This window comes from Bufo bufo, chromosome 8 (assembly GCF_905171765.1).
Source record: "Bufo bufo chromosome 8, aBufBuf1.1, whole genome shotgun sequence".
NCBI lineage: Eukaryota > Metazoa > Chordata > Amphibia > Anura > Bufonidae > Bufo > Bufo bufo.
Genome location: NC_053396.1, coordinates 138,398,817 through 138,510,519, shown reverse-complemented (window position 1 = coordinate 138,510,519; position 111,703 = coordinate 138,398,817). Strand labels below are relative to the sequence as shown.

At 42.0% G+C, this 111,703-nt stretch overlaps 1 protein-coding gene across 1 annotated transcript; it reads left to right on the top strand.

Annotated features, from left to right (window-relative positions):
* Nucleotides 1-14,850: 14,850 nt before the first annotated feature.
* On the top strand, nt 14,851-111,242 carry MAMLD1 (mastermind like domain containing 1). The gene is made up of 5 exons (XM_040406325.1): nt 14,851-15,219; nt 32,509-34,197; nt 102,018-102,155; nt 108,604-108,685; nt 110,221-111,242. The coding sequence occupies exons 1-5, from the start codon at nt 14,851-14,853 to the stop codon at nt 111,240-111,242; spliced, it is 3,300 nt and encodes a 1,099-aa protein (XP_040262259.1).
* Nucleotides 111,243-111,703: the final 461 nt, after the last annotated feature.

Genomic DNA, 111,703 nt, shown 5'->3' with positions numbered 1-111,703 from the left:
GTTCCGCAAAATGCGGACCCATTCATTTCAATGGGGCCGCCAAAAATTCGGACAGCACACCATTTGCTGTCCACATCCGTAGTTCTCTTCTGCTGCCCCTCAAAAAGATAGATCATGTCCTATTCCTGTCCGCAATTGTAGACAAGAATAGGCATTTTCTATTATAGTGGCGGCCATGTGCAAAACACTACGGTTGTGTGAATGTAGCCTTACTATGGAAATAGAAAGTTATCAGACTTATAAGCCGCAAATGCAAGACTGAACACATATGTTGTAGGAACAGGTAAATAGCATTCCTTTGTATGGAGAGCTCTGGCCTATGGTATGTAAACCTGTCACGCTTCATGTATGGGCAGACAAAATGTGCTGGTGTTCCCCATAGCACCCGATCCAGCTTTCTTTTATCTATTTAGTTGAGAACAGAAGAAGGGACCTGATTGACTTTCTAGATAGAATCTAGAATCTCTCAGATTCTTTTGCTTGGGCTTGCCATGTAGAATTATCTGGTTACCTTGGTAACTATATTAAAGGGGTTGTCCTATGATAAATATTCTACATTTTTCAAACCAGCACCTGAATCTGAAAACTTTTCTAATTGTATGGAATTAAAAAAAAAAAAACATAGCCACCAAGATATTCCCTAAAATCTGTATAGCACCACCCGCTGTTTGTTTTTTCCTTATTTCTCTGCCCACTTCAGTAATATTGCTGAGGTGGACGCACATGCTCAGTTCAAACCTTCAACTGCCACCATCCGTGTCTCTAGCGTTAGAAGCAGTGACAGTTAACTCAAAACAGTTGGAAAAACTTCCATTATACCTTATCTTGGTGAAGGACCCACTCCTGTCTTTGGCTCCCAATCGCTGATGGAAATCACTCACCCAACACTTAGGCTGGGTTCAGACCCGAGCGTTTTACAGTGCGTTCCTACGCGCTGTAAAACGCTCAACAGGCAAAAACCAATGTTTCCCTATGGGCATGGTTCTCATCTGAGCGTTTTATAGCGCGTACGAACACGCTGTAAAACGCCCTACGCCTCAAGAAGTACATATTGTACATATTGTCGCGCGTTCCTGCCCATAGACTTCAGCGGGAACACACCTAAATGGGCGTTTGCTTGTTTCCGCCCATTAAAAACGCCTGTAAAAAGCGCATATCGAATACGCTCAGGTCTGAACCTAGCCTTACTGGGTGAATAACCCTTTACAGCCAACCCCCCCCCCTTCCCCGAGCTGCAGCAATTGGACAAATGAATGGAGAGATCTCTGGATGATTGAGAGGTACAGGGCTGGTTCTATTAGAGATTGTCATGATTTTCATTTTTTACATTAATCATAGGGTAACCCATTTAATAATAAGGACGGGGACCTCTATAATAGTTTTCAATAGTGTTTAACATAGACATTTGGTTTTGTAACAGAAACAAAGAAACTGTTCACAGCCGGACATGATGATTGTTTCATGAGGTGGAAAACCAGCCCTGGCTGTGCCTGTCCATATCTATTCTGATAAGCTGGCGGTATTTCAAGGCTTTCCACAGAGCTGTGTGTGCATGTATGTTTGCCTCTATGAATCCATCTCAACCCTGCCAGAGGCAACACTGAAAAGTCAACATATATTTATCTTCTCTGGGTATATGGGGCACTGTTCTGGCATTTCTTTTTTCTTTTTTTCTACTATTCCTCTTGGTATCTGCCGGACATGGAATAAGGAAACATTTCTTATTTTCATCAGCACTGTAGAATATTATAATACTGCAAGGCTCCTAGGCAAATAACAAAAAAAAACTGTAAACTAATAATCTTATAAAAATATGAATGGTCTATGGCCACGGGGAAGAAAGAAGAATGGATTTACACAACATGCAAATTGTAAGGAGTAGAATGCATTCAATTGACCCCCACATGAACTAGGCTACGGCAAAACAAAAAATTATTATAAATTTCTCTTAATAAAATGTATCACTTTATGAGTAACCATGTCTTCTCCAGCCACTGGTCCAGAGAACAAAAACTTCTGATCTTTTGGCCCACCATAGCATATCGTGTATAGGAGTCTCCTGACTCTACCCCAATGGCAGAAGTCTGGGGGGGGGAGATAAGGTTCGGGCTGTTTCAACATGCCTGATGCTTTTGTTCTTAGGGATATAAGCCACTCTGAGAGGTGTCTGGTAGAAGTTTACTTCCCTATCCTCATTCAGAAGGTATACAGGGTTAGTCTAGAATGCATGTGTTTGGGAATACCAGATATCTCAAGTGTATAGCCGGCCCTAAAAGGGTTTTCCAAGATTATTATATTGATGACCTATCCTGAGGATAGGTCATCAATATCAGATCAACAGGAGTCCGAAACCCAGGACCGCCACCGATCAGCTGTTTGAGGATGTGTGAGCACCACAGCCTTTTGCACCTTACCAAGCACAGCACCATACACAGGAAAGCGGGAGTTCTTGGTATTGCAACTCAGTGCCATTCACTTGAGGCCATGTGACCAATGAACATGACGTCACTGGTCTAGGGAGAGGCTACGGCACTCCTCCGGGTATCGCAGTCTCTCCAGCCAGCTGATGGGCATGGGTGTCGGGGGTCAGATCTCTAATGATCTGATATTGATCACCTATCATGAGGATAGGTCATCAATATCAGAATCTCGGAAAACCCCTTTTAGGCTACGGATACATGGCAACATGTGTCACTAAAAAGTTGCGAAAAATTTTATTACCGATAGTCAATGGTGTCGCACAGCCAGGAGTAGATTGGCCATAGACCTTACAGGGAAATTTCCCAGTGCCACGATGCCCAGGGGGCCGCCTGAGCCCTCCTCACAACCGGTCAGTGGAAGCTTTTGGGGATGTATTTTGTGCTGCTGGGGCAGTATTTCATGGTGCACTGTGGTATATGGCTCTGTTGGGGTGGTATAATGTGCCACAATATGGTATTGCTGGCCCTGCCTACCATCAATTTGGACCCAACTACAAAACTTTTAGTATTTTTTCCAGGGCCACTTTAACTTCCCAGTCTACTCCTGCGACAGCGACACAGAAGTTGAACAAAAATCCAACATGTTGCAGTTGGACACCATTGACTATCATTACAAAAAATGTTCCACGACTTTTCAGCGCCATGTGTCACCATGTAGCCGTAGCCTAATGCTGGTTGTTGTGTGATTACATTGAAAGCTTTATGTTGCAACATTGTAATGACTTGTGAGTCAACCGCCAGCTTAGCTAGGTTGACCGCCGTAATGACCGTTTGACCTCACATCAAATTATGACGATGCAGGCATGGTAACACAACTATTACCTGTGGATATTTTGTAAAGAAACTTTAGCATATTTGTCCCAGTAAACTGCCTTGAATTTCTTCAGTGTTCTTCTAGCCTTTGACCAAAGTATGCACTTTGAAAAGTGGAAAGAAACTCATGAGGCTGCAGTTACCTCCATAACCTCGAGTTTACAGTAGTTCTCTTACTTTACATGAATCGGTGAGAAATATTACAAGGCAACAGAGTTGTTTTATCATGGATATCCTTTCTCAGAAAAAGACCCTTCCTTTGTCATGAAGAAGCGACACTTCCTCTTCTAACTGAATTTTCGGCTCACCTCCTCCTAATCTGTCAAACCACAATGAGACCTTGCAAGCTTCTCTCATCATCGTAGCCCTAGTGTATGTCTTTCATGATTTTCATGTGAGACCTGGAGGTAATTCATCGTCATATACTGTACATGAGCTTCATGCAGCTATGAACTAAACATGTCATGTGGTGATAAACCTTCTTCATAATATTTTTAGAGGACCCCTATGACCATAGTGTCTCTGAAGAAAACACCAGTGGACATGAAATAACTCAACTCCCCGTGTTTCGTCCATGTTCTATCCAACCTTCACTCTGAACATCTCCCATCTTTGCTTTTACTGTTTATTAAAGGGGTATTCAGACAACTGCAAAGTAATCTCATTCATCATGGTTGAAGATCTGACCTGCCTTGTAATGACAATTCTGGAGCATCTATTCTGTGTGCCATTCCATTATTATTTCTGATAGATATTATGAATGAATTGCTAGCAATTCACAGTGAAGGTTCAGATGGGTGTTACCGGTTGAGGGTGTGTCCTTGCACAATCTAAAACTGGAAACACTGATTGGATAGTGTCAGAATGTGTTAGGGACATGCCCCAAACTAGTAACACCCATCTGAACCTTCACTGTAAACTGCTAACAATTCATTCATAACTTCTAGCAGGAATAATAAAGGAATGGCACAACATGGAGTCATAAAATTAGATGCTCCAGAATTGTCAGAATTGTTATTACATGGGGAATGCAAATAGTTGCTAAAACTGACATGTGAGGAGCAGGTACAGATCCTCTTTAATTGCTGAAAGTAGAGTAACCCTTTTAAGGCAACCATGGACATTACATTGTTTAAACATCTTGCCAAAATTGCCAACAAATATCTTTCTTAAAGGATAACTGTCACATTTAGACCCTAATTTCAATTTTCATATATGTGGTTACTAATAACATGATATTCCAGAATCAGTTACTATTAGACTGACTTACCCCATATTTAATAAGATTCAGCCCTTAGCAACCAGTCTGCATAAAACTGCAATTTCACTATTCAGTTAAGATGGCCGCCACTGCCCTCACCCTGAGGCTAATCCCATCTGCCCTCACTAGCCAGTAAAACAATAGCCCCCCAAAAGTGTCAGTAACCAGAGCCCTCCCCCCTAAAGGGTTAATCTCCTGCAGCATAAAGGGGTCCTCTTACCACATGTTGCGTTCATTTATACACTGAGCAGACGGCAGATCTCCCTTCCCTGGTCTGCGCTGCTCCAACTCTGCATTCTCCAGCTCTGCTGAGTGAGGGAGCGTCTGCCAAGCGCAGGGACAGGGAGAAGTGCACACAGCCCAGGCACTGTTATCAGCTGCTGGGGAGGACCTGGCTTTAATCATTTACTTACAGTCCCTGGCTGTCAGTAATGTGACCCTGCACGCTGCGTGCTCCATCTATGACTGCAAAAAAAAAAAAAAAATTCGACAGTTATCCTTTAAGGCTAGCTTTAATCTTCAGCAGGTTCCCAACACTTTTTTTTTCATATCTGGGATGTGTTCCAAATACCTACTGCACTACTTCTCTTCCAAGAACCCTACCTTGTGTTAGAGCTCTTTTGAGAGTTTGCATAGAAAGAAGGTGTTTCCTAACATCCTGCCTATATGTGAGAAGCACTGAAAGTACTGGGAACCCCACTTAAAGGAAACGCCATCAGAAAATGACCTATTGCTTAAATATTTTTAAGCCTTTTTGGTCATTTTTTAAATTTTCATGCCACTATTTACATTAATAAAACTCCTGAAATTGCCAGCATTTTCACACTGGCCGCTAACTCTTATAGTAGCATGACACTTCCTCTTCTGTAGAGATCATTTTTCAGTTGACATCACAGGCAGGGATACAATGAAACGTAAGACCTATGAATAGATAAACACCGAATCACACTGCTGACAATAGGTGATGTCACGCTCACCTCCTCCCCCTCCCTGCACAATGACCACTGCACAGGTCACAGAGCTAGAACGGGTCTCTCATCGGAGCCAATAAACATACCCTCTCTATCGTGTCCTGTGTTCCATAGGCTACTGTAAACTCTGAATGTTGTTAACAGCAGCTTGGGCAAACTGACTGTCCCCATAACGTATGGAAATAGCATTAAAAAGCTATCATCAAAAAATAAAGCAGATAAAAAATAAATAAAAAAATTGTCAGTATCTGGTTTTAGTTAGTAAAAAAATGGTGATAAATACCCTTTAAGTGTTATTATCTCTAGGAAGGTGGAGTTGTCAAAAACATAAAAAGTTGGCTATAGTTCCACCTTCTTCACAGGGTTAAAGGGGTTTTCCAACACTATCCTCTGGGAAGGTCATCAGTATATGATCGGTGGAGGATCCCTCGCCGATCATCTGGTTCAGAAGGCAGCTGAGCTCCTGTGAGTGCCACAGCCTTCTTATTGCTTACCTTAGCCAGTGATGGCTAACCTCCGGCGCTCCAGCTGTGGTGAACTACGACTCCCAGCATGCTTCATTCATGTCGGACCCCCCAACCCCCTCGGATAAGATACTGATGATCTATCCAGAGGATAGGTCATCAGTTAGATAGAGTCAGTAACCCCCTTTAAAGTAATTCCTATTCGGAACACTGGTATAAAACAGCTAATTTCAAGTAGTATTTTGTTTTTAGGGTTTTTTTGTTGCCTTTTCTTTCCTAGAGCAAGCAGAACAGAGAATTAATTGCCTAAAAATCAAGCACATTGATATTAGTAGGAAACGATACAGCAATAGTTCTTTAATCTCCATTTGCAAGAAAATACACTCATGGAGAACATTTTAAATAGTCTAAATACAATTTCTATAGCAACATTATCCCGCAGTCAAGGGCCCTAACACATCAAATTTAGTATTCTGCTTTGTCTCTTATCATTTGTAACCTACATTGCTAAAAGGATTTTGATTGTGAGCAGCAGCGGTTTTATCAGGCAAATGTGTTCTATCCAATCTAAGAGCTTGTTAAGATTGTACTATCCTTATTAAATCCTTGGCATCTGCAGTGCTAGAGGGACCACTGAATTGTGATGCAGATTAATAGATTAATCTTTACTATTTTACTTTATTACATTGATGTTTTTGTAATATTTCTATCCATTTTATACTCCACCAGACACAGAAAGGATGAAGATGAATTTGCTTTTTTTAATTGTTTGATTTTCAGCTACTTGACAATGCGTTCTTGCCTTGCTACATGACAGTGGCTTCTGTTTCAATCATAATGTTATATGTATGAGGTCTATATATTGTCTCCAGAGCACCTCATCCATCAAATGAGATCTGCCAGCGGGGCAGGCCCATTTAAAAGACGGCATTTGTAATCATGTTATAGTCTGACCAGTTTGATAGACATTTTTCCACTAAATAACATGCCGGTGGAAAGAAAAATGAGCCTGAATGATGCTAGAATATTAGAATTATGGGGTCCATTGCTGGTCAGCAGCTAGGAGGAACAGGGGTTGTAGCAAGGCAACTCTGGAGGCATCAACAAGACTTTGCCTTATCAAGGTATTTGCATGCAGGGCCATGAAAGGAAAGTGAATCTTTGCTCCAGGGAAGGAAAACCTGACTATGACGCTGTGGTGGCTTTCCGCTCCTTAGTGATTCCTATCAGCCATTTGCACATGCCAGGAAAAATTCAGCCAGACATAGGCATTTCACATCTGAGAGAGGAAAACTTTGTTCTGTGTATTTCAATGATGGAGGTCAATTAACTGATGGAAACAGATTCCATACGTCATAGAGGTCCATCCTAGATAATGATTCCTTTTCATGGGGACATGCAAAACTTGGATTAGTTGATTGGTTAGTATGGGCAACTAAGCCAGTTCTACTTTACACCAGTTTGATAAATCTCCCTCATCAAATTAGATTATATCAGCCAAACTAGAGACTGTAGACAGTTGTTTCATAGTTCTTCTCCTCATCAGTATCTGTGTTTTAAAGGGGTATATCCAGTTTCAGAGAAAACAGGATAATGCTCAGGATAAGCCCTAGAATAAATAAAAGATAAGTACCCTAGTAGATCCAGCCACTGTCACTTCAGTTCTCCTGGCCAAGCTCTATTTACCCGACTATGTCGACAACATGTGTCTGCTGCAGCCAGTTACTGGCCTCAGCTGTGCACAGTGATTGGCTGCAGAGGTCAAGTGTTGTTGTGACAACAGCGCTGCATTGGAAAAATAAAGCCTGGCTGAGAGAACTTAGCAGATCTTTATTCCAGGCAGATCCTGAAGGTTTGTCAGTTTTCTCCTGAAACTGGACAAACTCTTTGAGGCATTTCATTCAGCCAACTGGTATCCTGCTCTGTACTGATGAGAGGCAAGAACCCTGAAACAGCTGTCTACAGATGGGTGGCCCTGGTTTGTCTGCTAAGACCTAATTTGCATACTTTTTCCCATGAAGCATTTTCTCAAAAACATATCTCCACATACTTGTGTGTCTCTACAATGCAGTATAGTACCCCTCCAGTGCAGCATCTAAGGCATTTAACCCAGCCAACCAGAACCCTACTCTGTACTGGTGAGTGGCAAGAACCTCGAAACAGCGGTCAGAAGATTGGTGTCTGGTATGAACTAATTTGCATATGTAGGCTTTTGGGGAAAAATAGTTGAATTCTGTCCTCAGCTATCTTTGTCAGTGAATGGGAGTGGTAGTGTGCATGCATGTTCACCACCCTGGAGTTGGTGATGGTCCCAGTGGTCAGAAACCAAGCAATGATACATTATCACTTATGCTGTGGACCAGGTGAAAAATATTGTTTGTAAGCCAACCCCTTTGACACTGAACCCAGAGTCCAGAATTTGGTGAACATACTCATTTGTAATCAATCAGTGGCTTCATATGAAGACTATTAATTACTCCTGTATCTTTCTACTGAATACACTTAGATGTTCCTGCTAACAGCACAATCTGGTAGAGCTTAGCCACCGACAAGACTCGTTCCACAAATATTAACTCAGTGGAACATGAACTGTTATTTCACTTTTATTCCCATTTTACTATTGTTCAGTCAAATGAGAAATTCAGTGTTGGAGTAATTATAGTTGTGTTATATTTTGTGTTTCTTTACCCGGTGTGCTAAGCTTGTGGTTTAAATCATGGCATAAATTCTGGGTCAATCAAGATGTTTGATAGGATTTCTTTGTTTAGATCACTTAATTGAAATCAGCACATTCACTAAGGTTGTCAAGGTTTCAGCTGCCGCGTTTCGGCGCCGAGAGCAGACGGCTGTCCAGCACTTAGGGATGTGGCAGGAAATCTACATGACAAATAGCTATATCCTGTGCTATGGGATTCAATCTCAGCACAGTAAAGTACAGGTGAATTTAAGATCAACAGTAAGACTGAGCTTGCCGGCCTTTTGTTATAATCAATTTATTCTCTACAATAGATTTATTGTACAAGTAAAGTCTAATCATTTAAATTTTATATTGAGGCTAATTTAATGCTCAAATGGAAAAGACTCATATTGTCTTTCATTCCCGCTTCCTCACACCTTGCAATTTGCGTTTTGCATTACTCTCTTTCCAGTGAGTCTTGTCATTGTGTAATTAGTCATACAGGTACAATAGTGAATCCCCAAGGACCACAGAGCTGCTGGCGAAGCGATTTCATTGTAGCTTGTAACAGATGGCATGTCCTGGGGCCTCAGAATCAAAAACACTTCAAAGCGTAATACAACAGAGCTTAATGTATACTGCGGCATTCATGGGAACTGTGCTGCCGGAATTCACAAGTTCCAATTAGATTTGTTTATACTCAATAGACTGAAGAATGGTTTATGAATACCTGTGGATCAAATTATAAAATATTACTTTACTTTCATTCAAATTTCGGCAAACTCTGTTATAGGGACCAATAGTGTGCATGTGAATAACAGAAGTATATCTGAATTTGATTGGCCAGTTGAGTTACCATGCTATAAGTATAAATTAGATCTGGGATGGTTTAGACTATGGAATTCAATGCAATTCCAAACTAAGAGGTTATAGGCTCATGTGCAACAGAAGATAATTATCCTGAGGAGGAGGAGGATGCAAAAGGACTCACAACATAAGATACTAATAGCTATAAAGAGGTTGTTGGTTGGGGAGGATTCTTTAGGAACGGCTCTAGGTGGGATAAAATAATTAAAGAAAGGGATGCTCACCCTTACCGACCCTTCACCATAGGATAAGTCTAGGAAGTAGAGATCAGTGAGGTTATAAGAGTGAATATCCCATGTTTTATTATTTTATCCCAACCTGAGGTCCTTTCTAAAAAAAATTCCTCTTCAAGGGATTCTATAGATACATTGAGGTAAATTTAATGAGGCTTCTACACCATTATTGTGGCGTAAAAAAAAAAGTCATAAGTTATGGAATACATAATATATTCGCAATAACATCTGACCTTTTGAGTTTCTCGTTTACTGAAGTGGCACGAAAGAGAAGAGGGGCTTAGCGAGGAACGGGGCTTAGCATGACACGCCTGATTCACTTTAACTTCCCCAGAAACTGGCATAAGTTTTAGATAAGGTCTACGCCAGCCCCTGGTGGGAAATCAAATAGGTGAATATACGTTCTTTTATTATTTTTTGATTATTACTGCTCCTTTATTATTATAAAATACTTATTAATAAAGCATGTGTTAGTCTGAGATACACTACTAGTTAGAAGGAACCATTGGTTGGCTACATGTCCTTATTCAGAAGTTCATATTCCAGATGTGTCCTGGACTGACATTAGTTTTTGACCATATTTATATTAACCCAAACTCACTGTATCATAAATCCATATGATGCACTGAATTAGGGTCATTAACCTGCATTTGGACAGGAACACATCCAAAAAATGCACTCTGGAATATCGAAGTGTAAATCCGGCCTGGAGACCCTGTTTGCCTTGGGCTGTGTCTGGTATTGCAGTCCATCCCTATTCACTTCAGTGAAACAGATCTGCAGTACCAGACACTGAGCATGAACAAGAGTGGTGCTATTCCTTTTTTAACATAGGCAAGTTAATGCCTAAATGGCATTCATCATGTAGAGAAAGTTAATACAAGGCACTTACTAATGTATTGTGATTATCCATATTGCTTCCTTTGCTGGCTTCATTCTTTTTTCCATCTCGTTATACACTGCTCGTTTCCAGGGGTTATGACCACCCTGCAATCCAGCAATGGTGATCGTGTTTGCACACTATAGGATAAAGCGCTGTTCTCCTTTGGTAACCGGGACCGCGGCAGTGCACATAGGCACGCATGCGCAAGTAGCTCCTGTCGTATCTGCGCTGCAGCGGTGGTCGTAACTCCTGGATACGAGCAGTCTTTGGAAAATGAATCAAACCAGCAAAATGAGGCAATATGGACAATCACAATACATTAGTAAATGCCTTGTATTAACTTTTTCTACATGATAAATGCCATTTGCTGAAGTGAGAAAAACCCTTTAAGTTACTTAAATTGATATGCAACTTATCTGCTATGAATATTCACTGACTGCGTGTCTAGATAAGATGCGCCAACAGCACCAGATCTTGTATCTACTTGTCAGAAGATGCTTCTGATTGCTTGTAATTTTTCTTGTAACTTTTTGAATGATTGTATTATTAGCTGTTGCTGACATTTACATCTCTGAATTTTTTACCTAACACAAGCCAATGCTCTACTCATAACTGATTTTGTGAATCCATGGTACCTGTAAGTGGATGCTTCTTATTAGTTTATTTGGAGTTTTACTAATGCTGAATAATAATTTTCAATAATGAAAGGAAGAAATTAAGGATATAGGACTTTCCACTCAATTGACAGAAATCCTCATAAGCCCCTGTGACAAGAGGGAAGTCTTGTGACATTACTATGTGCAACCAACCCCTTCACTTGTGTATCCATAGCAGCTTGTACAGTGGGAATGAGCAGTGATCCTTCGTATATCATAGGATCCTTGTGTTATGTCTGGAAAGGGAAGTAGAGTACATTGATGTAAAGAAATGTGTTTAGATCAATTGAGTTCCCTTGTAACGTAGGATGTGTTTTCTGCTACCAGATATTTCACAAAAATAACCAAAAACATTTAATTAGGTTTATTTTTTGTGTCTGTAAATGAGAACACAACCTACTTTTCAGCTGAAGAAAACCTGTTCCCTCTTTAGGAAATATGCATTTGATAAAAGGGCGAAACATGTATCCCATGACTCTTGATGTTGAGGGTTAAAGTTAAAGAAGTTGACTAAATGTCTCTGGATTGGCTCCTGGCAGTCATAGCAAACAACTGATTTTACCAGATCGCTTTGCTCTCATGCATAAGGGAAGGGGAGGGAGAACCAAACGTGTTTAATATCCATATGCCTTAAGAAGCCAGTCACCCCGAAGCAAATGTGGCTGAGGTTGCCCAGAGGGTTTTAGGTTATCATCCTCTGACTTAAACAGCTAGAGCTTAGTGTATTCCCATATTAATCCTATATGACATATCCACAGAATATCTTATAAATGTCTTATAGATGTTGGACCCATACCTATCTCCAGAACAAGGGTCTCCGAACCCCAGGCCCACCTAGACACAAGTGGATGAGGAGAGCTATACATGAGTACAACCACATCTCAATTCAGTCTCAAATGAGGTGGTTGAGTGCCAACTTACCAGGTAGCATAGGGGTCAGGGGACTCCCCATTTTGGATAAAGGCATAGGTCTCATAGAACCAGTAATTTATCAGAGATTTATGGTATAACCTGTGGAAGATGGAAATATCTGTTTAAACTGCCCATACATATGAGATTAAGATGGACAGATCTCTATGACAATATAATGTGTCATGTGAGCTCCAAAATGTCAGGGGAAACTAGAACATGCCCAGTCCTTTTTATCTGGCTGGCTGGGAATAAGCAACTGTTTGAAGTGCCTGGCAGCAGCTTGTTTCCATCTCTCTCCATTGAAATAAAGATATTTAAGGGAAGGTCAGGGGAGAACACTGTGGGCTGTATGACTGTTCAGTCGACATCTATCCTAAAGTTCTCAATCTATGGAACTGTTTAAGGAACAAAATAGATCATGTAGATATTAGCTTCATGATTAAAGACATAATTTGGCTTGGATGGAGCTCCCCTTTGCGGACCAGGACACAGAGCAACCATATCAGATTGCTTTCATAATAGAGGAGAGCAACAACAATAAGAATATTCCGCTCCACAAATCAAAGTGACTACCAAACTTCGAATCTCTTTAAATTACTTTCTATGGATGGAATTGGTACATAGCCAATTCTAAAGAGTTAATTTAAAAAAAATGTTTATTTAAAAAATGGCCATATCAGCCAATGAACTCATATTGCTACAAAATGGAAATTCCAATTTCGCTTGCCTTTGTGCACGTGTACTTTATTTATAGGCTAAAGCCACATTGAACACAGGGTGAGGTACGTAAGGTCAGATGTGTTCATGGGAAATGTGATTGTGTTAATTACGGCGGTAAAAAAATGTGCCTTTTGGAGAAAAGGAAGCGGCCCACAATAGATATTCATTACATTCATCAAATGCAAATCCTATTGCAGAACAAAACCAAAGCAAATTAGTTTTCCGATTTTTCACAAGTTGTCAAAGCAGACAACCGGGCCTCAGGTTTAATATAATGCATATACAGATTTCATTTGTTAAAGATCTATGGTTACATATTTTAGTTATTTTCAAGCACTGCAATTACCGTAATTCATCAATAACTTTTTTTTTATTACTATTGTGCAGTTGTTTAGACCTGGAGAACATATCCGTGCCTCGATGACTTGCATCCAATGTAGACACAGCAGGTCATTCGTGAACTGGCTGACATATTGTTAGATGACAATGGATGATAACATGAAGTTGAATTTAGGCTTTTATGACACCATTTTGAAACAGTTTAATTTAAAGGGGTTGTCCATACTGCAGCTTCCCGGATATAACCATTATGTTATTACATAGGATTGGTAATTCTGGAATATTACTATATATAATATAATATTACCTTATTTACTTTATTACCTGTCCCATATGTATCTCAACCATGACAGAAGTCATTCTGTTGCTTGGTTGAGTGACAGTGGTCACCAATTGGTGGATCTCCAGCTGTCATAAAAGTACAACTCCCATTAAGCCCCATAGCCCCTAGCAGTCAGGGATGCTAGGAGTTGTTGTTTTGCACCATTTCTGCTCTATGGTTTAATAAAAAGATGTTAGTGATGTAACAAATGTCACTGTTTAGATTAGTAAATTCTGATATAGAATATTATCTCTAATATCTTCTTTATGCATATTGTCAATTAAATAATTTTCTGAAAAATTGTAAATGTTCTATATAATTTATATGTATTTGTCTGTGCAGAGGAGTATAACATCATTCTTTTGCTGAATAACCATTTCATTTTCCGTTTTGTAAGATTAATCTGCTTGCTATTACTTGTGATAAACCTTTAAAAAGCACATGAAGATACAAATCTATAAATTGTGCTGCAAAATGTATTGTACAGGCCATATGTGTTTACACAAAAGATTATTAGATTCTCCAGACGTGATGAACATGATGAATATGCTAGATGCAATTAATTCCATTCCTGGAACATTTCTACACAATAGACACTAGTCGTATAAATAGGCCCATGGACTGATCGTTGTTGATTGTGGGGCTGAAATTTTAAAAAATCAAACATTAAAAGGTTTGAACAGGATCAGAAAAATGTCTGCTTTCTTTCAAAAAACAATGTCATGCCTGTCTATAAATTGTCTGTGGTATTGCTCAGCCCAATCCAATGCAAGCTAAGCTGCAATATCACACACAACTCATGGACAATACCAAGCACAAGACATGGGCAATACCAGACACAACCCAAGGGCAATACCAGACACAACTCATGGGCTATATCAAGCACAACACATGAGCAATACCAGACACAACTCATAGACAATACCATTCACAACCCACGACAATACCAGACACAACCCATGACAATACAAGACACAACCCATGGACAATACCAGACACAACCCACGGACAATATGAGACACAACTCATGGGCAATACCAGACACAACCCACGACAATACTAGACACAACCCACGACAATACAAGACACAACCCATGACAATACAAGACACAACCGATGAACAATACAAGACATAACCTATAAACAATACCAGACACAACCCACAACAATACCAGACACAACCCATGACAATACAAGACAAAACCTATGGACAATATCAAACACAACCCATGGACAATACCAGACACAACCCATGGACAATATGAGACACAACTCATGGGCAATACCAGACAAAACCCACGACAATACCAGACACAACCCACGACAATACAAGACACAACCTATGGACAATATCAAACACAACCCATGGATAATACCAGACACAACCCACGGACAATATGAGACACAACCTATGGACAATACCAAACAAAACCCATTGACAATACCAGACACAACCTATAGACAATACAAGACACAACACCAGACACAAACCAGGCACAATACCAAATGCAACCCATTGACAATACCAGACACAGTTCATGGACAGATGTGGCACTGCTTCTGGAAAAAGCAGATGATTTTTATAATCTGCTACAACACTATTAATGCAGGGGCATCACAAGTAACCATGGGTCATATAGAAAAACGTAAAGCCCCTTTACACTGCTAGATTTATCAAATGATTGTTGTGAAGGAAGCATTCCTTCCCAACAATCTCCTACTCGTCAGTGAAGTATGGGTGTTGCTGTAGTATCGCTAATGCCATCGCTCGTCCCCATACAGAATCATTGTTTGTCGGCAGCAGAGCATGTTTAGATGGCACAATCTGCTGCCGGTAAATGATGAGTTAGGTATCTGCACAAGCAATCTTATTATGAAAATCTCGTTCATCAGGTAATCTGTGACACCCTTACACTGGCAGATAATCAGTGTAGCGGTTATCTGGCCAATGCCAGTGTAAACTCTACCACAACTGCCATAAGCAGATAATGAGTTCAGGACAATAGGATATTTTCCCTTGGTCTCCCAGTGATCTGCATAAAATTTTCTACTGTTCTCATTCCTTCTCCCCTTCTAACATCCATTCACTGGTTGCCCCCTTGGCTGCTGAGATCCACAACTGCTGGTATGCTTGCTACCCTAGTAGTTACATCCGTGCAATTTAGGATCATAAACTTTTATTTTAATTTGATATATGAGATAAAAAAGCATATTGACATATATTCAATAGCAAAAAAAACTCCTTAGCTAGTTGTTGGGATTCCTTTGATCGTGGTCCCAAGTTTTGGACCTCCAATGGTCAACTGTATCACAAATAACAGATAATTATATTTCCAGTACATAGACACAATATAATACATATTATTAATTACAAATCCAACTATTTCTATATTTGACCCTGAGATTTCATCTTGGTAGTACGTGTCATAATGATTTCATTGGAGTTATATAATCTGCTTCCTATAACCAACCTTGCTTAGATTGCCTGTTTAGATATCCAATTACTGTGCCCTGCAAGCAGTTTCTAATACTGACCCAGAAGGAATAGATTTGTAGAAAGAAATGTACAAACAAGTTGTTAGCAATCTGAACAAAAATAGGTAGCTTTAGGTCACCAAAACTAAATGGAGAAAGTTCTGAAGAAATCGGCCAGGCTGCATAGCTACAACATTATTCTTTCCGTCCCTTCATTCTAGTGGGCAATGAGCATCAAAGCAATAGTTATTTCCTACAGTGACAGATATCTAGGTCCGCGATATAAGGTAGGCATATGAAGCCAATAAAACTATATATACATATAAGATTTTCTACGTTCCACTTAGCAGCAGATATCACTTCACTTACATGGTCTTCAATAACCTTTCCCCCTACTTTCTTTAATCATTTTATCAAAATGGACCACTGGTGTCCAGAACAATTGATGTCGCAGGCAGAAATATGAGGTGCTTTTGACAGAGCAGATTAAAAGGATATAGAAGTGTAGGAGAGCTGGGATTTTCATTTGTATCGTGAAGTGTTATTCATTGTTTTACATAATAATACTTATTACACTGTCTTAAATGACAGATTTAACGTTCACTATCAATACTTTAATTGGGCATGTTCTTGAATTTCTTGAAACTCTTAATACACTATGTTGTAAATATGATAATCATATTGATGTTGAGCGTTTAATATTAGGTTGTTATAATCTATGAGAGGGGAAGAAGTTTCCAGAGATAAAGCTTGTATTAATAGGTATGTATTGACACATAAGTGAGAAGCAGAATTCTGTATATATGTCTTAATTAAGTGTACAGTTTTGAAACCCAAACTTGTGAAGAGGTCAATGACAATGAAAAATTAAGGTGGCCATATACTTTAGATAGTTCGTCTGAGAGCTCTTTCTCCTGTTCCACAACACATACACACATGCATGCTCGGCATGTGTTCTCATCAGAGAGAAGGGAATAAGCCTCCGGCAGCCAGATACCCAGCCATTCTTTACCCCGACATCTGCTGTCTGGGGAGATTCAGAACACTACCACATTAGATGGTTGGTTGATGGTGCCGAAATAGGGGCTGGCTTCCTTTAATGTATATAGCTAGTTTTACACTTTGTGGTAACTAATACACATACAGTTTATCAGGCTATAGACAACAGCTGCTTGAATAAGTTAAGGCCACTGATGTATAAAAAACTGTTTGACTAGCATTTTGGAAATGGTGGATGGATGATGTCCATAAGGCAGATGCAAAGTAGACAATGTACTTGTACATGTGGTACAGATGGATGGAGTGCGTTTAATATGTCCATTCAGTTGCCATAAAGGTCTTCTGGGAATTTATTTAAACAGTTAAGTACTATATGTTGACCAGCCTGACCCATTTAAATAGCAAATAATAGTCCTATTGGCATCAAGCAAAACTCACATCTTGGTATTTAGCAGTAAACCTAATAAAACAAAGGATAATACCAACTTTATTTAGGTGACTCATACACCTCAGACATGTATTACCTATGGGCTCTAGTATTTCTCTATGGTTGCGTTTGAATACCTTTCACATTACCATGTTTTGTACAGCCACATATCGTACTATGGTACATTTTCTCTAACCCTATGAGTAGAATGAAAAGCAAATTTTGTAAGGTCAGAAGGGTAGATGTCTATCCATCTAATCTATCCTAATGGCTTTATTGACTGTGGCACCTGTACGGTAGATATAGCTAGTAGCCTGCAGTATTGAAGTTGCGAAACACAATCCTAGAAGAGAATAAACCAGCATTTTACACCACCACTTATACGGCTGTCTTAGTAAAAACTATAATCCCTAGTGTATATATCCTTTCATATCTGGCTCTGCTAAATGTCGAGAAGCCACAAGTCTGTTGATCTTTGTACTTAGCCTTTCCTTTGAATGTTTGAACAGCCTGTTTTCAGTTTCTTCTGGTGTTTTTTGCTTTATATCGGGTTGTTTGAAGCATGTGTGCTTCGGTAAACTTTTTAAAGCTCTGCATCATTTTGGTGAGAACCTAATTTGTTAAAGGCTAACTCCATAACTAAAGGTTACAATTTACTTTATGCACCAAGTATTGCTAAGACATTAATCTGTGCTCAAAAAAAACACGCAAAACATTTCGCTAAAGAAGGTGGATTTGCTGGAAGTATCTTAATTCTCCCTCAAATTCATACTGTAAAATAACAATCTCACAAGAACCCATTTTAAACTGTATGCTTTATGAGGGCATATAAACATCATAGATAAGGAGTGGACCCTTTTCTATTAGAAAGAGCTGAGAGCTGCCAACAAAATGCATCTCTTTCTCTCTTGTTGACCAAGACTGACCATGTAACACATGGATGGCCACTCAATGGCATGTACTACATTTCTATTGGAGGGGAAATGTATAGCCAAAGGATAAAATGTTACTGCATTACAGCACATGAAAGTGGTCTAAAACTTTATTGTTATATCATATGTATAGTATATTCCTCCTTTATCTCATTTAACCGGTCAAACCTCTCCAAAAGGCCACCTCTATGTCTAAACCATGTTTTCTGTGACATATTTTCTGCTCAATCATATACTATGAGAGGACCACCTCTATAGAAGAATTCTAAGAGGTCCTCTCTAACTTTTCTAGGATTTCCCATTCTATAAACTTGTGCTCCTTTAAAACTGAAGAGAAAAGCTTTCATAGACAGCACATTATGTAAAAGTCTTCCTATATAACACAATTCACATATTATAATTGATTTGGAATGATCTAGATACCAAGATAATACTTTAGGTGTATTTTCATTTCTGCTTGTCTTTTCTTGTTTATAAAGGGTTGCTTCTCCTTTTCCGCATAGACTAGGCAATGTTTTTAATAATTCTCTCTTAACAAACTGCTCTACCTTGCCGCGGTCTTAGTGTCCACCATGAAGGTCCTATTAGCCTTAGTCAACAGGGAACCCCGCAGTTGCTGCTTATAAGCTTTTCAATATTAGAACCCCCTCCAGGACAAAGAGCTATGGGGATGAAATGTTGAAAGCTTTCGGCATGCATTCTTAAAATAATGAGAGTAACTATTGAATCAATGGGTTTTACAAACTTTCTCTGTTTGGATTTAAAGATGAAAGCTACAATACGAGTATACCATTCCCTTACTTGTTAAACCATGTGTTGCTGTGTTTGAACTCTTAATTCAAGCATAGTTTTTGGCACACGGTCTAGTGTTTCAGCAAGACTATTTCACAGCTTATAAACTGCTTGATAAATATCTCTTCAAACAAATTAATGTGGCTAGGACTCAATCTTTCGGCATCATAAATATATTTACACACTTCCCCAACTAGATATAACGGCAATCACATAGAAAACAAGAATGAAGGGACGCTTCCTCAATTAGCTGACCTGCCTTGTGACAATCACAGTTCTGGATATCGGAGTACAGTTTCTCTTTAGCATTCACATCACATTGGCTAGTGTGTGCAATGCAGAAACTACTGCCCTCTAATATGTAAATACGCAACTAAATTAGAATGACTATTAATTAATTGCATTCTTTTTTGGGAAGTACATGTATGTGATCTGAGCCAAGTGCTGATAGGAGATTTAAATGCAAATGACACCTGCGTTTGGTCAGTAAAACATTCATATGCAGCCTGGAGAGAAAAACAAAATTGAATGTAATTAACTAGCATGACAGTACACATAGAAACAACACAATAGTGCAGGTTATTTTAGAGCGATCCCTTCTACTGTCCGCATATTTCAATGACTGAGACGCGTTTTACATATTCAAGCGAGGCAATTATTTCTAATGTAGATAGTAAATACAGCTCAATGTCAAGGTGACACCATCATAAGCAAGGTTTTCTTATGATACACCTGTCTCTATGTATATTTTCTATATGATATTTCAAAAGCTCCTAAATGGGTTGACTAATATAGAATACCCTTGTCCGTATTTCCTACTAGGGCTTTTGTACATCATAGACCTGGATTCCCTACTCAGGAAATAAGTAAACGTGGCTATCAAACTTTGTTGTACACAATCTATTTATGTTTATATGGTTGGGCATCCATTAGAATAGCTTGTATACTACATTTGCCTCTGGGGATACTACTATGACCAGCCAGAGCCATTGTAGGAGCCACTACTGAAGCTGACAACTGATCACTGTGGCTGCAACCATTAGAGAAAGGGTTGTCTTCATGAGACAACCTCCATGAAATCCTGTTAAATACTTTATGCCGATAACCATATTGTGTGGTCCATCTGCTTTATCTCAAGTGATCTCTAATGACTAGTTATGGCCTTGCGGTTCGCCCGGCGGTCGGTTCTCGGCGAACTTTGCTCGTTCGCGATTCGCAGAACATGCAAACATATGGCGATATTCGCTCCCGCCATATTCTTTTACATTGTGAAGAACTTTGACCCATGACACATCCATCAGGTGGTACAGGACAGCCAATTGAGACGTTTCAGCACATGGACATACCCCCTACCTTATAAATAGACCCGATCTGGCCGCCATTTTACATTCAGTCTTTTGTCAGTGTAGGGAAAGGTTGCTGTGTGGAGCAGGGACAGACTGTTAGGGACAAAACGCTATCAAATAGGTTCACAATAATCCTTTTAAGGACTGGTATAGGTGTGCTATCGATAGGTGTGCAGTACAGAGGGGTGTAATACACTTATAATATACTTTCTAACATAGAAAGCATATTATAGTGGATTTTTATTGTGCAGCAGTGGTAAGCGGTTCTGCAGCTATACTGCAGCTACACAGAGTGACAAACGCTATTAGAAAAAATAATTATAACTGGTGTGATATACCAGCCGCCCCCCCCAAAAAACTGATAGAATTGGGGTGTTATATATTAATAATATACTTTCAGAATAGTGTATTTGGGTACAGCAGCATTTGTTTGCTGTTTTGCTGCGTTCCCTCTGCTACACACAGTGACAAACGGTATTGGAAAAAATAATTATAACTGGTGTGATATACCAGTCGACCCCCAAAAAAAACTGATTGAGGCAGGGGTGTGATATACCTTCTTCCACAAATACTGCTCTTCTATAGAGACTTTTGTCACAGGGTCATTTAAAAAATGACAGGCAGAGGAAGAGGCAGGCCGTTCCGCAGGGGTGGTAGGGGTCAGGCAGGAGCACCAGGCCAGAGCCTAAGTGGGAAGTTGCAGAAGGTGCATGCGATTACATCAAAGGACGCACCAGACTTGGTTGAGTGGCTCACTCAGCCTTCCGCTTCTGCACCCTCCTCATCCTCTCTATCTGCACCCTCTTCACTCTCTGCTGTGTGCACCCCCAAAGACACCACCATATCCCCTCCGTTCGAGTCAGAGGAATTATTTTCCCATCCATTCCAAGACCTTTCCGATGCGCAGCCATTCTTGGCATCGGATCAGGAAGAGGAGGTATCAACAGCTGCCACCCAGCGGTCTGACAACAGTACCCAGATCAGCCCAAGGACGGAGGTCCCCGCTGTTGCTGCCTACTCTGAGATCTCTAATGTTAGTGGTGGGGAAGGTGACGATGATGATGTGTCGATGGACGTCACGTGGGCGCCCACAAGAGAGGAAGAGGAGGGGAGTTCAGAGGGAGAGACGGAGCAGCAGATAGGGAGGAGAAGGAGGAGAAGCAGGCAGAACTTACAGTGCACAGGAGGCAAAAAGCAGACTGCAAATGTATCTGGAGCGAGCCATCTACCATGCACGGTCACATCTGGCGCTCCCAGGACGCCGGCACATGGCTCCGCAGTGTGGGCTTTTTTTAACGTGTCCGCTGCTGACAATAGTGTTGCCATCTGCAGCCTTTTTTGAAAATTATATTGCCGATATTTCGCAATTAAAAAAAATAATGAATGGAGATCGCAAATTCGAATAATACATCTGGTATGTCACTGTCCATGTTGTGGGACTATTTGTGCACTTCTAGTAATTATTACTTGGCTGCAAATATGAGCTGAAGGTTTTTCAGGTTCGCCTGCCATTAAAATGAATGGGACCCGCCACGAACTTGCAGTTCACGAACATTTGATTGCGTTCGCAAACCATCCCGTTAGATGTTCGTCCATCACTACTAATGACCAGAGAACAGCCTGCAAGCGCTCTCTGGGTTTGGCATAGCCAGATGTTACCACAATGCCCATTGACTTTAATGGGATCCAGCGGTGATCCAGCCGCGAGTCAGCAAATATGCATGGATTTGGTCAGACAAAAAATGCTGCGCGCAATGGTTTTTGTTTGGCTGAATCCTGGCATATTTGATGGGTGGCATCCGGATATCTGCCAGATCCCATTACAGTCAATAGGGCTGGCTGGCATTGCGGTAACATCCAGCTATGCCGAACCGAGAGAGTGTCGGCCGACTGTTCTCTTCTGCAACATTCTGTAAATGTGAAAGACGCCTAAGATAGCAGAAATGTTTATGAACAGATATGTAATATATATTTTTTTTTTTTGGTAGACCTTTTTATTGCTGAACTGAGCACCTCCTAGTTCAAGTTATGATTTCGAAACGTAATCCCAAATCGGTTACATTCACTAACATGGGATACTATAGTCTCTAAAGTGCTGCTACTACTTTATTGCTGCTCTTGAATAAAATAATATCAATTTTGGTACTTTAGAATTGTTATTATTTTAATTCAAAATTATATTCATGGTCAATTGGAACACCTCAAGGTACATTAGGCATGTAGGGATTCAACCTTGAAATGATCTTGAGCTTCTTTGACTGTGATATAGTATATGTTTATACTGCCATATGCATAGCTGTTATATTTTCATACCCCGCTGTTAGAAAAGAAGGCTTACCAAGATTAATGCTCTCTGCTGATATTAGCCACAAACAAAGGTCAGAAACTCGGCATGTTTCTGGAATAAATCACTGGAAATAAAACTCCTCTTCCTTACTCACTAAAAGAATATTTGGTTCAAAGAAGGGCACATTAAATCTTCAGACATGTAGCAATTAATGTTCTACAGACAATGCCCACAACGCTCTGTAACATTCTGTCAAAAGAAAAAAAATACCCTTGTATTTTTTCTGGTAATACAGCTGGCACGGAGGAGCTTAAAGTAAGGGCTGCAGAGCTTACAATTGCAACTGGTCCCACATGGCTAGAAATTTCATAGACCCCCTATATTTATTTATTTAATTTATGCACATATATAGCGCTACTATATTCCGCAGCGCTTTGCAGACATTAGCATCCAACTGCCCCCAATGGGGCTCACAATCTAAGTTCCCTATATTGGAGGGTGTAGCGTTATAAGTGGGGGCAGTGGAGACACACTTTTTAAAAAGTGATGAACATTTTTAGGTTCACGTCTGCGCTGTATCCAGCATAGCTGGATATCACTGTGCACTGCCGGATCCTCATTCATGTGATCAGCAATGATCACCAAGGGTTGTTGAGGCTGATCATACAATGTAATATATGGATGGATGACCAAGTCAAAGAAGGATAGACTGGAGCAATCAGAACTGTTCTGGCAAGTTGACATGCTCTCGATTCAGGAAACCACTCTATATGATGTTCATATGCTTTAGTAGGGCATATTAAAAGGATTTAACTTCATAAGTCAACCTTTTCAATTTAGGTTGAGTGCAAGATATAGTAAAAGCTTCAATTCTTATTTTGGCAGCCACCCATTTTTATCAGTTGTTTGCCTTTATTATCACAACCCAACTTAGGCTACTTTCACACTAGAGTTTTTGCTGCATCCGGCAGGGTTCAGCAAGAACGCTTCCGTTGCTGATGATATAACCGTCTGCATCCGTTATGAACAGATCCGGTTGTATTATCTTTACATAGCCAAGACGGATCCGTTATTAACTCCATTGAAAGTCAATGGGGGACAGATTTGTTTTCTATTGTGTCAGATTGTTTCAGAGAAAAAGGATCCGTCCCCATTGACTTGCATTGTGGGTCATGCCAGATCCGTCTTGCTCCGCATCCCAGGATGGAAAGCAAACTACAACATGTTGCGGTTTGCTCTCCGGTCTGGGAATGCAACTAAACGGAACGGAATGCATTTTGGAGCATTCCGTTCTGTTCAGTTCAGTTTTGTCCCCATTGACAATGAATGGGGACAAAACGGAAGCATTTTTTTTTTTCCGGTATTGAGCCCCTATGACGGAACTTAATACCGGAAAACTTAAACGCTAGTGTGAAAGTAGCCTTAGCTGTGAGTAGATACATTTTCTGAAGTTAGGCTAGGTTGACAGTTCCATTCGGTAAATGCAGTAGTCTGTTTCGGCAGAGGAGCCGACTACCGAACTGACCAGCATAGTCGGACTTCGCTGGTGCACTGTCGGATTCCCATTCACTATAATGGAATCCTTTGAGTTTCTGGCATGTGGCCAATGCTGGCTTCCTGCAGGAAAAGTACTGCTGCGTGAAGTGTTTTTTGTCTAGCAGAAGGCCGGACACCTGACGGATCCCATTATTGCAAATAGGGATTCAGAGACCCATGGTGGTGTCCAGCTATGCCAGATACGTTAATTCCAGTAGTCTGCTGCTCTTACACAATGCAGATGTGGATGCAGTGTTATCACATTATCTGTGTTTTCCTTCATCCATTTCTTAATGATTAAAACATAGGTTGTGATACTTCATCTTTTTTGTTGTCGTCGGTTTTAACCAAACATATAACAAATACTAATTGTTGCTAAGAATGACTATTTTTCCTAATTAATTGCATACTAAACCCTACTGTTCCTTATTTTACAGTGCTTTTATCAAGACCGCAGTGTGTTATCCATGCAATGTTCTCTACACAAAAGCTCTGTTAGGAATAAGTAATTCCGATGCCTGGGTGTTTCCTACAAAATTATGCTTTTTGTTATGTTTTGTTACTGGCTGTTCCTTTTTTTAGATTTCACGGCGTGAGTTCATGGTTTTATTTAGTAAAGAGCAAATAAACTCTTCTTTGTGTTCTATAACAGTCTTTCAGTACCCCCTGAAGGCATACAGCTTCTGTCATGTGCATCGCACTGTTACTATCTGAGTGATTTGTAAAGTCACGAGTTGATAGATATTAGGATTATACAATTAGAAGATCTCTTACTCGTGTTGGAACTGAACTATTAAAAGAAATGTTTTACTTTATTTTAATGGATCAGACTTCTGGATTTCTGGATAATCTGAATTCATGAATATATGGGTAGTTTTTGGGGTGTATATATATTTCAAAATTAAAATGGCATCCCTCTCCTTTTCAAGTCCCTACCACTATAGCAATGCAGATTCCAGGGTAAGGATCCATTTTACCATGAATGCTTGGCAAAATACAACTATTTATCTTATGAGGGATTGAGGATAAAAAGTAGGACCTTTGGGGGTTGATTGGTGCCACCCTCTGCCTACACCATAATAACAATCAGTGTTGAGCGAAGTGAAGCATCCAAAGTGGAATTCGGTCAGAATTTTAGGAAAAATGCTAAACTAAGCCTTTCCTCATGCTTAGTGATAACAAATAATTTTTCCTAAATCATCCACTGCCTGCAGAAGGACCTGCATTGAAGGACCTGTGTGGGCGTGATCAGCATGATCACTGATGCCATCACCAGATGATCACGCTAGGATCGTGTGGGGACATCATCACGCTCAGCACAGGTCCTTCAGCAGGTCTTTTTCAATCAAGAGAGGAGATTTTTTTTTTAAACCCAAAAGGCCACTAGCGTATTACCATTTTTAACGTCCGTTAAACAGGTGCCGTTAAAAATGGTCCCATTGTTTGATAGGCTTAATGGGGTTTTAACATACCGATTTGTGAAAATGCTAAACTTCGCTCATCTCTAATTACAATCATAAAGTGCCCAAATAACATTACCATGTAATGCCTTAATGACACTCTCCACTAAATAAAGATTAATTCCCTCATACACATTAGACTATTGTTGGCTGTTGGGTCAACAAGCATTTTTTATAGGGACTGGCCAACATCTAATATGTATCTAGAGCTCCTGACTCTCCCCCAAGAGGTGATGTCAAGGAGAAGGATTCAGGCATCTTCAATTCAGTGCCCCATCCCATTGTTCTTCCTGGAGATGAGCCAAGGCCAGAGATTTCTGACAGTTGCTTTTTTTTAAAGTACAATCTTAAATGATTTTTCTTCGCACCAGATGTTGATAACCGTCAGGGTAGTAATTCAATATCATATCGTTGGGGCATATTTGCTTTTCTCTGATTGGTGGGGTTGCCGAGTGCAGGACCCTCACCAATCTGATATTGGTGACCTATTGCAAGGATAGGTGATCAATATATGGAGCCCTGAAAAGCCCCTTTAATAATAATATAGGACATTAAAACATTTAAATCTATATATTACATAGTTGTGCATCAGTATTTCCAGCCTTTCCTGTCTTCGACTAGATTAGATGTGAAAAGGTAGCCTTTAGGAAAGAAAGAAACTCAATGCTAATCACCCTAATTATTTATGAGTCTAGTTTCTTATAGTCTTATGTAAAATTATATAGCCATACCTTGTTTTTAACCACACAATCTTTTTTTTAGGTCACGTGATATCATTACACTCTTTTGGTATTTAGATTCCTTTCCTGGTAGCCAGTGGCACTGGATATAATTTATAAAGTTACATAGCTTGATATTCTACCACTATCTTAGTACAATGACAGGTGAACAGATGAAAGAAGAGGTCTGTTATTTGGAAGATGCCAATTGAAATTCATTGTGAACATGTAGGCATATATGGTCCTGGTGCTATGAAAGCGCAACAGGTGTGAAAATTATACCATGGATTTAGTGATGGCTGGGTATGTGTAACGAATGAACAAAGAGTAAGGACTTGCTGTCCAAGAGCGTGCTGTTTTTGCATGGCAATAACCGATCACACACTTTACATGGTACTATTACTTTTCTAGAAAGTTGAGACTGGAACATATTAAACATCCTGTACAGAATCCTAGCCACTTTCGAGACTTAGACTTCCAGTTTAATTAAAACATCATAAAGAAGTCCAAAAAGGTTCTGATGACCAGAAGAAAAAGATTCAATACCTCGTAAAGGGGTTGTGCAAAATTAGGGAAACATGGGTGCCATCTTCTACAAACAATACGACACCTGCCACAAGTTATGTCTTGTTATTGCAGCTCAGTTGCTTTGAAGTGAATGGAGATGAGATGACAACCTATGGTTGAGCGTGCCACCGTTTTTAGTAAAAGCGGTCATGTTTTTTTAATGTTGTACATGTTGCCTATAGCTTAAAGAGGCTGTCTCACTTCAACAAATGGTTGTCTCACACTATAGGAAAAAGTGCCGGCCTATGCACACTCCCGCGGTCTCGGCCACTAGAGAGACCGACGCCGGCTCCTATAGTATGCAAGTACGGCCACCGCTGCTAGATTGCAGATTGGTCGTAACCCCTGGAAACCAGTAGTATTTAATGTGATGGAAAAATGAATCTAGCCAGCAAAGGAGGCAATATGTACAATCACAATACTTTAGTAATTGCCTGGTATTTGCTTTATATGATAAATGCCATTTGCTGAAGTGAGAACACCCCTTTAAGTTGGCCTTACACTTAATCTCCTTCATAAAGATGCACGCTCAGGTTTGGACTTGTTTATGGGCGCAGAGAGAGGAGATAAGCAGACAAACATCTCTGGTGATGCTTATTTTCCACGGAAACAAGGGATCTGGCGAATTAAAACCCAATATGGCTGGCCCTTGTTTCCCATGACTGCAGATGTTGTGTAGAGTCAGGTTGTTCTTATATATATTAGATTGTATATGTATTCTGGATATGCTATAGAAAGATGAATGAGCTGAGAGTGTTCTCAATAAGGATTAACGGGTATTAATGCTTCTCTGAAAACATTCAAGTTTTTAAAGAATCTGTAAAGAATTTGTAGGAAATATTGTTTTCTAATCCACTAATACAGGAAGAAAAAAAATTTGAAATTAGAGCCCACCACAGAACAAGTTGCCTTATTATAGACAGTCAACCTATTTTCCTTGTGAATTTGAGGCATATGGAAGATCTTGTAAAGGAGACGCTAAACCATGTAACGCTAAAATAGAATGTCTGCTGAGAATAGACAAAAGATAACTGCAGGGGGGCTATTAAAATAGATGAGTACCTCAACTTACCTAAGAATTGCTGGCTCTGTGACAGAGGAAAGGGGCTTTAGGTATCATTGAGACTATGCTTAAATTCTCCTGCCGTAGGCATATAACATGTATATTTACAAAAAATTGCAAACTCCGCAGGACTTTTGCATTCAGTGTGTACACTTTGAACAGCTCGAGTCTGAGCTCCAGGGAATATTATGATCATCTTGAAAACAAAATCTGAAGGTAATAAGACATATTACTTTGTATCAGTGTGTAAAGTCAGGCAAACCCTTAGCGCCTTGCTTCTAGCCTCAGCATATTTAGCACACAAGGTTTTTAAAAACTACTGACGGGCAGCAGATTTGTCTGAGACACTTTAGGCCATTATCTGGCTACTCTGTGAATAATAATTGTACAGTAGGCTAATGAACGGTCATATTTTATGTCCATGGACTGGTAAAGAATTAATACTGTGGTTTCATCATTTTATTATACACTTATTAATCATGGGCAGCAAATCCACCATACAGTAGTCTGCTTATTCTGCCTGGGTCAGGACACAACTGATCCTGGGTTTAATACTCATGATTAATTTATAAACCCTAAACATGACCATACACAAAGTAGAGGGGAGCACATAGCACTGACTATCCATGTGCTAAACCACCTCTCTCACGAAATAAGAAGATACGAGACGGCACTCACCATGAAGGTCCAAGCTTTACTTTATTGAGATAAAAGGCATGTGGGCAGGCAATCAAAGCGTGGTGCTCCACACAGACACCATGATCGCAGATGATAAGTAGCATAAGGCTAGGCAAGTACCAGCTTGGGAGACTGGTTGGGAATCCTTGGTTCCGTTGACTTACATGGTGTCTGTGTGGAGCACCACGCTTTTATTGCCTGCCCGCATGCCTTTTACCTCAATAAAGTAAAGATTGGACCTTCATGGTGAGTGCCGTCTCGTATCTTCCTATTTTGTGCGGGACTATGTGTGTTGAGACTGAGCACCACCGAAGTCGACTGTGGGTCCCAGTGTCATCGCTGAGGGGAAGTGTCCTCCCGGAATTTGAGGGGAAGCTGAAGCAGTGCCGTCCTGTCCATTTGTCTCCTTGGGTTGATCTAAACCACCTCTCTGTCATCTACCCCAACCACACTGTGGTCCCTCACTAGATTTCTACGATCAAGGAAAGACCAAGTGAAAGGTGGCCATACACATTAGTCTAAAGTTGATCAAAACAAACGATTTTCAACCAAAACTAAAATTCGTCTGTTTAAATTTAACAATGACATAGCATTATCGTTTGAAAAGTTGGCCATGTTTAATATTTTCATCAGGTAGTCGGATGAAAGATCTTTCATTTAAAGAAAGATTGTTCATGAACAAAAGGTCTTTCTTTGAAAAAACGCTCCTATAAAGATGTTTTACCCATCACCCAATTTAATTGAACGTCTATGGGCAATATGGTCTAAAGTGTCTATGCCCATGTCTGTGAAAGGAAAGTTCACCAGATGTTTGTTTGTTCAACTATCAACCAACTTCAACCTCGCCAAACAACCAACTTTATCATCCACTGTATGGATCTTAGACCCATTTTATTATTTTTTATATAAAACTAGAAGATAATCTGTCACCAAGATGCTGAACTAGTAGAATTGGCAACAAGTGGCCTTCTCATTAGACAATTAGTGCGTGATGAATGTAAAACTATGCACTCCTTTTGGTTGACCAATGATCTACAATTAGCTGGTTTGTTTTTGGGAACTTATTTTATGGATATTTCTGCTCCCACTACCTTACCCAATAAGGACATCTGATTGATGTACAAATTTAAAAACACAGTGATATATATAGAATTTAGATGCTTCCGATAAGGCATTGAAGTGAGTTTTTTTTTTTTTTTTTACTCACTTATATTAGCACTGACATATTCCACAGCGTTTTACAGACTTTATCATTACTACAGAGTGATAGCCTAACCTGAGGCCATCAATATACTCACATATGAAAAGCTATGATATACAGGGCCAAGAGTAGTGGTACTGTAGGCACAGAAGGACACTGCCTACGGCATCAATGAGGTGGGGGCACAATTTATGGATTTAAAAAATGTATCTGCCTTTAACTTTATTGTGCCAATCAACTGGGCACATTGTCCAACCTGCTGATAATAGTTCAGGTGCCAGAGCATGATGAGCACTTTTAGTGTGCCAGAATAAATTAATGGTGGTAAACTTCCGAAACGTGTTTATTTAAAAAAAAAACTGCCTTAGGCACAAAGAAAGCCTATCCCGCCCCAAGTGTATCTTCATATAATAGAGGCCATTTTTCATTTTTGCCTCTATGGGAGAGATTTATTGCAATGATTTTTTTTTTTGTAGGTAGTCTGGATTACTTGTCAAATCATGTACACCATGTTGTTTTTATTGCTTTTGTCCTGCTGGAGTCTTGTTAACACCTTGATGATTTGGTGTCTTTGTTTGTTGTGCTTCTTGTGGGCTATAAAGATTTTTCCTCATTACATGAGGCAGTGGTGTTAATGATAGATTAATCAAGTTGACACACAGGTCATAGCTATTAAGCCAGTGGCTGCACGTACTATAATAACACTTACATTGAAATGATTTGCTGTGTTTGCTTTTATTTATGTACTTAGTACATTTTTTATGTTTTTATTAAATAATCATGCTTAAGGGGAAGTATTGATTTTATATTTACAATTCTTATATGCAGGCACATAGGCGCCTTTACTTGGAAGACAGTTGAACCTAGATGATCGTATCTATGATGTGCATTAGTCTCAGATGTAACCACAGTTAAGGTTTCGTTCACAGCTCCATTTGGTATATCGGGGAGTCTGTTCTGGCAGAGGAATAGACTACCAGGGTTACCATATCCGGCATAGCCAGATACCACCAGGCACTGCCAGATGCCTATTCACTATAATGGGATCCAGCGGGACAGAAATCTGGCATTTATGCCTGCAACCCTCCAGAATCCATAGTAGTGAATGGAAATCTACCGTATCCAGCTGTGCCAGATATGGTAAATCCGGCAGTTTGTTCCGTTGCCAGCACAGACTACCATATTTACCAAATGGGATGTGAACCTAGCCTAAGGCTAATGTCTTATTCTCTCATGTCATACTGTAGGATACCAAAAGGCTGGCATCTGTGGCAATTATTGAGGGGTCTGCACAATGGAGAGCTGACTTTGTAACATGAAAAAAAATCACTGACAGCAACAACATGTCCTCCATTTTACTAAAGAACTAAGAACTAAAAAAGCTCTACAGCGTTAAGATGGATTCACACAGCCCGATTTTTGGGTCGATTATTGGGAACAAATGTTCCTATGAATGCTTGTTCCCGAAACGCTTGTTTATCGGGTGGTGCAGACGCCTCAATCATCGTTCCTGGACATCAGATCATGCTGTCTAAACAGTACTCTGCTGCCCTGGAACAATGATTTTGTATGGGGACGAGCAATAGCAGAAGCCATTGCTCGTCCTCTACTGTGGATGAGATCGCTACATGTAAATGCAGTGCTTTACCTCAATTTACGAGCACCCAATTGTCAGGAAGGAACGCTTCCTTCCCCACAGTCGGCTGCTACTTGCAGCATCTAACTGCTCCTTTAGGATCCCACCAAACACCTAATATCTCAGCTTTCTGGGACCTTGCGAGTATAAATTATGGAGAGTGGGTTATGGAGGCTAGCAGCAGTCATACGTGGATATTAAGGTTTTACATATGTTTTCACTACAGTGTTAATCTGGTCAATTGCTCATTCCTATGAGATTGATGTCATGGGAAAACTTGTTTGGCTCTCAGCCCTCTTTCCTGACTCCCATTTGGATCACATTTGGAACGGTGAAGAGCTACTGCACAAACCCCCTGCCACCACTTATCCCCCAAGTTGAACAAAAGATTAGGCATTTAAAATTAGATGTAGGAGGATATCCATTAGTATCACCAGATAGTGGGAAAAGAAAAATCGCCCTTTAAATCCACAGAAAAATCTAAAATCTGCACAAAATATATGTTATGATCCATTATAAGAGGAAACAAACCATGTGATAAATGTTTGAATAAGTGTAATATGGAATATTCTATGTTCTAGTATACAGTGATCCAGTAACACTTATTGTCTGTGTGTCTGAATGTAAAATAATGCAAGCTGGTGACAGTATTAATCATTATGACAATGACATTTTAATATGAAGATTTGTAAAACCTTTTATGCTATCTTTTTTATGTTGGTAATCTGTCTAATGTGACCTAAATGCCATGATTAACAAACAGAGATAAGAATATTTCTTTTTATCTTTCAGCTACAAGGATCCATAAAGAGAAAGCTGGAAGATGACAGTTCCCCTGTGTCCTCTGGCATAAACGATATTATATTTTCAAGTGACAACAAACGACTCTGTCTCGACGATGTTACACTTCCTATGGGCCAAACACAAAGCAGCAGCTCAAGTGTACCATGCTCTGATTTGCAGCATTCTCCTTTCTCTGCCAATCACAGTGCTTCATCCATGGGGGTTGGTGGACATCAAGTTTTACTTGAAAATAACCACATGAATGGGAGAGGGATGGCTTCTCCGTTCTCAAATGCAGAAATGAGTCAGAAAGTCTCATATGAAGAAAAGAATACCAATCTACAATCTATGGACCAAGAACTGCAGGACCTCTTGGAAGAGTTAACCAAAATGCCTGATCCATCTCCAAATGACTTGGATCTTGAGAAAATCTTGTCTGGTAAGCCAGACGAGCCACTTGTCATGAGTCATTCTCAACCTAATTTGAGTTCAACTCCCAAACTCTCCCCAGCACAATCATCTCATTTGGACAACCATATCTCTAGCAAGGATTTCTCTGGTGGTTGTAGTTCTGCAAATGCTGGTTCCCCCCAAATTAGACCTTCATCTACAGGAACCAGTTATCCAATTTCTTCATCAAGCAAGCCTGCTCAGTCACCTATTCCTGCAAATCAGAGTAAGGGTCAGTCACAGACTATGTTACCTGCATCAATTGCTAACATGCCTGGGTCAAACTGGCATGCACAACAATTGAAGCAACTGGCTGCAAGTAAACAAGTACCTCCAGGCAAGCAGCAAGTGCCAACACCAAACTGGCCAACAATATCACCTACAGGTCTGTCTCCACCATACAGACCTGGGTCTTCTCCTCAGCAGCCTTTCAGCCCACAAAGTGTCATGGTAACGAGCATGAGCACAGGAAATTTACAGGGAAATACTATACAAGGTTCACAAAATGCTATGTTATCAAGCATGCCTTCAGCCAGCAACCCAAGCAACAGGCCTTCTCCACCTTATGTATCAGAAAAGATTGCAAGTCCAGCTATTAACCAGCAACCGTTCAGCCCTCAGAACTCTATGTTGCAGAATATTACAACAAGCAACATCCCAGCAAACACTATCAAAAGTCCCCAAAACAATATGGTGCCAAGTATGGCACCTGCCAATGCTGGACCTTCACCACCCTATCAACCAGAGAAGCTCTCAAGCCCAGCTTTGCATCAGCAGCCATTTAGTCCCCAGAACACATTAATGTCCAGTCTTACCCCTACAGGCAGCCAGTCAAGCCTACAGAATTCTCTCTTCAAGTCAATGACCACAAACCAGCCAAAAAATATGAACATGATTATGCAACAGCCTTCCAATGGCTTGCAATCTGGGATAGTCAATGACAGTTCAGGAGGCCACGACCAGTTTTCCTTTAACAACACTAAGCCACTATCTCATTTTGCCCCCGATTCTGCTAACCAGAAAATGAACTTGTCATCAAATCCTGGATCACTAATCCATTATCTTCAGCAGCAACAACAGCAGCAGCAGCAACAACAGCAGCAGCCCCAACATCAGCCGCCAACGGTGCAGCAGAATCAGCAAGTTGGCAACAGTCAGTTTCTCCAACAACAGATCAGGCAGCTGATGCAGCCTTCAAGGATGCAGAGACAAATGCAGTCCAGTGCTTTGCCTCCTCAATCCAGACAGGTAAGAATTTTTTGACGTGCGGTGCTGTATTCAAGTCAATGGGCAACCCGTAAACTAGACTCTACAGCAATAACTTTTGTTGCATTTACCACTTTCTGGTACAAGTGATTCAATGCCTTTGATTTTCGGAATGTTTTGCCTATCTCATGAGCGAACTCTATATTTATCTTGTGTAGTTTTTTGTTCTTTAGGGTATTTGCACTTTTTCCTATATCTGCTTTTATGGAGAAAAAGTCCTCCTAGATGGATATTTAGCACTAGGAGAAATTATTCACATTTTTCCTAGCATGTAGCTCATAATGGATGTAACAAAGATCAGGAAGGAAGCATATTTTAGAGAGAGATAAGAACAAGAATAGCTGTGAAACAGGAGGATCATAGGCTAACAGGAAATGCAAGGAAATTCTGGGATAAAGAAATGGCAATAAAACTAGAAAGATCTAAGACTAATTTATAGTGTGCCTCCAGGGTTGAGGGATCTTGGTTCAAGTATTAGAGAATTGCAATATAAGCAATAACCTGGCCATACATATTACATAGCTGTTCTCCAAAGGGAGAGGGGACTATGCCTCTGCAATTCTCTTCTGATGGCATCTTATATCCCCCCAAAACAAGTAGATCAGTCATGTTGAATCCAACAGCCTGATTCCTCTGTCCTCTGAATCTGCTGTTGAGTCAGAGCCTGAAGCTCCCATACAGATTAGCTGGTTGGCCAGTGTTGACTAAATTGGTGTGTTTGGCTGATATTCATGCATTCTGTATGGCCACCTGAACTCAAAAGGGTTTTCCAGGCTGATGATAATTTTTAATTAGCCCCTGTAATGTGTGATAGCTAATGAAAAAATCATGTTTGCCTCCTCCCCGACACTCCATTCCGGTGCCTTGACTCTGTTCAGTAATCTTCCGGTACTCCCAGCTGGGGTACGGATGAGGTCACATGCATCGCTGCAGCCAATGACTGGCCTCATAGGTGACGTGCCACTTGGAGACATGTCACCTCTGAAGCTAGTCATTTGCTGCACCGGTGCATGTGACCCTATCCGTATCGTGGCCAGAAGTAGACAAGTCAGGGACAAGAAGATTGCCGAATGGAGCCAGGGAGCAAGAACAGAGTGGCAAGGAGCAGGTGAGTATATTTTTTTCATTAGGTAGCGCACGTTATAGGGGCTGCAATCCTGAGGTAATAATCCTGGAAAACACCTTTAAATGTTTTTTCTAGTAATAACGATATGCCCGCAGCCTACTGAAACAAATAGATTCATACTTACCTTCTCCATACCGCTCTGGTCCTTCTGTCTGTCTTCCCCTTCCAATCCCTGCACTGTTTTCTTCTGGCGGTGCATGGATATGGTCACATGCTCTGCTCCAGCCAATGACTGGCTTCAGTGGTGACGTTCTGCTTGTGGCCACATCACCGCTGACTCCAGTCATTGCCTGGAGCAGTGCAAGTGACCATCAGATGTAAACAGTTTGGGGACAGGCGGAAAGTATGAATCTTCTGTTTCAGGGAGCAGAGTGCAGGCACTTAAATTATTATCACTGGAAAACCCTTTGAGGGAAGAAGGAATATACCTATAAGTCTGTGAATTTAGGATATGCCATTACCAGAATCATACATGTTGTTTTCAGATAATATTCTGTGTTATGCACCAGCTCCCTAATATTTAGCCAAAATATATCCAATACATTTCTAGTTACATTTATAACATTTTGGGGCACATTTATTAAGACCTGCGTCTTGGTTGTACCAATGTAAGTGACATAACTAGTGCAAAAAGGAGCCACATAACTAGTGCAAAAAGGAGCCGTGGGTTTACCTTCACCCTGCAGTTTTTTGCACAGTCTATATACTCTGTATGTTCATATAGGTTTTCTGCAGAAGTTGTAATCTTTCCACTCGTGCAGCCAATGTAAAGAAATGTGTCCTGCAAAATTCCATCCAAACTCGTATAAACAACATTGTGATAAGGAGGTACCGAAAGGTCTGTGCTAAACTCTACATCTCCTATTGTCACTGGAGTACAGTAAATACCACTCCACTGCCCAAATAATGATACAATAAACTTTCCTTCAGCATAATCATCTGGGGACTAATTGTTGGATTACCACAGTACTCGGGACCCCTAGTAACCTGGCTGCTCTTCCTTATTCTCTTGGTCATATTAGATCTTATTAATTAAACTGCCCAATTATATAAGCTTCATTATTTGCAATAAAGAGATCTAGTACAATTTAAGACTGGAACTAAAGCTGCACAGCATTTTCCCATATAATGGAAAGAGGTGCAGCTTGTGTACTGAGAAGGAATGTGGATGACTGCCAGTTGGAGTAGGAACACAAAGACATGAAATTTGATCCTTGTAGCAAACAGTGGAGCAGAGGGAAAGGCACAGCTGTTGTGACATAAACCCACAAGAACAGCCTTTTAGGTACTCTTTGTATTTCAAGAAGACTCCTAGAGACATTAAACTATTCATAAGCTTAGTAATGCGCCCATAGGAACCTGTAAGACAAGTACACTGCATGTCCTGAAGGACGGTGTGTGCACAATTTTTACGAATAATTTTTGCTTTACGTACAGTTGTGGCAAACTTTAAATTGACACTTAAAGTAAAAGCCATTGAAAGTGTCACGTTAAAGAGGACCTTTCATCAGTTTTGCAAGTCTAATTAGGGTGTTATCTTATAGGGCGCCCTCCACTGATGCCATGGCTGTGGCCCCCCGTTGATTTTGGCGCCTTGTATTATAATGAGGAGTATCAGAACAATCAGGAGGAGACTGAGTCTTTCTCAGTGGACGTCTCCTTCTCCCTGGCTGTAGCGCTGTCCAATCGCAGCGCAGAGCTCTGGCATCTCCTCCTCCCTGTTCCGATGCTAGTAATTAGCATACTGAGAGGGGGGAAATACCGGAGGGCACAGCAGGAGAGCGTAGCGGCGCCCAGGAATAATAGTAAGCACCATAGGATCCCTGCTATATGCCCTACCTAACATGCTACATATCTTATAAAGTCTGGACCCTTGAAAGGTCCTCTTTAAGGTTCAACTGTAAGACCCCAAGTGTTGGTCAGTATTAGATGAAGGACCATATTTGTCACTATATTAGAGCCCCAGATGAAGCTAGAAACAGAGGACCACAAAATAGATTTGGGACCGCAAGCATTTGCAGACTATACATATGATATATTATTAAAACTGCTATTGATTAAGAATTGATAGAGGGGTTGTCCATGAGGGTGAAATTAGTTGTACACAGCCTCAAAGTTTAGATCCCTGCTGGACTCTTCCTTCTTTACCATCTCGATATGTAGGAAATGTCTGGAGACGCTTGCTCAGTCAATTACTATCACAAATTTTTACTCCGTGGAGAACCCCTTTAAGAAAAATTATTTATGGCACTCTGTACACATTGACTAGGGGATGGGTTTTCCATCTTGTTAAAATCCATGAGAGTTATGACGTGCCCTACCCAATCCCTAAATAAAGGAGCTGTTTAGAGAAGGCTCCTGAACCCCTTAAAGCCCCTTAGGTGGGAGCCTTCCATGGTATGATATCACTGAAAACACTGACATGTCCAAAAATATACAGATAGTAAAATTGGCTTACTACAAAATTGACCCTAGTGTACATTGTGTGTCAGGGTTCGAGTATCTATATGGCAGCCACCGACTTCTCAGGGAGTTGCTCCAGCCGCACAACTATCCCTGCACTTTGAGTCCCTGTGAGAAAATACATTTGTCATTTGTCATAATTTGCATGACCGATGAGAACTAACGGTAGAATGGGACATAGTTTATAAATAAAAACTGCATAACCATTTATGGAACTATTTGGGTGCTGAAAGTTTAGAAGGTATAACAATTTCATTAGATATATCTGTGGTAAATTTTTGCATCTGAATCTGACTAATAAATGAATACCGATCAGATGTATGGAGACTTATTTTCAGGAAATGCCCCATGACAAGTCAGCCAAACCTAGACTTCCCCTAAAGGAAGAGCCACCCATCTGTAGATAGAGTAATGAGAACAAGTACTATACTCCCTCCCCCCACCTACTTTTAATTTTAAAATAGATTATGCAAACCCAAGCCAAACATTGGTTCCTTTGAAGCTCATTGTGTCAGACTCTGGAACATCTGGAAGATCCTCTGGTCCTCTTGAGCATCAGCCTGACACTGGTTTTGCCCGACAGTGTTTTATGCTAAGGATCTCTTTAGATGGCCCATTGCAGGACCATAATGACCGCAGTTCAATGATATAACATGTCAATCAGCCGATGGATACCATATGGGGGAAGAATGATTGTTACTACGATCATTCATCCTCCATGCATTTTACATTAAATCACCAGCAAGCATTTTTACGTTCTCAAAAAAGATCCAGTCAGCTGACAATCAAGCGTTTGATCATTTACACTTGGCAACGATGAGCAACAAGCATTCTTCTGAACGCTTATTGAGTCGATCGTCGGCCCATGTAAAAGGGTCTAAACCTTGTTCTTGTATTGATTATATTCTAGCTAATCAAGCAGAGAGATACTGTACACATGGTGACATTTAGTTTAGTTCTGTAGACACTATATAAATGCTTGGTAGTCTAGTTTTGCTATTTTACCAACAGGTGGGAACACATACAAAGTTTATCATTTTCTAGTAAATTGAAATTCTTATTTCAACCTGTTAATCGACAGATTTTATTATCCGTAAAAACGAGAAGTACTCAAGTGTAGTCTTTAAAAGCATCATCAAAATAAAAATACCATGAGGAAATACAATTGGCCACAGCTTTTATCATGCCTTTCTAAATGTTTTTTTAATCAAGTGCACAAAATGATTTAATTTCCATCAAATATGAAAAGCAGCTGCTCTGAAAATGTGCATGACTGAAATGAAGATGATTAAACAGTGTTTGTCGTAGTAGATGTAGCAAGCAAAATCCTAAAATAACACTAGAAGCTATATATACAATAAAATTATTTTAATGTGGCATCAATAGAGCTTGATGGGAGCCAGATCATCAGATATTCTCTGTTATCGGACAGTTTCAGAAAAGTTTATTAACACAACATATGCTACATTCGCTTTTTCTTCACTAATTCTTCCGATTCTGGTCATGTGGAATTTTACATTAGTCTGAGGTTCAGTGCCAGATTATCGGAGGTTTAGAATTATCAAAGTCTGGATTTCAAAAAATTCTTTTACATATTTGTATCTGGTTATAGAGGTTTTCTTTGACTCGAATGGAGACATTTCATAAAAACGTGACCTCAAAAGGCACTAATGCTCTTCACTGCACCTGCTCCAGCTGCTTTCTCCCTGGGGTAGTGTCCGGTTACCTAAGCAATTGGCGACTATGGATGACATCAGGTCATACGAAGGTTTATTTCAATTCCAGGCTGTTTGCCAGAAAGGTAGTGCTCTTTGCCTGTTTCTTTGGGTCACATTTGCCAAGGCTGACTCTTCAGTATACCAGATAAATTCCATAGCAGATCACAGGGTGAGGCTGGCAGGGCACAATTTATGATCTGTTTATACTATATATTGCACATTGCCCAGATAGTGACAAGACAAGCCGCACCCATTTGCAAACCTCCACATAGGCTTTAGGCAGGTCTCAGAGAGTTTTTTCTGCCTGCATGGTGACAGGGCTGCCTCGGACCCATAAATAGGTATTACAAAAAACTGTAACCATGCAGCCATGGGTTCTGCCAAAGTGCATTGGACGCAGATACTTTGGGTTTGCCAGATGCTTACATTGGCCCTGCTGGCCAGGCTTTCTGGTCCACCTCCAGACTTTATTATTATTATTATTATTATTGTTGTTATTAAAGCGAAATAAATTTTCATGGCACAGTATATATGAAAAAGGGGGGTACATACATGATATAATGTATACAAATGCAACATACATGAACAAAACTAGTTATAAAGTGGTTCAGAAGGAGAGAGGACCCTGCCTACGAGGGCTTACAATCTGCAAGGGATAGGAAAAGGATACATAGGGTCATACGGCAGTAATAGTAGCAGCAGAGTTACTGTCGTTTGTAGGCTTGTCTGAAGAGGTGGGTTTTCAGGTTTCTTTTGAAGGTTTTCACTGAAGTTAAATGTCTAATATGTTGGGACAGGTAGGTCCAGAATCCAGAGTATAGGAGATGCACGGGAGAAATCTCGGAGGTAATTGTGGGAGGAGCAGATAAGAGGAGAGTAGAGAAGGAGGTTTTGTGAGGATCAGAGATTGCGTGTGGGAAGGTGCCAATAGATGAGGTCACAGATGTATGGAGGGGACAGGTTGTGGATGGCCTTGTATGTCATAGTTAGTGTTTTGTAGAGGATTCTCTGAGCAATTGGGAGCCAGTGAAGGGATTGACAGAAGAGAGGAGGGATTAGTGGGGGAGAGGTGGATTAGTCAGGCAGCTGAGTTGAGGAATTAGATTCTTCTGAACTTTTTGCTAATTTTTCTCTGTCATTGACTCAGGTTCATGCTGATACTTTTGATTAAATTCTTGTGCTTTTCTGGCTCCCGGTTCTGTTTTCAGACCTTGCCTTCAGTCCCGACAACATCACTGATCACCGATTACTTGGAGGGCAGCAGCCACCTTGTGAGGATTAAAGTCAGTATAGCCTACACCAATCATCAATCATAACTTCTAAAGCTCTATAACCAAGAGGCTTATTTGCTTGGTGAACATATCACATATGAAGCCTGTACAGACTAGCCATTTTAAAAGAAAATAATATAGCTTTTTACTATCTGCTATATTGCATTACAGTAATCATTCCCAGGCTTCATAATTATGGGTAGATTCCACCATCAATGCAGGATTTGCTTTTGAGCTGTTCTAGAGGTTTTCTAAGATGATGGCAAGCTCTTAATAGTGCCTATTCTGCTTCTGTACACAAATTTGTATCTTTGCTAGGCCTTTTCCATACCCTTAAATTTATAGGTTCATGCCTTTATATACCCTCACTAGTTTGTTATACTGTACTTGAGGCCAATTTTGCATTCACTTTAATACCTTCTGAATATTACGATTTAGAATTGTCTCCTGTTATTGTTGCGTACATGAAACGGCATGTCAAAAATATCAGAGAACTGTTTCGGCCTTATGGGGCTTATCAGCACTTGCCTGGCTCAATGGAATGCAAAAAATGGTTTCAAATATCCTTTCTCACAAGGCTTTTTTATCATAAAAATCAAAGCATAATCTTTCCTTACCAATGCCAGATGCTAATTTAGGGACGACGGAAAAGACATCTGTACGACAGTGCTGTCAGATCAAGAAAACTTACCCAGAATCCCTCAGGCATCATTGTGGGCATTCCCTGTTGGATTTCTGTTCTTAAAGTGTAGATGGATTTGGGACAGCAAAGCTAATATCTGCTTCATATCCAAGTCTTTAATCTTAAATCTATTTCTTGTGGTCTGCAAAGCTATTAATCATTACCACTGCTTGGCACACATAAGAAATCCTGAAAGTCAACACATCTTTAGTGTGCCACCATCAAGCAACTGGAGGAGGAACGCAAGACAATCAGAACACATAGGCTATGTAAACTATTACTAGGGTTCATGGCTGTAGTAACATCCAATGCCTGCTAAAATACTCATTCATAACTCATAGCACAGAAAATAATAATTCCAAAAGTAATATCACTCTCCTCTCCTGCAGAGGACAATAGTGTAAACGATAAGATAGATATGACAATGTCCACTTAATAAAATAGCAATATGGCTAACACAAGCTCAGATGAAATAATTTCTGGGCTTCTGACATCCAGACTAGACAAGTAATAGTATAGTTCATTTTATATGTGCATTGTTCAAGGTAAAGCTGTGGTCCATGAGATATGGCCAAAAAAGGCTACCATCCAATGCATACCTTGAACTTCTTGGGCCTCAATACAAAATGTGTAATAATGAATCTACACCTACCATGTGTCATTTATAATACTGATGTTCTAAAAGTGGACCCTTGGGGTCCTCAGGCATCAAGGCCTCTGTGTCTCTTATAGTTATGTCCTTAGTTGCCAAGAATTCTGTGATGCAGAATCTCACATTAGATACTAGGGGTTCCTAGTATTTCTCCTAGGTTTCCTACTAATTCAAAAATTTCTGAATCTTCACACAGAAATTAAGCAATGTTTTACATTACATAACTATTTAATGAGCATAGGTAACCACAATGACTTGACTTCTGTTTAAGCTACACTGAACAAAAATATAGACGCAACACTTTCGGTTTTGCTTCCATTTTGCCTGAGCTGAAGTCAAAGATCTGAAACATTTTCTACATACACAAAAGACCCATTACTCTCAAATATTGTTCACAAATCTATCTAAATCTGTGTTAGTGAGCACTTCTCCTTTGCCAAGATAATCCATCCCACCTCACAGGTGTGGCATATCAAGGTGCTGATTAGACATAATAAATATTGCACAGGTGTGCCTTAGACTGCCCACAATTAAAGGCCACTCTGAAATTTGCACAGTTTTGACTTACTGGGGGGGGGGGGGGGGGTCAGAAAACCAGTCAGTATCTGGTGTGGCCACCATTTGCCTCACGCAATGCAAAACATCTCTGTAGCAAAGAGTTGATCAGGTTGTTGATTGTCACCTGTGAAATGTTGGTCCACTCCCCTTCAATAGCTGTGCGAAGTTGCAGAATATTGGCAGGAACTGGAACACGCTGTCGTATACGCCGATTCAGAACATACCAAACATGCTCAATGGGTGACATGTCCAGTGAGTATGCTGACCATGCAAGAACTGGGATGTTTTCAGCTTCCAGGAATTGTGTACAGATCCTTGCAATAAGAGGCCTTGCATTATCATGCTGCAACATGAGGTGATGGTCGTGGATGAATGGCACAACAATGGGCCTCAGGATCTCGTCACGGTATCTCTGTGCATTCAAAATGCCATCAATAAAATGCACTTGTGTTTGTTGTCCATAACATATGCCTGCCCATACCATAACCCCACCGCCCCCATGGGCCACTCAATCCACAAAGTTGACGTCAGCAAACCGTTCACCCACATGACGCCACACACACTGTGTGCCATCTGCCCTGAAAAGTGAAAACCGGGACTCATCCATGAACAGAACGCCTCTCCAACGTGCTAGACGCCATGTGAGCATTTGCCAACTCAAGTCGGTTACAACGACGAACTGCAGTCAGGTCCAGACCCCGATGAGGATGATGAGCATAAGAGATGAACTTCCCTGAGACGGTTTCTGACAGTTTGTGCAGAAGTTCTTTGGTTATGCAAACCGATTGTTGCTGCAGCTGTCTGGGTAGCTGGTCTCAGACGATCATGGAGGTGAACATGCTGCATATGCAGGTCCTGGGCTGGTGTGGTTACACGTGGTCTGCGGTTGTGAGGCTGGTTGGATGTAGTGCCAAATTCTCTGAAACACCTTTGGAGACGGCTTATGGTAAAGAAATAAACATTCATTGCACGGGCAACCGCTCTGGTAGACATTCCTGCAGTCAGCATGCCAATTGCACGCTCCCTCAGACATCTGTGGGATTGTACTGTGTGATCAAACTGCACATTTCAGAGTGGCGTTTTATTGTGGGCAGTCTAAGGCACACCTGTACAATATTCATGCTGTCTAATCAGCACCTTGATATGCCACACCTGTGAGGTGGGATGGATTATCTTGGCAAAAGAGAAGTGCTCACTAACACAGATTTAGACAGATTTGTGAACAATATTTGAGAGAAATGGGTCTTTTGTGTATGTAGAAAATGTTTCAGATCTTTGAGTTCAGCTCATGCAAAAGTGATTTGTGTTAATATTTTTGTTCAGTGTATAAAGATTTGCATTTTATGGTAAGGGAAGAAGTTTTTCATATTTATTTCTACTTGAATTGGAGTATATATTGGAATATCAGTCAAAAATTATGAAGGGCTGTCCAGAGAATGCCATTTTTGACATGTCAATCAGAAAAGGGGTTCTGCAAGGCCTCATTTCAAAAGAAAGTGACCAAACAGAAATTGGTTTCTTATCTTTGAGAATAGGGAATGGGATCTATGTTTCAAAGTATTAGTGTGGGTCTCAACAAATGGATCATAGCTGAACGAACTTTTATATGTCCTACTGACACGTCATAAAAGTGTTCTACCTGGAAGCCCCTATTAATGTCATTTGACCTCACGTCCTGCTTGATACTATACTACAGGGGTATTTCCATTTCATAAAATGATGACAGATCACTAGGATAGGTCATCACTGTATGATTGTGAGGATCTAACTTCTTGGATCCCCACTGATCTTGAGAGTAATGGAACTGCAGGGCTGAATCTGTCTTCTCAGTTTTTACCTGCACACAGGCTCTCCTGTCCATCTGCTCAGCAGGTGAACTGCAGCACAGCCCCATTCAAGTGAAGGGTGACAGCAGCAGTTCTCAGCACAGCATGGTGTTCTGGAGCACCACTGCACAGGGTAAAAAAGTTACAGAGCTGTTGCGACACTAGAACTAAAGATGAGCGAATCGAATCCCACGAAGTGGAATTCGATCTGAATTTCAGGATAAATTCGATTCGCCTCAAAGCCGAATTTCCTCATGCTTCGTGTTAGCGAATCGATTTAACCTGAAATAGTGTAAAAAACAAAAGAAATCATTCTTACCTCCTCAATTTGCTCGCGATGGGCCATCAGCCTTCATCTTGATTAAAGATCTCTGCCAAAATCCCGTGCGTGGTGACATATGACGTCGCCACGCCGGCCGGCATGATGATGTAATCTCCGCCGGACAAGATTTAGCTCCAGATCTTCAAGCAAGATTTATATTTCACACTATTTTTACACTCAGGTGCCGCAATTATGTATGAATGCGGCATCTGAGGGGTACAATGATGGGGAGCGGCGCTATCGCAGCTCCCTGTCATTGCACCCGCTACTTACAAAAAAATGTGCTTCGTCACAAAGCAATTTTTTAAAAAAAATTTGCCGAATCAAACTTTTCAGAAATTCGCTCATCTCTAACTAGAACCCTTTTATGCTCAGGATCAGTGAGGGTCTTGGAGGGTGTACCCCACCAATCCTTTTATTATGCCATCACTTTATCAGATGGGAAAAACTCTTTGCCATGCTTCATGGGTTTACGGGGTATTTATTATCATATATGAAATTTCTAGTTCTTTGAAGGAACTATGAAGAATATATGTTATTATATCTATTAAATGTAACAGCACGTCAATTGTGTGCAGTTATTGCAATGCATTTGTGTTAAAAAATTACTGGAATGATGAGTGAATAGGCAACACAGTACCACATAATGAAGTACGTGGCTGTCAGTGCAAGGTTAAATATTGTTAAGTAAACTATAGAACATACATGCACAAGGAAAGTGGATTAGATTTCACTGACCGATAAAAGATCTTATATCAGAATACAACAACCTTGAGTGACTCCAACAATGTGCTGCAAAACAGCGAAAAGGTTTGCTCAGCAATTAACATTCTCTAATAGATATGTGCTTCAAACCTGGTTAAGCTTCTTCTAAGAAAGGAGCTTTTGGCATTTTTGAAGTGCATAATCTGAGATGTGTAGACCTACTTAAAGCTTCAGGAAGAAACTGTGGACGGTCCTTTCCCTACTGAGTATTTTTTAATACAAGAAGGCTTATTCTTAAGGTGGCCATACATGGTCGGATTTTTTTAAGCCTGGTTGAAAAGTTAGACTGTGTATGGGTAGATTTTCACTGCATTAGGAACTGCTATATATCGTATAGCTTTTTCAATATGTATAACAGTACTGGATCTCCAAGATGTGTCTCTGGTGAAGAGGAGAGTGGGATGAAGCCTTAAAGTGCCCATACTCAAAATAAACTGAACCCATGAAATTTTGTGGGAATGGAACACTATCTTATGTCTGGGAGGGTGTCTCAACACTCAATCAATAGATGATGTCAGGAAAAAGAAGAATCAGCATGTTGGATTTCATGTTGAGTCCGCCCTCACTAATGCAGCGTCGCCCAGTTGACAGTGCAGCTGATCGACCTATCAGGGAGCAGGGATGCCGGGCCAATTAGATGGCGCCAATCTCATGTGATTCCTGTCAGTGAGGTATTTAAACAGGCAACTGCTGACTAGGCACTTAGTTTGTGTTTCATTTGGATTCCTGGACTTCTGACCTTCTGTCTGTTTGTGACCACCTCTGTCTGCCGATTTTGGCTCTGATGTTTCCTTGTGGTTTTGACCCTGCTTAGTGTATTACTCTGTGCTTGTTTCTTCTGTGGTCATTATTCTTTTGTTTTGACTCAGTCTGTCTGATTTCCCCTTTTGTCTCATATAGGTAGGTATTGTTTACTGGTCAGGGACCATCTCCCAGTTGGGGGCAACCATTTAGGGCGGATCGTTCAAGTAACTAGGACAGTGGTGTGGGTGGAGGTCAGGTGCAGTTGGAGATCTCTATCTAACGTGACAATAAGGTGTTGCAGAACTGCCAAGCCAAGCATGCATGTGTATGGTGGGGGTCAGGAAGAATTGCTGTCGGCTGAACAGCTATTGAAGGTGAATGGCCAACTGCACAAAATATAGGTAGCAGTTGTGTATCTCAAAGTACTGTATATGGACAGCTCTCCCTTTCAATGTATCAAAATGAAAAATTTCTGCAAATCCTGCTTTTAGCCAAGAAGTCACTAGTAAGGTCTCTTTCCTTCCCCGCTACCTAAATACATTTCCATTGGCATTTGATATAACAGACTGAAGTCCATGTTGTTGAACAATCTTAAAAAAGTGATAATGGCCATTCACAAGGAGTAAATGTTGCACATAACTGGTATGGTACACTGCCACGTGGCTCAATAAGGAAAGTATTTTTTATGTATGTACAGTACACAAGCATACATTTTGGGGCACATTTATTAATAAGCCCCTGCACTGGCAGTGGATCTCCGAAGTTATGTACAGGCGCCAGCCTCTACATAACTTCAGCGTATCCATCGCTGATTCTAAATGTAGGACAGCTTCCTTGCTGTCTTACATTTAGACAATTTTCTATGCCTAAAGCAGGCATAGGAAATGAATGAGTTAGGTCTGCTGTCTGTTCCCTTTCCCGCCCACACAATGCCCCTTTTTTTAGACCTGGCATGAGTGGGGAAGAAGTCACAGATTCTGCCACAATATAGTGTGCAACAGAATCTGCACCACATATACGCCACAAAAGTGGTGTATACCTGTTCGTAAATGACCCCTTTATGAATACCTGTAATACAGTGCCTATAGCCTGTTGTGGACTCATACTGTACCTCTGTTATCACAAGTTGCTACTCATGCCATATAATGGAGGCACCATATAGCAGCACACAAAGTGCCTACCTTCCGCAATGTGGACAGATTTCAGTAATGGCACCAAGTTTGGAATTTTTGGGAATTCTTCGATTTATGTTTTCAAGATATATAACATTTTGAATTGAGAGACTAATAAATAGATCTATTAAAGGAAATAGATAATTTATGACGCATATGTTCATTTATCAAATATGATCATCATACAAGCAGATATTTTTAATATTTTTAGAACATTAGTTATGTTGCTGAAAGAGGCCATGGCCATTAGGAAATTTGGTCTACAACAATATTTTGGTAAGTGGTATGTGTCAGGGTAATATCCACCAGTATCCAAGGTATCCCAGCAGAACACTGTACAAAGCATCATCATACTTGTTCTGCTAGCTTACCTTCTTCCAATGTGCATCTTGGGACCATCTCTTTCCCAGATCAACATCACCCCTTTCATGTGAGGCCTTGCTCTCTCCCAATAAGCCACAACCCTTACTCTACACCTGGATGTGCCAAATTGCACCACTTTTTGGCGCAGTTTATGCTAGAATCTAGATGCACTCACATTAGTAAATGTGGGCCAGTGTCAGACTCATTGGGCCCCCAGAGGAAATAATTCTTGGGGCCCATTCTCTATATTGTCAAGAAAGTCTAATAGTTTAAAAATCTAAGAAACAGACTAGGGTCGAATCAATTCATTCATCTGAACAAATTTTACTTTTTTGAAGGCGCGTCCCTCTACTGATATTTCTCTGATGACTCGGCAGATTAACATGGCTGCACATCTTGCGCAGCCATGATAATCTCGCTCATGCGCCATTACTTCAAGTATTGGCACACGCGTAAATGATCTGCCTACAGAAAGACGAATCAGTGATTGTGTTCGAGCGGCTCAAATTCGTTAAGCAGAGCGTGCAAATTTGTTGATATGAATTTGATCATCACGCATGTGTCGATATATTAATGGCGCATGCGCGAGATTACCAAAACCACACAAGATGTGCAGCCATGTTTATCTGCCGGCAGCGGGAGCGTCCTGAGCTGTGGGGATGCTCTCTCAATAGTGTACGTTCAGATGAATGAATTCAACTCGTACAAATTGATTTGTTCCTCAGTAAAATAGACCCCAGTGGCAAGTGATTGGGCCCACTATGGCTTCAGAACATGGGCCCACCAGGGGATCCCCTAGTACTCTGGTGGGCCAGTCTGACCTTGATGTGGGCCAGTGTAATCCAACCTTTCCCCCTAGTAGTAGTAAGGCCCCTTTACACTACTCAATTGAACAGACGATTGTTGTGAGGGAAGCGTAACTTTCCAACAATCGTCTGCTCGTCAGTGGAGGAAACCACTGCATTTACATGCAGTGATCTCCTCCACAATATGGGGAGCAGTGATCGCTAACGCCATCGATCATCCTCATACACAATAATTGTTTGAAGGCAGCAGAGGGCTATTTAGACAGCATGATCTGCAGCTGTCAAATGATGATTTAGGTGTCCACACCAACGATCTATTTTACCCGAGTGTTTCGCTCATTCATCGGGTAAGGCCTCATGCACACGACCGTTGTTCGAGTCCGCAACCAAACCGCAGTTTTTGCGGCTCGGGGGCGGACCCATTCACTTCAATGGGGCCGCAAAAGATGCAGACAGCACACCGTGTGCTGTCTGCATCCGTTGCTCCGTTCCGTGGCCCCGTAAAAAAAATATAACATGTCCTATTCTTGTCCGCAAAACGGCATGCCTACAAAGGGCCGCCCGTTCCGTTCCGCAAATTGTGGAAGGCACAGGGGCGGCTTCCGTTTTTTGCGTATCCGCAGTTTGCGGACTGCAAAAATCAGAACGGTCGTGTGCATGAGGCCTAATCGGTGGCACCTTACATGGGCGTATTATCACTAACAAGCATTCCTACAAGCTTCTGCCGGGCCTCTTCTGAGAGAGCGATCTTGACTAGCCACAGGAGTGAGGGTTGCACGGGAGGAGGGGTTGTGAAGAAGTTGCTGGGAAGGGGGCGTCACCAGCGATGCTAGGGAGGCTGGTCGTCGATGAGACCTGCTATTGGCTGAAGCCAACCCCCTTCAGGTCCCCCTCCCCAGATGTTTTGGTCCGCGTGGCTGGGAAATGTAGGCGGAACTATGCAGGTGTCGGGGGGGGGGGGGGTAAGTATACTCTATATGAGGTGCCCGTGCATTAGGGGGGTCATTATAGGGGTTGGATAACGCCTTTAAGTTTTGGATGTTTGCCTGTTTCTTGTTTTTCCCAGTAATCTCTACAATCTGATGCAGCAATGCTTGCACTGCATAGGGGGCAGTAAAAGGTACATACATGTGTTATGTACAGTACCACTTTACTAACCCTGGTTACACCAGATGATTCTAGTCATTTTGCTTATGTCAGGCCTCCCCAACCTGCGGCCCTCCAGCTGTTGCAAAACTACAACTCCCAGCATGCCTGGATAGCCTACAGCTATTTTAGGCTATCCAGGCATGCTGGGAGTTGTAGTTTTGCAACAGCTGGAGGGCCGCAGGTTGGGCATGTCTGGCTCATGTAGATCCAAACAGACACAAATGTCTGTATTCTATGATGATGACCCGGCCATACCGAGCTGCTTCCATATGAAGTGAGCTGGGAGATTTTGGAGAAACTTTCGTTGCCTGTGTGCGGAGGCAGACTGAGCAGTAAACAGGAAGCGTTATGTCAGGTGCTGACAGACAGAAGTTGGGTTTCTTTAGCTGCTTTATATAAACCACAAAGCGGAAAGCCTCGATTCTCCTTTAATGTATTTGTACAAAAACCTGACTACTATCTCACCTCTCAACTTGACAAGAGGTGAATGAGGCACACTCTTCCCTACTAGGGGCTCTTGAATAGTGCCAGCTTTAGGGAGCAAACAGTACCCCCCTCCTTCCCCATACTGTATACAGTGTCAGCTGCATGTCCCACCACAGAAAATGGCCACCACATGTCTCATGGCTGTCAGACCCGATTGTTTCATATACAGTTCTACCGCATGCCCCCCATAAGTGCAAACAGCCATGGGGAGGGGCCCAAATTAGACTACTCACCTCCTCCAGGCTCCAGTCCCCTCCCATATGTCTCCTTGTGAGCAGAAGGCGACTTCACTGAATACTGCTGCCATCTGCTGGCAGCACTGATAATGCCTCCTGAAATAGAGAACATCACTTTTACAGTTTCTCTGATGACTATGTGGTTCGCACAACCTTTATCCCATTGACCCCAGCAAGGTTTTTAGTTTTTGCGTTTTTGTTTTTAACTCCCTGCCTTTCCAGGGCCATAACTTTTTTTTATTTTTTCATTCACATAGCCGTTTGAGGGCTTGTTTTTTGAGGGACAAGTTGCATTAATGGCATTATTTAATATTGTATATGATGTAGTGGGAAGCTGGAAAAAAATTCTAAATGGAGTGGAATTGGAAAAAAAACCAACACAATTCCACAACTGTTTTATGGGTCTTCTTTTTCGGGGTACCCTATGCAGTAAAACTGACTGGTGACTTTTATTCTCCGTGTCAGTACGATTATGGCGATACCACATTTATATAGTTTTTCTTGTGCTTTAATGCTGAATCATTTTTTTTTATACCTTGAAAAAAAAATTTTTTTTTCTTTTCATCACCATATTCTGACCCCTATAACTTTTTTGTAGTTATGTGTACGGCGCTGTGTGAGGGCTCATTTTTTGCAGGGCAATCTGTACTTTTCATTGATTCTATTTTGTGGTGTGTTTGACTTTTTGATCACTTTTTATTACATTTTCTGTGGGAGGTGAAGCGACCAAAAAACTGTGAATCGGCCATTTTTACTTTTCATTTCATTTCGCCATTTGCCGTATGGGATAAATATTTTATATTTTGGTAGTACGGGCGCTTTTGCACATGTGCGACAGCCTCAGATCATTCAGGATGAGGGAGGCTGCCACACACACTATCCGGCACCCCAAATCCCCGCTAGGGTTCTCATCGTGGTCACTTTTGACTGTGGCATCTATGTATGCGATAGATGTCATTGCGAGCGGGTGCCATCTTTAAAGACCCCGCCCTGCGCCATACATGTACGGCGCTAGGTAGGAAGGGGATAAGAATATAAAATCTGGTGTAAAAACACTCTGGGGGAAATGTATCATGATGGGACTTTTTGAAGTCAGTTTTGTTTTTACTTTGATTTGGCGAAAGGTGAACCAAATTTATCAAAAGTTGCATGATGTTTGTTAAATTTGGCGCATGTTTAAACCTTATGCTGCTCCACTTGTGACTTTTGTATGCCAGAAATCTGGTGTACAAACTTGATACATTCCCCCTTAGATTTTGTCCATAAATGTTCTGGTACAGTGCACGGGGCCCATGCATGTGTAATAACTGCCGTATGTAGGTTGTTATGTCTACAAATAAATGCTGCAGACTACAAATATGCTGAGCAGCAGTCTAGGATAGATTAAAGACATTCAATAAAAGACAGAAAAATTCTAAAAAGTTTTCAGAATATCATTGTTTTTATTTTTTACTAAAGGGGTTGTTCACCTTTCTGGATATTTTCTACAGACCCCACAGCACGGTCAGACCAGTGGTAGTGATCATACTTACCTGATCCCCGTCCCACCGCTCTGCCGGTCCTGGGTTTCCCTATGTCAACATCTCATTTGACGCCGGGTCACGTGACCACAGCAGCCGATGACTGGCCACAGCAGCGACATACGGGTGGTCTGTAGAAAATGCCCCCTTCGTGGCTTGAAACTGATTAAAAGCAGTAATATCTACAGTGTGTCCATAGCCTAAACCACAAAAATGTAATGTGTGGATCTAAGTTACTGTATGTGAAGCTGAGCAAAATGCTGAGGACGTTGCTATACCTGCTCTATTTGCATAACTCTATAAAGGCGCTAGAAAACATGTCGTTTGTGTAAATTAAATTTGTTTATGTATAGAATTTAGGGTAAAGTCACTAGGCTAGCTCTTAAAGAGAAGCTGTCAGCAGTTTTACTCCCACACAAACGTGGCTAGAAATATATCTAGGTTTTTAGTAGTAGTTGAATGAAGAAAAGTTTGAATCAACCTCCAGCTACAATGCCAAAACTCTGCTGGGCAGTGAAGAGACCTGGGCTCACTGAAGTAAATGGTCTCCAACCCCTCCACTCTGTTCTTGAGGTTATCATTAGCCAATTGGTGGGGGTCAGACACCCCGAAACCCCGCCGATCAGCTGTTTGGGTAAAGCTCCGTTGGCGGAAGTTGGTGCTGTAACTACACGTGTGCCGGATGTTCCGTGTATTGGGGACTGTAGCCGCAGATGGATCCAGAACCATTAAACATGGGTCCATGATGCGTCCACACCGCGAAAAAAAATAGCACTCCGTAGTGCTTCAGTGGGGTTCCGTGCCACCGTTCTGCACCACTACTTCCAGATTGTGAACCCATTTGAGTGAATGTTCCTGCATATGTGATACGGTGTGCACGAGGCAGGAGACCGCATATTTCGGACCCGCTGTTTACGAAACGCAATACGGGTGTATACGTCTGGGCAACTGGCGTGTGCATGAGGCATTATAAGTGGAGAAAGTTAGTTACTCCCGCCAATCAGCTAGTAATGGCCTATCCTAAGCATAAGCCATCACATAGTAAACGCTAGACAACCTTTTAAAAAATTGCAAAAAAGGGTGCTCCATGGGAGTCTGGGGAGTCTTCCATCGACTTCTGGAAAGGGGTTGTCCAGTGAAGACACCCATGAGTTTATGTAGACACCTGCTACCCAGAAAGCTCCAGTCACTCCTTTCACCAGAAGTATCATCTTCAAGAGGTACGTAGCATTACATCGGTCTTAACAATACATGGTGTAGTTGAATTTACCATACCTTATTGCAGTGCTCTCAGATCTGGCTTTAGAGGAGGATTGGAGGACCCTCACTCTATGACATATGCAGTAATCAGTAAATATCATACAATCAGATTTTTCATTAACTGTACGTTGAAATAGACTCCATGAAAGAGAATGTATGATGCTTGCCAGTATCCTATTATAATGCTAGATAATACAACTTACATATTTTCCACTTGTGGGCTCACCCATGAACAAGATGATTTCCCCTCTTAGATGAAAAATACCTCCTATTTCATGTCTCGCTTCAGCAATAGTCTTTGAGTATAGGCTCTTAAATCTTCAAGGCCTACAAATACAATACACTGAGGGCTCATGTTACATTACAAGTCATATTTCTTCATACTGCAGAGATTGTCTTAACCCTTCCTGCAAAGCTCATATTAGAATGTTAGTCGACTGAGTGGAGAACCGACATATCAAGATCAACTATTCACCAAACCGAGGGAGATACCGGCACAATTTACAGCTTTGTCTCATCCTGCTCTAAATCATAGCTGCTGAGACTGGATCATTGTGTTCCCTAACAATATGACCATTCTCTGACAACGTGAGCCTTAGCCGTGGTTATCAGCTTGTGCTTGCTACCTTACACCTCCACATATCCTTGTGCAAAGCATCCTGCAAGTCTTGATTTCTAATATCCTGCATTGACTTCATTTCATAACTGAACTGGAGCTAGAGATTTAGGCTGGGTTCACTTCATATTTTTTGTTTCACTTTTAACGTATAGAAAGAATACACGTTAAACGGATGCCTCAGATGGATGCCATACGGTGACATCCATCACCATAGACTTCCACTGCAAAATAAAAGTATACTTTTTGTTTGTTTTTTCACTGCAGGATGGAAAAGCGTAGTGCACTATGCTTTTGCATCCTTTTTTTTTACAATATCTGTTAAACGTAGGGCAAAAACATGATATGAACCTAGCCTTAGATAGATACTTGCATTGATGGCCAGCCAATCCATTAACTACTACAGGTGAGGTTATTTTACATCATCCAAGAATTGGTGCAATTATCGGGAAGCACACTTTTTCCCAACAATTGCCTGTGTGTTGCCAATGACTTGATCGTATCTTCAATGTACCACCAAAAATCATTGTGTAAGCGGGAAAACAATGACAGTACCGAAAGGTTAATTCCCAATACCTGCCTTCTCATTCAGCTCATGTAATAGGGCCTTAAAGGGGTTATCCTACGAGTCATTTAAAAAATGAAACTCAGACATCATATAGTACACGACAATCTTTTTCCAACCTCACATGGATCCAGAGATCTCCACATTCATTGCTCTTCTAGATTTATATCAAGATGACAGCTCAAGGGGAGTGTCTTTTCTGCTGCAGCTAAGGGGCGTGACCATGCTCCACCTATCACAGCTCACTGGGTGTGTCTCAGCTCTCCCTATCACAGCTCAGGGGAGTGTCTTTTCTGCTGCAGCTCAGGGGGCTTGTCCATGCTCCACCTATCACAGCTCACTGGGTGTGTCTCAGCTCTCCCTATCACAGCTGGGGAGTGTCTTTTCTGCTGCAGCTCGGGGGGCTTGTCCATGCTCTCCCTATCACAGCTCAGGAGGCAGTTGAAGGATGATACTGAGCATGTGCAGGACAAAGAAATAAGAAAAATAACAAACAGCAGGTGGCGCTATACAGATACATTTTATTGCATAACTCAATAAATAAAATTTTAAATTACATGCAATTACAAAAGTATTCAGATCCAGGTGCTGGTTTGAAAACTCTAGAATATTTTTTGTGGGACAACCCCTTTAAGGGTTTAGTGTTGCCATATATATGTTCATACATTTATGTTCACAAATGTTGGTTTCCTTATGCTGTCAGACTCTTCTCCCCTTGAGTTTTGGCGGAAAAAAACATGGCTTATTTTACTTCATCTCTAATAATTCTAAAAGTAAGTTAAAATCTATAACTGCACATTCCATGTTATCAGCCGTGATTCCACTTAATCTAAAGGAAAGTGACCTCCAATGCTGGCCCAATAGACTATAGACTACTGCCTGCTGTAAATTGCCCCCCATGAGGAAGGGTGAGTAGCTGCCAGACCTCTTTGGCACCACTCATCTCAAAAAAGGATCAAAGGATGTCTGGCAGGGACTGCTGGCCCCCATACTCATTAGATTGTGGGTAGAACCTACTGAAAATTTGTGTGCTCAATCGTGAAAGCAATATTGTGTTTATTGGCATTTGTTATGAAACTGTATATATAATTTGTATCTTCTCCAAAACATTTCTGGAAAACTATTGTCATTTTACAAGTAATGTCTTGGTGTTTTCTGTGACAACAGAAGCAATCACAATGCCAGCTTCATTCTGGCCATTCCCTTCTCCCACAATTAACGTATGCCATATCTGATGCCAGTCTTCTCTATGGGACACTGAGGAGGAATTCCCATCAGATACCTTGCCAAAAATAAACCAGTTCCCTTTGGCAGTAATTCTTGAGTCAGAGGCATAACTATAATTCATAGGGCCCCATAGAAAAATAAGATGGGGCCCCCACTACATAGTGTAAGAACATTAAAGGGCATCTGTCAGCAGATTTGTACTTATCAAACTGGCTGACCCGTTGCATGTGCGCTTGGCAGCTGAGGGTATCTGTGTTGGTCCCATGTTTATATGTGCCCACATTGCTGATAAAAATGATGTTTTAATATATGGAAATGAGCCTTTTAGGAGCAACGGGGGCGTTGCCATTACACTTAGAGGTTCTTCTCCCTCTACAACTGCCGCCCCCTCTGCACTTTGATGGACAGGGCCAGGCAGTGAAAACATCATTACGCCTGGCCCGTCAATCAAAGTGCAGAAGGCAGTTGAAGAGAGAGCTGAGCCTCTAGGTGTAATGGCAAGGCTCCTAGAGGTTCATTTGCACATAATAACCCCTTAGTGACCACGCACATATTTTTTTTTTTTAAATCGTGTTCCAAAAGCTATAACTTTTTTTTTAGTTTTTTCATCAATGTACTTGTATGAGGTCTTATTTTTTGCAGGAGAAGTTCTAGTTTTTAATGCACCATTTTGGGTACATGTAATGATTGATTAAAGCCAGCTGTTTAGCTAAAACCCCCTATGTAAAAAGGCGTATTGGTGGTCACTAAGGGGTTAAACCTTCATTTTTCTCAACACAGATGGGACCAACACAGACGCCTTCAGCTGCCAAGCGCACATGTAACAGGTCAGCCAGTTTCATAACTACAAATCTACTGACAGACGCCCTTTAAGACAGTAGCATAAGTATCATCATAGCACCATATATCAAAAATCTCCCATCATAGCAAAAGCCACTATATTGTCATTCCCCACAAAAAGGTACAATATGCTTGCACCTGATAGGGCCCTTTCAACCTCTGGGCCCCATTGCAAGTGCTATGGCTATAGTTATGCCGATGATTGAGGTAATGGACACTTACACCTAAAAGGAAGCTGGAGAGTGCGCTACAACATCACTTTCAGGATTAGCTCATTCAGGCAATCACAATACTGCTGCCAAACACGGAAAATAAGATAGTAGGCTTTTTAGCCAGCAGCTTTCAGTCTAAGCATGGCCCTATAGGAGAATGAAAAGCGTATAATAATTTATTTCTGCACAGGAACTCATAGAAAGCAAAAGAAAACACTCTGACACCTCAATTATTGTTGAAGTGAATTAATGCCTTTGAAATGTGTCCACTGTTGAATTAGTATTCATAATATGTCTTGAAACATTTCCCAGTACTTAAGATAAAGTATGAACACACGTATTACAATGTTATCAAACGCTGCCATATATTCCCTAATTTACCTGCATGGCTACAATGCTTGATGAAGGTACGCAGCAATTTCAGATACTGAGCACAATTCATGTTGTAGTTGTAAATTTCTAAATTCAGAAAAGGGGGGAAAAAATACGTAATATATTGACATAGTTATGTATTTTTCTTATTCCTGGTGCTGATATTTCTCCGACGCTGTGCAGAGATCAACATCATTTTCATTTCATGGTAAGGCTCACAATCAGGGTCGGACTGGCCCACCACAGTACCTGTGGACCTGATACCCTAACGGGCCGCTGTCGCCCCAATGATCCAGGAGGAAAAAAAAACAGGACTTGCCCACTAGGGTCTATTTGTTTGATTCAAAACTTGCTGACCTGTTTTGATAATATAGGGGTTAAAAAACGCAAGAATAATTTCCTCTGGTGCGCCCCAGAAACCCCAATTTGACACTGCTCACAATCAAAAGTTTCAAACACACACACTAGGGCTAATTTCATAGGAAGCCTGTAAACCTATTAGTAGATTTTGGAGTATGAGAGTATAGTGGAGACCCCTGAAGAAAGTCACAGAAATATGAGGAGAATATAAAACCTACACACAGATGTTGCCCCTGGTCAGATCCGAACCCAGGACCCGAGTGGTGCAATCAGATACTGCTAACAATAGAGCTACTGTGTCATGTCAATGTATTCATTTGTATTCATGTAATTTATTTATTTATTTTAGTGTGGGGTTCAACAGGGAGATTTTAAAGTGATTTTGATGTTTGTTTGCTTTTTTCATTTTGAATCCGAGAAAAGTGAGAGTGAATACTAGAATGAATGATGCCTGAAAACTGGAGTGAGTGTTGTTAAAATGTAAAATGATGCAAGTTTATGTGAGAAAAGGTTGCAAAGACCTATTTTGCAACTTTTTGATGACATAATTCTGGTGTAAAGGACCAGGCTTGATGAAATTCCCCCAGGATGTTTGTATAACATTGGTCTCGGAGTGGTTTTAAATGGGAGGTCTCCTCTCGAATATTGATGGCATATCGCTAGGATATGCCATCAATGTCAGATAGGTTCAGGTCCCACCTCTGGGACACAGTCTTATCTCCAGAATAAAGGAAGAGCAGCCAAGTATGCGCGGCCACCCTCCGTTCACCACTACGGGAGTTCCAAAGATACCAAAAATAGGCTTGGCTATTTCATAGCAGTGAATTAAGCGGTGGCCGTGCATGCATAGTGCACTCTCCATTCACCGTTATGGGACTTCCAAAAATATCCGAGCTTACCTGACTATTTTTGGAACTCCCATAGCAGTGTGCTCTCTCCTTCACTTTGGGGGTCCAGTTCTGGAGATAGGATCAGATCCCAGAGGTGGGACCCACACCTATCTGACATTGATGACATATCCTAAGCAATAAGCCATTAATGTCTAAGATGAGAATACCCCTTTAAATGTACAGTTTTGCACCAGACTTGATAATACACTAAAAGCAATGAAATTAAAATCTGAACTGCAACAAATTTTGAGGCCTAAGGTTTTTTTTTTTTTTTTTTCGTATTTCTCTCATTTTGCTCTATTGAACACAAAGGGAGAAAAAGCCAACAAAACAAGCAAGAAAAATACATGTACCACTACTTCTGCAATGGCATTTCATGTTTTTTTGCAGTCATCTAACTAGCTTTCTGTCTAGAATCTGACCTAAAGATTATATTAGGAATTCAGACGACTCCATCGACTCGTTACTTTAGCCATATGAATGCAAGATGTAAAACCCCTGGAAACAAGCGATTTGCTGGTGTTTTACTCGGTCCTAATAAGGCATTACTTCCTAATTAAACTTGTTATAAATAAACAATGCTCCAAGAAACTTGGAAGAAAAAGTAAGATCTCTGTATGGAGATTGTTTACCAGAACACGGGGAAAACACATTTACAACTCGTTTAACCCGTTCTGTTTTGAGACGATAGTGGGACTAGAGACTAAAGACATGACTCCCAGCCAGACTACTAAAAGGCTGTGCTGCTTTGATCCGTATCTTCAGCCAAGTCCTCTTTCCCTTGGAAGCACTGACTGGGAAGGGCCTGCTTGGCTGCTGAGATGAAGTGGGCAGACAGCCCCTTTCCTGAGTCTTGGGCAGGCACCAGACGGCTGAAGGAAGAATGGCACCAAGCTGATTTAGGTTGCCTGCTCTGGACACTGAGGGGGAGTCACATCTAATTGGATTGCAGCTGTTGTTATTGTTCTGCCCTTTTTCATCTCCCAGATTTCCAGATCCAGTATTATTCCAGCTAAAAGAAACATTGTGAAACGCCAGGATACAAAGTGTGTTCTTAAGCAGTTGTTGATGATATCACCACTATTCCCAATTATCGTCGTCTGCTATATGCATCCATATACTGAACTGTCTGATGACGTCTCCCCCGAGTAACACAAAATCACCAAAACTATGACATTTCTTTTCTTTAATATGCAGATGATATAAACTTTGTGGAATACAATGTTTTATTTACTTAAAGGAACACTAAGTCTAGAAATAAATGCTAAAAGCAAACAAGAAGTTTAGTTACCTCCACTGTTACAGTGAGGAGGAGAAAGGGGACATGGCTGATCTTCTGGGACATATAGAGATTTATTGATAAATTGCTCAGTTTTAATTGCAATTAGAGATGGCCTTGCGGTTCGCCCGGCGGTCGTTTCGCGGTGAACTTTGTGCGAACATGCGAACATATGGCGATGTCTGCCGGCGCCATATTCTTTTGCATTGAGCCGAACTTTGACCCATGACACATCCATCAGGTGGGACAGGACAGCCAATTGAGATGTTTCAGCACATGGACACACCCTCACCCTATAACAGAACCCGATCTGGCAGCCATTTTACATTCTGTGTTTTTCCAGTGTAGGGAGAGGTTGCTTTGTGGAGCAGGGACAGGCTGTTAGGGACACCAAATGCTAGCGAATAGGGCCACAAAATACTGATTAAGGGGATTGATATACCTGGTTCCACTAAATATTGATTGAGGGGTGCGATATACCTGCTTCCACAAAATACTGATTAAGGGGTTTGCTATACCTGCTTCCACAAAATATTGATTGAGGCATGTAAGATACCTCCGTCCACAAAATACTGATTATGGCCTACGATATACCTGCTTCCACAAAATATTGATTAAGGGGATTGATATACCTACTTCCACAAAATATTGATTGAGGGCTGCGATATACCTGCTTCCACAAAATACTGATTAGGGGATTGATATACCTGCTTTCACCAAATATTGATTGAGGCCTGCGAGATACCTGCTTCCACAAAATTCTGATTAAGAGGTTTGATATACCTGCTTCCACAAAATATTGATTGAGGCCTGCGATATACCTGCTTCCACAAATACTGCTCTTCTCTAGGGACTTAGGCACAGGGTGATTTTAAAAAAGGCAGGCAGAGGAGGCAGGCCGTTCCGCAGGGGTGGTAGGAGTCAGGCAGGTGCACCAGGCCGGAGCCTAAGTGGGAAGTTGGATAAGGCGCGAGTTGGTTGAGTGGCTCATTCAGCCTTCCACTTCTGCTCCCTCCTCATCCTCTGTATCTGCACCCTCCTCACTCTCTGCTGTGTGCAACCCCAAAGACACCACCACCACCATAGCCCCTCCAATCGAGTCAGAGGAATTATTTTCCCATCCATTCCCAGACCTTACCGATGCGCAGCCATTCTTGACATCGAATGAGGAAGAGGAGGTAGCAATGGCTGCCACCCAGCGGTTTGACGACAGTACCCAGATCAGCCCAAGGAGGAAGGTCCCTGCTGTTGCTGCCTACTCCGAGATCTCAAATGTCAGTGGTGGTGAAGGTGACGATGATGACGTGTTGATGGACGTCACGTGGGTGCCCACAAGATAGGAAGAGGAGGGGAGTTCAGAGGGAGAGACGGAGCAGCAGAGAGGGAGGAGAAGCAGGCAGAGCTCGTAGGACACAGGAGGCAAAAAGTAGGCTGCAAATGTATCTGGAGCGAGCCATCCTCTATGCACGGTCACTTCTGGTGCTCCCAGGATGCAGGCACATGGCTCTGCAGCGTGGGCTTTATTAAACTAGTCAGCTACTGACAATAGGGTTGCCATCTACAGCCTGTGCTGTCAACACATAAGTCGCAGTAAGCCCAACACTCACCTAGGGACGACCGCCTTAAGAAGGCACTTGGCCTCCCATTACTGAGCCCAGTGGTAGCAACGCTGTCAGAACCCACAAAGCCACACTCCCGGCGCTCCACGTCCTGCCTGTTCTCCTTCTCCTCTCATTTGTCCTCCACCTTCCACCGTGCCGTCGTCGCGTTCATCTGGCAGAAGGCAGGCTTCCGTGGCCCAAATGTTTGAACGTAAAAAGTTGATGACACCGGATAACCCTCTTGCCCAACGGCTGACAGCTGGCTTGTCGGAACTGCTAGCCCGCCAACTACTGCCATATAAACTGGTGGACTCGGAGGCCTTTAGAAAATTTGTGGTCATTGGCACACCGCAACGGAAAGTCCCCAGAAGGAAATATTTCTCCCAGAAGGGCATCCTAGAGCTATATGGCCACGTTCAGAGGCAAGTAAATATATATCTGGCATACAGTGTCTGTGCCAAGATACATCGTACCACAGACACTGGTCTAGCAAACACAGGCAGGGAAGGTACATAACTTTTACTGCCCACTGGGTGAACCTTCTGACGGCCATCAAGCATGTAACCCGTGGCTCCCGTGTGGATTTGGTGTTACCACCATGGATTGCATGCAGGCCTGCCTCTTCTTCTCCTCCTCCATCCTTCGTCTCCTTCTCGGCTGACTCCTCCTTTTCCACTGCTACCGCCTCTTCCGCTGCACCCCCCAAGCTCCCCAGAACCTATTTGACGTGTCAGGTGAGACTTTGCCATGCTGTGCTGCGGCTGTCGTGCCTGGAAGCCAAAAGCCACACTGGTCCTGCACTGCTTTCAGCTCTGCGGTCACAGGCCGATCAGTGGCTAACCCCGCTTACTTTGACAGTTGGTAAAGTGAAACAGGGCAAAATGACACGTCCTGGCACACGTCCTCAACTTAGTCGTGCAGCGATTCGTTGCCAAATACCCCGGGGTCCAGGATGTCTTGCGGCAGGCCAGGAAAATCTCTGGCCATTTTAAAAGATCTTACACGGCCATGGCTCGCCTTGCTGACGTTGTATATGCTTAACAGGCTGCTCCACCAGCAATGTGCCGTTAACAACTACCTGTACAAACTCTGCAGCAGGACAGGTTCTGGGGAGCTTGGTTTCTTTTCACTGCGCCAGTGGCTGCTCATGCGCGAATCATGCAGACTTCTGCAGCCAATTGATGAGATCACCAAACTGGTCAGTTTCAGCCAGGGCGCCATCAGTGACATCGTACCTTACGCCTTCTTTCTGGAGCTTGCATTGCATCGTGTCATTGATCAAGCCGTCAAGGAGCAGGACCTGGAAGATGAGGAAGTCGCAATGCTGAATGAATTCTATGGGGAAGCTACTCCATCTGAGACAAGTCAGCAGGAGTCTGGCGAGGAGTTAGAGGAGGAGGAGCAAGAAGAGCAGGTTTTAAGGGGGGCTTTAAACTATTTGTGAATCCCTGGTGTTGTCCGTGACTGGGGGGAGGAGACCGAGGACGACATTCTCCTGGGCGATGAGCAGGAGCCAGGGAGCTCCACGGCTTCCAATTTAGTGCAAATGGGGGCCTTCATGCTCCAGTGTTTGAAGAGGGACCCCGGTATAAAAAATCATAAAGGGCAAGGACCAGTACTGGGTGGCCACGTACTTAGACCCCCGCTACAAACACAAAATGGCAGACATGTTACCAGCATCACAGAGGGCTGGCAGAATGCAGCATTTCCAGGTCTTGCTACAAGAGATGCAGAATTCTTCTGTTGCTGGCGCTGGCAGAGGTGCGGGTACCAATCCTACCGTGCCTGCAAGAAGACGGTGGTTTGAAGATGTGTTGGTCACCTCGAATATGAGATCATTCTTTTAGCCAACCCATCGACAGCCGCCCTCCAGATCCAGCCTCAGGGAACGCCTAGGCCGACAGGTATCCAACTACATCTGGTTAGCGGCCGATGTGGACGATCTGAGAAGCGAGGAACCCCTGGACTACTGGGTGTGCAGGCTTGACCTGTGGCCAGAGCTGGCACAATTTGCCATGGAACTCTTAGCTTGCCCCTCGTCCTGTGTCCTGTCCGAAAGGACGTTCAGCGCAGCAGGTGTGATCGTGACCAATAACAGCACTCGCCTAGCTCACGACAGTGTGGACTACCTCACATTTCTAAAAATAAATGAGGCATGGATCTCTGAGGAATTCAACACCTGTGACGACCACGTGTAATTGAATTTCCTCATGCCAGCCCACACATATCCGTCACCACACGGAACAAAGAATGGTCCTTGTCTTATGTATATACAGCTGCATAAAAGACCTTTTCTGTCAGATGAATGCCTAATTTTTTGGGCCTGTACTGGCCTACAGTAAAATTTGTACCTCCAGCCACATCATCACAAGTTCTTTTCTCTCAGGTGAATGCCTTATTTTTGGGCCCTTCTACTCCAGTGGCCTATAGTAAAATTGTTATTCATTGACCGCCTAATATACCTTCAGCCACATCATCACAAGTTCTTTTATGTCAGGTGAATGCCTAATTTTTGGGTCCTGTACTCCCGTGGCCTAAAATATAAATTTTCTAGGCTCCAGAAGGGCACATTTTTGAGAGTTTCCATTTAAGACACATAAAAATGGCCCCTGAATAAAATACATATTTTTTGTGGGAATTTTTGCCAATGATCCCCCTCTGGTATGTCACTGTCCATGTTGTGGGACTATTTGTGCACTTCTAGTAATTATTTGGTGGCTGCAAATATGACCTGAAGGTTTTTCAGGTTCGCCTGCCATTAAAGTCAATGGGGCCTGCCGAGAACATGTGGTTCGCGAACATTTGAATATCGAACGCGCATTCGCTTTCACAAAACGTCCATCACTAATTGCAATATGAGACAAAATAGGACCAAGGGAATGAAGGAGATGAAGAGAGGAACTGTTCAGATATTTTTTATGCATTATCTGTGTTTAGTGTTGCTTTAACATAGAACATTTCAGAAATTTACTGAAATAAAACTCTAATATGGGGATGAACATCAGTAATCCCCAGTGAGCAGCCGATATCGCTAAGTGATGCCCTGCTGGCAAATAATTTCACTTAGACAGAGGTATAACTATAGGGACCTGGGTTCTAAAGCATAATGTCTAACAGGTCCCCAACCATTACGCTCAACTTATAAAAATGGACTCTTCATATGGACAGAGTACCCTTATCGGTCACTTCAGGCAAAACCTGTGCACTCCCTATAACTTTGTTCCTGGCTGGACATGTTTCTAAATGACAGTAATTCAGAAATGAATGACAGACTATTAAATGGACTGAAGGGCTGAGTTTTTTTTGTGAGAGCTCATTTTAGTGACTTTCCCCTATGGAAAATAGTTCCTAAGTGTGGGAGCACGCTCTATGATATCCATGCGTTCCGGTAGGGCATATGGAAATGGGTTGTCTACAGGACAGGTGGGATAAAATTTGTGCTTGGCTGAGACGTTTACACATTTTTTTTACATCAGCGGCCAGCCACTGTCCCTTTCTTCTGTGCAGTCGCTGCCACCACTTAAAGGGGTTGTCCGGGTTCAGAGCTGAACCCGGACATACCCTTATTTTCACCCAGGCAGCCCCCTCGAGGCTAGCATCTGAGCATCTCATGCTCTGATGCGCTCCCTTGCCCTGCGCTAGATCACGCAGGGCAAAGGCTCTTTTGTTTATCATAACACACTGCCGGGCAGAAGCTTCCGCCCGGCAGTGTGTTCGGTGACGTCACCAGCTCTGATGGGCGGGCTTTAGCCCTGCCCTAGCCGTTTTACTGGCTAGGGCAGCGCTAAATTCCGCCCATTAGTGCTGGTGACATCACCGGGATTCCAGGCAGCCCCATGGAGAGCCCGGTACGTCACCGGATCTCCAAAAAATGCCTTTGCGCTGCGTGATTTAGCGCAGGGCAAAGGAGAGCATCGGAGCATGAACTGCTCTGATGCTCAATTTAGGGGGGCTGCCGGGGTGAAAATGGAGGTATGTCCGGGTTCAGCTCTAAACCCGGACAATCCCTTTAACTCACCAATCTGCTGCCTTTCCAGTGGTTAAGACTTGCATACTACTCTCTGCCTCCTTGAGGTGGACACAGGCACCGGACTGATCTGTGGTTGCTTCAGCCATACAGAGACTACTCCAGGAGGCAGCAGCCTGGTAATTCCACTGCAGCAAAGTCCAGATCCCTGTATAGGGGCTAAAGGGTGAAAACCCGGGGTCCGCCAGTATAACTCTCTTAGGTTTAGCCCAAAGCCAAATCTGTTAACACCGTGGTTCCACAGCCACTGCCGTAACACATATTTGTTGTACATCTCACATCGAAACACCAACTGTTAATGGCCTATTGTCAGTATAAAGGCTGCTATGAAATGTGTCTGCATTCTGCTGACAGCTCCTACAGTGCAGAAGTTAGGAGTCTGATTTCCTCTCATCCTCACATGTCAGAGACTATAGATGTAGAACATGTGCAAACAGTACCTACATAACATTCATTAAACTCTTTTATTTCCTATATTGATTGAAAGAAAATCTAAAGTGAGATTTTTTTATTTATTATATTTTTCATATGCAATAGAACATACAGACTAACCTGGTTTTCTAGAGGAAAGCCGTATCATTTTAAGATACTCAGTTTCAGATAATTCAATACTGTCTACGTCATCTTGCCTGTTAGCACTGTAATGGGAATATGTGTGTCCTGGTTTATGTAAGTAAATAGTTGCCAGTGAGGTCAATGTCTTAGGAAATTAAAGGAAGGTAAATCAGTCAAGTGGAAGACATAATACAGTTTTCAGTTATTTCATAGCAATTTATATGTGCACATTGTAATTAAAACAAAACAGGCATCGACGTGACAGCACTTCAGGTACAATGCTATGCAAGCAGTCTGTATTCTCCAGTCATTAATATTTCATACCTTAAAACAAAGCCATTTGATCTTTCACTGATGTAATGTGTAGATTACAATGTGATGAATACACTAAGGTTGAGTGACCTCACACAAGCAAGACCAGGTCATTCTGTTCTTAGATTGAAGGGGGTAGTAGAGATTTGTATTCAAAACCCAAAGTGTAAACCAGTTTGGTTTTGCTATAGGTCCTCCACTCTTCTATGTATGCTCCTGCCTCCTACATGCAGCATGTATATATTAATTTTCTTCTGTATATACAACAGTGAGATACATAAACCAATCTTGGAGCTTCATATATGTCAGATCCAGTGGAAGATAAATATGTCAGCCATTACCAGGCTACGGGAAAAGTCAAAGTGGAATTTACAAGTGTGAAAAAACAAGCTTTTAATGGCCATCTTCCTTACATTTCTTGGGCTACTGTATTGTGTCTTAAAGAGAAACTCCAACAATAAGACAAAACTAATGTCTTTCCTTCTGAAAAGTAGAAAAAAAATGTTTTCTTGACTTTTTGGGTACCAGTGGCCATTTATTCCTGCAAAATCCTAAATACAGATACACTGGTGGCTCATGATTCGCTTGTATAGGCTGGTATGGTCTTACTCAAGAGCACAGTGTTTCGGTTTTGACACTGTATACATGCTACACCTGAAGCTATGCATTTAAACACTAGTATTGTCACCATAGCATATCTGGCCTCTTACAGGTGTGTTCACACTAAAATTGTGTCCAGCTCCATTACTATAAATGCAATTCAGTTGCCTTTTGGTTTTTAGTAGTTTTTATTGAGCTATTATGGTTCAATGACATATAAAATATAAGAAAAAGAACTGGATCGCACATCCTCAATACTATGCTTTAATCTAAACTGCTTCTCAGCATAATTAACATCGCTTCTCAGCGCAATATATAGTATAATTACCCCTATGCTACATATAGTACATGAGGCATTAGTATACAATTTGATCAAAAAGCATAGGCCCACTCACCGCGACAAGGTTGCCTCCTTGAATGGGACCCTAACCTAAATATGGCGCAGCACTGCACAGAGACCACCAACGCAGCAGCACCGCCCGGCAGGCAGCAGGACCCAGAAGCCAAACAGCACCCCCGCTGTCTGGCAAAGCCACCTTGGCACTGGGCCCCACCAACCCATCAGGACAGCACCAAAGCAAAAAATGGCCGCCGTGCAGTACTGCACCATGTGAACAGGTGTGGAACCGACCCCATCACATTCTCTCACCATGTGAACAGGTATGGAACTCACCCTGTAACTGGTTCAATATACAGTCATCATTATCATTTGGAATCTATGAAATCCATCGTTACGTGTTTTTATACATCTTTGGTCAAAAAAATTTAATGGAAACAGGGGCGGACTCAGAAATGAAAGTGCTCTTGGAAAAAAAAAAAAAAGTAGGCAGGGTCAACAATACCATTGCGCAAAATGCAGTTCCATCAGAAGCGTATACCACAGTGCAGCACAATACATTACCCAAAAGCTGGCCATCAACAGCTACCATTTTCCTCCTCCTTCAGGTTTCTCGGATTAAGATATGGAGCATGTGGCTTAGGAGGTAACACGTGGGCCATAGCAGTTGAATTCAGGGGGGCATGTGCAGTTCTCACAGTGTTAATAACTACAAAGAGTTCATTATGTACCCGGCCAGGGTCAGAGAGGAGTGCTTGGGTGTTCCCCTGGGTCTTTGGTCAGCCTGCCCTTGAATGGAAACCTTCTAAAATCTGATAGAGTTGAAAAGATCCTAAGGCTGGCCATACACATTAGATATATATCAACTTAACCCACTGATTTCTATAGTACAAGCAGACAATCTAATGTGCATTGGGGACCTCTTAACTCTCTCTCGACTGTAGAGGTCAGAGGAGATAGGGATCAGGCAGCTGGATGTAAACATGTTCTCAGGTCGGTATGCTAGAGCAGGACGATGCCTGGCAGTGGCATACTACACTCACCCTATTGAGAACACATACATGTTCAATCAAGCCAAGTGTGCATGTGTACGAGGGTCCAGAATAGATAGCTGCAGGCAAATGAGCATTTGGCCAACCTCTATCTAAGGTGTATGGCCAGGCTAAGGCTATTATGCATTCAGTAATTACAGTATTTTACTGTTTGGGTGTCTTGGAGGCACAATGTTGGAGAGGGCACTCGGGCAAACTGTGCATGATTAACTCTGGACCATAAGACCATTAAACCCTAGTCCTTGCCTTTATTAAGTCTACATTATAATGCCTGCACTGTAGGATATCCTTGTATTGTGCACATAAAATGCTTACATGCACCCGAATGAGTTAATCAAAAATTTTCATTGCCTCTCAGTAGTGAAGCAACTGTTTACAGGCAGAGGAATCCTCTTCCAAGATTTCCAGACATAAGCAGGATCAAATTCCTAAAATAGTTTCCAAGTCCACCCTGTGAAAGAGACTTGCACATTTCTCGTAGCCTATGTGTATAGCTGTGTCTTCCCATAAGTATGTGGCAGTGTTTTGTAAAAGATTACTGGTCTTCTTCCTAGACACTCGTCTGTTACATGTTCCGAGCAGGGCCTGTAGAGGTTAGTCAGTGATATGCTGCTCACAGTCAGGGATTTGCTTTGAACTAAGTGATCATTAAGTGGAATGTTTTATACTATCCAGACATCAAACAAAAATTCTGTAACGGCGCATAAGACAATCTCTTTCTATATTGTCTGTTAGGTCTGTAAAGACATTATAGAGGAGTCTTCCACTATTTGGCCAAGTAGATCCCACTGGTGGTCGATGCCTGGATATGTTTTATAAGGTCAGTCATTTATTTGATTGGCCAACATGTAATGCTACATTTTCCCTGTAATGGTGACTGGAGAGCAATAGTCCAGTATATTGAAAAGTTAAATAAATTGTCTCAAGGCAGCTGTAATATTTGTATATTATCTATTACATACCAGTTCACATTAAATCATTGCTGCAGCTAAGTCCAGCAGAGAGGTCTAGAGCAATGGTATTGGAAAAGAGTCTTTTATGGCAGTTGCCATATGTCTTAAGGCACCCATACCCATACATTAGGGTATTGTCAACCAAACCCTCCATTCTAACAATTTAAAGGGGTTTTCCGAAAGTTTTTTACTGATGATTTATCCTCTGGATAGGTCGTCAGTATCTGATCGGTGGAGGTCTGACACCTGGGACCCTCACCGATTAGCTGTTTTAAAAGCAGTGGTGCTCACAGTAGTGCTGCAGCCTTCTCCAGCTTTTCCTAGGCCATGTGATGTCACGTTCATCGGTCACATGGCCTAGGCACAGCTCAGCCCCACTGAAGTGAATGGGGCTGAGTTGCGATACTAAGCACAGTGTACAGCACTGTGCCTGGTAAGCTTAGAGAAGGCCACAGCATTACTGCGATTGCTGCTGCCTTCTTAAACAGCTGATCAGTGTTTAATTTTGATGGGGAGGCATGAGAGATATAGGTCAGACAAAGTGATCATTCGGCAAACAGCTATTGAATGTGATGGCCAGCTTTAGTTTTTTTTCTGAGACAACCCCTTTAATTCATCTAAGATTCTTAGAATGACCTCTGTGACTTGAGACCATATGTCTATGAGATACTAGTAAATGGTTCAGAAGACCCTAAAATATCAAACCAAAATAAGACAAAATTAATATCAAAGAATAAATAGCAAATAACTGAGTTCACAAAGTAATGATTGTTATTAGAGGGGTTATTTTGTTTGGAGAACCTCTTTTTTGAAACTGAAACGGCAAATCCCCCTGGAGATAGGGTAATTGTGGGAGATGGGTTGGGGGGTCATGCTGATGGATGCATATACAATGAGTGGTTATTGCCAGTGGAACCACTGATTACATGGATAAAACTGATAACATTGAGCCAACTAAGGGTCCATTGAATTAAGGAGGTTGGTCTGACTGGGCAACACCTTCTTAGAATGAAGCTACCCAGTGATCTGCTGATATCCATAGGTCAGGCTGCTCTAACCACTGGAGATCAGCTCTTATATTGGTGGGGAGAGGTCCCATACAACGAATCAAATGAATTGGCAACCAGGTAATACATGCCCAGGCCAAGGCTTCTACATCTGGTGACTCTGCACAAACTCTCAACTCTGGCTCATAGAGGGAGGACCCCTCTGTATCAAAGCATCCCATAGGTAGTTATTAAACCAATATAAGGGGTGACTTACTCCACTTTAGGGGGAAGTAGATCCCACATCAACTTTAGCCCTTCCTGGATCACTTATCACCCATAGGGTTTGTTGGTTCTTGGGTAGAACCTTGGTGTCCATAAACGGTCCTCCAAATGCACTATAGTTCAAAGGTATATTTATTGGATATAGCACTTTAAGACAAAAGGTCCTTGTAACACATTTCTGGAGGAAAAGGACTCCCTCTTTCATCAGACATATCAATGTGTCATCTACTACCCCTTAAAATGAAGTGTCAACCCTTATATTGGTCCAATAACTACACTTTATGTGATCCTAGATGTCTGCTGTCTCTGAGCGCTGGTTTCTTCTCCTTTTTACATTTGTACATTGATATCCATCCCAACCAAGCACCTCTTTGGAATTAGGTCTCCACCGGAGATCTCCAGTCTGGATGTTCCCTCTATGGAGATACATTTTTGGGGATTATTTGAAGGCTAACATGGCCCCTAGGTGTAATGGTCGATGTCTAGTGACGTAGGACATCCTCCTTACGCCAGGTGAGGCTGCAATTTGATTTCTTTGAACTCTAACCATATTGATCTGGGAGCACTGTCTCAAAAGATTTTTAATCCTGGATTCCCTGATACAGCACATGGGCAGCGGTTGTCCTGCTGGGATACCCTCCTAAATTGTGCACAGCTTGCAGATAGAAAGGGGGTAATCTAAGCCAAGGCAACTCCTTTCCACTAATATTAGCGTTATTATAGTGTGTCACTTGCTATTCCAGTGGACTACCAATTTCCTTAAGACATGTGTATTGTTTCTTTAATTACAGTGGGATTAACATACAGTGAGCAGAAATGCAAAAATGTATATATATTCCTTATAGGCACATTAAGTGATTAACAGGAAAAAAAAAAGTAGCCTAGAAGCTAAGACACTGTGACATTTAAGCAAAAGAACATAATTAATTTCCTTTAGCAAAGCTAGTAACCCATGTGATTTTAGATTACCGGTCGGCAGAAAGAAGACGAAGAAACAACAAACAAACAACCCTTACCATTTAACTTTTGGCAAATCCTCAGCATTCCATGTCACACATGCCAAGTGTATCAGACCTTCCAGTCAAACAAGCGCTTACCTAATCATTTGAGCATGCAGCAAATGTTACTCGCTTCTCTCTTAACTTGTGCTTTGTTTTATAAATTGATTATAAAGGACACAGCTCAGACAATGATGGTTGTCACTGTAAACACGATATGATCGACATATCATATATATCGAGAGATTGGAAGATGGAAATTCTGTGTATATAATAGTAATCTTTATTTATTATTTATTAATGATAATAATAATCTTTATTTATATAGTGCCAACATATACTGCAGCGCTTTATATGGTGTATATAGGATATATCAAATAATCTGGCATGCGAGAATCAATGGGGTATAGCACATAGGTCATCCCTATTGCATCTCCATCTCATACATACATGTCTCCTCCACTATGCTGATTGCCCCGGTGCCGCCATTGGTAGAATTCTGAACTGTTGCAATTTACCTGTCCATCAATCACTAAGCCTACTTTGCCACACATTGATAAAGGCTAGGGCTACATTTACAGAAGACCTGTCACCTCTCCTGACATGTCTGTTTTACTAACGACTTGCACTCCCTATGTAATAACAATTCTGGAGCTTCTATTCTGATGACTCTATATAATACCATCCCTATATTATTGCTGCCAGAAGAAATGAATGAATTGCTAACAATTTGCAATAAAATTCCAAATGGGTGTTACTAGTTGGGGTCGTGTACCTGCACAGTCTGACTCTGGCACTGGGGCCTTGTGAGGGCTCTGAGGCCTGTATTAGGAGGTGATACAAAGAAAAGATTTATAAAGTTTTTATTTTTTTCAGCATAAAAAAAAAATACTATATAAATATGGTATTGTTGGAATTCTACTGACCTGCAGAATGTACAGTAGCTATTTTCACACATAGGGAACACCATAAAAGTGAAACTCACAAAACAAAGGTGAAATTGGGTTTTCTTATCAATTCTACCCATGCACACGGCCGTATGTATTTTGCAGTCCTCAAACTGCGGATCTGCAAAATATGGATACCGTCTGTATAGCATTTGCATTTTTGAGGACCCATTGACTATAGGATATGTTCTAATTTTTTGCAAAATGGACATACGGATGTGGAATGCCCGTGGATCATCTGTGTGCGCTCCACATCTGTATGTCTGTTCCGCAAAAAGATAGAATATGTGGACCACCAAAGTGTGGAAGCCTAAGGGTCCATACAGGTATAAGGGAAAGATCTGCACCTGTTCTGTGTTTTTGACCCCTACTTTGTTTTGGCTCACAATCACTGATGGAAATAACTGACCAAATAACTGAAGTGTGAACTCCGCCTCATGTGTATGGCCACCTTAAAGGGACACTGACAGGCGAAATCAGCATATATAGTTAGATATATCACATTACAGGTCTTATAGAGTCTTTTAAAAGCATATAACTATCCCCCCTGTCCACCTTATAAAGAGCGAAATATAAAGTTTTATAACCTGCATCTGCGGTCAGCAATCTGCCCAAGGGGCGGCGTTTCATGTGAAAATGCGCCCAGCCAGCCTTCCCAACTGCAGAAGATTGGGCATGAACGATGCCCGGAGGATTGAATTGCGCAGGATCGGTACTGGGGAGAGTTCTAGCCCCGCCCAGCGAAGTGAATAATGATGAGCTGGGCGGGGCTAGAACTCTCCCCAGTCCCGATCCTGCGCCTGCGCAATTCAATCCTCCGGGCATCGTTCATGCCCAATCTTCTGCGCCTGCGCCCCGCCGTGCCGTCGGACGCACTATAATTAACCCCTTATATGATGTGAGTGAGCAGCGCTCTGAAGCGCTGCTCTGAACAGTGCATGGCTGAGGCTGCAGCTGCCTCAGCCATGCACTGTTCAGAGCAGCGCTTCAGAGCGCTGCTCACTCACATCATATAAGGGGTTAATTATAGTGCGTCCGACGGCACGGCGGGGCGCAGGCGCAGAAGATTGGGCATGAACGATGCCCGGAGGATTGAATTGCGCAGGCGCAGGATCGGGACTGGGGAGAGTTCTAGCCCCGCCCACCGAAGTGAATAATGATGAGCTGGGCGGGGCTTAAGAACGGCAGTTGGGAAGGCTGGCTGGGCGCATTTTCACATGAAACGCCGCCCCTTGGGCAGATTGCTGACCGCAGATGCAGGTTATAAAACTTTATATTTCGCTCTTTATAAGGTGGACAGGGGGGATAGTTATATGCTTTTAAAAGACTCTATAAGACCTGTAATGTGATATATCTAACTATATATGCTGATTTCGCCTGTCAGTGTCCCTTTAAGCCTAGGTCTACACCAAAAGTTTTTGTTGGGATTTCATAGCCATTTTAAAAATGAGCAGCCACTTTTTCCCTCCATATAATTAAAATGGCTTGGGAAACTTTTGCATATCACTTGTCAATTACTTACTAAGGTTTGAATTACTCTTTTGAAAAAAAAAAAATATTCCTACAAAAGGTATAGGTGTAGCCAGGGGCGGACTGGAAACTTAAAGTGACCCTGGAAAAAAAAAAGTAAAGTGGCCCCATGTTGACATCCAAAGTGACAGAAGGCTGGGCCAAAGTAGGCGGGGTCAGCAATACCATATTACAGCACAAAATACCACCCCAGCAGAACCAAATACCGCCATGCATCACAAATGAATACCCCAGTAGCACAAAGTACCCCTTCAGAAGCTGCCCCTCTGTGGTGCCATGTTCTGTTCTCCTCCTTGCTTCAGGATGGCAATACAGTGGATTTCAGGAGTCAGGAGGGGGTGTCAGATCATTATTTACCTGGCTGGTGGCCCTACCAATCTCTAGAACGAGGAGAGAGGAGCGTGTGCTTAGCGTGTTCTCTCTCCAGTATGGGTCCGTCTTGCTCCCATCTCTGCAATGAGGAAAGGGCGCTCTAAGTGCATGCTTCTCTCCCCTCCTTCTAGACATCAGTGGGCATCTCAGCACTCAGACTCCCATCCATCTAAACTTTTGATATGTCCCTAGAACATATCAAAAGTTTAATGAAAGTACACTGCCGCTTTAAGAAAATTAAATCCATATTGCAGCCAAGATGGAGAAGACAGAATGTGACTTTAGCGCACGCAGTTGAGTTGGTTGTTAGGCACGGGGCTGCTAAATGTTTGGGTTCCCCTTAGGAACACCATTTTATAGGATATCATAAGGGAAACTTTGCACATATATTACTGTACTTAACTTGTACTGAACCTGAGTCATGGCATATATCACAGTCCAGTCTCCTCTGTAGCTGCATATGCAACTCTATAGACTTCTAAGACTCAAATCCTTGGTTGTTTAGTATAGCAAAGCCTGGTGATTTGTAGTCTAGGAAGTGTAGTCTTTTAGGCTACTTTCACACTAGCGTTGTTTTAATCCGGCGTTCAATTCCGACACCGAAACTGCCCGCCGGATCCGGAAAAACGTGTGAAAACGGATTACATTTGAATCCTGATCAGGATTTTGATCACAATGAAAAAATGCATTGGAAAAAACGGATCCGCCATTTATGGACTTTAACTTTTTTTTCACATTTTTCGGGTTTAACATGCAAAAGCCTGATCCGTTTTGACTGAACACACAGTGCCAGATCCGGCGTTAATGCAAGTCAATGGGAAAAAGGCCTGATCCGTCGTTCAGTCAAAGTGTTCAGGCTTTTTGGCCGGAGGTAAAAATACTGCATGCTACGTTTTTCTGAAAAGCCTGATAAGTCAAAAAGACTGAACTGAAGACATCCTGATGCATCCTGAAGGACTGACTCTCCATTCAGAATGCATGGGGATAAAACTGATCAGTTCTTTTCCGGATTTGAGCCCCTAGGACGGAACTCAACGCCGGAAAAGAAAAACGCTAGTGTGAAAGTACCCTAACCCAGACACTCGAAGGAATCTGATTTGGAAATATATCTGAAAACTAGCAAAATATCGTAACTAGAAAATTGCAGTGTATGTGAGAGTGCTGTATTTTACCATAGAAGCCAGCTAAGCAACAGCAAACAGCAGAATTGTAAATACAGCTCTGGAGGATAATACCGACTGGAACTCAGGATTACAAAGACATTCAATTACATATTTTTGATTATATTCATGTTTAAATAGTTTTTCCCTTTTTTTTATCAACATCCTTTAAAATAATCATTTATGAAGGCTGCTGTAATTTTGTAATGTATTTCTTTTACCTTTATTGCTCCTATCTCTGGGCTGTGATCACATGACCAAGTCCATGCATCTCTTACTTATTTACGGGGATGTTATGTCCGTGGGCGGAGCAGTTATAGGGGAGTGTCTATGTAACAAACTGGGTGGGAGGTGCTATAAACTAGCTGGGCGTTGTTAGGGGCAGTGATAGGGGAGTGTCTATGTAACTAGCTGGTGGGAGGAGTTATAAACTAACTGGGCGTTGTTAGGGGAGGTGCTTGAGCTGTGGCAGAGAAAGGAGAAAACCCCTTTAAAATAAAAATGATATTCAAAGGCAGAAATATAGTACCCTCAGTGTTATTTAGGACTGTATTACACTGCCAGATGTTTAGGCAGAACACCCATCCATCAGTGCTCATTTTCACTGGCCTAGTTACAGGGGCCGATGTAAACTGAATGTGGGAGGAGTGATTTGGGGAGAGCGCCTTTGTCGGCGTGAGGAGACTTATAGACCATACATGCTCCTCTGGAATTCTGGGAAGAAGGGGATGCAAATGAGCTCTCAACAAGCTCTGCCTCTAATGCCACCAGATGTAAGGCAGCTGTCCTATAAGTCAATGTTCAGCCCTTTAAATAGGCCTTGAGACATGACTCATCAGTGCAGAGCACAGAGTACTGGCTTAACTGGGTGAGAGGCCTAAGTCAGGATTTGGGGGCTACTATCTCTCCTTGGCAGGCTCGGACTGGCCCACAGGGTTACAGGGGAATCACCCGGTGGGCCCCTGAGCAAGGTGGGCCCCTAATCTCCCACCCCCTGCACAAGTGGCACATAACACAGTAGACTTACTGTACTACATACATATATTCAATGTGCAGCACCTCAACCAGCCTATGTTCATATAAAAAAAACTTGTTTGATTATATATTATATATGAATGTATCCGTACTGTGGACCCCCAAAATAAATTTTACTGGTGGGCCATAGGTACCCCAGTCCGACACTGCTCCTTGGGGAGTGATTGTTACCATAGTTGTTGCTCCCTCATTCAGTTCTGTTATCAGCAGCACACCCCTGATTACACAGGGAAATGTGCTGCCGTCAATCATCCATCTTACATCCTCATAAAAGATGACCATCGGCCGACAAACGAGTGCGTGATCATTCATCGGGTGATCGGGTGTTTGATTTTATAGGCAAATTTTTGTAAACGAGCCTTCCGAAAATCATGCAATCTAATAGGACCTCCTAGTCTGTTTTGACACCGGCAGCATTGAAAACATTAGCCTTCCATGCTTAATTGGTAACATTAATGGAAAATTGTATTTTTTCCATTGCCTGTGTGTAATACCTAAGTGATGTCACTGTCTTCTAGCAGCGTGTTGATTGCTTTATGATGACTATTAATTAAGCAAGCAAAATGGCCGCCTTGCCTCTCTGTAAAGCGCAGGTAACACACTTTAATCCAGCAGTGTGAAAATGATCATCTCCAGCTCAGATTTAATTAGCTAATGCATTTGAAATGCTTGCTAAATGAACTGCATGCAGTGGAAGCATAGGTCATTGGATTACATTTTACATAAACTGCTTTGTAGTAAGAACCGAAATAGACTGCGGTCTGGAAGCGTGATAATAGGCGCTGCTTATACAAGGGAACGGACCGCGGATAGAAGAGCGCTCGTTACTATTTCCCATTTTACTGATTGGCTAATGTTAATGGGAAGCGCAATTTACAGGCCGTTGGAGAGGAGGAGGCGAGCTCGTCTAGAAAGTGTTTGCTTAGATTATATTCCCAGATGAATGTTTAATAATGCTATAGATCACAATGGTGGTCGGTGATAAGCCTATGACAGTTAGGGGTTTGACGAAGCTTAAATCTAGATGAGCTTGATGACCTAATTTTTTTTTCTCTCTCTCCAGTTATCAAGCTTACTCATTCTCCTTTCCCCAGAGAAAACCTATTTAAATGCACAGTTCAGCTACCTTTTAAACTGGAAGATTAATTGGATTTTATGTTTCACAGGGAAGAAAAATGGATCAGACAGTATGCCAGGTCCTCGGCTCTGTGTGACATATGTGCAGGCGTTACCGTTTCTCCCCTTTTTTATTTTCCTGTTTATCATTGTACCGCCATGTCATTAAAGCGTACAAACATGTTCCTGCCCTCCCCGCAGCATAAATTTAAAGCCCCATGGCCGATCCTACGGGTTATGGGCCTGCCGTCGGCACAGCAGATATAACCGTCTTCTGGAATCAAGCAAGTTTTATACCATTGCTGTTTAATTTTCTATGTAGCTTCAAGAAGTATAGGGGATTTGTCAACTATGTCTTACTGTTGTCACTATAGCTGTGCTATTTTGTGCCATTCCCTTTAAAATGAAAATTGTTCCTGGAAATACATATTTTCTCAAACTATTATGACTCCTACTTGGACATTTTTCAGTTGTATCTGTTTGTGGGAGAACTGCCGGGGTGTAACTATAGCGGCTGCAGAGGTAGGACCTGAGGAGGCCCCAAGGGACACCTGTATGATAAATGGCACATGGTAGGTAGGGGACCCCCGTTAAAGATTTTTACACTGAATATCAGGAGCTTCAAGCTATGCCTCTGAAGACCTGGATTACAATATTGCACCCATATCATTTCCTATAGGTGTTTGCTCCAAGATATACAAGCCAGGAGTTTCTAAATTATGTAATGATAGAAGCCGTGGTTCTGTAGTTAGGTAGATTTACATTTCAGTAACCTAGGCTACTTTGGTGACAAGTTCTGTAGAACCTATAGTGTTTGTTTACAAAATTGCATAAAATGCTTAAAGGGCTTGTCCAGCCATTAATATTGATGACCTATTTTCAGGATAGGTAATCAATATCTAATCGGCTGGTGTCCGACACCCAGGACCCCTGCCGATCAGCTATCAGACGAGGAGGATGGAGCACAGCTTCCTCGTCATTACACTACGTCTCATCTCCAGTGGAGCGGTGGCATAGTGTTATTACAAGTACTCACTCCATTCACCGAGACGAAGTGCATGGCTTGTTATAATGCCTTGTTTTGTCTAGGATCTAGGAAGCAATCATCACGGGAAATAAAATGGTCACCGTCCTATTAGTACACACAAAACCTGTCCTAATCACTTAGAAGGACAAGCTACTTCACAGTACTGAGCTAGAGAGGTGCATCCTCCTCCTCTCTGCTCTGCTTGTCAGGGATTATCATCCTGAATACAGTTGATAAGATCTTCAGAAGAATCTCTGTAGGAATGGAGTTCATGAGGAGACATGAAGTATATAGAGGAGGGTGGGGATGTGGTAATGAGCAGCAGCACATGTATACAGTCTCCATTACCACAGCCTCACATTACCATAGCCTGTCCTGTCCGTCCTCTCTGTACTTCATGTCTCCTCATGAACTCCATTCCTACAGAGAGTCAGCTGAAGATCTTAGCAGCTGTATTCAGGATCATAATCCCTGACATGTAGGAGAGGAGGATGAGGCAGATCTTTAGCTCGGTGTTGTGAAGTAACGTCCTCCTGCGTGATTAGGAGTTGTTTTGTGTGTACTAATAGGATGGTGGCCATTTTATTTCTCCTAATGATTGCTCCCTAGACAAAATGAGTCATTATAACTAATGAAGGGTATTTGGGAATATATTTATAATAAAGTAATACTTAAGTTTTTCAATAATTTAATTTTATGAATTCCCAGAGAACCCCTTTAATATATTTTTTTATTCTGCATGTTTATCTTTCTCCTTAGTTGGGATCTGCAGCCATGATCTTTTAGGAAACCAGGAAGGGTGGAGTGGAAGCTGTGGGTAGGGAGGGGTTTCTACACATCCACCAGTACCTCTATAAACTTGCTGACAATAGCAATCAACTAAACCTAATGGAGGCCAGTGTGGTCACTCACCGTCTCCTTGTGCTTGTTGCCAGGCAACAGCCTAAACAGATCTAGTCATTGCTTGGGAAAGGAGGTAATAACCAATGAATAATTATATTATCATGTGTATGATCATTGTTATTATTGTTACTATTGGTAATTAACATTGAAAAGAGGTTTGAGTAACACATCCATTATATTCATTAATAAGTGTTAAGTTTCATATAAATTGATTATGCCACCAATATGATAACCGGATCAATAGTTTTAATACTACGAAGAGGGCAAAAACATGTAAACTGAGCCACAGACAAATTGCAACGCCAAACTTCGGTGAGAAAGTGGTAAATACAAACTTTATTAAAGGTAAAATATTACAATACAGTACATAGATAATTATTTTAGACAGCAGCCATAACAAAATGGAGGACACAAAACCAAGGAGGAGGCTGAGGGGTCAGCACATACGGGACACTGCGAACAGCATAAAAAGAGCAGACATCCACATTCACCTGTCTATAAGGTGCATGAAACTCCCGGACAAAACCAAGGAAAAAGCAAAAGTGACATGTGGAAAAACATAAATGTAGTAAATGCCCGCCGTGTGCTGGCTCCTCAGCCGCCGCCTCCCAACGCCGTTTCGCCAGACACGCTGGCATCCCCGGAAGAAGTCAGCGTGTCTGGCGAAAAGGCGTTCGGAGGCGGCGGCTGAAGAGCCAGCACACGGCGGGTATTTACTACATTTATGTTTTTCCACATGTCACTTTTGCTTTTTCCTTGGTTTTGTCCGGGAGTTTCATGCACCTTATAGACAGGTGAATGTGGATGTCTGCTCTTTTTATGCTGTTCGCAGTGTCCCGTATGTGCTGACCCCTCAACCTCCTCCTTGGTTTTGTGTCCTCCATTTTGTTATGGCTGCTGTCTAAAATAATTATCTATGTACTGCATTGTAATATTTTACCTTTAATAAAGTTTGTATTTACCACTTTCTCACCGAAGTGTGACGTTGTAATTTGTCTGTGGCTCAGTTTACACGTTTTTGCCCTCTTCGTAGTATTTACCGGTTATCATATTGGTGGCAATCGTGTATGAACGCAGCCTCTGAGAGGTACAATAATGGGGAGCGATGCTATCGCAGGTCCATGTCATTGCACCTGCTACTCACTAAAAAATGTGCTTCGTGACGAAGTAATTAATCACAAAGCAAACTTTTTTAATAAAATTTGGTGAAGCAGCCAAATCGAATTTTCTAAAACTTTGCTCATCTCTACTTGTGATGAGAGACAAGAGGTAGATATCAGACTACCCCAGACTCCCCATAGACTCACCAACATTGACATCAGGTTCACTTTAATCATCAAGCTCCTTCTGAAACTATTGGAATACCTGAAACAACAATATGCAAAAGTAAAATATTCCCTATGTCCAAATGAAACCCACGGGGGTATATGGGGAACCTATCCTTTTCCTCATAGTCCTATAGGTGTAATAGTATTTCATCTGAATGGCTGTCAGAGGGAGATATGTTGTTGGTTAGCGGCACTGACTCATAGATGGGGATCTCCAGTAGTGACCTCCTTATGATGTCCATATGCTCTAATAGGGTATTAGGAAATAGGATGTCTTTGGGGAGATTTACTAATGTAGTGTCCCACTAGGTAAAGGTGGGCACTCCACAAGGGTTAACAAGTCTTTTTGCATTAATGTGATGTTTAATGTTCATTTCCCTGTGTTTTCTGGGTGTCAGGCCTGTTAGGGTGTAGTTTAGCCTCCTAGACATTAGAGGGAGCTAGAGAGCCCTGAGTATAAATAGGTAGGCCTAGACAGGGGAGAGTTAGTTCAGTCCAGGTGGCTAGAAGTGTATCCTAGTCAGCCTGTAGTTCCTGAGTCTAAGTTTAGCTCAGAAGAAACACCCCAGTAGAAGAACTGACCTTCTGGGAGAAACCTGCAGCCACCAACCAAGCGGCACCAGTACAACCAGCTCAGATAAGTAAGCTGATGGGCAGAGGTGCTATAAAGTGAGAGCAAGGGTCAATACGGGAGGAAGATTTATTTACCAAGGATTAAAGCCAGCATTTAGGCATCCGGGCCTTGGGATACAGCCAGACAGAATAGCTGTGGAGATAGTGCAGCCTGGACTGTGAAGCATTAATTGTTTACCCTCCAAGTATCTTGCAAGATTATACCTGCCATTATTGAAAGTAAGCCTGCTTGTGGAATATATGATAAAAGGGACTGCATCATTACCAACTGTATGTACAAAGTTTGGACTGTTTTAAGTAAAGCAACGTTTGGTTCAGCATACCATCTGTGTACCTCAATTACTACTCCTATAAATCGGTGTGCCACCGTTACAGGCACTGGCGTCATGATCCTTAAAGGGACCTTGCCCCAGGCACTCAAAATACCTGTAACGTCCAGGGCACCTCATCCACCATCAGGCCTGGTCCCTACATACAGAGTGTGCCCCAGAGGAACTTGTGTCTACGTCTCCTTCACTGCCGCATGCCTGCCCAGGGTTCTCCAATACAGTGAGTAACCCTCGATTGCCCATAACCGTGACCTCACTTCGCAATACCCTGTAGGTCTGGCGTGCTGCACTAAGACTAGTGTTGTATTTGTAGGTCTTAATTTGCTCAGCGCTAGTGAAAGATGCAACAAACTTATTAACATTTCTGTCTTCCACTGTCCATGCGTCAGAAATTAAATCTACCCGAGCCATGTTGGTGGAGCTCTTCCCCATGGCCTGCCTACTCCCGTTCACGTCCTGCCCACTTGGCGAGGGCATAGGAAAAGGCTACAAAGTTGCAAATTTTGTCACTAAACTCCCTTTAATATTCTAAGATCAGTCTTACATACTGAAACTCTCAATCCTGGAGGAGTGACTACCATCTCTATATATGAATAATTATGTATTTGTAAAGCACAAATAATTTTTCTGTGTACCGCCATCAGACGTGTTCCTACACTGTCTTATTTAAAACAAATATACTTTGGGTGGTCTTTTATCTGGGCCTGTAAAAATAAATTGCCCCTGACAACCTAGATAGAAGTCAGCAAGGTCCTTCTGAAATGAAGCGCAAACTCCTATTAACCGCTATAAAGTAGAGACAGTATTCTGAGGGCCAGACTGCAATGCAGAACACAGTCAGGAAGCCCCTCAGACCACCCAATTCTTAGTACATACATACTTAGTGTTTTATGGGGGAAGAACTTGCAGCTGGTAGTTTTTGTGCACTGACTGCAGTTATTGTTGTGCTTGATGGACTACAGAGACCTTCCCCCCAGCATATGCTAATATGGAAGGGGGTCTTGTTCCATGACCCATAGCTAATAACTAACCAATCATACGAAACTACAGAAGATGCCAAAGCCTAAACTTGAAATGCCTCAGCTATCTCCAAATAAACACCATTAATTGCTCTTGCCTAAATACTTCTGCTCCTTGTTAATGTGACTCTGCCTGTAATTTCCAAAAAGGAATCTGAAAGGAATTTGAAATAAGCAAGCAGATTTACAGTAAGACATAAAGAAACGTCAGTTGTGAGAAGCTTCAGTTTATGTGCATGTCCCAAATGACCTTGCTCCAAGGATAAAAAGGGAGGCTGATGAAATGAGTCTACAGATGGCGAGTGATCTCAACTCTGCAATAATGAAATGACACAAGGAAAAAAATGGGCCAGAAATAGTTTGTAAATGCAACAAGGACAAGGCACTTTTAGCATCTCGACACTTTACCAGGGTTATTGAAATGGAGCAACAAGGCAGCAAGACACAACCAGGTTCTCCACTGTTCTGTACTCAGCGCAAAGAAATTTCCCATGTGGAAATCCACAGCATGTCAATTGTTTGTGCGGATTTCCAGTGCACTTTTTTTGCATTTTATATTTTGGTCTTGTGCTAAAATATAAAAAAAATCATGTTTTTCCGCATCATTCTGCTCTCAATACCCCACAATCAGAAAGTGAAAACAGAATGTTTGAAATCTTTGATAATTAATTGAAAACGAAAAATTTAATATTGTATTGACATAGGTATTCAGACCCAGATTGGTGGAGTGCTGCAGTGATGGTTGACCTTCTGGAAGTTTCTCCAATCTGCACAAAGGATTTTTGGAACTCAGTCAGAGTGACCATTGGGTTTCTGGTCACCTCTCTTACCAAGGCCCTTCTCCCCTGAACACTTCCCCTGGTAGCTCTTATACCAATAGGACCAATCTCCTTGTCCCAACAGGGCTATTTAGGGTTCATTTATTAGGGTTAGGTTCCGGACGGGGCCACCCCTTGCGGGGAAAGGACCCCGTGTTAGGAGGTTACCTTAGGGATTCATAGGCCAAGTAGGGCATTAACAGGGACAGTTTTTCCCTGTAGCCCTTTGGCACCAAGGTACAACCGACCAGAGGACGTTTTTCAAGCACGAGAATCTCCTCCATCTCCCGTGTATTGGACTACCTGGTCCTGATATGCACCACCGGTAAAATCTACCCCGTTTTTTTCGCCTTATTGGCATAATTACAAGTCTAAGGTATACCGCCGTAGACTCAATACAGTGTCTGTTTTGGTCAGTACCGCCTCCATACATTGCTTGTTAGTGGACTTGACCTATAGGTGACTCACTCACGTGGGTCCCGCATCGTTGTTTGTTTAGTTTGTCTGGTAGGGGCTTTCTCTTCCCTGTTTGGGATCTTAATTGTCCTAATAAACTCTAGGTTTTAACACGTTACTGCCCCTTATTTTTCTTAAATTGTTTGGTGGGACAGCCAGCTCTAGGAAGAGACCTGGTTGTTTTAAACTTCTTCCATTTAAGAATTATGGAGTCCACTGAGCTCCTGGGAACTTTCAGTGGAGCAGAACTTTTTTTTGTACCCTTCTCCAGATCTGTGCCTTCACACAATCCTGTTTCGGAGTTCTACAGGCAGTTATTTCCTCCTCATGGCTTGATTTTTGCTCTGATATGCATTGTCAGGTGTGAGACCTTATATAGACAGGGCTGTGTCTTTCCAAATCATGTCCAATCAACTGAATTTACCACAGCTGGACTGTAATCAGGGTGTAGAAACATCTCAAAGATGCTCAACAGAAATCGGAGGCCCTGAGAGCTAAATTACAAGTATCATAGCAAAGGGTCTGAATACTTTTGTCCAAGTGAAATTTTAGTTTTTCCTTTTCAATAAATTTGCAAACATTTCTAAAACAGTGTTTTCACTTTCTCTTTCACTTTCTCTTTAAATGTAGATTTATGGGGGGGGGATTATATATATTTTTTTATTTTAACACAAGGCTGCAACATAACAAAATGTGAAAAAGAGTCTTCATAATGCATTGTATATGTAACTATCCGGTATTACTATACTTTTTTATTATTATTATTTATTAGGCCTTCCTTCTAGGCATCTACCCTAGAAAACGCTTGTTGTTTTGGTGTAGGTCAGCTTGCCAAAAACTTGGCCTTAACCATGCCCCCATGACAACAGTGTTTATTTCAATTCTTTTCCAAAGGTCCAGCCACTGAAAAATGTGTTAATTAAGTACTTTTTCTAACCCTGACCCTATCATTATCATTGCTTTGCTTCACTGCTCAAGAGTTTATAATCCGAGAAACACCATTACATACATTGTTATTCGTTTCCTACATATACAAAATATTAGAAAATGACTATAGTTAAAAGCTCCATAGTAAAATAAGATGAATAGCATCTTCTGATTCCAAACAAGAGGGTTTTTGCCTTGGTTGCACATACATTTATTGTTTTAGATCAAACTGATATAAATCTCTACACTCAAGAGCCAATCGGCAATTCCTTCAAGAGCTGATCAAGGAAAGCATACTCAGTCTGAACGTGTGCATACCTGTCAGGTGCCCTCATATAGAGGGTCTTCATAAGGAATGCTGGGGAAATTCACTATGGAAAAAAGTCATAGTGAAATAAATGTCTTGCAACCTTGTGTTAGAGCTTGTGCTACATTTCCACACCACAATCTCGATTTTTCCTGATTTATCACTGATATACAGCATGCCTATGGCTTTTTGATTTAATTGACAGTAATAAGTTTATAGTCATGTTTCATCAGTGAGATTTGTGTCTGCTGTTCTTAATGTAATGTGCTGCTAGATGGCTTATTCCAATCATATGCTTTGTACAGAACAACTCATGAATACAAGGCACTACAGTATTTGGAACAGATATAGCAAAATGCTCTCTGCTTTTATGTAAAGCAGCAACCGTAGGTGAGAGGTGCCCCTCCATCAAAATAGGCTCTACCTCTTAAAGCTCTTTTGTGCTAATGCTTGTTAACTATACGCCCATCACTTATACACACACACCTGTGATCCAAGGTTATAGCAAGTAATTAGTGTTGAGCGAAGCAAGCTTCGGATGCTTCATCCGAAGTCACTTCGTTCAAAACTTTGAAATAATACTGTACGGAGATCCGTCTCTGTACAGTATTAGAATGTATAGACTCCGATGAGCTGAAGTTAGTTATCCACGAAGTTGCGCGTGACTTCGTTAAATAACTTCAGTAAAAGTGGTGGAAAACCACTTTAAAACTTAAAGCCGAACTAGGCTTTGGTTCATGACTTCGTGAATAACTAACTTGGGCTCATTGGAGGTCATACATTCTACTACTGTACGGAGATGAATCTCCATACAATATTATTCCGAAGTTTTGAGCGAAGCGACTTTGGATGAAGCATTCGAAGCTCGCTTCGCTCAATACTACAAGTTCTCATGAGGCCCCATGTAGCATTTTAGTAAAATGTCACTCTATAATAGGGATCTGAAACCTGTAGGAACCTTCAGGGTTGGACTGGCCCATCAGAGTACCAGAGGATCCTTTGTGGGTCCAGGCTTCAATACCATATTGGATGCCAATTACTTACAAGTATGGTCTATTTCTTTGATTCAAAACCTATTAAAAGTTATTTATGATATAGGGATTGGGCCTCAAGAATACATTCCTCTGGTAGGCACAAATAACCCCTTACCTACAATGACCACCTTCAGTGGGTTCAAGAAATGGCCATTGCTCTGTCCCTAAGATCTTTTTCCTTCATTTTTGTGTTTCACATTACACTATATATTGCTGACTTTCTTATACTAACCCTTGAACTCCATTAGAAAACACCAACATTTTTAATTTTTTTCATAATTGTCCCCACAAGTAGACTGAAGCTGGCCATACAATTTAGGGAGACCATTCTTGTAGCTTACCAAGAACAAAAGGATCTTCCCCAACATCTGCCTTTAGGGGAGAGTCAGAAGGCCACCATACCCATTAAATGTTTGCCACTCCAGCTAAAATCAGTGTTTGTGGCCAATATTAATGCCAGCTTTAGATTCTGTTATGTATCAAAATGTGAAAACTGACAGACATAAAAAAAAGCCCTTTGTTCACACATATCAAAATGTAATAAGCCAGTTCAGCAAATATTCAGCTGTAGATAACCTCTTTTATTCTTCTATTTCCTCTCACATCAACGGGTACAATGAACTTTTCGGCTACACCCTGTTAAAAATCTTCTTGCCGGTTCAAGCCAAGTTGAATCACTTTTCTTCCCATGAACCTTCATATTAGCTACTCTTTTCATTGTTAGCGAGATGTAATAGAGGAATAAAATGTTTTACAGAGGACACACTAAATCAACTTGTGTAGGAGGCAAAATTGCCTCACATTACAGATTGTAGTTGTAGCAAGGTCATGGAGGCTAGATAGCAATGTTCAGACAAGACACTATAAAGCCTCGATTTCACTTAGTGATGGAATTAAATGATTGAGTTGGTGGCTTCTATTTCCAGGGCTTCAAAATGTACAGTTTTCCTTTGAAAAAGCTACAAGGCTTTTATTTTCACCTGATCTATGAAATGTCAGTGACAAATCACTAGTGTGCACTCTGTATAGCCTAGCGCTCTATCCTCTTTCATATTTTATAGCATTGAGAGGGGTGATAGAGTTCTACATGGAGGCATTACAACCAACCCATACATTTATGGGAACAATAATGTTATTGACATGTTTAAGGTACCTAGGTCCAGTCGAGGGCAAACGTAGGGATGAGCAAAAATAGCAAAAACTACAATGACTCTATTGCCACAGACACATCATTTGCCCCCATCTTCCTAGACCTTGATCAGATATACATTATCTTTCCTCAGACATATAGAAAGCACCAAGGTTGTCTCTATGGCATGGGCATACACATACAAGAGGGCATGCGACCACCTTCAAAGGAAAATAATATTGCTTCTTATTGTCTGCTAGATTGCATGCATGGAACTGTGATAATGATTCCCTTGAGGTGGCGTACATCTTAGCTGTTCAAAGAACGCTTGGCCAATTCCATCCATTTTCTCCTGACCACACCAAACGCATGTCCACTTGGCTCAGCTGAGTGTCCATGTGTTGTAAATAGGGAGAAGGAAGTAAGCTGCCCCCAGACTCTTCCGGCAGAGGCTTATCTTCCATGAGAACAAAGGAACAAACCCAATATGCCAAGTCTTTCTTTTTCCTGACATCTTAGGGAATTGGTACAACCCACACACATTAGATGGTCGGAAATCTGCAAGTTTGCCTAGTGCTCATCTAATATGCATGGACCCCCACTACAGAAATAGCCAAATTGTTGAACAGTAAGGTGCCCACATACCGTTCTTGTGCAAACCCCTCTGCTGGTTGTGTCTGATCCTGCTGTATGGTACAATCTGCACTATAAATTCCCTTTAATAGTGTGTTGCAATATTCAAGGTGAGAAATTATTGGGAGCACTTAACCATATATACTGTGCAGCTCATAGGGCTGGACAGCTCATGTTTTCCATGTAGCCCAAATTCAAGCTATTTGCGCTCAACTTAATGATCCCACAAAGGACTTTCCTCATTTATCCAGTATTTTGCGTCTGTATCAAAGGGATCTATTTATGCTTTCAATGGCCCAGTAATTAGGGTTGCACGGAGAGTGCAATGGTAGCAAGACTGTGCAGTCTCATTTATATGATGATTAATATGCTGACTATATGTTCAATTTGGCCAGGGAGACTGTTATATTTGGAAACTCTGTGTAATAGTTCCTTAGGCAAGCATCAGTATAAGCCTGGCAATTCTGAGAGAGGCCTTTATACGATGTGACATTTCCACCTAATGTATGCAGGGTTGCGCTGGCTCACTGGAGGATCCCCCAGTAGGCCAAGCTCAGACATGATAATGGGGCCTATCCTCAACAGAGTCCATAAGGTTTGATAGTGGGCAGCCTTGCTTGGGTTCAGTTTCTGGTGGATTCTATAACTTTGTTCTAATAAGCTTGTGGTGTAGCCTGATGATACTGATAAATGATACACTCTCTTGCCTTGTAAATATAAATTAGGGAGACCCAGAATTATTTATTTGATTGCACCAAAGTACCCCAGTCCAGTACTTAAAATGTAACTCCAATGATGGGCACCACCACGGTAGGTGAAATGGTCAAACTGCTCTATATTCTTGGCTAAAGGTTCTTTTATATGGAAAGGTGATCAAGCTAATTATCAAAAACGATAGAAATCATTGTTTGGACGGTAATAGATGGCACTGTGTAAACCTGCCCTGTTCATCTCCATACAGAAGCAGTGACTGCTCCATGTAAACACAGCTAACTAGCAGGCAATGATCGGGAATGAATGTTCCTACAAACATCCGTTCCTGATCATTGCCTGCTCTATCAGCCTATATCCAAGGGCCTTAACTTTGATTCTCCAACCAACCAAAAATAATTTTACAAGATTTCTTGGCCAAATCATCACCAATAAGCGTTCATAGGAATGCTCGTTAGCAATTATCTTGTTGTGTAAAAGTGCCGCCAATTATTTCACTTGTTCATCGGGTAATCGCATCATTCATGTGGTCACAAAAATCGCGGGACGAGGGATGGTATTCCTCCTCATACTGACTGCAGCGATCTCTTCCACTTACAAGCAGGAGCTTGATGGGAAGGAATGCTTCCTTCCTTACAGTTGCCTGCTAAATTGGCCTGTGTAAAGGGGCCCTAAGTCCATCGTGGAAAGAGGGAATTCAACTGAGCTCTTAACAAGCTCTTCCTCCAATAAGATATAAAGCTCTCCATAAGGAGATAAGTCCATCCTGATGACTTTTTTAACCAATCAGATAGAAATCCATTTTTTTGTGATATGTAAATTAGCTCTCCTCCAAAAAGGAAGACAACTGATTAACCATCATCGATCAGTCAGGTTGGCCAAAGTACCGCTACTTCTGTGGCTGCCATGACCAGTCTGCAGTGAAGGTAACATGGGATGAACAAGGGCTTTTAGCCTATAGTTTTTATTACCATTAGTTCAGAACAGTTCAAGGCAAAACAAGGCCACCAGTATCTCATCACTCGTTTTGGCTCCGTTTTGCTGTAGATATCTGACTAACTGCGAGGTTTTGTTGAATGCCGAGAACTTTCCCTGCCAGGTGTGAGAATCTTCTCAAGGCTCCCATCAAAGATATTTTGCTTTGTTATGTGCAGTTGGATGTGCCAAGCACCACAAGGACAGAATAAAGACAAACTTAAAAGAACTTCTTCACAATAGCATCTACTCATGGATCACTTACAGCCTTCAAACAAAGCCTCCCGTAACTGACAGCCCCTGAGATAAACTCAGAAACCTGAGCTTGATACTATTCCTACGTAGCCGTACATCAAGAAGGAAAGGAGAGATGGAATAAATCTAAGGCTACATTATGGCTCCTTTTATCAGCGTTTATATATCAGAATTAGGAGAAAAGCAAAATACAGGATGAATAGACCCAAAACTCAAATAAATTGGTTTAAAATCGCAGGCTTGTGAAAGACAGGATTCGCATCTGTATAGTGGGAACTTCAGCTACACCATATCTGACAGTTCATAGCCTAATTTTCCAAACAAATTGATTTGATCATTTGCCCATACATAGAGACATGTACATACCGTATTTTTCGGCCTATAAGAAGCACTCCCCCCCAAAAAGTGTGGGGGGGTGGTCTTATGGGGCGAATGCTGCCATTTTTACTTTGCACTGATACATCGCTGACTGCAATGCTGCACAGCGCGGCCTGCGATGTATCAGCGGGCAGGGAGGAGGGGCTGGAGGCCGGCAACTTGTGTTGGAATCGCAGCGGGGCCCGGAGCAGTCACTGTTCTTTATACTCTAAAGTATGTTCTTTATTCTCTAGGACACCGGGCCCCGCTCACAGCAGTATTTATTAAGAAAAGTCATGGTTAAGCTTTGTTAAGGTATAGCAATCCTCTGCAGCAGTAGCGCACGTAGTACTCACTATGAAACTCCTGTAGCAGGCAGGCTGGCCGGTCGCTCACTTCCTCACGCGCATGCTCCTCCCACTTTATAAATGAAGCAGGCAGAGCAGGCGCGTGACGGAGTTTACGGGATACGGGAGTTTCATAGTGAGTACTACGTGCGCTACTGCTGCAGAGGATTGCTATACCTTAACAAAGCTTTACCCATGACTTTACTTAATAAATACTGCTGTGAGCGGGGCCCAGTGTAATAGAGAACAGTGACTGCACCGGGCCCCGCCACAATTCCAACACAAGTTGCCAGCCTCCAGCCCCTGTATTGAGGGGTCACTATTTACACAATGACAGTGTTATAGGGGGGATCTGTGGATGACACATATATACCATAACAGTGTCATCCACAGATCCCCCCCATAACAGTGTCCTCCACAGATCCCCCCCCCATAACAGTGTCATCCACAGATCCCCCCATAATAGTGCCATCCACAGATCCCCCATAACAGTGCCATCCACAGATCCCCCATAATAGTGTTATCCACAGACCACCATTAGTTCAAAACCCACCAAAAGCACACCTTTTGGTTAAAAATATTTTTTTTTCTTATTTTCCTCCTCAAAAACCTAGGTGCGTCTTATGGACAGTATATACAGTATATTTATGGAATTACGTCAATTTCTTGTTCTGATGAAGGGCCATATTTATCAGTTTCCCAAATCCTACCCCACTCCACACCCCATTTGTAAAACTGGCTTTACACATTACATGGATATTGACTGAACTCCACCAATTTTAGCAAGACTGATTGATCATCTAATGTGCATGGATGTGCTTCTTAATCTCCTCCGGTGGTAGATGTCAAGGGATATAAGGATCAGGATGTTGGATTTCAACACTCCCAATCCTTTTGTTCTCCAGGAGATAAGTCATAGCTGGCAGTGTCTTACAAGTCACATAATATTCAGCTTAATTACTAAATATCATGTAAAACTTTCAACCATGATGACTGCGGCTCCTAAGCTGTTTATATTCAGTTGCACTTGTAGCGCCACCCAAGGGGAAACAATGCATAACGGGTCTTGCCTAGCATTTTGATAAATTTTCATTATGGATTGTTTCCATACTGAACAAGTTGTCCATAGATCTTGGATTGAGCAAACTAGAATTAATGCACAGTGGTGTCCAGGTCATATTAGATGGCTGTGCTTTCATCATGCCGTGAACCCCCCAAGTCTAGGAAACCTGTCATAAGGGGACTTTTTGAGAACCCATTGTATAAGAGTGGACAGCACCTTCAGCCAATGTCGCTGCACAGGTAATCAAGTTGACATTTTTTGTTTTCATTCTTTTGCTTTGGGAGATTTCAGCTCCGAAGCTTTCAGAATTATGAATGTAGCCCTGGGTTATGAACTATTATAAAGATTGGGGCTCAGATGCACTTTAAGATAAGTAATGCAATATGTTACAAATACTGTGAATAATTACATTAAAATCAATGGATCCGTGTGTTGTCCATGATTCACTGACGTGTGAATGAGATGTACCACTGATCATACCTAAAAATATATATATACAAATTCTAATTTCTACATGAAGTCCTATCAGATGCATAAGAATTGAAGACAACTCCCTAAAAAGCTATTATGTCAGCTGTTCCTTTAGTAGCAAGAACTCTTGTATGCTATGACAGGGCTGCAGTGGGGAAATCAAATGACCCCCCCCCCCCCGCTGTCTTCCCAAGGCTGTCAGAAAAAAACAAGCGGTCTGTATTTCGTAAATGAAAGGGGCAAAGAAGCTGAAAAGGCTTTAAAGGGGTTGTCTAAATCTCAGGCGATGGGGGCATATCGCTAGGATATAACCCCATTTGTCTGATAGGTGCGGGTCTCGCGTTGGGACCCGCACCGATATCGGGAACGGAGCCCCGAAAGTGGTGGCTGGAGGACAGTGTTGCCAACCAGAATTTTTCTTTTTACTGGACAACTTATCCCAAAATCACAGACAGCCAACATTTTTTACGGACCTATTGGAAAACCATAATAAATTATAACGATTATAAGTAATCCATGTCTATAGCTCAATATAATGATAACTCATTATCAGCATTTACAGTGCAATAATGATAATTACCACCCAAATAATCTAGTCAAGTACCACCAGCCTCAAAAAAATCATGGACACATCTTTTTTTTTTTACAGACACAGGAAAAAGTCACCTATTTTCACGGACTGTCCAAACATTTCAGGAAGGTTGGCAACCCTGTTGGAGGACTCCACCAAGCACTCTCCCCATAGAAGTGAATGGGAGCGCAACGTGCATAACTGGGCAGTGCTCAGCTATTTTCTGTGGCCCCATAGAAAATGAATGGAGGGCGCCTTGGGGATCCAGTCTCCATATAAGTCTGGATTCCAGCAGTGGGACCCACACCTATAAGACAATGGGGGCATATCCTAGTGATATGCCCCCATTGTCTGAGATGAGAGAACCCCTTTAAGCGACAGTTATCAAAACTGGCGTAAAGGAAAACTGGCTTAGTTGCCCCGATCAACCAATCAGATTCCACCTTTTATATTTCAGAGCTGCTTTGGAAAATGAAAGATGGAATCTGATATGTTGCTTATGGGCAACTAAGCCAGTTTTCCTTTACTCCAATTTTGATCAATCTCCTCCATTGTGCATGATACAATGAGAATGATTAGTCCTTATCTCTATAGTAAAGATACAAAATTGCAATTGCTAACAGACATTGGGTGTAAGAGTTTACAATTCCAAAATATATAAGGGATAACAGGCGGAGTGAGCCTATGCATCTGTGTGTAATATCTGTGCTGCATATGAATTTGCATTTAATAACTAAGCCCCAGGGCACGTGCTCATGAAACATGTACCTGAAACATTTGCAATGCTAATTGCATACAGATTAACTGGAAACATATTATGATTATAGGCGGTATAAATATAAAATTGTCATTCGATACTTCCTAATGTAAAACTAGAAGACGTCATCTTTCTTGTGTCATACCGAATTGCTGTGAAGCCCTTACCAACGTTGCTGAGCTCTGACCACCCAAGAAGCTCGTGTCAGATCAGAATAATCTTTGCATTAAGAGCTGGCGTAGGATTGCACATGTGCTGCTGCTTTAAGGGAATTCACTTCCATTTCCTTGAAAAGAAAATGAAGGAACATATCTCAATACCCACAAACATCTAACAGTGTGATAACAAAGCTGCACGTTCTGCTGTAAGCGAGCTATAAGAAATACAGCACTTCCCACTAGTGGTGATACACCTACCTACACATTGCTGCTTCTCTGGTAGATAGGAGAGCATATGTTTATGGAAAAGCTGCCTGACAACCAGTATGAAAAGAAAAGTAATAATAACGCATTTCGGGGCTGCACCAGCCCCTTCTGCAGGAGTCACACAATACTGTTGTGTAGAATAATAAAACATTTCGCGGCTGGACCAGCCCCTTTCCCAGGCATCACACAATACTATTTTGCAGAAAAATAACGCATTTTGGAGCTGGACCATGCGTTGCTATTCTGCACAAATAGGCGGATATACCAAGACTATGCATGCAGTTGAATGTTTCTTTGTTTCTTTTGATGCTACTCAAGCTGGTGAGACAGCACGGCAGTAGCTTCAATTACCGCTAGTTGCACGTCTGGTTGTTGTGTGCCTAGCACAACAACCCAAGGTGAGTGGGTTTCATACCCTGAACCTTTGTTTTTTGGTTATCCCAGGTGTTGTTCTAGGCGCCCTCTGTGTACTTTTTTAGATATTTAGATGACAACCAATATGATCACCATTGCAGTTATCTACAAGGGTTTGCACCGAATTTTCGGGGCTGTTTCTAGTAATGTAGCGATACGGGCATGATGGCGCACAGTATCATGGTATAACTAGGCAGCTTTTATTTTGTTCTGGGCTCTAAACTACTGTCGGCCTGTCTGTGGAAGTACCATGGTGCCGGTAACATGTTATTGCTTGTATTGATTGTAATGACTTTGTATATGCTTTGGTGTTTTTATATGCACTTGGTAAACTGTGTTACTTTTAATACACTATTATATGCTTATGTAGGAAAGTCTCACACAACACTTTTTAATACAGCATAAAACAAGTCAATGTATTAGCGCATGTACAGAGAACTTTCGTTGAGTATATGTCAAACTCAGTGTAAAAAACAGGTTCGAACCTTACTTTTGTTTGTTGGGTATTAAATTGGGTGTACATAGTAGATCCATCTTTATCCTGTTTTATTTTATAAAATACTGTCCCTGACCACAGGGGGGAAGGGGGGGGGGGGAATTCATTGCAAGTTTTATGTCTGATTTTTAGCTATAAAAAGTCACAAATGATATAACACACCATACTTAAAAAAAATTCCATTAGGACAGACCAAGAGATGTCAATTGGGCACAATTTATTCCAACAAGTTTTTGATTAATAATTGCATATGAAACACCAGTCTTGTTCGGCCTAGGAGCTCACAACCCCCAATGGACAGAACTGGTGTCCAGTAAGAAAAAAAAACTGTTCATGTCCAAGAAAGGACAACCCAAATAGAAGGTTTAAACAGCAGCCAGATAGGTTGTGGCCCAGAAATAAGTACACAGAATATGGCTAATGAGTAACATTTTAGCAGACGACCTAAAATTCTAGGACTTGCAGTTGATATATAGTTTCATGCAAAGAATTGAAAAATGCATTGACATAAATACAGTTTCTGGAGAGGGGGGGAGATGCTCATCTAATAGGTCGCTATACGCCCCCTCTATACAGTTGGCGTTTACAGGCATCAGTTTATGAAGAATGTCAGATACTGTCTGGGTTCGCTACATATCGGGGTGAACATGATGACTGCTACGTTGCCCACTGTTGTGGCTGGTAATAGCCGTAAGCAGAACATCACAAAGGATCTTAGCATGTTGTACTTGTGTCTTTTAATAAAAGCGGGCTGCCCGCACGCAACAAGCGGCGTCTAGGGAAAGGAGAAAAACAAGGAGGCAGTGAGGACTGTGGTGTTAGAAGCACTGCGGCCTCTTTTATGTACAGAATATAAAACCGGATCCGTCCTTCTTCAAATATTCCCCCAGAGGCAATCCATATTATTCCAAGTTTAACAGTAACTGCAGAATAATGGATAGCTTGTGACACAGAGGCAGCCAGCCAGCTGGATATAGGCTATGCTGCATTGTTTGCATTGAGCGTCTTATATTTTAAGGTGCCATGTTAAACAACACAGGAGGGGGCGACTGAATTCACCTAGTGACACATTGATAAATAAAGAAAGTGATTTTTTAGCAGCTCCAACTACCTAGCGGGGAATTCTGTCTTTCTAAGGTACGTATAAAACAGTGATTTTTCAATGGCAGGGTTTGAATAGCTCTGACAGGCATCGCGTTGAGGTTGTTATACTTAGCAGATTGTGAAAGGCGGCATTACACGGAAAAATTTCAGTTTTGGAGAACATTACTTAGGATGAAATATATCTCCATTGCAGAGCCATTTCATTCAGAGGATTTTCTAACTAAATATTCCTCTACTTTAAAATAGGGTCATTTTTTTGACATGGTAAGCGGGTTGGTAGTTTTACTGTATATACCGTAATGCGGTGAAAGTATCTGAGTTCATGTGGTGATGCAAGTTCCATACATTCATTGTTCTAAGATTCAGTTCCTCTTTATGTATATAGAAACAGGATACGTCCAAGGCCAAATCAGGAGCTGTAAAGTCCATTAGCAGAACACGTCGGGTCCCCCATTTCCTTTTTAGAAGGAGGTAGAGGAGCAATACTTTCCAAATAAGAATAGCCAGGGCCGGCATCAGCACCCGGCATACCCGGGCAAGTGCTGGGGCCCAATCGTTTCCGCGGCCCCTTTAAACATTTTGACATACTTTATGCTGCTGCGCCAGCACTGACATCTCACAGGATCGCCAGGCCTGCTAGACAGATCGGAGGAGGACTGCTGGAGGAACGTGAACGAACGTGATCACAGCAGGGGCGGAGCTGATCAGCAGCGGCAGCGCAGCTGAAGACAGCATAGCAGCCGAGCGCCGAAGTAACCAGGAGCAGGGTAGGAGTTGTAGGACAGTGTGAGATGTGAGTCTGTGACGTGTGACCAGTAACATGAGGGGGCGGCCACGGGGCTAATGCAGCATGGTGTGGTGTTTTAGGGGAGGGATTCCCCCTTCCCCCCTCCAGCCTTTAGGAGAATAATGAATTGAGCACTCAGCAACAAACCTCTTTGTGGGGGAATTCCTTAGACCCCCCCCCCCATACCTCAGGCTACCACATACAATGCAATGTATCTATGGATGAGAAATGCAGAGCAAGCAGTAAAGCAAATATTCCTAAAGGCTCAGCAGCATGTCCAGCCTCAGTCAGCAGTGAGTGAGGCTGGACATGCTGCTGACTGAGCCTTTAGGAATATTTGCTTTACTGCTTGCTGTGCATTTCTTTTCCTCATCCGTATACATGTATGTACATAGTATGTGGTAGCCTGAGGTATACTGGGGGGGGGGGTCCTAAGGAATTCCCCCTCCCCACAAAGAGGTTTGTTGCTCATTATTCTCCAATTAATGGAGGCTGGGGGATCCCTCCCCAAAAACACCACACGATGTAGCATTAGTACGTGGCATTTGGTAGCACACACACGCCATGCAAACTCCTGTATGAGTGTGGTCTGGGGTCCTAATAATTTATCTATATTCTGTAGTTGCCCCCACCCTCTACAGAAAATAAATTCTGCCTGCAGACTACCTAAATAAATGGAAACACCAAGTTAGACCCCTAAATTCAGACCCTTATATTCAGACCCCAGATTAGACCCCTAAATTAGTTTATGCCCCAGACTAGATCCTAAATAAAATCAGAGCCCCAGACTAGACTCCTAAATTCGGAACTTAGACCAGAACCCCTAAATTAACTCTTACCCCAGTCTTCTAAATTCAGACCCCAGACCATGTATGTTCAAATGTTTTATGTCTTTACAGTATGACCAAATAAAATATTTTCATATTCAATGTCTGTCGGTTTCTCTTTAGAAGGGTGTACAGTAAAAACGGAAAACCTGAGGGATTAAAACACTGGGTAGAAAAAAAAAAGTAGGGACACAAGTATTGATTCACATACAGTACAGACCAAAAGTTTGGACACACCTTCTCATTCAAAGAGTTTTCTTTTTTTTTCATGACTATGAAGGCATCAAAACTATGAATTAACACATGTGGAATTATATACATAACAAACAAGTGTGAAACAACTGAAAATATGTCATATTCTAGGTTCTTCAAAGTAGCCACCTTTTGCTTTGATTACTGCTTTGCACACTCTTGGCATTCTCTTGATGAGCTTCAAGAGCTAGTCCCCTGAAATGGTCTTCCAACAGTCTTGAAGGAGTTCCCAGAGATGCTTAGCACTTGTTGGCCCTTTTGCCTTCACTCTGCGGTCCAGCTCACCCCAAACCATCTTGATTGGGTTCAGGTCCGGTAACTGTGGAGGCCAGGTCATCTGGCGCAGCACCCCATCACTCTCCTTCATGGTCAAATAGCCCTTACTTTCAAAGTTTTCCCAATTTTTCGGCTGACTGACTGACCTTAATTTCTTAAAGTAATGATGGCCACTTGTTTTTCTTTACTTAGCTGCTTTTTTCTTGCCATAATACAAATTCTAACAGTCTATTCAGTAGGACTATCAGCTGTGTATCCACCTGACTTCTCCTCAACGCCACTGATGGTCCCAACCCCATTTATAAGGCAAGAAATCCCACTTATTAAACCTGACAGGGCACACCTGTGAAGTGAAAACCATTTCAGGGGACTACCTCTTGTTTGTTTGTTTGTTTGTTTGTTATGTATATAATTCACGTGTTAATTCATAGTTTTGATGCCTTCAGTGTGAATCTACAATTTTCATATAGTCATGAAAATAAAGAAAACTCTTTGAATGAGAAGGTGTGTCCAAACTTTTGGTCTGTACTGTATATCCACGCTGTAGCGTGTTCTGTCTATTGTATTAGGCACCATATATAATACATGCAGTTTTCTTGCCTCGTGTGTTGTGCAAAATGCCACAAGGGGGCCCACTGAGGCTTCATCGCCCAAGGGCCCACATGAACCTGGAGCCGGCCTTTAGAATAGCATACTGTATACTGTAAGTAGTGATACTAAACAGTACAGAATCCACATAGTACTGCCATATAGTGCCTAGATCATAGTATAATTCACATAACAGTACCATACGGTGTTGAAGTAACAGTGTTATATAATACACACGTAATTCCACTCTACAATGGCTAGAAATTAGTGCTGAGCGAATCGAAGTCCATGAAGTGAAAAATTTGATTCGTCGTGAAGCCCAATTTCCTTGTGCTTTGTGAAAACAAATCAATTTCCCTGAAATGGCAGTAAAAAATTTATTTAAAATCATACTTAACTCCTCCATTTGATCGCGAAGAGCCGGCCGCGACCATCTTGATTGAAGTTTCAGAGCAAAATCTCGCACGGCCTGTGATGATGTCCGGACATCGGCCGGCGTGGTGACGTCATCATAGTCCATACGGGATTTCACGCTTAAACTTCAATCAAGATGGCAGCTGCCGGCTCTTCACGATCAAATGGATGAGGCAAGTATGATTTTATTTTTTTATTTTACACTTCAATATTAATGTCAGATGCCGCAATCAGCGATGAATGTGGTATTTGAGGGGTACAATGATGTAATGTACGTAATCGCTGCTCCCTGTCATTGCACCCATTACATATAAAGAAATGCGCTTCGTGATGAAGTAATTCGTCACAAAGCTAATTTTTTTTTTTTTATTCAGCGAAGCAGCCAAATTAAATTTTCCAATCATTACTAGATATTGCTATTATGCAGCCTGAAAGTCCCCAATGATTACAAGTGCTCATCTTTTAACACAATTGCCATTATTGCAGTAGGTTAGGTACTACGCAGCAGGCATTCTCTGTTATTTTAGACTTTTCTCAAAAATTTGAGAAATCACTTTCTGTAAATCTGTCAGTGACTATGGCGAAGTCAACTAGGAAAGCTGAAACATCCCGATCCTCTGCAGGGTTATCATCTGACTTCACCAATATAAGGAGTTTTTGTAATAATAACATTATACTTTTATTAATCTTTCAGTTGGTTCCAGTGTTCGCGCTATTTAGGGTCACGTTACTGACACATATACAGTAATCCTGTTAAAAACATGTAAATTTAAAAGACATGCACTACCAGTTATTACCACCAGGTGTCATCCCATTTCAGTTACAGATTCTTTTATTTGTATGCCATACTGACCAGTATTAGTATATGCATTTATTTTTTCTTTTATTTTAATGCATACAGTGTACCGTTTTATGATAAGGGTAATAATTAAATACCAGTCAGAACAAATATTTGCCTAATAATGACCCTGCAACCCTTTACCTAAAATCACTATTCAATACAGATATCTATATTGGTGCCTGGATGTTTTTAATGCCAGGCAGGTGGTTTAGATTTTTGTTGACAGTTCCTCTTATTCACATGGAGAAGCAGTTTGAATAAAATGTCTGTGTCCAAAAAAGAAAGCTACAATAATCTCTCTATCTACGTGACTTTAGTACAAATTCACAAATCGAAAATAGCTTTCTGTGTATCATAGCGGGATAGCGCCCTATAGGAATCCTTAGTGCCTCTAAAGTCTTGTACTGCTTCCTGCCGCCCAGTTACAGCTCATACAGCCTGGGTTTTTCTTTAAGTTCATCTGCTGATCATTGTTTTGCTGGCACATCACTGAATCAGAGAACACATTGGGAAAAGGAGTGATTTAAAGGGAAACTCCGGCACTCAGTAATACGCTAATTCCTTTAGACTCATGAAAGATTATTGCTATTTGCTGCTCAGCCACAGAAAGCCGGCTAATATGATCAAATCTTTATAGACCCCACGGTGAAGATCTAGTAATGCCTTCTGACTCACACCCACATCACTTTAGAACTGGAGGCCATGTTTTTTAATGAGTCTCTGGTGTTAGGCTCAGAAATAAAGAGGGCTCTTTGTAAGGAATTAATGCCACTTTAAATTATAATAAAAATTGCGTGAGAACCAGGGGCGTAGCTAACGGCTCATGGGCCCTGGTGCAAGAGTTCAGCTTGGGTCCCCCTTCCCTCAGTGCTTTGTGGCCAGGGGCAGGGGAACACATAGCCTTTGTGCTGCCTGAGGCAAAAATTAAAACGGGACCCCCATGCCAAATTCTGGACCTAACCTCTTCCCTCCAGCCAAATGACTAACTTGAAGATTCTGGGCTCCGGTGCAAATTCTATAACAGAGCCCTCCCACTATGCTCTTTTTATAATACTGGTGTCTTCTTATGTCGCACAAGGGTCTTTGAGCCCCCTCAGGCTCCTGGGCCCGGTAGTAACTGCTACCTCTGCACCCCTATAGCTACACCCCTGGTGAGAACTCTTAGTTCTGCTTATGAACATTAGACTTGAGCTCTGCTGTCATGTACTGCTCTCTAGGTACACTCAAGTGTTGACGGCATGCATGCATCAGTGAGTGGTCAGGTGAAATTGTGGAAATGGGTGGTGACCTACCAGTTGTAGAGAACCCCAGAGACACAAGGATATCCTCATACAAGAGGCTGGTTCAGTCCTGTCATCAATGTCTAGATGGAGAAGGCTTTGATAGGACGTAGCATTTGATGTATATCAACATAGAAGTTTCGGGCAAGAGCCAACAGGCATTTTGGGTGTACTCTGCCCCAGAGGGTTTGTGGTGTAGCGCACGGTCCTCTGGGCCCCAGCAAGAGACTGTTGACATTTCTGTCTTTGTTAAACCGTTCTTCTAATCAATTTCCCATCTTATGTAAAAAAAACTCTGCTGCTTGGATGAGAGTGTTCAACGAAAGGAAAAATATACCATATGATCCAACTAATTTTTCAGGCCCCCCTAACTAGGAGGAAGGCATAGAAGTACAACATTACCATGGCCATCTGGTAGTTATGGTAAATCCATGTCTCCTGGTGATTAGTTCCCTATAAGTAATAAGCGGCATCTCTGATGCTGTGATGTTTTGTCAAACATGGCCAAAAATGAATTCTTTTTAAAAGTCATTATAGTCTCTTCATATTCTGAGAAATACATTAATACATTGTTCTTTAAAACAAAATAAGGAAATTTGTGAGACATTTGCCTGAAAGGAGATGAAATGATATGAATGCTACAAAATATGGTGAAATCTCAGTTTAGCAATCATTCTCATCGGATTTTTTTTTTTTGGGCAGGATCCAAATGTTGGAATTGTTCCCAGAATGCAAGAACCAGGCTCCATACCAAGTGCAGGACCGGGGCCTACTCCTCTCACGGCTAATGGCTACATACGCAATGCAATCTTGAAGGAGCAAATAATGAGGCGGCAGCAGCAGGTTGGTAAAAATCATTTCTTTACTTCTCTCCTGGATGGAACTTGTTTCTATAATGTGTTTGGCAGCTTACAGCTTGTGCACAGGTTGTATCTGAGTACTGGGAAAATATCAAAAGGCGGGAAGTAGGACCAAGGCTTTGTTCTACAGAGGATGCAGATATTACATTGATTGAGCTAAAGCGTTTTAATGAATTAATCAACGCATTTTCTATTGATTTGTATGGCAGTTGATAAGCCATGCAAGGCAAGGTATTCTAACGAGAGATATTTATCCCATATCTATAAGATAAGTCATAAGCAGCTAGTAGTTGAATTTGATGGAAAGGTAGAACTCACATGGGCCCTGGTGGCACTTAAGATGACACCAGTAACATAAATTGCACATGGTAGGTACAGGACCTGTTTAAGATTTTGAATTGGACCCATGTCCTTCAAGATATGCAGGCTTTCAGGTTACGCCAACAAATTCTGTGGATTTTCGTGCAGAAAATCGAACAACATTTACGGTAGCAGAAAAGTGGGTGAGATATTTTAAATTATCCTAAACATTGTAGAGAGTGTGCCCACAGGAATATGCTCTTGGAAGACATTTAATCTGCAGCGTGTCAATTTACATCACGTATACCTGCAGCAGATTTAAACCAGGGTTGGACTGGCCCATCAGAGTACCAGAGAATCCTCTGGTGGGCCCAAGCTCTAATACCACAGTGGGTCCCAAAGGTCCAGGTGAAAAAAACAATTTAGCTGCCTTTGGAGCCAATCTCATTCTACTAGGGTCTACGAGACTATACGTCTTTAAAACACAATCTATTACACTTTATTGATGATATGGAGGTTAGGCCTCAAGAATAATTTCCTCTGGTTGGCCTAAGGAACCTAAGTCCAACACTGATTTTACCTTTTGCAAAAATGCAACATTTCCACACCGAAATATGCAGCAAAACCCACATGATTTATTGCGGATTTTGATACTGTGGGTTCAGCCAGATCAACTTTGAATTTTCTACCTCAGAAAATCTCAAGCAGATCTTTAACATGTGGTCATATCCTATACGTCTTGATCACTGGAGGTCTGAATGCTGTGATCCCAAACAATTCCAAGAACAAAGGTCCTCTGTACCCCATTGATGGCTCTAAGCAGAGGAAAATATGCAAAGAAGCTGGGAGGCGCTGATGCATGTGGTACTCTTTTTTTTTAGACAATGGGAATGAAGTAAACAACAAATACATAAACCATTCCCTTACATGTCCTGCTAAGCAGGATAAATCTGATCATACCCTTACAGGACATCAGAGTTTTGCTCGGCACCAATTCTCGACAATGTTGATAGACTACAATACCGGTGCCTTCTTTTATGTCATTGGGGCTTTTGGGACACCCCAGGCAGCACAACCTACATCCAACTAAACCGCGGTCAGTTCCATTCAAAAAAGCATACAGGGCATTGTAGAAAACTAATGGCTAGCCTCCTGCCCTATGTCCTGAGAGATAATTGAATTAGTGTCTCCAGGGCAGAGAGGAGGAAACCATGATGCATTGTGGGGATGTGTTGTGTCTGTGTATCCTGAGTGCTACGTATCTGTCCTGTGTCACAGTCCTCCTTCTGGTCCCCTAGGGGCGTGTACACCAGATGGGGGACCTGCATAAATACAGGCGGGTAGCCCTCAACAAAGTGTTCATGTTTTTCTAACCCTGCAAAATGTAGCCTTGTCTCGTTATTGGAGGGAATTGCTGTATCACGCTGGGGATTGCTATGCTCTGCTCTTTCTTCTTGTCCCTGATACCCTCTCCTGGAGGAGAGATCTTTCCCACACGGTCCTGAATGCTGGAGGTTTATTCAGGGTGGAAGGAAGACGGTGCGGCTCCAGTTAAGCTACGGTGGTTGTGGTGTCCAGTGCGGTGCTTGTGGTCCTCGGCGCAAGCTAGGAAGCGTCCATTAACGGAAGGTGATCCGTTACATTGGTGGCAAGCGGTGGGATGGCTTCCCTAGTGCGAGGAGCAGCATCCTGGGAACACCAAGCAAAACTTGAATATTGGTATAGTCAAGTACGGTTTGACGCTATACTGAAGAGGCGGTTGGCTATCTACGGGCCCCACCTAACAGAGGAACTTGTACCGAAAGTGAGGAGAGAACTGGCGGAGTATCTGCAGAAGGAAGCAGAGATAGCGAAGTATTCCGTCCCTGCGCCCCAGCAAAAGCGTGAGTTACAGGGGGCCGAAGGTGTCGTCCTTCCCCCCCAGCGGCAGTGTGTACCCCAGGGGGCCAAAGGTGTCGTCCTTCCCCCCCAGCGGCAGTGTGAACCCCAGGGAGCTGAAGGTGTCGTCCTTCCTCCCCAGCAGCACTGTGTGTTACAGGGAGCTGAGGGTGCCCTGCTTCCTCCCCAGCGGCAGTGTGAACCCCAGGGAGCTGAAGGTGTCGTCCTTCCTCCCCAGCGGCAGTGTGTGTTACAGGGAGCTGAAGGTGCCCTCCTTCCTCCCCAGCGGCAGTGTGTACCACAGGGGGCCGAAGGTGTCGTCCTTCCCCCCCAGCGGCAGTGTGAACCCCAGGGAGCTGAAGGTGTTGTCCTTCCTCCCCAGCGGCAGTGTGTGTTACAGGGAGCTGAAGGTGCCCTCCTTCCTTCCCAGCGGCAGTGTGTACCCCAGGGGGCCGAAGGTGTCGTCCTTTCCCCCCAGCGGCAGTGTGAACCCCAGGGAGCTGAAGGTGTCGTCCTTCCTCCCCAGCGACAGTGTGTGTTACAGGGAGCTGAAGGTGCCCTCCTTCCCCCCCAGCGGCAGTGTGTACCCCAGGGAGCTGAAGGTGTCGTCCTTCCTCCCCAGTGGCAGCCTGTGTTTCAGGGAGAGGAGCGCAGCACCCTCTCTCCCCAGCGGCAGCTTACCATAACAAGGGGAGACACCAATCGCCCAGATGGCGCAGATGGGACCGTGGTCTCTGCGCCTGACCTACCGGGATGCTGGACAGCCTGTCCAGATCCCCCACTACCCTCACCAGGACAACAGGAGGAGGGGGTAAGTACAAATTCCCCTCCCCAGTTAACTCCTAACGTGGCCTCAGGGTTAACAGAGGCGATGTTAACCCCTACTGACTCCCATGTTCCTCTGGCTACTGAGCCGGACTATGGTCTCAGCACCCCAGCAGAAGAGCTGGCAGCTGGGCGAAGTGCAGTCAGCCTCTGCCCTCCCTCAAGTCCCCACAGCAAAATACCCAGGTGCAGTAACTGTTTCTTGTGGGTGGGTCACCCTTGTACCTGTTTGTTGTGGGTGGGCTACTCGGGCATTTGGTTACTGTGGGTTGGTGGATCGACTAACGGAGGCACTGACCGACAGAAGGTCAGGTGCCTGGTTAGTCTTCCCCCCAAAGGGGAGATGTGTGACAAACTGCCATTTGCCACTGGGCATTGTAGAAAACTTATGGCTAGCCTCCTGCCCTACGACTATGGCCCCGGGACATATTACCCTTCAAGAACAGTGTAACAGAACTATGCCGCATGTCTGGACTGTTAATAGGACCGAACGCGGTTGGAATTTGTGACAGACCCATACATATGGATTAAAAAATGGCACCCAGATAGCTAATTTTATTGTATTTGTGTACTCTGAGCGGCATTCCCCTAATGATATGCCCTCAGACTTGAGCTATCTGGGAATAGGTTAAATGTCTGTGTTTGCTGTGAGGGTGTGACATTGTGTGTTTGGGTGGTGATTCCTGTCCTGTTGCTCCCACATGTGCATTGGTGATTTCCCTTTGTACTGAGAGATAATTGAATTGCTCTTCGGGTGTCTCCAGGGCAGAGAGGAGGAAACCATGATGCATTGTGGGGATGTGTTGTGTCTGTGTATCCTGAGTGCTACGCATCTGTCCTGTGTCACAGTCCTCCTTCTGGTCCCCTAGGGGCGTGTACACCAGATGGGGGACCTGCATAAATACGGGTGGGTAGCCCTCAATAAAGTGTTCATGTTTTTCTAACCCTGCAAAACGTAGCCTTGTCTCGTTATTGGAGGGAATTGCTGTATCACGCTGGGGATTGCTATGCTCTGCATATTCCCGGGAGCTTTAATCTCTTTCTTCTTGTCCCTGATACCCTCTCCTGGAGGAGAGATCTTTCCCACACGGTCCTGAATGCTGGAGGTTCATTCAGGGTGGAAGGAAGACAGCGCGGCTCCAGGTAAGCTACGGCGGTTGTGGAGTCTGCGGTGGTTGTGGTGTCCAGTGCGGTGCTTGTGGTCCTCGGCGCAAGCTAGGAAGCGTCCATTAACGGAAGGTGATCCGTTACAAGGTCCAAAACTAAGAAAGATATTTTAAGAAACGACTATATGCATAGTGAAGCCACACTTCAACCTTCAAAATACACAATGACCTTCTTGCACAAATATGGGCTATGATTGAGACACGTCCACACATGTGACACCCTCTAAGGGCTTATGGTCGTCATTCTATCTCCGTTGATAGTATAATGTCATGAGATTCTCCCGGTTATGCACAAAGCATGATCATGAAATGATGTCCATATAGTAATAATAATAAATATGTATTCTAGAGAAGCAAGCGTTGGCAAATGACCTTCTTATAGTGCCTGTTGTATCACAGATGGCATTCAGCATTGCTGACCACACAAGGCTACAGTGACCTTTCTGCAGGGAAGCAACTGCAATGCATTTAGGATATCCTAGGAGGAGGCTAATACATCTCACTTCACACATACTCTATCTGATCAAGTGAGTTACTTGATTGCTGCCAATATTGCTTTTCATGGGGGGCTGCATTTTTCCCCAAAATGCCTACCGCAAGGAACTATTTTAGTAACCACTCCCTATTATAGTTTCTATAATTTACCATTGTAAATATAAGCTTAGCATATATATCTGTGTGATATATGCCACAGAGTGGTCACAATCTACCAGGGACAGCATTAAAGGGGTAGGACCATCTCACACATTGGTGATCAAGTTAGGACCCACCTCATGGGACCCACATCTATCTCTACAACGAGGCCCCCAAAGTGAAGGAGAGCACGCTGTGCATGCATGGCGTTCTCTCCATTCACTTCTATGGGAGTTCTCAAAGGAGCTGAGCGATCACGCTTGGCTATTTCCAGGACTCCCAAGAAAGTGGATAGAGGAGTCCTGGATGTGCTGTGCCACTAATGTGTGAGATAGGCCATTCCCTTTAAGGCCCCTTTACACATGCCAATATAGGAGCAATTATCAGGAAGGAGCATTCTTAGGGGCTCGTTCCGGATAGGTGCCCTTTGTCACTAATCACCTGATGAACAAGCAAGCACTTGTTCATCAGTTGAAAGCATATCTGGTGATGTCATCATTTCTGGGCAGCAGATCATCCGGTGTAAACAGGGACATGCTACCCAGAAGCAATGTTTCTCTATGGGGATGAGCAGCAACAATCAATTGTCACCATACAGAGAAGATGATTACTGCATGTAAATGCTGCTCTCACTTCCTCTGATGAGCAGACAATTATTGGGAATGAACTGATTATTTCCTATAATTGCCTGCTGTGTCCGTCCATGTAAAGGGGTCTTTAGGTTGAATTGTCATTAAAAATCTAGAAGAACATGTGGCCATACAATTCTTCATTCTGATGAGACTGAATAACACAAAAGATTTTTGAGGGATGGCACCAAGGGATCGGAAAGTGACCACACATCTTAAAGAGGACCTTTCATGGGATTATGGGTTAAAAAACTGGTATGCTTACCAGATAGGGTGGCCCCTACAGATGCAAGCTTTTATTTTATTTTTTTCTAAAATACCCCTGCTTTCAGCCTCTGTGTCTTCTGCTGTTTTTGGTGCCTGAGACATTTGGTTTTCTCAATGGGCGTCTCCTTCTCCCTGGCTGTAGCATGGTCCAATCGCAGGGGAGAGCATCATAGCCAGGGAGAAGGTGAGCTTTTTTTTCTTCCTGGCTATGACGCTCTCCGCTGTGATTGGATCACGCTACAGCCAGGGAGAAGGTGAGGCCCATTGATAAAACCAAATATCTCCTCCTCTCTGTACCAATACTCTAAATTAACATATCAGGCGCCAAAAACAGAGGGGACACCGCAGCTGAACGGAGGGATATTTTAGAAAATAAAAAAAAAAGCGCTTGCATCTGTAGGGGCCACCCTATCTGGTAAGCATACCAGTTTGTAACCCATAATCCCATGAAAGGTCCTCTTTAATGATGCCATCACTTCCTATGGAATGTCCCTTTAATTGTCAACAGTCATTAAAACAAATTCATATTTTGTAACTTAAATCGAGAGAGTCAATCATATACTTACATTTGTATGTTAGGGAAGTACATGTATAGCGATTCTCTAATATACTTCATACTTCAGACTCTCTCCCTAAACATGGGTGAACAAGTCCATCTCCAGAGTCCAGACTGAAGAGGATTATGATGTGGAATGTTATATTACATTAAAGTATATTATTTTTATTATAGGTAAAACCCAGGCCAAATATGATGAGCATGACGTCTGAACAACGCAGCACATTTGTAGCTCAGCAGATGAACCAGTTTCAGAGTAAGTGGAAAACAAATATATTTACTTACACGGTCCCCAGTATCACATATCGTAATCTGAATCAGGTTTCCGAGTGTATCTGTTATTGCAATCATATTGCCTGAGTCATTAGGACATAGTGCTGATTCCTGTTCTCCGAGCAGTGAACACTAGGAATAATTCTGCAAAAGGTTGCTTCCTTACAAATGTTTTTTCTTCATTATGAATAAATGTTTATTGTAAGTAATGGTGCTAAGAGAGTGTCCCTGAAATCCAGGACTTGCTGTACAGCTGATGGCAATGTGCAGTGTGAAATCTCAGACTTTAAAGGGGTTTTCTAGTTTGCATCAACATCCTTTAAAATAATCATTTCTGAAGGTTGCTGTAATTTTGTAATGTATTTCTTTAACCTTTATTGCACCTATCCTCTGTTCCCGACTGTGTCCATGCAGCTCTTTCTGATTTCCTGTTATGTTATGTTCATGGCCGGAGCAGTGATAGGGGAGTGTCTATGTAACTAGCTGGTGGGAGGAGCTATAAACTAGCTGGGTGGTGTTAGGGGCAGTATTGAAGCTGTGGCAGAGAAAGGAGAAGTGAATCATGGGATTGGTGGGATACAGAAACAGGAAGTGCTACATACAGGATGGAAAGAAAGCAGAGTGATTGGTTTACATAGTGAAAACGGGCCAGGAGAGGTCAAATTGAAAAAAAATCATAGGCACAAGTGGTAACCAATTACATATCTGTTAAAAACAATAGCAATCCTGAAAAAACCCTTTAAACTGTCTTTGAGATCCTGCACCATTGCATGCACTTTTGGCAAATATAAATTAGCAGCAGATTTTAATTTCTATCAACAATTTAGAATGTAAGATTTCATTTTGGCCGTGGGGAAAATCGCAAAAAAAAAAGAAGCCTTTCTTACCTCTTCGGTCCCCCACTGCTTCTGCGTCATTGCTCCGTTGTCCATGGTCTTTGTTTATTGCTCTAGAGTGATGAGACCACTGAGGCCAGTGATTGGCTGCAGTAGTCATGTGTGTCGGACATGATGTTATTGCTGTAGCACAGTAAACAAAGGCCAGCAGGAGACACTGGAGCTGCGATGAGTTAGCAGATAAATAATGGTTCTTTAATTTTTTTATGCAATTCCCTTCCCCCTATTGACCTATTTTTTTCTTAATCCCTAAAACCCCCTATAAGCCATTAACTACCTCTAAATGCACTTGAAGGAATCTGAAGTTCAGTTAATAGCAAATATTACAGTTCTAGAAAATGACAGCCAATGTCAACAACACAATATAGTAACCCCCCCCCAATTACCCCCCCCCCCCCCCAATTATTGGTATAGTGAAGTTGGTCTCATTACTCAGCTCCAACAGTAAGATTGTGTTACAACTTAAAACTCTTCCATTGTTGTTTCTCATCGGTCTCATATAATTTCCTTAGCAATGTAAAATGTTGATATCCATGTTATGCTACACCGAGTTGTGTTGCAACAGGAATGTGTTAGCTGCCTGACTAAATACCATAACCTATGGTTTTTTTCCCAATTGCAGATATCCCCCAGTCTATCCGAACAGACTGCATCCAGCCTATGCCAACACCACCCCAAGGTCATCGAATCATCACATCAACACAAGGGATGATTCAAGCAAACATGGGTGCTGGGATAACACCAACAACAATGAATCAGAATAGTGGGTCAATGGTTATGATGAATACTGCAAAGCAGCAAGGCATATTTCCAGCAGCATCTTCAGATTTCAGTATGTCGCTTAGACAAAACCAGAATGCACTTAGTATGGCTCCTGGCTACCAAACTGTGCATAGCCAGTCTAACGTCCGACCTGGAATGACACTGTCTGGACATACCACCAGTTCATTAATAAATCATTCTGCAGCTCAGCAACATTTACGGCAGGCCAACATATCAAGAATTCCGAATGTATACGCCAGCCCTACTTCTCAGATGTGGACTCAAAGTGGAGTTTCAAGAATAACAGGTCAAAACCAAATGGATCCCAGTTTGCAGCAATTTTCTAACAATCCACTGTTCACCAAACAAAATGTCAGACCAAATATGGCAAGCCAACAATTTCCTCATCAGGGAGTGGTTCCTCCAAACCAGATAGCTCCTGGGGTTCATATTAGACAAATGCAAAAACTTGGTCTGTCCCAGGCAAATCAAGGTGTAGGGTCCCTAAACAACCCTAATATTGTGAACAGTTTGTCCCGTGGACAGCTAGCAGCCCTCAATGCTATGAAAGCAATGCCTCAAGGTGTTTCAACCTTTAACCAAATGAACCCTGGTCAACTTGGTCCACCTTCTTATGGGCCAACGTCGGTCCAAACACCTGAAACCTTTGATCGGATGAACTCTGGGGCCGATATCCATCAGTATGATTTTGTGGCAGCACAGAACAGTTCAGTACTGTCAGCAAACTGTAATGAAGCGGATTTCATTGACTGCCTAATGAAGGGTGGAGGTGGAAGCAGCAATGATGAAGACTGGCTAAACAATTTGACAATTCTTGATGACATATTGGGACAGCACAATCAGAACTCTGGTCCTGTGTAGCCCTCCGTAAACAAAGACATGTGGATTTCATTCAAAAGACTTGGAATCAATTGTTTAAATCACGAGGTTAACCCGGTGGTTAATATCGGCTATTAATGCTTGTAAATATTTAAATATTTTTTAAATTATGTTTTTTTTTTCCAACAGTTAATAGAAGTATCGCTACTTCTGTGCGTGACTGTATATAAAATTATAGCATAATGTTTTGTTACATTAGAGAGTTTTCATTTCTAACACCTTGTTTAAATATGCAAATATCATTAGTTTCAGTAATACTATGTATTACAGTATGAAAAATTGTTATGTTTTTTGACATAACAAAATTGTAGGGGGTGACAACGCAAACTGAATGCAATGCATGCCCACATACTATAATTTTCTTAATAATAATGCAAGTTCATGGTAAAGTGACCCTAAAAAAAATTGGACTGCAAAAATTAAATTTACAATTAAGCAGGAAT

Coding starts and splice junctions, on each gene's coding strand:
- MAMLD1 (XM_040406325.1), top strand. CDS start 14,851: ATGGACAATATGAGACACAACTCATGGGCAATACCAGACAAAACCCAC. Junction 15,220..32,508: donor TTAATGCAGGGGCATCACAA/GTAACCATGGGT, acceptor TTTATCTTTCAG/CTACAAGGATCCATAAAGAG. Junction 102,156..108,603: donor AAATAATGAGGCGGCAGCAG/CAGGTTGGTAAA, acceptor TTTTTATTATAG/GTAAAACCCAGGCCAAATAT.